The 124301-nt window shown below is 38.1% G+C and overlaps 11 protein-coding genes and 1 pseudogene across 16 annotated transcripts; 9 read left to right on the top strand and 3 right to left on the bottom strand.

The window, feature by feature from the left end:
- Window positions 1-19072: 19072 nt before the first annotated feature.
- LOC149039133 (uncharacterized) lies at window positions 19073-28542 on the top strand. The gene is made up of 5 exons (XM_089185752.1): window positions 19073-19119; window positions 21698-21750; window positions 22174-22383; window positions 26092-26241; window positions 26852-28542. The coding sequence occupies exons 1-5, from the start codon at window positions 19073-19075 to the stop codon at window positions 27388-27390; spliced, it is 999 nt and encodes a 332-aa protein (XP_089041878.1). The 3' UTR covers window positions 27391-28542.
- Window positions 28543-28628: 86 nt separating this feature from the next.
- On the top strand, window positions 28629-35008 carry LOC113679340 (uncharacterized). 2 transcript variants are annotated; one of them, XM_089185947.1, is made up of 5 exons: window positions 28629-28781; window positions 29591-29811; window positions 31230-31344; window positions 31924-32073; window positions 32939-35008. In XM_089185947.1, exons 1-5 carry the CDS (start codon window positions 28685-28687, stop codon window positions 33499-33501), a joined length of 1146 nt encoding a protein of 381 aa, XP_089042073.1. In that variant the 5' UTR covers window positions 28629-28684; the 3' UTR covers window positions 33502-35008. The 2 variants fall into 2 exon arrangements, with proteins under 2 accessions (XP_089042073.1, XP_089042072.1); XM_089185946.1 differs by having other exon boundaries at window positions 29558-29811.
- A 1187-nt stretch (window positions 35009-36195) lies between these two features.
- Window positions 36196-44824, top strand: LOC149039132 (uncharacterized; annotated as a pseudogene). The gene is made up of 2 exons (XR_016180675.1): window positions 36196-36316; window positions 42413-44824. The product of XR_016180675.1 is annotated as an uncharacterized LOC149039132 (transcript).
- A 2305-nt stretch (window positions 44825-47129) lies between these two features.
- On the top strand, window positions 47130-52953 carry LOC149039131 (uncharacterized). Its single transcript, XM_089185941.1, has 2 exons — window positions 47130-47271; window positions 48163-52953. Exons 1-2 carry the CDS (start codon window positions 47244-47246, stop codon window positions 49617-49619), a joined length of 1485 nt encoding a protein of 494 aa, XP_089042067.1. The 5' UTR covers window positions 47130-47243; the 3' UTR covers window positions 49620-52953.
- On the bottom strand, window positions 51043-52850 carry LOC113679335 (BTB/POZ domain-containing protein 6-B). The gene has a single exon (XM_027196290.2). It carries the CDS (start codon window positions 52848-52850, stop codon window positions 51492-51494), a length of 1359 nt encoding a protein of 452 aa, XP_027052091.2. The 3' UTR covers window positions 51043-51491.
- Window positions 52954-53359: 406 nt separating the features above from the next.
- On the bottom strand, window positions 53360-54749 carry LOC113679336 (BTB/POZ domain-containing protein 6). Its single transcript, XM_027196291.2, has one exon. It carries the CDS (start codon window positions 54747-54749, stop codon window positions 53769-53771), a length of 981 nt encoding a protein of 326 aa, XP_027052092.2. The 3' UTR covers window positions 53360-53768.
- A 2420-nt stretch (window positions 54750-57169) lies between these two features.
- On the bottom strand, window positions 57170-68692 carry LOC113679334 (ADP-ribosylation factor-binding protein GGA1-like). Its single transcript, XM_089185940.1, has 17 exons — window positions 68628-68692; window positions 68466-68550; window positions 68279-68354; window positions 67026-67124; window positions 65821-65944; window positions 65508-65557; window positions 64766-64819; window positions 64506-64586; window positions 64052-64186; window positions 63635-63719; window positions 62961-63212; window positions 62068-62123; window positions 60757-61381; window positions 60273-60337; window positions 59943-60050; window positions 59162-59272; window positions 57170-58448 (listed from the first exon to the last, which is right to left on the bottom strand). Exons 1-17 carry the CDS (start codon window positions 68653-68655, stop codon window positions 58347-58349), a joined length of 2136 nt encoding a protein of 711 aa, XP_089042066.1. The 5' UTR covers window positions 68656-68692; the 3' UTR covers window positions 57170-58346.
- LOC113679292 (ribosomal RNA-processing protein 7 homolog A) lies at window positions 68689-73789 on the top strand. Its single transcript, XM_027196247.2, has 7 exons — window positions 68689-68888; window positions 69011-69130; window positions 71342-71465; window positions 71877-71974; window positions 72150-72287; window positions 72426-72477; window positions 72989-73789. The coding sequence occupies exons 1-7, from the start codon at window positions 68721-68723 to the stop codon at window positions 73072-73074; spliced, it is 786 nt and encodes a 261-aa protein (XP_027052048.2). The 5' UTR covers window positions 68689-68720; the 3' UTR covers window positions 73075-73789.
- A 1085-nt stretch (window positions 73790-74874) lies between these two features.
- LOC113679291 (uncharacterized) lies at window positions 74875-90018 on the top strand. Of its 2 annotated transcripts, none has more exons than XM_027196244.2 (7): window positions 74875-75991; window positions 79041-79369; window positions 80342-80483; window positions 80971-81111; window positions 81764-82067; window positions 86503-86589; window positions 87445-90018. In XM_027196244.2, exons 1-7 carry the CDS (start codon window positions 75895-75897, stop codon window positions 87515-87517), a joined length of 1173 nt encoding a protein of 390 aa, XP_027052045.2. In that variant the 5' UTR covers window positions 74875-75894; the 3' UTR covers window positions 87518-90018. The 2 variants fall into 2 exon arrangements, with proteins under 2 accessions (XP_027052045.2, XP_027052047.2); XM_027196246.2 differs by having other exon boundaries at window positions 75790-75991; window positions 81806-82067.
- A 1479-nt stretch (window positions 90019-91497) lies between these two features.
- LOC113679332 (uncharacterized) lies at window positions 91498-98773 on the top strand. Its single transcript, XM_027196287.2, has 5 exons — window positions 91498-92738; window positions 93011-93222; window positions 94086-94182; window positions 97128-97277; window positions 97408-98773. The coding sequence occupies exons 1-5, from the start codon at window positions 92609-92611 to the stop codon at window positions 97953-97955; spliced, it is 1137 nt and encodes a 378-aa protein (XP_027052088.2). The 5' UTR covers window positions 91498-92608; the 3' UTR covers window positions 97956-98773.
- Window positions 98774-106939: 8166 nt separating this feature from the next.
- LOC113679293 (uncharacterized) lies at window positions 106940-111062 on the top strand. The gene is made up of 6 exons (XM_089185951.1): window positions 106940-107055; window positions 107135-107272; window positions 107858-108078; window positions 108632-108713; window positions 109251-109400; window positions 109589-111062. Exons 2-6 carry the CDS (start codon window positions 107161-107163, stop codon window positions 110128-110130), a joined length of 1107 nt encoding a protein of 368 aa, XP_089042077.1. The 5' UTR covers window positions 106940-107055; window positions 107135-107160; the 3' UTR covers window positions 110131-111062.
- Window positions 111063-118553: 7491 nt separating this feature from the next.
- Window positions 118554-124072, top strand: LOC113679295 (uncharacterized). Of its 3 annotated transcripts, none has more exons than XM_089185952.1 (7): window positions 118554-118826; window positions 119629-119686; window positions 120068-120183; window positions 120756-120976; window positions 121480-121561; window positions 122047-122196; window positions 122367-124072. In XM_089185952.1, exons 3-7 carry the CDS (start codon window positions 120075-120077, stop codon window positions 122903-122905), a joined length of 1101 nt encoding a protein of 366 aa, XP_089042078.1. In that variant the 5' UTR covers window positions 118554-118826; window positions 119629-119686; window positions 120068-120074; the 3' UTR covers window positions 122906-124072. The 3 variants fall into 3 exon arrangements, with proteins under 3 accessions (XP_089042078.1, XP_089042079.1, XP_089042080.1); XM_089185953.1 differs by having other exon boundaries at window positions 118554-118783; window positions 122367-123128; XM_089185954.1 differs by having other exon boundaries at window positions 118554-119020; window positions 122367-123128.
- The last annotated feature ends 229 nt before the right edge of the window (window positions 124073-124301 follow it).

Here is a 124301-nt window from a genome sequence, read left to right as displayed (position 1 = left end):
GGAAACCAACTAGAAGCCCTCTCATCTTGTAATTTGAGAAAGAAAGAAAAGCAGATGACGGATTTCGTCCTTTTGCCTTAAGCTTCTTAGAGGCAGCAAATAGTTTTATGAGTTAAGGGTTCTGTCCATTACACTTTGTCTGAGTCGGCGAAAGAATGCGAGGGCTTTTTAAACAACCAAGTCATATAAAGGAATCATCCCGGCGAAGAATGAAAACTTGTCCGCTGGCTTGCACAAGTTACTCACCCGATAGTAAGTAAATACATCGAGTTTCTCAATCAAACTTACCTTCTGTTTCTTACTTTTCCTCGACTTTTCTTCTCGCGTTTGTGCGGTAGTAAAGGTCTTTTGTATATATACTTCTCACTCAAACGTATATATTGAAGCGGCTGACTATTCAAGATTTATGTTGTTGTCAAAGTTAGAGAGCAATCGTCTTGAAACCAGTATATTCTTACCTTCAGTTTCCTTCCACTCCTCTCTTATTTTTCTATTGAGAAACTCTTTTGCCAACTTTTCATACAATTTTAATGAAACTTGAGACAATGATTAAAAGAAAAAATAGAAACAGCTTAAGAACCCATACATAAATTATGCATCAGTCAACTTTGCACGAAGTACTGATCACGACTTGGGGTTAGCGTTTCTTTACATTCGAGTAAAGCGTGGGGGAATTAAACTAGAAACAAACCTAGATTACTCGGATTGTTTTTATTATCCGGATTTCTTTTCTCCTGTACCCAGTTTTTTATGAGTATCAATCAGTAGCATTCAGGATACATAGTAACTTTTTCCCACCAAACAAAGCTAAATTCGCCTAGTGAAAACTGAAAGAACTACAAGATGAAATTTCAAGGTTAAAAGTTTTCTTCAGTGATGAAACTGACAGGATTCCTTCTCACGTTCTAACTCGTACATTTATGACTCACAGTGTGTTAGTATATCTGTTGTACCATACGTGTTTTTGTGTGTTCCTGACTCCGGTGAATGCGTTGTTGTACACTTGGAAAATGTCAATGAATAAAAGGAAAACAAGCTGTTTGCAGTGCGTTAACCGAGCGATTAATGCCGGAAAATGATTTGTTTACCTACATTTACCGCGAAGGAAAACTATCGTATAATGGAACGAATACTGGGATTCACCGATGCGAAAACGCACAGAAAACGTTGCATTTTCCGTACGGCAAAACATGAGTAAACGTTTGAAAAATGCCGCGTTTTCCGTGAATTCAATCTAAGTCTTCCGTACGGTGAAAGCTAGTTTTTTTTGCCGTAATATTTTTACAGCTGTCTTGATAGCTTCATCTACGAGCTCTTCTGCGGGGAAGACTTACTAACCAGGCTTTAAAAAAAATGAAAATTTTAAGTCTGTAATTTGAATTTAGATCTAAGCGAAGAAAAATCTCGAGAATGAGTGCGCATTTTCGTGTAAAGAGAAATTCTGTCTTGGTCACTCATGGGAGTTAAAGGGTTAAAGAACATAAAAGCAGCAATATAAGAGAGTCTAGAATAAAAAAATATCCATTTCATAAAAAAGCCATCTTACTCCTATGATCTTTCCTGATTACAAGTCTTTACTTCCCAAAATCATATCACTTTTTTCTTAAGTTAAAGCAAATTTTAACTCTTACCTCAAAGAGTGATTAGCATCTAGTTTCTCCTTAAAGTCATGAGAAAAAAGGAAATGATCATCAATCAAACAAGCTCTTGATTGTTAAACAAATTCTCCTTGTCAGCACATTAGGAAATGTATGGAGAAAAGTATGGAGAACTTGCAGACTGATGTTTGGGTGTAAAGGGGCTAATGACTAATACTCTTAAGAAGTATAAAATAAAATCTTGGAAAGAATAAGATCTAATTTTCATTTTCTTCATCTGCTATCCTGTAGCTTATTTCTACTCTCTAATATTTTAATCAAGGTCAATAAAAGATATTTTCTTATTGTGCAAACTGATAAAGTTGTTTCTATGGGTGATTTATATGTGTGCCACACCTGGAAGAATTCCAAGCAAAATCTCTGGTTGACCAAACTTAGCTTTGTTCCCAGCATAAATGATATCACAAATCATGAGGGGTGAGCGGGTCTTGCTGGGGGGGGGGGGGGTGGGTCTCCTGGTTTTAAAAGGGAACGGAGATAGGATCAGTCGTCGCTGACAGCGTTTAAAGGTGGGACCAAAGAAAATTAACTGAATCGATTTATTGTGACAACCAAAATGCTCTGACCTTTCCCTCCCCCTATATCGTACAAAGGTGAATATGAAGAAGTCCTAAGAGTCATGAGAGTTGTGCGTGGAAAGTTCCCGTTGTTTAAAATATATCACGGTGTTATAACAGAGGTATGACACATTCACGTGTTACCTTCAACTCTCTCGAAAACCTCGTCCCTGCTTAAGTCAATGTGCAAAGACTAACTGAAAGCCACAAGAAACAAAGCAACACCACTCAACAGAACGGGACAGAACTGGAAACCAACTTGATGTCCTCTCATTCTGTAATTTGAGAGAAAGAAAAACAGATGGCAAATGTCGCGCTTTCCCTTTTTTGATGCAACAAGTAGTTTTGATTGTGAATTTAGGGTTTTGTTAAGTGAGCGCTTTTTAAACTAGCAGCTCTTATAAAGGAACCTTCCCTGCTAAGGATTAAAACTTGTCCGCTGACTTGTACAAGTTACTCAACTCAGTGTCGAAATGACAAACGGTTCAGCTGGTTGTACTTTGGTTCAGTGACTTGACACAAATAAGAGTAGTGTGAAATGGCTGAAGCTATCGGAAAATGGCTACTAGTAGGCCGCAATGGCTTAGTATCGCATCAATCTGCTCACCGTAAAGTGAAATGCTTTAGCATGACGACATAAGGCTTAGTACAAACCAAAATGGTTTAGTGTTACAGTAGTTGGTTTACGCCGTAACCGCCAAAATACAAAAGTGAAATGAACAAGTCAAGCTTGAAATGGAACAATCCATGTGGGGTCTTACGTCACAATCCCATAGTTTTTAGGCGCCCTTTAGTTGTAGTTTCGTCGTCTTAAAACAATGAATCGCTTTATTACGTTTCCTAGCTATGATTCTGACTTTCTAGACTTTAAATGTGCTGTTGAGCGAAATGATGCATTTTATCTGTATTTTTGTCATTCCTTTTGTTTCAGATTCTTATTTTATCTTGAGGGAGTAAAATGGAGAATTCTTACCATGGTCACACGTAACCATGGTAAGAATTCTCCATTTAAAGCACAGCAGTTTTCACTGCAAACTATTCGTAACTATGTAGTTTTTTTGTAATTTTAGTTGTTGTTTCGTCGTCTTAAAGCAATGAATCACTTTATCACGTTTCCTAGCAATAGTTCTGACCGTCTAGACTGTAAGTTTGCTGTCGAGTAAAATAATGCATTTATCTGTATTTTTTATCATTCCTTTTATTTCAGATTCTTATTTTATCTTGAGGTAGTCAAATGGAGAATTCTTACCGTGGTTAGTTTATGGTTGCTAAAAGCATGATATAGTTTTTGACTTGTGTGAAGCTCTGAACGCTGAACACGATAAAAAAAGTTGTAGTTTGTATATATATATATATATATATATATATATATATATATATATATGTAATGCCCGGTTATTATGTTTGATGTAAACCCCTCAATCTTTGGAAATTAAAATCTCTTCGATTGTGATTGTTTACAGTATAAAAACTCGTGTCATATCTAAAAAGTGGAAAAAACCCTTCCCCAATCCCCGAGGAGTTGAAGGTCAAAGTCTGTATGATTACTTTTTTATTGTCCGGGAGACTTCTCAGCTAGCCTCGACCTCTTGTGCTAAGCACGGTTTTTCTCAATGGCTTCCCGCCATATCAAAAAGGTTGTTGAAATTTTCTTGCGCCAGTAGTGAATTTTTTTTCGAACTGCAAAGTGTTCTTTCCTCTTCCTCTGGAATTTTTAGCATTCACGCGCGACACTCGCGATCCGATCAACTAGCCAATCATATTTAGAGTCCTTGAGCTTAACATTGAGGTTGACGTGGTCACTATTTTAACCTTTTATTTAGAAGGAAGTAGTTGTGAAAATTTAATCGTTATGTACCTCTCAACTCAAATAGGTTTTTTGATTGGATTGTTGAATATGCGCTGTAAGGTTGTTCACCGAGAAACCGCGGCAAATGTGTGTGCCAGCCTACGTACAAAAAGTGATTTTTGGCAGTCATATTCGGTTTGGGATGTATGAGAAAATATTTTCAAAAATAAAAATTAAAATTGACTGGCCCCACGGGAAACAATGAGGATTGCTTTCCCTTGCCCCGAAATGGAAACAAAAAAATTCTTATAACCTGATGAGTGTAACGGTGCATTTGTCTTTATTTTGCTTTATTCGTTTGTAACTGTTATTCGCACAGTCAAGGGCTGATTTGTGTACATATAGACGCAACTAACGAACATAGACTCTCCAGAAATCGCCGTTTGTGTCAACATTGTTACCGGAACCATCATCACATTCCATTTTGTCGAGGTCACCAACGTTATTCAAGAAGACCCTAAGGTGATACTTTGACTTTCTTAAGACGGGATACCAGTATAGCCTTTTTTGATTCTCACCATGTCCCCACTTTCCAACCAAGGACTCTCCACTTACTAGTTGACCCCAATCTTTGCAAATGCCCGCTAACTCGGAATTGTCATCCCGCGTCAATCTCAGAAACGAACCACAGGCGTCCGGTTGCTCATCTGTCTCACAGCTGAAGTACTGGACCACAGCTTCACCTGAGCTGTTGGTAGCTGTGACCACGTGGAATGTGCGTCCCTGTTTCTTGCGGCAGTGGAATCTCAGTTGAGTGAAGGACAAGTGTCTTCTGAGCTCTTTCATGGCACTTTTCTGCAGAACCATGTGTAACTTCCCTATTCCACGGTATGATGTCTCAACTGGTCAGCGCTTTTCAGAACTCTCTCAAGTCACGTGTAGATCCATGTATAACCTTTCCCGAGACAAAATGAAGATTAAAATATCTTCCCTTTCCTTATAATGATAAGTTTCTCTAATGATACTCGTGATTAACAAATCGGACTCCCACTTTGGGATCGTACGATTTTGTTAATCACTCGTATGATCTCAGACCGAATTGGACTCCACTCGGTCCTGTTACCATTATCAATATGTCCAAAATTCTATTTACATGGATGTCACCAGATTAGCTCCTGGTGTCAAATGTTGAGTGCGGAAGTCCCCCTCCTAAGGTGTGAGCTCAGAAGTCACTTGTCCTTCACTCAGCTGAGATTCCACTGCCGTAAGAAACAGGGACGCACATTCCACGTGGTCACAGCTTTCAGCAGCTCAGGTGAAGCTGTGGTCCAGTACTTCAGCGGTCGGACAGATGAGCAACCGGACGCCTGTGTTTCGTATGTGAGATTGACGTTGGATGACAATTCCAAGTTAGCTAGCATTTGCAAAGATTGGGGACTAGCAAATGGAAAGTACTATGTTGGAAAGTGGGGACATGGTGGAGATCAGAAGAGGTTATAGAGCTTCCCTGCCTTCTGACAATTTAAGTATCACCTTAGGGTCTACTTGAATAGCGATAACGACATGGAATGTGATGATGTCGCCTCTCAGAGTGTAAACTCAATCAGCGATGTCTGGAAAGTCTTTGTTCGTTAGTTGCGTTTAACTCAGAGCTGTCTGTACACCAAGCAACCCTTGACTGTGAGAATAACTTCTTCAAACGTTACCCTCAGCTGTGGATTGTAAAGCAGTTTTAGTGCACAAATATCTAATTAGGTCACATGTCTGACACTCGCTTCTTCCTTGTGGTAGACTTACCGACAGTGCTCCACTGTTTTTATCATGTACTTCTAGTTTTACATACACCGGATCCTAAAGGAGTCAATGGGATAAACACGGTTTTCTTTGTAGTAGTTTATGTTGCTTTATGTATTTCCAAGAACAATTAAGGTTCGAAGAGATAGACTTTCCCTTTTGTTTGGTCACGGAATATGTAAATATACTGATTTCCGCGTGAATATAAATAAATATTAGGGCAAGGTGTTTTTTAAATCTTACAATTTGTTATTTCATCCATTTCAAAGTCAAATCGTTCAAGTTTTTGAGAGCACGAGGAACTTTGTCTAAAGTATAAAGGGGGTAAGTTTTTAGAGAAACAGTGGTACTGTGTCGGTGGGGAAGTATGACAAAATAATTTGGTTTTATCAACTGAATTGCTAACGTAAATTGTAAATCAGAAAGACGTTATTTACAGATCAGTACAGGTGAGAATTTGAAAATTTAACTGACAGATCGATTTGTCCATCAATCTTATTCCGTAAGGGGATGCATTCAGATTAGTTTTAGAATTCTTTTGTTTCCGAAGGCCTGTAAGGATTGAATCTAAATCTAGAAAAATGATCGGACAATCCTCTCTCGAGAATTAACTCATAGAACAAACATGACCTCTAGTTACGACTTGTTTTACAGTATTTTGTCATGAACAATCGAGTAAATCTGCTCGCGATCGAGGCGTCGGCATTGCATCACTGAGAGAACATAGATGCCACTGGTCTTCAAACAAGCAATGGCCAGTCCCAACCTCCTAGCGAGATTTTCGCTGGTGTGAGTTCAGTGGACTTTCTGATACAGAAACCTTTGATATGATAGGAGAACCCCCTCGTATAGAATGACGACTATTTTAGCCTCCTAATTGTAAACATACATGCGGTATGAAAATAGCCCCTACATAGCCTACTCCGGTCCGCCACAACGGAAACGTTTTCTTCCAAGGGGCATATAACGTTGCTAATATCGGGGTTTCGGTCCACTGAAACTTGAAGGAAAAGTAGCTTATGGGTGCTAAAAGCATAATATAATTCTTGACTTGTAGAGAGTTCTGAACGCGACATTTATGCAATGCCCAACTTAAATACGTCTTTTGATTGAAGGGCTGAACATGTTGCGAGTCGTGAATCAAAATACACTTACTTTCTCGGATAAACAAACTTCACTGAGCCCCCGCGGAAACAACGACTTGACTTTCGACTCTCAGGTGATGCAATGCCCAACTTAAATACGTCTTTTGATTGGAGGGCTGAACATGTCGCGAGTCGTGAATCAAAATACACTTACTTTCTAGGATAAACAAAATTCACTTGGCCCCCGGGGAAACAACGACTTGACTTTCGACTCTCACATGATAAGGTCGTTCACCGTGAAACCGCAGCAAATGTGTGTGCCAGCCTGCCTATAAAAATTATTTTTTGCCGTCATTTCCGAGTTGGGATGTATGAGAAACACTTTAAAAAATGAAAATTAAAGTGACTGGCCCCACGGCAAATAGTGAGGATTGCTTTACCTTGCCCTGCCAGGGCAAGAAACTCACTGTATCCCTTGGAGTCGGTCATTAGTCACTTACTTTACCAACTTTGCCAGGTGTCTACATTATAATTGTCTGGAAGCGAAAGTAAACACTATTAGTAGGGTAGCTAGAGGGCAAAGGATGAGAAAATAATTAGTGCATCAGAAGAAACAAATGTTTCTTAGCATATTGGCTTCCGTTGCCAATTTTAACGTGCACGAGTCGAAAATTGGAACGCAGAAATGCATGTCTGGTACAGCAGATATAACTACAAATTGTGACTCATAAATGTACGAGTTAGAAGGTGAGAGGGAATTCTGTCACTTTTCATCTCTCTCTGTTGAAATTACATCCTGTAGCTCTTTTTTATTAGGCGAATTTCGCTTTGTTTGGTGGGAAAAAGTTGTCATCGATCCCGAATGCGACCAATCGATACTCATAGAAATACTTGTGCAAGAGAAAAGAGGTTCGGAAAAAAAAGAAAAATCCGAATGATCGAGGTTGTTTCTATTAAAGTTAAACGCCCCCACGCTTTACTCGAATGCAAAGAAATGTTAATCAGAAATGTTAGTCGTGATCAGTACTTCGTGCAAAGCTGACTAATGCTTGATTTACGAAAGGGGTTCTCAAGCTGTTTCTTTTTATTTTTTTTTAATTATTGTCTCAAGTTTCATTAAAATTGTATGAAAAGCTGATAAAAGATTTTTTCAATAGAAAAATACGAGATGAGTGGAAAGAAACTGAAGGTCAGAATATACTGGTTTCAAGGAGTAACCAAGTCATTCAATTTGAAAGAAATTGTTTAATTTAAACTTAAGAAGAAGATCGCTTTCTAACTTTGATAAAAACATATTAAAAACAGTCCGAGTAATCTAGGTTTGTTTCTAGTTAAATGCCCCTACGCTTTACTCAAATGTAAAGAAACGCTAACCCCAAGTCGTGATCAGTACTTCGTGCAAAGTTGACTGATGCATAATTTATGTATGGGTTCTTAAGCTGTTTCTATTTTTTTCTTTTAATCATTGTCTCAAGTCTCATTAAAATTGTATGAAAAGTTGAAAAAAGAGTTTTTCGATACAAAAATACGAGAGGAGTGGAAGGAATCTGAAGGTAAGAATATACTGGTTTCAAGGAGATTGCTCTCTAACTTTGATAACAACATAAATCTTGAATAGTCAGCCACTTTGATAAATACGTTTGAGTCAGAAGTATATATACAAAAGACCTTTACTACCGCATAAACGTGAAAGAAAAGTCAAGTCGTGATCAGTACTTCGTGCAAAACTGACCAATGCATAATTTATGTATGGGTTCTCAAGCTGTTCCTATTCATTTCTATAATTTTCATTGTTACCCAAGGTTCATTAAAATTGTATGAAAAGTTTATAAAAGAGTTTTTCAATACAAAAATACGAGAGAAGTGGAAAGAAACTGAAGGTAAGAATATATTGGTTTCAAGGAGTAACCAAGTCATTCAATTTGGAGAAAATTGGTTAATTTAAACTTCAGAAGAAGATTGCTCTCTAACTTTGACAACAACATAAATCTTGAATAGTCAGCCGCTTCGATAAATACGTTTGAGTGAGAAATATATATACAGAAGACCTTTACTACCGCATAAACCTGAGAAGAAAAGTCGAGGAAAACTAAGAAAAGGAAGGTGAGTGTGAGTGAGAAACTCGATGTATTTACTTACTATCGAGTGAGTAACTTGTGCAAGTCAGCGGACAAGAATTAATCCTTAGCAGGGAAGATTCCTTTATATGACTTGGTAGTTTAAAAAGCGCTCGTATTCCTTCGCTGAGTCAGACAAAGTGTAATTAGCAAAATCCTAAATTCACGATCAAAACTATTTGTTGTATGTAAGAAGGGAGAAGGGCAACATTTGTCATCTGTTTTTCTTTCTTTCTCAAATTACAGGATGAGAGGGCATCTAGTTGGTTTCCATTTCTGTCCCATTCGGTTGAGTGGTGTTGCTTTGTTTCTTGTGGCTTTCAGTTCGTCTTTGCACACTGACTTGAGGAGGGACGAGGTTTTCGAGCGAATTGAAGGTAATACACGTGAATGTGTTATACCTCCCAACACAGTGATATTTTGTTCCGATGGGATGTGAGTGTTTCAAGTGCCATGGGCGAAAACTGGGATCGGATGACACAGATTTTGATCCCCCCCCCCCCCCCCAAATAAGGCTCTGTGACATTCTTACAATCCCCCTTATTGGTAGTAAGTCTCCATTCTTCCCCTTTTATACTCTGTTGGCCACAGCAGTTCGGCCCGGAAAAAAATACGAGATCGCCCCAAAATTGGGTCAAAACAACAGGAACTCTCTACCCTCAACTCTCATAACTCTCAGGGCTTCTTCATATTCACCTTTGTATCAAGAATCAAGATGACCTCTTAAGACAGGGTAAACAACCACACGCAAACTGTATTATTAAAGTATCCAAAATAAACTGAGTGATGAGAACATGAAACACGATTGTGTTGCTTTTTAAGGATTTGAGCTAATTGGTAACATCACCAAGACATTATACGCTGACGAAATAAGCTGTGGATTGAGATGCCTTCAAGATGAAAAATGCCAATCTTACAACAGCAAATCCGATGTAAGTGATGCAAAGAGAGAATGTCAACTGAGTAACCGAACCAAAAATTCAAGTCCGCAAAACCTGAGGCGTAACCCACGTTCTACTTATTATGGAAGAGGTACTGTTGAGTAAGGTGCTTAACATTATGGAAAGGTTAGTTGAGGTGGGAGGAGGGGGGTATGAAGGGTCGGAGTATTTTGGTTGTCACAATAAAGTTTTCCTGATCCTTCCATAACGTTCTGAATTATTCTATCGATCTTCCTCATTGGCCGCCAATTTTCTTTAGTTCCACCTTTAAACTCTGTTAGCGACCACTGATCCCCTCTCCATTCCCTTTGAAAACAATGACATCCCCCTCCAAGAACCTGCCACCCCTCCCACCCCCTCTTTACAAGTCAAAAATGGTGACCTATTTCTTACTTCTGATTATCGCTTTTCAGAGCTCTCTCGTGTCACGTGTACATCCATGTATAATCTTTCCCGAGAGAATATGAAGTTTAAAATCTCTTGCTTTTCCTTATATTGATAGGTTTTCCATTTTCCTAGTTTGAATTATGTTATAAAATCAAGAGCTATCAAATAATTACGTGAGAGCAACTACATACGGAATATGACCTATGCAGAGTGTTGTGTTTCTTAGTTTGATCCTCTCCTCGTTCCAAATGATTATTCTTCCCTTTTCCTATGCAGATATACGAGGTTGGGATTCTGCTCATCCGGCCTTCTCCTGTAAAGAAATTCTGGACTCTGGACACTCCAAAGGAGACGGGGAGTATTGGATCGACCCAGAGAAGAGTGGAAACCCTTTGAAGGTCTATTGTGACATGTCAAGATCTGGCGGTAAGAGAATAAATTGTTTTTTTTTGAGACACGAGGACTTCAACAGGAGTATATTTGACTTGGAGCAGTTGTTATTGGAACGTTCTGGTCTTGGCTATTCGTGTGTTCTCTACAAAGATCCTTATAATTATGTTTTGAATCAAAAGTATAGCAGAATTCTCGAAAGTGATTGGTTATCATCAGCCGGCCGATTTGAGCACTAATAGGACAGTGTACGCGTTATACTTGTGATTGGACGGTGTAATAGGACCGTTGAAGGGACAGTTAACGCGTCATGTTTGTGTGAGTGGACAGAACGCATCATGTGCGCCCTGTTGTCTCGCATTTCGCTGAGTACATGTGAGTGAGTGATTAATTAGTAACAGGACTTCTTGTCGTCAAATTCTGTCCATAATGATACGAGTGATTAACAAGTCGGACTCCTGCTTTGCGTTCGCACGATTCTGTAAATCGCTCGTATGATTACAGACCGAATTGGACTCCACTCGGTCCTGTTACCACTTATTATGTCCAAAATTCTAGTTACATGGATGTCACCAGATCATTTAGGCTTGTTTTATTTTAGGAGGTTGGCTTCTGGTGTCAAATGTTGAGTTCGGAAGTCCCTCTCCTAAGGTGTCAGTTGAGACATCATACCGTGGAATAGGTAAGTCACACATGGTCCTGCAGAAAAGTGCCGTGAATGAGCTCAGAAGACACTTGTCCTTCACTCAGCTGAGATTCCATTGCCGCAAGAAACAGGGACGCACATTCCACGTGGTCACAGCTTCCAACAGCTCAGGCGAAGCTGTGGTCCGGTACTTCAGCGGTCAGATAGATGAGCAACCGGACGCCTGTGGTTCGTTTGTGAGAGTGACGTGTGATGACAATTCCGAGTTAGCTGGCATTTGCAAAGATTGGGGTAAACTAGTAAGTGGAGATGTCCGGGTTGGAAAGTGGGGACATGGTGAAATAGAAAGGAGGTTATACTGGTATCCCGTCTTGGGAAAAACAAGGTATCACCTTAGGGTCCAACTGCATAACGTTGACGACCTCAAAAAAATGGAATGTGATGATGGCTCCGGTCACAATGTTGACACAAACGGCGATTTCTGGAGAGTCTTTGTTCGTTAGTTACGTCTATCTGTACACCAAGAAACCCTTGACTGTGCGAATAACAGTAACAAACCAATAAAGCAAAATAAAGGCAAATGCACCGTTACACTCATCAGGTTACAAGTATTTTTTTGTTTCCATTTCGGGGCAAGGGAAAGGAATCCTCATTGTTTCTCGTGGGGCCAGTCATTTTAATTTTTATTTTTGAAAATATTTTCTCATACATCCCAAACCGAATATAACTGCCAAAAATCACTTTTTGTACGTAGGCTGGCACACACATTTGCCGTGGTTTCACGGTGAACAACCTTATCGCGCGAGAGTCGAAAGTTAAAGTTGTTGTCTCCTTAGGGACTTAGTGAATTTTGTTCACACTAGAAAGTTTTTTGTGTATTTTGATTCACGGCGCGTGACATATTCAACCATCCAATCAAGAAACCTATTTGAGTTGAGAGGTACATAAAGATTAAATTTTCACAACTGCTTCCTTCTAAATAAAAGGTTGAACTAGTGACACGTCAAGCGCAATGTTAAGTTGAAGGACTCTAAACATGATTGGCTAGTTGATCGGATCGCGAGCGTCGCGCGTGAATACTAAAAATTCCAGAGCAAGAGGAAAGAACACGTTGCAGTTCGAAAAAAGTTCACTACTGACACAAGAAAATTTCAACGACCTGTTTGATATGGCGGGAAGCCACTGAGAAAAACCATGCTTAACATGAGAGGTCGAGCCTAGCTGGGAAATCTCCCGGACGATAAAAAAATAATCATACAGATTTTGACCTTCAACCCCTCGGGGATTGGGGAAGGGTTTTATTCCACTTTTTAGACATGACACGAGTTTTTATACTGTAACCAATCACAATCGAATAAATTTAAATTTTCAAGATTGAGAGGTTTATATCAAACATAATAACCGGGCATTATATATATATATATATATATATATATATATATATATATATATATATATATATATATTTGGGTCTTTAATAAAGCGTTGAAAACGGAAGCACATTCTCCATTGTGCAAATTATACATATATATATATATATATATATATATATATATATATATATTTTATCAGTCGACTCAAATCTCGATATCAGCAACGTCATGTGTCCCTTGGAAGAAAACGTTGCCGTTGTGGCGGACCAGGGTAGGTTATGTAAGGGCTCTTTTCATACCGCATGCAGTTTACAATTAGGAGGCTAAAATAATCGTCAATCCAAACACAGGGGGTTGTTCTACCATATCGAAGGTCTGGTCAGGAAGTCCACTGAACTCACACTATCAACAATCTCGCGGTTGAGACTGATAAACGCGGTTTTCTATGCAGAAGCTTATGTAGCTTTACTTATTTCCAAGAACAATTGAGGTTAGAAGAGTAATGTGACGATAAGGTTTTCGCGCCCAAACTGGGAAACTGAATCTTCGCGGACGGCACAATAACAACTGGGGGAAAATAGCTCGGTAGAGACCACTTAGCAGCGAGAACGGAAACTCGTCACGATTTCCTGGCACACGGAGATCTACTTCGAGTGAGCTTGTACGGACGTCAAGGATGAGACAGCGTTTTGGTTCCACAGTACTTTATTTCTAGGTCAGGCCAACAAGCGGCATGACCTCTTGCGTACTCAAGTTTGTAATCATCAAAGCTATACAAGGTACTTGCGCAAGAACTAACTGGTGTGAGGTGCTATTGTTACACAAATCGCAATATTTGAATAAGGACACAAAAGAGCGGAAAAGGTCTCTCTGAAGTTAAATGAAAACTACTTAAATATTCCATCAGTTTCTACGACGAAAAGAATCTCAAAATTAAGAAGACGGATGCAATAAACTCTCGGCTATTATAGTAGGAAACTTTGGCGTGCATTCACAATTCGGACGTAAATTAAATTAAGGCCCAAAAACTCGACCAACTTATCGGCCCTCAAGTCACTAACGACTCATCGCCTGAAAACCTCAAAACTGTAGTTACCATTCCAGAAAATTTACTACTTTCCGATCCAGAAAAATCAGTTCTCAGCAAAGGCTTAAATTTTGTTCCCATATCACAAAAAACCGACGAATTTTCAGTTAAGCAAGACGTTGAAAAATTCCTTCGCCGCGTTCAGTTGAAAGCCTTTTTTCATGACAAAGAGGATGATTCTAACACCTCTAACAAAGATACTTTCGAAACACTCCAGATTCGAAAGTCTAAATGGACTCCCCCAGAGGGCCAGTTCTCATCTTTAGATTTTTTCCTCAAAAAATGTCGCCACGATATCAACAAACTTAAATTCCATCGTAACACCAAATTTTCCAATCTTTCTTCGGAAGAGTGGTCGGCACTAAAAAGTCTAAAAAAACGCAAAGACATTGTCATTAAGGCGGCCGACAAAGGCGGTGCAGTTGTTGTTTGGCGGGCCGACCTCTATCAAAAAGAAGCTTTGCGGCAACTTTCTGACACCTCCTTTTATGCTAAAGTCGACAAAGATCTCACTTTAATTAACCAAAACATTGTCAAAAATACGATTAACGATCTCATAGCTAAACAAGAATTGCCGGCCACTGCTAAAAATCTCATCATTACTACTCCTAGAACTTCGTGTATTTACTTTTTACCTAAAATCCACAAATCTAACAACTCAGGTCGACCCATCGTTTCTGCCTGCAGTTGTCCCACTGAACTTATTTCCAGCTATTTAGACAAAATTATGGCACCTATCGTCAAAACTCTACCGTCTTACATTAAGGACAGCCAACACGCACTTGAAATTTTTCGTGACTTTAGTTTCCTCGACCAAAACAAACTTATTTTCACCATGGATATAACATCTCTTTACACTGTCATTCCCAATGACGAAGGTCTCCGGGCCCTCAAACATTTTTTCGATCAACGCACTGTTAAGGAACCTAGCTCTGCTACACTACTCCGTATGGCCGAACTAGTACTAACACTCAATTGCTTTTCATTCGGTGGTAACTACTACAAACAAACTAATGGCGTGGCCATGGGTACTAAAATGGGACCCAGCTACGCCAATCTTTTTGTAGGTTTTATCGAACATCAATTTTTTAGCCAATACCACGGCCCAAAACCTCAACTCTACGGCCGCTACATTGACGATTGCATCGGCGCTACCTCCTCTACCAAAGAGGAGCTCACTCAATTTATAACCGCCGTCAATTCCTTTCATCCGGCTCTTAAATATACCTGGGAAATTTCCGACAATTCTTTGGCTTTTCTAGACATCAAAATTTCAATTGAAGGCAACGGCTTATGTACTAGTGTTTACTACAAACCTACAGATTCACATAGTTACTTGTTGTATTCATCCTCACATCCATCACACGTCAAGAACTCCATACCTTTTTCACAGTTTCTCAGACTTCGTCGTTTATGTAGTGACGACTCTGATTTTTCCGTAAAATCAGAGGCAATGTGCCAGTTTTTCGATAAACGCGGCTATCCTGTTTCTGTCGTTCAAGCGGGCTACCACCGTGCCCAACAAATCGATCGACAGGCAGCACTACAAACGGCCGAGAAGGAGAACACGGATCGCATTCCATTTACTCTTACATTTCACCCTCACAACCACGCAGTTAAATCTATCATTCTTAAAAATTTTAAATTACTCCAAAACGATTCAGAGACTGGCACTATCTTTTCGCAACCCCCACTTATTTCATTCAAACGTGACAAAAACATAGGCAACTTTTTAGTCAGGAGTTCATTTCTAACCAATGACCAATCTGGAACTTTTAAATGCGCTCGCTCACGATGCAAAACTTGTCCTTTCATTCACAACGTACAGAAAATATCGGGACCCAAAAGATCCATTAAGATCATTGATCACTTTACGTGTACCTCCGCCAATGTTATTTACTGCATAACTTGCACTTATTGCAATAAGTTATACATCGGCGAGACAGGAAGACGACTGGGTGACCGATTCCGAGAACACCTTCGCGATGTGGAAATAAATGACAAGGACGCATCCAAGCCAGTCGCTAGACACCTTAATCTTCCTTATCATTCTAAACAGCATATGGCAGTTTGCGGCCTTTCCTTACATCTAGGCAGTTCGGAAAGCCGTAAAACACTAGAACAAAAATTTATATTTCAAATCGGCACCCTTAATCCCCACGGAATCAACGAGCGTTTTTCATTCAACTAATTTATTCCTGTTTTTTCGTCATCATATTCCCACCAATGGCGTAGCTCCACTTTCTACATATAAATCCATACACAACCCACAATTCTTCTAATCGCTCTGACGAAGGGCTAACGCTCGAAACGTCAGCTTTTTCACTCTTTACGGTGGCTAATTTACGTTTTCAACCCAGTTGTTAACACTAAATTACCTTCTATACTCTCCCACCGACGCAGCACCACAGTTTCTTTAGAAACTTACCCCTTCATTCGTAAACAACAATACCTATCTTAATTGCAGCAGCGCAGCTTAGGAAATAAAAACGGAAAAGCAATTAAAAGTTTCTGCTTATCAGTGCAATATTGGTGTGGAAACTACCGTATGAAAAGAAATTAAAGTTTTTTTTGTTTTTTTTGTTTTTTTTTCCACATTTTTATTGCCATTTTGAAAATAAAAAAGTGTTTACAAGACTCTATTTCTCCAGTATACTCTATTTACATTTGTAAGCTATTATTAATTATAAATTACATTTATATTTTTAAACAATTCTTTAATTATATTTTAAACTATTATTTATTATAAATAAGTGCCATCTATATAATAACCACTTAGCCTGAAATTGTTTCTGCGTATTGTTTTTAACAGCAATGTATTTCTCAGTTCTATATTTGACGTCTACTTGTTTTAAGAAAACTTCACATTCTGGAATTTTATCTTGTTTTTGACTTTGCCATATATGCAATTTTGCAAGAGTTATAAGATAATTCAATAACTCACATTTTTCTAATTTACCGATATATACATCTTGCAACGTGAATTTTTCCCTTTTACCTGAAAGTACAAACCAGAAGTTTTCAAAGTTTTCCCAAAAGAGAAGAGTAAAAGGACATTCGTAGAATAAGTGATAGATGGTTTCTGTTTCCACTTTGCAGAACGTACAGGTATCGTGTAGAATATAACCTATCTTAGCTAGTCGCTTATTAGTAAAAACGATATCATCCAACAGTTTTAACTGAAAGATTCTAATAAAGGATTCTGATGAAACTGACAGCAAATTGAGAAAAACCTTTGACACAGTGATATCATCTAAGTCAAAGTCATTTTTCAATTAAGTGAAGCCCCTTGATACTATTCCCTTTTTTGCAATGAGGAATTCGTAAAATTGTTTACTTTTACATAACACGGGATCAAACACTTTTTTCCCGCAGCAAAATTCTAATAAACCAGTTTTTCTGCTATTGTCATCCAAAAATTTCAAGTGGCCAGGAATTGCACTTCGAATCCCTGCCCACGTTAAAAAGTTTGATTGTTTCAATCCTGCATTTGTTGCAATATTACATGACTCTAAACTTCCCTTATCGAATTGCATTTGATTAGTTAATAGGATTCCTGCTTTAACATAATTATGGTAGTAAATGCTCTTTCCGTCTATTTTAATAAGCTTATTGTTCCAAATTATATTTTCCGCAGTAAGAGGCAAAGTAGAGAAAGCATTTCTAAAATCATCCCACCACTGAAGGAGTTCACTATAAAATAATGAATTAATATTATAATCCCTCATATTATAATTACAGCTAACAAAGAAAGTCCCACCATAATCTTCCAACAAGTAATCCAAAAAGAGGCCTTCCATGGAATTCGGCCCGGTGAGTTACGAATAGAAACTCAGCTCCCAACTGACATGAAAACCAATTTTTCCAGAAGACCATTAACACTTATATTTACCTAAAAAACCATGTAATAAATAACAAAAGTGCCGACAAGCAGGTGCATATGATGAAAGCGAGTAACAACAAAAATCTCTTCAAAAGCTACTGTGGTTTTTATACATTTTTTTATTTACTAAAATGAATGGACTGGAAATAGTTAAATGTAAAGGGTTACGAATAGAACATGTTCCGAATAACAACCACAGGGAAAAATCATTAAATTTTCCCGTAACAGTAAGCCTTTCTCTTTTGTTTGGTCACGCCGCTTGTTTTCCTTCTTTAGAAATGAGGATTATAACAAACTAAAGGTTGCACAACTTGATCTGTACTTGCGACTCTTCTTAGTTAGTTTGATCCGTTAAAACTCCAAGCCACGTAATGCGGTCTGTTCGTTATAAGTATCACCTTAGAGCTTGCTACAATCTTCTTTAACCTTTTACACCCTAAGATCAGTATACGTATTCTCCATAATGTTCTCTGAACATTTACTAAGGTTCTGACATAGATAATTTGTCTAACAATCAAGAGATTCTTTAGTTGCTGATCATTTCCTTTATTCTCATGACATTAATGTGTGATTCAGCTGTGATATTGTAAGGAGAAATTAGATGCTAGTCACTCTTAGGGGTTAAAGGGTTAAAGTGCCGCGGCAAGTTTTGTGACTTTTTTCCCGAAAGCTTTACAAAATTTTTTTGCATGTCACAACGAATATTCCCGATCGCACTTTTCCTTTCTTTAAAGCGCTTGGCTCGTTCAAAGTCTCTCAAGGAAGTGGTAAGCCATTCGTTTAAGATTTTTCACTTATGTTTCCTTAAGAGAGAATCAAGAACATCATTCCACCCTTGGTTCTCTCATTTACAGGAGAACATGATCCTCTCATGAATCCCTCTATAACCTATAAAACCTCGAATGAGTAATGATGTTACTGCATTAGATTAGTTTTCCGACACTGTAGATCACACTTTATGTCAGTTTAAGCTTTCATGTGTTAGACAAATCTGACATTTTATGAATCAGTTTAGTGTTGCGTGGTTCTGTAAATGAAAAAGTCTGCGTAAACTAACTATAGTCACAAATATCAAAACTCCGACCACTCTAAAAATCTGTGTTCTTGACAGCAACGAAAAAGTGATCAGTACTGACTATAGTTTTAAAGCCCTTCGTGAAAGCTTGAGTTTGGCTTTAAGAATTTCTCAAAGTTTCCGTATTCTCTTTATACTGTCGTCTCCTTTTTTCGCCGCTTTCGGCTAATTAGATAAAGCTCAATTGTCCGTGTTAAGGGATCGAATGAAACGAGGGATGTTAAAGTCAAAGATTCCGAAGTATAAAACAATTTAGGGTAATCCTCGGGTATTTAGATCATAAATCAGAGATGGGGGATATCATTCAACAAAACTCAGGTTTGTTAGCACAGGACAGGTGATAAGAATGACGAATGTCGACCAAGAAATGTTTCATTTACCATAAAATCTTTAAAGAAACACTCTAAAAAGCAACATTATTAAAACAATTCAAAGGCTTCAAAGGCGTACCATCTTCAATTTTGCTAGATGAATGTCGTACGCTACTGTTTGAATTCTCAGTCGAAGGAAGCGCCTTGGTTGTCGATCGCCTAATCAGCGTATTTTGTACATGTGACAGAATCGTCAGAGGATTGTGAATTTAAGTGTAATTTAGAGGATGATTGTAAGTCGATCAACATCGAACCAATGGGTGATAGAACATACAATTATGAATTGAGTGACTCAGACCATGTTTTATATCCTCGAGATCTCGAAAATCGGAAAGACGTTATTAACAGATCAGTGCAAGTGAGAATCTCTCGATTCAACTAACGGATCAATTTATCTCTCAATCTTATTACGTAAGGGGATGCATTCAGATTAGTTTTAGAACTCTCTTGTTTCCGAAGGCCTGTAAAAATTAAATAAAAAACTAGAAAAATGAATGAACAATCCTCACTCGAGAATTAACTCATAGTACAAATATGAGCTCTAGTCACTATTTGTTTACAGTATTTTGTTACGAAGGATCGAACAATCTGCACGCGCAATCGAGGCATCAGTGAGAGAACATAGATACCAATGGTCTTTAAACAAGCAATGCCCAGTCTCAACCTCTTAGCGAGATTGTCGCTCGTGTGAGTTCAGTGGACTTTCTGATACAGAAACCTTCGATATGATAGGATAACCCCTCGTATGGAATGTCGATTATCCTAGCCTCCTAATTGTAAACACGCATGCGGTATGAAAAGAGCTCCTACATAGCCTACTCCGGTCCGCCACAACGGCAACGTTTTCTTCCAAGGGGCGCATAACTTTGCTAATATCGGGATTTCAGTCAACTGAAACCTGAAGGAAAGGTAGTTAATTGGTGCTAAAAGCATAATATAATTCTTGACTCGTCTAGAGCTCCTGAACGCGATATGTATATCAAATGCTTGACTCAAATAGATTTTTTGATTGGAGCGCTGAACACGTCGCTAGCCGCGAATCAAAATGCACTAACTTTCTATGGTAAACAAAATGCAGTAAGCCCCAAGGGAAACAACGACTTGACTTTCGACTCTCACGTGATAAGGTCGTTCATCGTGAAACCGCAGCAAACGTGTGTGCCAGCCTGCCTATAAAAAATAATTTTTTTGCAGTCATTTTCGAGTTGGGATGTATGAGAAAACAATTCAAAAAATTAAAATTTAAGTCACTGGCCCCACAGGAAACAATGAGGATTGCCTTGTCTTGCCCGGCAAGGGCAACAAAACTCATTGTTTCCCCTGAAATCGGTCATTAGCTACTTATTTTATCAACTTTGCCAGGTGTCTCCATCAGAATTTTCTGGAGGCGAAAGTAAACAAAATTAGTAGGGTAGCTAGAGTACAAAAGATGAGAAAATAATTAGAGCATCAAACGAAATAAATGTTCCTTAGCATATTGCCTTCGGTTATCAGATTTAACGTGCACGAGTCCAAAATAGGAACATAGAAATACATGTATGGTATAGCAGATATACCTATAAATTGTGACTCATTAATGTACGAGTTAAAACGTGAGAGGGAATTCTATCAGTTTTCATCTCTCTCTGTTGAAATTAAATCCTGCAGCTCTTTTTCATTAGGCAAAGTTAGCTTTGTTTGGTGGGAAAAAGTTGTTATGTATCTTGGATGCGACTAATTGATATTCATAGAAAACCGGGTGTAAGGGAAAAGAAATCCGGACAATAAAGAAAAATCCAAATAATCGAGGTTTGCTTTTATTAAAGTTAAATGCCCCCACGCTTTATTCGGATGTAAAGAAACGCTAACTCGATTCGTGATCAATACTTCGTGCAGAACTAACTCAAATGCTTGATTTACGTAAGGAGTTCTCAAGCTGTTTCTATTCATTTCTTTTAAGCACTGTGTCAAGTTTCATTAAAAATGTATGAAAAGTAGATAAGAGATTTTTTTAATAAAAAAATACGAGAGGATTGGAAAGAAACTGAGGGTAAGAATATACTTGTTTCAAGGAGTAACCAAGTCATTAGATTTGGAGAAAACTGGTTAGTTTAAACTTTAAAAGAAGATTCCTGTCTAACTTTGATAACAACATTGATCTTAAATAATCAGCCGCCTCGATAAACACGTTTGAGTGAGAAGTATATATACAAAAGACCTTGACTACCGCATAAACGTGAGAAGAAAAGTCGAAGAAAAGTAGGAAACGGAAGGTAAGTGTGCAAGTCAGCGGACAAGTTTTAATCCTTCGCAGGGAAGATTCCTTTATATGACTTGATAGTTTAAAAGGTGCTCGTATTCTTTCGCTAAAAGTCAGACAAAGTATAATTAACAAAACCCTAAACTTATAAGACTATTTGTTGTATCTAAGAAGGGAGAAGGGCAACTACTTTGGTCATCTGTTTTTCTTTCTTTCTCAAATTACAGGATGAGAGGGCTTCTAGTTGGTTTCCATTTCTGTCCCGTTCTGTTGAGTGGTGTTGCTGTATTTCTTGTGGCTTTCAGTTCGTCTTTGCACACTGACTTGAGCAGGGACGAGGTTTTCGAGAGAGTTGAAGGTAACACGTGAATGTTTTATACCTCCAAACACAATGGTTTTATTTTCCGACGGGATGTGAATGTTTCAAGTGCCATGGGCGAAAAGTCGGATGACACAGATTTTGGCTGTTTGACATGTTCCCTTCCCCCCCTCCCCATAAGGCTCTGTAACATTCTTAAAATCCCCCTCACTGGCATTCAATTTTCATTCTTCCCGCTTTATACTCTGTTGGCCATGGGGTCGGATAAAAACAACTGAAACTTTCTACGCTCAACTCTCGTAACTCTTAGGGCTTCTTCATATTCACCTTTGTACGATATCAAGAATCAAGATAACCTCTTAAAACAGGGTGAACAAATACACACAAACTGTTTTATGGAAGTATCCAAAATAAACTTTTATTCTGATGATAATATGAAACACGATTATGTTGTTTTTCCAGGATTTGAGCTAACTGGTCACATCACCAAGACATTATACGCTGACGAAATAAGCTGTGGATTGAGATGCCTTCAAGATGAAAACTGCCAATCTTACAACAGCAAATCTGATGCTAATAATGCAAAGAAGGAATGTCAACTGAGTAATCGAACCAAAAAATCAAGTCCGGAAAACTTGAGGCGTAACCCACGTTCTACTTATTATGGAAGAGGTATTGTTGTGTAAGGTGCTTAATCTCAAGGACAAGTAACATTTTTATCACCTGGGTGAAAGGGAAGGGGAGGGGGGGGGGGGGGAAAGGGTTGGAGTATTTTGGTTGTCACAATATAATTTACCAAATCCCTCCATAATTCATGTAAAGGCGCCAACATGGCTGCCACGTTTTCTGGAGCTCTTCGCCTATTTACCATTTTTGGTGTTCTTTTCGTTTTGAATGCTGCCCAAGAATGCTACAATTGTCACTATAGGGGGGCTGAAAGTCCTTGGCCTTTCAAACATATTTTATCCAAGTTTACTACTCCTAAATTTAGAGTTCGCCGGCCGGTCGTGTTGTGGGGCGTCCATGGTCTAACCTTGCTTGCAGTACCGGAGAAATATATCACGCTAGATATCACTATAGATATGGACGTAGAGTCACAACCGGGTCCAGAGATAGACAGGAGTTTCGGAGGAGTTAATAAGAACTACCCGATGTTAATGCGAACTAAGCCAGCGTCTTTGAAATGCTCTGAACTCTTGTCTCTCCGAAACAAAGCTTTCAAGCCATCTCCGGCCGTTCTATCTCAGTTCAAGTCACTCGGCATTCTGAAATACCGTGGGCAACATAGTGCTCGAATCTCACGATCCATCTCAACCAAGAAAATCCCGGTGATGCAAGGCCGCCGTTTCATCAAGGCTGAAGGTCGGAAAGTGGATCGGAGTAACTTAATTAACATTCCGCGTGTCAACACAACCGACAAAACATCCACCTCTAAATCAAAGGGTTTCGCTGTCCCAAAATGTTTGTTTACGAACATTTGTGGTTTGTCGAAAACAAAAAGTCGTGTACGAGCACCTGTGGCGCTTGAGGCTGACCTGAGATCTCAGGATATTGATGTGTGTATTGTCAGTGAAACTCATCTTTCCACTAATATGCCGGACGCCGTGGTGAATATCCCAAATTACAATGTGTTCAGGCGGGACAGAGGTTGGGCAGACTTGGACAAAAGAAAAAAAGGGGGTGTTGCGGTCTATGTGAGAGACAGTCTTAAAGTCTTGGATGTCTATCGGTCCAATTTATATGAATTTATTGCTTTAACAGTGCAGTTGCCGTCCGATCACATTATGCTAATTTGCGGCCTGTATAATCCTCCCAAGCATAGCTACCGGGATCTCGACTTAATTAATTATATAATATCTTTTGTGGACCTTGTGTTGAACAAACACCCAGAAGCGGCTATTGTCTGTGGTGGCGATGTAAATCGTTTGGATATGCAAGAATTTAAGGCTTTGTCTGGCTGGGATTTCGTGGTTGATTTTCTCACGCGGGGTAACGCGTGCTTGGATAACTGTATGACCAACCGAGCGGATCTGTTCGGTCAAGCATATTCCATACATATGCTTATTAAGACAGACCATGAAGGCTTTGTTTTACCGGCGGGATTAAAGCTTAAACCTATGCGCCGTAAAGTTCTTGTGCGGGACTGTAGGGAACATCGGAAACAGTCATTTTATACGGCACTCGCTGCGCTGGACTGGAGTGACGTCCTCAATGAGGTGGACATAAACAAGGCGGTCGAGGTGCTTGAGGTAAAGATTCGTGTAGTGATGAATAAGTTTATGCCGCAAAAATCTGTACGCATGTCATCGCGTGACCCAGTTTGGATGTCCCCATTAGTCAAGTGTATGCTGAGGACTAAGTCCCATATATCTTTAAAGAATAAGGAACGCCTGTCTTTATTTAATAAGCGCATTTCTGAGCTGATAACCGAGAACAGAAGAAAACTGGCTGCCATAGGTAGCGGTGAGTGGTGGAAGGGCGTGGACGCCCTATCGCAGCGTCGCAGGTCATCGTTGATAAATTTGGACAAGAACTCTCTAGTTCGTCTGAACGACTACTTCGCCAACCTGTGCTATGATGACACTTACGTTAGACCTAGTGATATGGATATCCCGGACAGTGTAAAGCCCCCGAAAATATCTGAGCGGTGTGTCTGGAATACCTTAGTTCATGTAAAGAAAACCGCAACGGGACCAGACGACCTCCCGTACTGGATCTGGAAAGACTGTGCTGAGCTACTCACACCAATCGTCACTCACGTTTGGAATCTGTCGCTGTCTACTCATACATGGCCAGACTCCTGGAAAAGGGCAAATGTTAATCCTCTCCCCAAAGTGAACATGCCTATAGAGGACTCAGACTACCGTGGTATTAATGTTACTCCCGTTATTGCCCGGTTGTTTGAGAAGGTCGTGTATCGTACACAAGCACAGTCAGTCATTGAGAGCAACCTGAGCCACACCCAATTTGCATATAGACAGGCGGGTAGTTGCACAAATGCCTTGCTCGCTATCCAGCACCAGACATACAAGTATTTAGATAGTAGTGACTATAGCGCAGTGCGAATTTTTACCATGGACTTCAGTAAGGCTTTCGATTTTGTGAACCATGCTATTTTGTCTGCCAAACTGAAACAGCTACCTCTAAATCCGTACATTATCAATTGGTATCATAGTTTCCTCTATGCAAGACAACAACGTGTTGTTAGTTACAATTTTTTAGGACAGTGGAAACTTGTCAATAGAGGAACCACACAAGTTAGTGTAAGCGGACCGTATCTTTTTAATATATTTTTGAACGATTTGGAGATTTTTTTTAATGGTTGCCCTGTGCTTTTTAAATATGCCGATGATTCCACTATTCTTTCGCCTATCACTAGGAATAGTGACCCGTCTGCCGACTTAGTAGGACAGTTCTTAACATGGTGTAAAGACAATAGAATGGTCTGCAACCCTTGCAAATGTAAAGAGCTGGTTGTTAGAAAGAAAAATCATAATGTACTCTACTCTCCAATTAATAATATTCCCCAATGTAATAGCTTCGTTTTACTAGGAGTAACTTTACAGAGTGATGGAAAATTTGATGAGCATGTAAGAACTAAGCTTGTCAAAGCAAACAAGTGTTTACACGTCCTACGAACATTGAGAAAGGAACATTACTATCAGGCAGAGATTGATCATCTTTTTATATCGATTGTTTTGGCTAATTTTAGCTATGCACTTTCAGTCTATGGGGCATCTGAGTCCGATCTTACGGTTGTACAAAATTTTTTAGACCGATGTCATAAATGCGGTTTTATCTCATTTCCAGTTTTTATCAAGAACCTTTTAAACAAACAAGACAGAAACATTTTGAAGAAACTAAAATCAACGGATTGCCACCCCCTGAAAGATATCATTCCTGTCCAAAAGACATATCTACACAATCTCAGGAAAAAAGGCTGCGCGCGCCCGAAAATTAATACACAGCGCTTTATGAACACATTTGTAAATAGGCTGATATTTAAGCTCCATTTATTGTAATGATATACTTTTTAATTCATAATATGTATGTAGATTTCTGTAGTTTTTTCAATTCATTGTAACATAAGATATGTAGTTTTATCTTATGATGGAATAAAGACTTTATATATTATATATAAAGACTTTATATATATAAGATTAATTCCATATTGTTCTATCGATCTTCATCATTGGCTGTCAATCTTCTTTGGTCCCACCTTTAAACTAAGATGCTATGGATCCTACAAAGATTTCCAAAATCAAGAGCTATTTAATGATTGCGCGAAAGGACCAAAAGCTACGTGATTTGTTTTTTTCCAAGTTCCAAGTTTAATCCTCTCTTCGTTCCAAATGATCATTCTTCTCTCTTCCGATCCAGATAAACGAGGTTGGGATCCTGCTTACCCGGCCTTCTCCTGTAAGGAAATTCTACGCTCTGGACACTCTAAAGGAGACGGGGAGTATTGGATCGACCCTGAGAAGAGTGGAAACCCTTTGAAGGTCTATTGTGACATGTCAAGATATGGTGGTGAGTGACTAAGACACGAGGACTTTAACCGGAGTATATTTGACTATGACTTTGCTATGGGAACATTCTGGTCTTGGCTATTCGTGCTTTCTCTACAAAGATCCTTATTATGTTTTTTTAATCGAAACTATAACAAAATTATCGAACTTGATTGGTTATCACCAGCCGGCCGATTTGAGAACTAATAGGGCAGTATAAGCGTCACACTTGTAATTGGACGGTGTAATAGGACAGTTAAAGGGACAGCTAACAGGTCATGCTTGTGTGAGTGGATGGAACGCGTCAGTGCGCGCGCTGTTGTCTCGAATTTTGATGAGTTCACTGTTGTATTTTTTTTTTATGAAAACGTATAACCGATTTCCAGTTTCTTTCTCAAATTTTGTCATAGGTTTGATTAATTGGTAACAGGACTTCGTGTCGTCCAATTCTGTCTGTAATCATACTCGTGATTAACAAATCAGACTCCTGCTTTGCAGTTGTACGATTTTGTTAATCACTCGCATGATTACAGACTGAATTGGACTCCACTCGGTCCTGTTACCATTATTAATATGTCAAAAATTTTAGTAACATGAATGTCACCAAATCATTTAGGTTTATTTTATTTTAGGAGGTTGGCTTCTGGTGTCAAATGTTGAGTTCGGAAGCTCCTCTCCTAAGGTGTCAGTTGAGACATCATACCGTGGAATAGGTAAGTCACACATGGTTTTGCAGAAACGTGCCATGAAAGAGCTCAGGAGACACTTATCCTTCACTCAGTTGAGATTCCACTGCCGCAAGAAACAGGGACGCACATTCCATGTGGTCACAGCTTCCAATAGCTCTGGTGAAGCTGTGGTCCAGTACTTCAGCGGTCAGACAGATGAGCAACCGGAAGCCTGTGGTTCGTTTATAAGATTAACGCGGGATGACAATTCCAAGTTAGCTGGCATTTGCAGAGATTGGGGTCGACTAGCAAGTGGAGAGTACTATGTTGGAAAGTGGGGACATGGTGAAGGTCAAAACAGGGTATACTTGTACCCCGCCTTTGGACAGTATAAGTATCACCTTAAGGTCTACTTAAATAGCGACAACGACATTGATTGCGACGATATAACCTCTCAGAGTGTTAACTCAATCGGCGATTTCTGGAGAGTTTTTGTTCGTTAGTTGCGTAACTTAGAGCTGTCTGTACACCAAGCAACCCTTGACTGTGCAAATAATTTTAACAAACGAATAAATCAAAACAAAGACGAACACAAGAAATGCACCGTTACCCTCACCAGCTGTGGGTTGTAAAGACCTTTTAGCGCACAAACATCCAATTAGGTCTTATGTCCGACACTTGCCTCTTCCTTGTAGTATAGAGTTACCAATAGTGCTCCACTATTATCATGTAGTTATAGTTTTACATGCACCGCACCGCATCCTAAAGGAGTCAATGAGATAACCACGGTTTTCTATGTAGAAGTTTATGTAGCTTTACTTATTTCCAAGAACAATTAAGGTTCGAAGAGTAAGCCTTTCCCTTTTGTTTGGTCGCGGAATATGTATATACACTGATTTCCTCGTGAATAGATGTAAATATTAGGGCAAGGTCATTCATTTCAAAGTCAAATCGCTCAAGTATTTGAGAGCACGAGGAACTTTGTTTGAAAGTCTCCCTCGAAACGACAGCTTTTAAGTTTTTTGTTAGAAGTACGTTAATCTTAAAGTTTTCAAAATCGAATAAACGCGCCATAGCCTCTCCTTCATTGGTTTACTTGGCCTGCATTTGTCCGAAAATGCAAATGATAGTGATTTTGGTCAACTGAATGGAAAAAATGGTCGTCTGTATATTGATAATGTTACTGTAGGGACCTTTAGATTATCAGATTATCAGGGGACGAGTTCAGCAACATGTACGAATTTTGAACATAAGTGAAACTGTGCGAAATCATACAAGCATAGTATTCCGTTAGAGGATCTGTGGTGCTTTTTAAGAGCATCAAAGGTCCTTCTACAGCTACTGCGCATGCCTTTGTGTTTGTTCTTGTGAATGAAATACCCAGCCTAATTAATATGTTAAAAATACTCCAGTAATATTGTAAATCTAATATATAAGAATAACACGAGCAGGGTACAGTAAGGAAAAAGGTACAACTGATAATCGAAATATTTGTGCTATATTTATACTTCTAAATACTTCCATGGCTCTGTTTAAAAATTCCTATTTTCTTCGCTGAGTAACAACGCTGAATTTATAATTCTTAATGTTATACGCCGCTTGTTTTCCTCCTTTAGAAATAAGGATTATAATAAATTAAAGGTTGCACAACTTGATCCGCACTTACGACTGTGTGTTAATTAGTTTGATCCGTTAAAACCTCAAGCTCTGTGATGCGGTCTGTTTATAATAAGCATAGCTTTAGAGCTTGCCATAATCTCATTCTTAGTGCTGCGGCAAGTTTCATGACTTTCCACGATGGCTTTACGAGATTTTTGCATGTCAGAACGAATATTCCCGACCGTCCTTTTCTTTTCCATAGCGCTTAGCTTGTTCGAAGTCTATCAAGGAAGAGGTGAGTTATTCATTTAACATTTTTCACTTAGGTTTCCTTAGGAGAGGATGAAGAATATAATTCCCCCTTGGTTCTCTCATTTAAAGGAGAACATGGTTCTCTCACGAATCCCTCTACAAACTAAAATCTTAAAGGAGGAATGATGTTACTGAGATTAGTTTTCGGACACTGTAGACCAGACTTTAAGTCAGTTGAATTAGCTTTCATGTGGTAGAAAAATCTGACATATTAGGAATCTGTTCATTGTTGCGTGGTTCTATAAATGAAAAAGTTAGCGTAAACAACTATAATCACAGATATCAAAACTCCAACCACTCTAAAAATATATGTTCTTAATAGCAACGAAAAAGTGATCTGTACTGACTATAGTTTGAAAGCCCTTCGTGAAAGCTTGAGTTTGGTTTCTCAAAGTTTCTGTATTCTCTTTATACTGTCGTCTCCTTTTTTCGCAGCTTTCAGTTAATTAGATAGACCTCAGTTGTCCGTGCTAAGGGATTGAATAAGACAAGAGATCTTAAATTCAAAGATTCTAAAGTATAAAATTCAGCGTAATCCTCGGGTATTTAAATCATATATCAGAGATTAAGGATATCATTTAACGAGACTCAGGTTTGTAAGCACAGGACAGGTGATGAGAATGACGAATGTCGACCAAGAAATGTTTCATTTACCATAAAATCTTTAAAGTAACACTCTAAAAAGTAACATCATTAAAATAATTAGGCTTCAAAGGCTTACCATCTTAATTTTGTTACCTATGCATTTATTATCACTAGATGAATGTCGCACGTTACTGTTTGAATTCTCAGTCGAAGGAAGCGCCTTGTCTGTCGATCACGTGATCAGCGTGCATGTAACAGAATCGCCAGAGGATTGTGAATTAAAGTGTTATTTAGAGGATGATTGTATGTCGATCAACACTGGACCAATGGGGGATGGAACATATTACTGTGAATTGAGTGACTCAGACCATGTTTTACATCCTCGAGATCTCGAAAATCGGATAGGCGTTATTTACAGATCAGTAAAGGTGAGAATTTCTCGAATCAACTAACGGATCGAATTTTCTTTCAATCTTATTCCGTATGGGGATACATTCAGATTATTTTTAGAACTCTTTCGTTTTCGAAGGCCTGTAAGGATTAAGTTGAACTAGAAAAATGAAAAAACAATCCTCTCTCGACAGTTTACAGTATTTTGTCATGAACTATCGAGCGAATCTGCTCGCGAGGCATCGGCATTGCATCACTGAGAGACATAGATACTACTGGTCTTTAAACAAGCAATGGCCAGTCTCAACCTATTAGCGAGATTGTAGCTCGTGTGAGTTCAATTGACTTTCTGACACAGACCTCCGATATGACAGGAGAAACTTCCCCTGTACGGAATGACGATTATTTTAGCCCCCTAATTATAAACTGCATGCGGTATGAAAAGAGCCCTTACATAACGGTGGACCGGAGTAGGTTTTCTTCTAAGGGGCACATGACGTTGCTGATATCGGAATTTCAGTCGACTGAAACCTGAAGGAAAAGTAGCTGTGGGTGCTAAAAGAAAAATATAATTCTTGACTCGTCTCAAGCTCTGAACACGATATATATGTGTATATATATATATATATATATATATATATATATATATATATGTGTGTGTGTGTGTGTGTGTGTGTATATATATATATATATAAATATATATATATATATATATATATATAGTGATATATATAATGCTCGGTTATCATGTTTGATATAAACCTCTTAATCAAAAAAATTATAGTTTTCAACTGTGATTAGTTTTAACTTCCTATTTTCTTCTAATTTACTTGCCAAGTTGTTATAGTACAATTTAAAAAGCCAATCACATTTAAAGTTGTAGTTTAAATCAACCAATCACCCAGCAATTCATTACATTTTGATTGTAGTCAATTTCAGAGCGACATTCAACGATTTACGCCTCTTTTGTCAGTCTTTTAATGCAAATTTTCCCTTTCTTCCCTAACTTGGCTATTCTTCCTTCCTCGGAAATTGCAATTGTTTTAATTAATTGGTTATATGACGCGACTAATTCGGTATGTAATCAGTCATACTCGTGAGAATCAAATCGCACTTCCGCTGCGCGGTCGTCCGATTTTGTTAATCACTCGATGATTACAGACCGAACTGGACCCCACTCAGTCCCATCATCATTACTTATTGTCATTTCTTTAGCTTCTAAATGCATCCTCTAAACGTTTTCTCATGAGTAAACAGTTTCGTTTCATTCTCCAGTTATATTTATCTTCTCTATTCTTCCCTTCTTTTAGTGCCTTTCCTTTAATCTTCTTTTGTATTTTATTCAGCTTTGTCAAATCGTCTTACTTTCTATGCGTTTTTGTCCTTCCTCTCCTTCCTTGTATTGTATTCTTTATCTCTCTGTATGTTGTTGTGAAAATATGTTCATCATCTACAGAACTTTTGCGCCAGCAGTCCTTGTTCCTCAAACGAACGCTGTCAAACGGGATTCACAGATAAAGGGTACCGATGTATATGTTCTGCGGAGTTTAAAGGAGAAAACTGTTCAATTGGTAAAGAAAAATATATGATAACAGCTATCTGATTGATGGCCACCTTAAATATTTTGAGGAGTGAATTAGCCCATTTTATCGACCGGTACGAAATGAAATAATCATCTGAAATGCAATTGTGCAGGCCGATTGGTGACAGGAAGTCAAATGAGTCAGTTGATGCTTATTGAAAGGGTTTGTAAGAAGGGTATGGGCAAAATGGTACTAAAACTCAATTGAGAACAAGACCTCAGGTTATCTCCAAGATAACTGAGCAACGCAAGTCAAAATGCATTTGATTTGTGATTAAAACGAAAGACGCCAGATCAAAAGGTCCAACCAGTAGAACTAAGCCTTGGTTTATTTCGTATCTCTGTATTGGCGGAATACTTGGGTTATTGTGCAATGGATTAGCTTGTAAGAATAGTAATGTATGTGATCACTTCGTGTTTCAATGAAAGAGAAGAAGTACACCCTTGGAGCTATACCAGTCAGTCTCAGATGTAACTTTCAGACTTTTCTTCGCTGTAGTCTTGGAATCCGATGACTCTATAGCTACAACACAACATAAACGTTTTTCCTGTTTTCATTTGAATTTAGAGATAATTGGTCAAGATAAATCGAAACCCGGACTTTCTTGTAGAGATATACTGGACAGTGGGTCATCTGAAGGTGACGGAGTGTATTGGATCGACCCTGAGAAAAGCGGTGCCCCTATCAGGGCTTATTGTGATATGACAACTGCTGGAGGTGATTAAATTTTAATATTTCTTTTAGTTATTTACTGCTGGTTTATTTTTTCTTGACGGGTGATAACACCATTAGAGAGCGGGCAATCTTACGAGTCAGTCATACTTGTTAGTTACCCTTAACGAGATGACTTTAATACTAAAAATTAATTTTGAAGCTGGCCATCAAGCGATTTTATTTTCTTTTCAAAAACATTCGCTGCAGAAAAATATCAAATAATGTAATAAAATATGGGACGTTCTGAGGAAGAAAAATAAGAGATATACCAGGTCTCATTTCAGCTACTAGTTCAGTAGTGTTCATAGTTGCGAGGATCGCTTATATCTTATTTCTTCACCGCAGTGCACATATATGATTTTCATCTATTTCCAGTCATCATTCACCACTTGGAAGGTTTATTTGAATCCAACATTATGACCAGCTCCCAGTTGGCTTGTTAGCTCAGTTGGTATAGCGCTGCACCGGTATCGCAGAGGTCAAATCCCGTACGGGCCCGAATTTTTTTTCAGGCCTCATTTCAACTACTAGTTCAGTAGTGTTCATAGCTTCGAGGATCGTTTATATCTCATTTCTTCACCGCAGTACACATATAGGATTTTCATATATTTCCAGTGATCAAAATCATATCAGTTTCAATGATTATCCTCTGAGTATAGTGTACTAAAAAATCATGTAATATGGCTGGACGTTATTCAGGACGCGAAAAATGTCTAAAGAGGATTGTAATGACAAAGTAGTCACGTTTAAGAGTTATTTCCATCATTACTTGATTTGAGGAATCCTGGTCTCTTTAATTATATGCATGGAGCGCAGATATGTTTGCTTAAGTTCGAGAGGGTGACCAATTAGATTTGCTATATTTCAGGAGGCTGGGTTTTGATCTCAAACATTGAGATCCCCACTACGACCTTCAATTTGAGTTTCACCTCCCACAATTCGTACCGAGGAATAGGGAACTACAAAAACAACGTTATGGTTTTAACGAATAGCGCCATGTATGAGCTGTGCAAGGTCCTTCAAGTAACCCAGCTCAGGTTCCACTGCAGAAAACAAATGAAACGTACCTTCCACGTGACAACGACCATTGACAAAACTGGCTGGGCTGTTGTCGAATACTTCTGTGGCCAGACCAACGAACTTCCCCTGTCATGTAACTCATTCGAAGTAATGAGGGACGATAATTCTATTCTAACAAGTCACTGCAATGACTGGGGAGATGACGATACACAGCGACAAGTAGGGACATGGGGACACTACCCCACCACCACTGACGTCGACGATGGAAGGTTGAACAGTTTCGTGGCATTTATTGGGAATACCTCTTACTGGCACATCAGCCTCATCGAAGGGCTGCTGTTATGTGATGATAACGGATTTGAAATACCCTGGCTATCTTCTGGCGATTTCTGGAAAATATATGTACGCTAAGCTATCCTCAAGAACCACCACTGGTATCTTTTTCTCGGCGATGTTCTATTTGACAAATAGATTTTCTGTTGACGTTCTTCTGTTCAATAGATTACAGGGTTAAAATCGCATTTTACCACCGCTACAAACATTACATTTACCTTTATTTTATTCATTTTGAGCGTGATAATCATTTAAGGGAGGTGGGATTTCTCAATTACTTGGATAATATTTGGGGTACAATAAAGTGTGTGTCGGTCGCTACATCACTTAAAGCAGTTGATGATGGCTTGAGCGTTTCGCAGGATCCCTAAGACACCTGGGAACCGACTTAGATAATAACTGTGATGATAGATAGTGCAAGTAACACGTTTAGGCAAGAAATCTCCAGTCTTAAAATAATTAGGGTAGTAACATACTGGAGCAGTTTTTAAAATATTTTCACTCGCATGCCATGGGTGAAAGCAATGAAGATAATACGCAAGGCATGGAAAAACAAAATCTTCTTCCGGGAGGAATGGTGTTGTCTATTTTTGTAATGTTGTGTCATGTCCCAAATGATATCACAGATATTGATGGAGGGTGAATTCGTGAAAACATTTTTAAATGTTTTCAAGAATTGATTTATGTTCTGGAAGCAGGTGATGATTCATGAGGCATGGACATTTGTGATGCTTTTTAAGAGACCAGTCAATCATTTATCGCCGTGACGTTACTTAGTGGAGGACTTTAAGGGGATCTCACGGTCATCATGCTTGCAAGAGATATGATGGTCCAATCTCACCCTATTTATGCCTGTACTGGCACTTATCACGCGCCTCATTTCATTGGTTCACGGTACATTTTGCGGGAGCTGGAAGCTATGGATTTTAAAGAAACACATTAAAAAGGCTTGCTAGTTAGAGAGTATTGAGCGTATGGGACAATATTAAATATAATTTGTGGAAAAATCACGCAATTTTAAACGAAATCGGCTCAAAACGTTCCTCGAATCGTTACTTTCAAGGTCATAGTTTGAATCATCAAATAACAGCTTCGAGCACGCTTTTAGCTATTTCTCTTTTTCCCTTCGATGAATTTTGCTTTTAATTTCCTCTATTCAAAGGGGGAAATTTTTATACCAAAATTATTTAATAACAGATAAAGTTTAATGTGCTCGTTCAAGAGCTAAAGACCACAATACCTCTTTACCTTCCCCATTGATTAAAAAGCAATACAGTGTTTTCAGAATGCGCGCGCTTATTCGCCTGACTACGTTATTTTTTTTATGTGCAGTACAGGATTCGCAATACAATAAAACACTGATGAATCACCTTACTAGAGATGACCTGATTAAAAATGGTTATAGTCCAATTCGGTCTGTTATCATAGGAGTGATTAACAAAATCGGACGACCGCGAAACAAGAGTCCGATTTGTCAATCACGAGACGACGCGAAGTCCTGTTACTAATTAATCATAACCATTACAATTTCCGTCAAAAATACCTCTAGAACAAATATCTCCAGTGGAGACAATTTCTTAATTTAAAAATTCCTCCACTTTGGAAATTCTCGAGTTTCCTCAGGATAAGTTATTATGGTTATTATGATCAATTCTGTGATTGGTGGATTTAGCTGAGTGTACTTAGAACGATTGGCTACTTTAACTGTCCAATGACAGCCAGCTGTCATCTCTCGTTCATTTCCGTCAGATAATTCTACAGATGTTCAATATTATTGTCCAACAGTAAAAAATTTCTGTATCGCTGTTTCATCAATCACCGGTAGTCATAGTGATGTTGACGGTCAAAACGCTTTATGCTCTACTCTGGGAATCGTTTCCGGCTGTATTTCTCAGAAACGGATTAAGTTGACGTTGTATGTAAATCGAACGTCTTATTAAACAGAAAGAAAAAATGAATAATCTAGTGGTCATTGTCTGAGGTGAAGCGTTTCAAATACCCTCGTATATTATTACGGACTATGCGGTTACGTTATTGCGAGTATTCCGTGCTAAGAATCAAGTTATGCAGACTGGAACTTATGGGAGTTATGGTAATTTAATTTCTCGTTAATTTGTAACTACACTACATAAATTGGAAGAGTCATAAGCAGAGACACCTATAGTATATTTCGTACGTTACTCTGAGGATTCCTTTGTTAGAATCAAGCAATGCATTTTGGAAGTACGTCAGTCATCCCGACCACCAAAAATGGGTCCTGGGGTTGAAACAATTTTAGTCTCTGAAAACATTATCTTGCGAGGAATAAAAAAGAAAACGCAGTTTCATTGCCTTCTGGACCAAGATAGATCTGGTTCTGGGCAAATTTTACAGGTAATCAATTGCTCAAACTGGAATGAAGTGGACCTTTTTAAAGACTGCGTTCTCAATCGGTAAACCATCACCTACAGAGTAGTACCTGCAGTGCAACTGGCTTGTTTTCCAGACCTTTCGCCTCTCATTTATCTTATAATTCCTAATCTCCACTGAACTCCGTTTCTTTCTAAAACTGAATTAGAACGCTTTTAACTTAGATGACCCTAAAAAGGAGGGGTGTCATACTATTGTTAAAAACCAATAACGTACATCCTATGAAACAAATTAAGTTTGGTCAAACAAGCTATCACAATAGAAAGTTCACATTTTTTTAATATTTGAGCGTCAGTTACGTAAACTCCACGTGATCTCCCTCATTGACTTCCTGTTTTTTCTGAGAAATAGGTTTGACTTCAAGAATAATCGAAAGAGAAGCTACTCTTCGCTGACACGCAAGCAGCATTTTGTAAGACCTGAATAGCTAGCATTACCTATTTTTATTGTCACCAGCAATATAAAATGGCAACGAGTTATCAAGGTAAGAAATTCATACTTTTGGTATGTAGCTTGCGTTTAATATTGGGGTGTATGTGAGGATTTTCTGTACTCTGAATGCCAAATTATTGTCCTACGTAGAGTTTAATATATATCGAATTGCTAAGGCACTAAATGGAATGAAAGAGGACGTCGACCATAAGAGTTGCGTCTGTCACTTATAACTCCTGCGTATTTGACTGACCTCTCTACTTCAACTAAGTTTCCTCGAGAGATCGCTTTAAACTCGACATAGATAGACAAGTAGCAGGCATGATCGAGTGTTTAGATAATAACGCGCTGAAGATTTTGTGGTTGAAATCGAACGTCACCAGAACTGAAAATGTCATAGGAACTGAAAAGGTTCAAAGCTGACGTTTCGAGCGTTAGCCCTTCGTCTTCGCTAACGCTTCTAGCATTCTCCTTCAAAATCTGAATTCAGGAGAAACAAAGCCAAAAAAATACTTTTGATGAAAGTCCATCTCGATGCTATTGTGACAAGGGCATCCATTTGTAAAATTATCGTTTTTCGTCGAAGAGAGAGCATCGCAAGGTAGTTTGAGAAGTCGCCATTTTACAGGTCGACATTAGGTAACATGGAGTGAAGTAGACCCGAATGATTAGCATTTTCCGATCATCGTAGTGACTCCCGACTGCATTGTAAACTCTTCGGAAATTAACATAGTGGCGTAAGCGTGAAACCAGTAGTTCGTGTTGCGAGCGATTGCAGGCTGTAAGCTCAGATTAGGCCAGGCATCTATTTGGTTTACGGAGTTGCAGACTAATAAGCAGTTCAGCAGTTCGCGGGACAAGCAGAAGGATGTTCCCGGAGGAACTCACGAGCTGGCCTATTCTCGATCTACCTCACCCGATGTTCTTTGGACTTTGCACAGGACATTATATAACATAGGGTGAGGATTATCATTATTATTTCGAGAAATCTAAGCTATGCAGTTCAGTGTCTATCTTATACACTCTGTTTTTTGGCCTTCTTTGTTTAAGTGATGGAACTTTATTCAATATTAGTGTTATTTTTCTGTGTCAAAACTTCAGTCAAATTTATAAACTTACATGGATCTTAATAATAATAATTACTTGAAAAAAAATTACTTGAAGAATTGGTTAAGAACAACAAATTCAGAGCGAGTTATGTACCAATCAAATCGTTGCCTCTTCACCTTCATTGTATGCCCACTGGGCAACCCTGCATCTGACTGATTGTTATGTCTCTGGAGTACATGTATCCCTGGGGTATAGATTTTGTGTTGATAATCATATGACTGTGAGTACAATTAATGATTTACACAACAGGTGATATTTGAAAATTCTCTCAAAATTGCATGAGCCTTTAAGCGAGTGCAATTTGAAAGAATTTTCAAATATTGCAAGAGGTGTAAATCCTTAATTGCTAGAGTTTTCCGATATGATTACTCATTTATTATATGACTGAGAAAATTACAAATGTGCTCGCATCAATTAGCACTGCAGTGAAAATTAAAAATTAATGATAAATTTGCCTGCTATCAGTCAATCATTATGAAGTAATTTTCTCAGTCATATAATAAGAACTGAAACCTTCTGGTGTGAGATACTTTTAAAATCAACTTACCCTATGCATGAGGCCTTATGGACAAAATGATGCGAAGAAGCTAGATGACAAGTACATCATGTATGCCATTTGTTGTTGTGACTGTGGTGGCAAACCAAGGGATCAAGTAAACACTCTTTAATAAATCTTGCACCCTCTTATTAAGAAAAGTGACTGTATTTTTAGGATGGTGCAGTATGCGACAAGCGTGGTCTATTGCAACTGAACTCGGCTTACTGTACAAGCTGTCAAATATTCTAACAATGCCAGCCTGACACCCAAGGGTACTTATGCACACCCAGTGTGCCCCAATGTTGACAATTTGGATGAACTCTGATATGGCAGGAATAACCATGGGGCCTGTAAATCGCCATCCTGAAAAGAAAACAGACAAAACAGTTTGATTTGCATAACCCCCTAGAAGTTTGGATCAAAATATGAAATGTAATAATTTACTGTATTTGGAGGTATCATAACCCCAGGGTTACTGATATATTTACTAACCTCGTCACGTTGCCGCTGATGTTTTCTTTTTAGGGCAGCATTTCTGTCTTTCCCATGTTGGCAGTCAAAATATAAATAATAAATAAATAATATAAAAGGGTACTCCTGTAAACTCTATTTTCTTACCAGTGACCTCTTTGGGCTCCTCCCAGTAAAGTCAGTGGTTCCCTTTCCTGTAATCTATAGAAAGCCAGCAACAATAACATTGAAAGATCTCTAGGTCACTCACAGTCTTACATGCGGCAATATATTGTTGAGAGAGATGATTAGTTTTATTTTGAACGCACGCATACTTATTTACAAAAAGAGAGAAAGAAATACAGCTGGTAACAAAACCAAATGAGAAATGAAAAGAGAAGTAATGATAATTAAAGGGTTGAGTATGTTCAAACAGCTGAAGCTATCCTATTGAGTGGATGACCAAAAGTAGCAGAAAATGTTGGAAATTAAGAAATAAAATTCCTAAATGAAGATGGAATGAAAAAACTATGTTCCTGTTTAAGTATAGTTAGGGTAATTCCCTTGAAATTGTTCTACTATCAAACTTTTTTTGAAACTTGGTACAATTAACATTCATGATACAAACATCAAAAAAATGTAATAAAAAATGGGGTCACCGTGCTTGTTTACGCGTCTGCAGGCTCTTAAAATGGGGTATTTTTACTGGTTGCGCGTTAAAAATTCGAATTACCTTCACACAGAATTTAGCCTTGGTAACTTGAAAGACACAAAATTTTATTTTGAAATTAAAGCTTCTTTTATTAAAATAAACAGTATTGCTTCATGTTACCTGTTTCTGATTGCCTGGTTGTGGGGATTTTGCACTTTTTCGGGCAGTTCCGTGGTTAGCTTAAAGTGCTTGCCTTAGTCAAAATACACCGAGTACGGAACTATTTTCCAAAAAAATCATATTCTACCATCAAACTTTTTTTCTTCTTCAAATATGTTCTTTATTAGACTGTTCTTAGCAAATACCTAAAAAAAAATCGGGTGTCACCATGCTTGTTTCCTCATAAACTGTCGTGAAAGGTGGACATGGTTTTGTTATGTATGTATGTAGAGTAGTGATCCTAGCCCACAGTTGGAGAGCCGTAGAGCTGCCCCACAGGCTTTACAGCCCCCGTCCAAAGCTTCAGCGAGGACATTTAATTCTACAACTCGACGGCCGCGAAGTGGAAATCCACAGCAGACTTCCGGATGACGCACATTTTTTTGTTTTTCTTGTTTTTTGAGACCAGACGAGGAAGCTGTCCGCCGATTTGCGGCATTCTTATTACGAATAAAAAGCTTTCGCTCTGCAAAAGCGGCCCATCTCTGTTCTTTTCACGCTAGCGGAAGAACGGCTGCCATCTTAGATGTCGCAATTAATGTTATACGCAAAAAAGGTTGCGTAGTGCAAAACGAGGGAATCACCTAAATTTAGTCTACAATTAACTTCAGTAGTATATACCATGATTTCCAAAGTCCTTGTCAGCCCTGTAACAGGAGAATTTTACGGCGTTCTTCGTTTCAAATTTTGAAATCATCTTTTCGGCATAATCCAAAGACTGGACGTAGCCGAACGTTACGGAAATTTCCACGGACAAAGAAGATTCTTCTTTCGATGGGATAGTAAGGATGGTAGTTGATTTTAAAATACATAGCCCAAGCACATATTAAATAAATGTGAAGTCGCTCAAAGTTTCTACCTTTTAATATATTATTTTCAAATACTTCATTACTAACATCCTTTCTTAACGTAAAAAAAGTATAGCTTGGTTTTATCGTATTGCTTCAGACATCATTACGAATAATCCTCACCCTATGTTATGTACTTATAAATTGTCCTGTGGTACTGAGAAGTAACATCGAGTGAGGTAGCATAGAGTCGTTCGTTTAAGTAAGTAGGTCCGGAAACATCCTTCTGCTTGTCCAGTGAACTACCCATTGGTCTGCAACTCCGTAAACCAAAAAGATGCGTGGGCTAGTCTGATCTTACAGCCTGCAATCGCCCGAAACACGAACTACTAGTTTCGCGCTACGCCGCCATGTTTATTTCCGAAGAGTTTACAGTGCGGTCGGGAGATGACGTCATTACGATGATCGGAAAATGCTACTTCAACCTATGTAACCTAATGTCGACCTATCTTTCCATGGCTAGGCTGCCCTCTTGAATTTGTCACATGATAGGGAAACATTGACGTCACATTAGACTAAAGATAATCACCCTCAGACGTTGTTGTGATATCTTCCATGGCCTAATGCGCGATTTTTACTGACTGAAACTGTTTAAATCGCCTTACTTAGCTTCCTCGACAGAAATCTCAAAGCTTCTCCTAAGGTCTAATTTACATGAAAAAATTTCGCGCTTCTGATTGGCTGAAAACAAGTGTATTCGTATGCAACACAAGTGCAAAGCTGTAACACGAGCTGTTTATAAAACTGTCATAGGCTAGCCAGCTGCAGTGCAGGCGTCTTATCAGTGCGAGCTAACGTTATAAGCTCGTGTTCGTTTATCCGACCGGCCATGTTTGATTTGGAGTTAGAGCCGGTGAACGGTGGAGGTAGGGGGCGGGAGAAGGACGAGAAGACGCCTCTGCCCGAAGAGGCTGTTGAAAAACAAAACACCCACTGATTAGTTGCACGTCGCTGCATTTCCGGAATGAGCAGGTAACCAATCAAAATAAGTTAAATAAAAAACCGGAAGCACTGTCTTCCTACAAAACAAACGCACGTAGATCCGTTGAGTGAAACAATGAGGCACTTTTATTTCTCAGCCGGGAAAGAAATGGCTTCGACAAACCTCCTCCGCGGGAGCTATGAGCTGATATTTGCTGCACTCTATATTTTCCTAACGAAAATCCATGAGTACAGCTGCTGTTAATCTATGTGACAATTTTTCTTCCATTTGATCTTAAACGATACTGGGAAGCAGTATCGTTTACGATCGACGAAAGAAATGGGTTCACCAAAACGTTCTCTGCTGATGAAAATACGAGTTGATATCTACCGCACTCTATGTCCTCCAAATTATAATCCATGACCTTAGGCTAACGTTAATCCGATCGAAGATGCCTATTCCATTTGATCATTAATAAAAAATGTTTTGAAGCGGACGAACGACAACTACGCTCGAAGGTTTCCCGTCATAATTTCTTTCATGCGAACCAACACCTGAAATATTAGGCTTTTCCAAAAGCCAGTTGGCAACACGGCTAGGAAATCTTTTCCAGAAACTAGTATAGAACTTGTTTCTTTTTGTTCCAGCTTAAAGACGCGGGACATATCAAATTCCGAAATAGCAGAATCGAAACCAATAACTTCACAATCAGGGTTCGTCATCTTTCTCTTTCTCCAGTGAGAGCGAAATGTCAGAATGACGCTCAAATGACACATTTAGCCTATGACTGACAGCTGGAGCTTAACCGCACCAATCAGGAACTCCATTCGTGGGCGAACGGAGTTTTCCAAAATAACAATGACTTCGGGCAGGCATAATCTTCACTTCCCCACCCCTGCCCTTCTCCTTATATTTGATCGTCGACTGCCCTCTTGGTACAAATTTCTTTCTCTCCCCAGCCTCTCGCTGCCATTAAAATCAAAGACGGCGGCCATAATTTTCATCAAGGAAATACCGAGCACTCGCTCGCCAAAATTACGCCTGCTCTGCAGGCTAGTCATAGGCTTGATATGAAGCGAAATGTATGTTGATTAAGTTATAACGAGAGATAAATAAGAAATGGCCTTTAGTGAAAACGAACACAAATGGCCATTACAAATTCAACGCATGAAATAGCCAGCTTGGGAAAAGCGCCCGTTAAGTGTGTTGCCGTTCGATTTCTACATCTTTCACATGTATGTGTATGCCCCTGATTGTTATTGTCATCATATAAAATATTACGTATTCTTCAAAAACCTAACCATGCCTGAGTTTTGAAGAAAAGGTAGTATCGTATCTTCATTGAAAGTAACGTTTGATATCAAAATTGTATGCAAAATTCATTAAAATAATGTCTCTCTCTTCATTAGATTGCCTTAGTATAGGGAGTTGCTGTAAATGCAACAAAGATCTTACAAGATTTCACAAGATTTGGCTGTGTGAAGAAAAGCACATGACCTGTTGCCAATGTTTTGCCGACAAGATGTTCTACGAGAACAAAATGAGATGCTCATCTTGCTCAGAGAGTCTAGAGCCAATTAAACCTCCGTGTGAAGACAATGACCACGTTTTTATTTACGTGGATGATTCCAATATGTGGATCGAAGCGTAGAAGCTGGCCGCCAGCAAGTTGAATTTGAAATGCGTGGAGGATCCGAGGCTTCGTTTGGACATTGGAAAAGTAACGGATGTTGTTGCTAATAACAGAAAAGTTGCCTGGGGAATCCTGTATGGATCAGAGCCTCCACCAATAGACTCCGTGTGGCAGAAAATCAGGGAGCGTGGTTGGAAAGTGATTATCACTCAAAGAAGCACTTTTACCGGGAAGGAAAAGCAGGTTGACCATCAGATGGTCGCCGATATAACAGCGCTGGTTTCCGGTTGCATCGTTAAGGACGTAATCCTTATTTTTTCGAATGCGAAAGCAAGAGACGAGAAAGACTTCGAGAAACATCATTTTGAAAAAATCTTTAGAGATCTAAATCGAAAATACCCCGGAAAGATTTCAAATTATCCCGCATATCGAAGGCATTTTGACCGACAGGAGGAAATTAGCCTCTCGAACAAATTTGAACCATTACAAAGTTTAGAGGAGCAAACGAGTAAGGAAAGCCTTACAGGTGACGACCTCCTCAGCAGCTATGAAGCAATCGAAGACCTAGATGAGGACGACGAAAAAGAGCAATTTCAGGTTGTCAGAAGTAAACAACAGAAGAAAACGCAGAAATATTCCACACTGTATATACGGCGCTCAAAATGTAAAAAGGGCCTCAAGTGTCAATATCACCACACCGACGATGAAAAGAAGTTCTTCGGAAACTTCTGTAAAAATAAGGAATGTACCTATAGGGGTGCGTGCAGATATGGACCTTCCAAATGTTTTTACGCTCATTCGGATAAAGACAGTTTTTGTTGCACTTGTCACAGTTGGGAGCACTTAGAAAAAAACTGCCCAACACCACAAATGGCCTAACACTGACTCTGCGATACATTTGTTCATTGATCAAATTTTCTTTTCGTTGTTTTAATAACCAAGAATTTTCATATAGTAAGCTCAGTTATGCACGCGTTTTGATTGGTTCTCACTTATGATCTATTGGAGGACAGACGTATAGATGACGTCATCATTAAAACTTTTTTAAATTCTTTATTATATAAAACAAATAGATTCCAAGTTGCCACACTCTACATACACATATATATATATATATATATACCACATTTTGACGTCATCTGTGATCTATTACAGAACAGACGCACGGTAACTTGGAATCTATTTGTTAAGTAGAATTCTAGACAATAACAAAACAAGAACGATATCAAAAAAACAAATCAAAAAAAGGAATACACCAGCCTCGCCCATGAATTATACAACAGAAGCATTTATCATCGGTAACAAACTTGAGTCAACTGATTGCATGTCTATTTTTCATGCATAAATTGGAAGAAAATTGAATCATAAAAGTGTGGTAACGACTAAAAACATGCTGAAAGACGTTCAAAACCAACTGGAACTCACCTATAACGAACACAGTGCCATGCATTCAGCGGATAATGCAAAAGTTATGGAAATAGCAATTTTATAAGTACTCAGTAGAAAATCGGAAACTTTTTGTCAATGTGTCTTCTTTTTTTTTTCTCTTTAACAGTTTCCATCAGTTTAAACACACGACAGGATTAAATTGTCTTTCCTTGACATTGAATTAAGAACGTGCAAACCCTACTAAAACCCTTGTGGATAAAAGAGGGTAGGAAGTATTTTTTTTTCTGTGTCAAAGTTTTAACAACATTTTATCGCTAATAGATGGCTTTTCATTATAATTTACAAATTGTGATAAAAATCACGGGTTGCATCCTGTTAGGAGGTCGTTCTCTCCGAATTCTTAATTTTACTCGAAGCCAACCTCCAAACCATCTTAGCGAGTGAGATTTCAAACTTTTATTTCCTCGTAGGGTTAAGATGGGGATAGAACACATTATTATTTTTTTGTTTTAGGGACCGGTAACTTTCATTGCCGGGGGGAAGGGCAGATGATTTTGGTTGTGTTACGATGAAATTTACCTGAGTCACGATCTTAATCATATGCATACAAAATAAAATTTAAAAAAAATTGACAAGGTTCACACAGTGGCACCAGACTCCTCAGTTACATATCAGTGCATTATAAATAAGTAGCTAAAGTGCTAAATGATGGCCTAAAGTTATAACGTCATTGAAATATTTTATAAACATCTCAATGACCCGGTACCTTGTATGTCAAACGAACACCAGAATGCATACACTTAGGCTAAATCTCCAAAAACTCTCAGTTAAGTTTGGTTATCAAAGATGTCACAGGTGTTGACTCTCTCAATCCTTAACATGATCATACTCTTTGTTTTCTAGATTTCCTTAACACAATGACAGATGATGTACACTTAATATGTGTTTTAAAACTTAGCATATCTAAAGGAAAAAACAGAACCCAAATATGGTATTCTACATACATAATATTAATAATATTAATTCATTTTGATACCCCGAATAGCGACAAATTGTAGCGGGAAAGTGATACAAAATCAGCATGGATTTTAAGTATTTATTGAGTGTCATAACAGCATCTAAATACTACTCAAGAAAAAGCTGTTGGTAATGATACAAATAAAATATCCTTAGTACTAATATGTGGTTAACCCTTTTGCTCCCAAGATCTCATGAGTGATTCTCCTTTCTACTTGCCATACAATTCTTATGTCGTTGGCTTGGAGAATTTGGTATGGGATCAGCAGATAATCCCGAATTGATATTTTTATTGTATTCTCATCACTTGTCCGCTTGATTTTGTGCTGATATTCTCGAGAGAAATTCTGTTTTCGTCACTCTTGGGGGTTTAAGTGTTAAAAGGAAATCGTTGCTATGAAAATGGAAGCCATACTCGGAGATATATCGCAGCGCACGATCAATCAATCAATCAATGCATTTAACGTGGTCGATACGCTCTGCTAATAGGCTAGTTTACAGGTACGCCATGAAAAAAAAAAAGAAATAGAAAAAATGGAAAAAAAAAGAAGCCTTTTGAAGGTGTATAAATTTAAGATAAGTTAACATTAAAATTTAATCAGTATTAAAATATAAAAATTCAACAATGTTTTGTCAAACTAAGTTAAAAAAAAAAAAAGAATATGAAAATTTATTTATAAAAACGGTAAAAACTGATTAAGAATAGACCCACATCGCACTCAGAGTCATGTGAGATTTAATGTTTTTAAGTTGTTTTTAAAAGCAGTGTTTGTTTGAATCTTCTGAGACTAGTCTGGTCTAACGTCCTACAATTCCAGTACGGCGTATCTCCATGATCTTAAGCCGAAAGTTGAAAGATCACGTAAGCTTGCAAGTCCTGCATCGCTGGCTGATATCTTGAAAACAGTGGACAACATCTCGCTAATCGTTTTCCACGAAGACTAGAGAGACGAATACGCTTGCAAAGTTCTTCGTAAGGCGAGGACTTATCCCTGAAAACAAAACGAAGCGCTCGTTTGTTCACCACCTCTAGCTTGCCAGCTGTCTTCTTATTACGGAAGTGCCACGTTTCAGAACAGTAATTAATGATGAATATTAATGAGACAATGTAAACAAAAGAAATAAAGATAACACAATTTTAATTCTAAAAGTTTGCTTCAACAGATCGCTTTCGCTTCGTAGACATGTTGTCGTTTTGAGTTATGATCGTTTCGTGTGTTTACATAACCCACGCTCAGCTTAGCAACAAAACAATACTGAACAAATCAAAATTCAGCTGAACGCATTAGAATACCTCTTGTCTCTTTTTGTCTCCGAGCGCTCGATCTTTCGAAAGCGGAGCGTGTAATGCGCTGTTTTAAACGCAATTTTCCTGACTTTTAACATAATTTCTGAATTTTTTTACCTTCTAAAGTTTTTAACATCTAAGGTCATTAATATTCATGAAAAAAACGGGACCAGAGAAAAAGTCCGGATAATCGAAAAGTCCGGTTAATCGATGTCCGGATAATCGAGGTTCGACACTACAGCAATCTATTAACCGAATTTTGTAAATATTTTAGCTATGTGCTTTTCGAAATTTAATTTGTCTTCAACTGTTACGCCAAGAAGTTCCATCGTGTCGGATATGGGAAGTTGTGACTTGTCGAACTTGTCACACCAGTCATCATATGCTGCAGTTAAATTTCACTATGATTTGATTTTTTTGAAAATTTGCCGAGCAAAAACATATCAATTCATACCGAATTTATATTTTTACTTTATTCTCATGACTTATTTGCTTGAATTTGTATTGATATTTTAGAGAGAAATTGGGCGCGTTTATATACTCACACATATACTCGCGTGATTTGGTAATAAATGATTAGCAGCGATTCGCTTCCTTCTGCTAATTATAGAGATGTTATTAATGTCTAAGAGTTAGAATTTCTGCATCGTTGCTTATGCAGTAACCAGTGATTATGATGAACAATGTTGACTTTTAAAACACGTCATGCTCTATTCTGGGATCATTTCCTGTTTTTCTAAGAAATATGTCGACGTCAATTGCAAATCGAAAATGTTATCAAAACTAGTTAAACTTGACAAACAGGTGAAACCTTGATATTGTCTGAGGCGAAAACGTTCCATAAACGTATTTGCGTTAGTATCTTTACGGATAATATTGGTTATTTAGAGGATTCCTTGGTTAGAATCAAGCTATGGAGGATGGAACTTATACGAGTTATGGTAATTTCTAGAATACTCTTTAAATTTGTTACGACATTAGATAAAAGTGGGAGACGCTTCTCCTTCAATGTATCTCTAACTTTGTGATGCCATCATTGCAATGCCATGCCGGTCCAAAAACCAATCCTCTTTAGCTCTCTATCCGGACTACTCAAAAAATGCTACTTCGAAGTGATGCATGTCAGAAAGAAACCTGAGATTGAATTGTAACCGCTAATGTGGAAAAGTATGTAAAATCAGTGCAATATAAACGATATCATTGAAATGGATGCTAATTATGAGAATGAAAAGGGCTGTTTCCTTCACGGTTCAATTCTTAATGTATTGCCCTGTGTCGTCGCTATGACTTAAGTTTCATACTAGAGAAAGTTTATGGACCTTAATATTTGACACACAGAGCTAATTATTGTGATCATGCAAGACGATCATTTACACAAAGGATCTGCCGCCATTTTGTTCGCACTCTTCGGTGCGCATACTTAGTCATATAAATCTCACGAGTCTTTTTTCTCATAACATATAAAACAAAGTAGGTTTACCATAGAAAGAGACGAATTTTTTTAAGACTGTATCTGGGAATAGTTACGATTACTTTTACTTCGATAGAAAAATATTAGTTATAATCTTCTTTGACCTCGTCTCATCCTAGCGAATAAGCTTGGGAGACTGGTACCCCTTTACCTCTGTTTCAAACCGACTCTTTTGACGTTGTCGTCAATTTTGGGCCGGACATGCAGCATATTTCACCCAAACGTTTCCGATCACTTGATTTTCCAAATTTAATCCTAGATGTGAGATCGCGTGTTCGATGTCAGAGTTAATATGACAGGGGAAAACCCCGGTAATGTTCATGTTGAGTGATGCATTTGCATTTCTTTCCCATTCTACTAGATCTCCTTGGAAGGGGAAATTGTTGCAAATGCGATAAATATCTCACGAGATATCATAAGTTCTGGCAGTGTAAATCAAACCACATGACTTGTTTTAACTGTTTTGCCGACCAAATGTACGATTGCGATGGTACAGAATGCAGTTGCTGCTCAGAGAGTTTACAACCAGTCAGGCCTCAAAATGAAGGAGACGAACACGTCTTTATTCATGTCGATGATTCAAACATGTGGATCGAAGCAAAGAAGCGTGCTGCCTTAAAGTTAAAGCTAAAATGTATTGAAGATCCTCGACTCCGTTTAGACATTGGAAAAGTAACAGACGTCGTTGCAAATGGGAGAAATGTTGCTTGGGGAACCTTGTATGGATCGGAACCTCCGCCAATAGACTCTGTCTGGCAGAAAATAAGGGAGCGTGGGTGGAAGGTGATCACCACTGAGAGAAGCACCATCACAAATAGGGAAAAGCAAGTGGATCATCAGATGGTGGCGGATATTACAGCGTTAGTCTCTGATAGGAGTGTCACCAAGGGGAAGATAGTAATTGTGAGTGGAGATGCTGACATGATACCAGCAATTAACGAGAGCATAAAAATGAAATGGTCCACTGAAATTTGGATGTGGGAAGGTTGTATTTCAAGCGCACTCAAAAAACTGGCAGACGAGAAGCCTGGGTTTGTCCAAATAAATACACTGGATTCGAGCCTAGAAGAAGTCACGTTTACTAATTTCAAATTCAGAGAAAAAGACATTCCAAAGTCGCGGTCTGCGATCATTAAAGGTATCGACTTTGCACCTGATGAGAAATGGCAAAATGGTCTCTGTGAGAAGCTAGGCTGGCCATTTCAGTTCTGTATGATTGGACCAGACGACTTGGATCCGACAGATTACGTGGATGTGATTCTGATCTTTGGTAAAGTGAAATCTGTTGATGGAAAGGGCATTGAACACCATTTTGACAAGATCTTCGAGAAACTTCAACAGGAATATCCTTGGAAAATTGTCAATTATCCCTCCTACCGTAATGAGTATGATCGAAGTGCTGAAATTTGCATCGCAAACAAATATGAAGCACTAATGAATGTAGACGACCAGCTAAGTGTGAGAAGTGATGATCCATCTCACAATGACATAGATGACCTTAGTGGAAGTGGCGAAGAAGATGACTTCCAACTTGTTCAAAGAAAGACGCGAAGGCGACGAAACCAACAATACTCTGCGCCATGCGAAGACCGTTCAAACTGCAAGAGAGGGCTTAATTGCAAGTACTATCACAGCGAAGATGAAAAGAAGTTCTTTAGAAATCCTGATAAGGACAAAGAATGTTACTTCAAGAGTAACTGCAAATATGGATCGTCCAAATGTCGCTATGCACACTCTAATAAAATGGGTTATTGCACTAAATGCCACAAATGGGGACACTTGCCGACAAAGTGCCAAACGAAAAACGGCGAAAATTGAAATTACTTGAAGCTAATCGGCACATTAGAATTTTACCCCGAGACTTAAGTAGTCGTGAAAATATTTTACTGGTGACTAAACAACCATTACAAAAGCATCTAATATAGCACCGTAACATCTCCACCTTCAATAACAAGAAGTTTACGTGTCTCTGAACCGCCTACACATATTGCCAAAGTTTATTAATCCGTTTGGCCCGCGAAATTAACTCCAAGCTGTATAGGGCAATTAAGAACTACAATGCCTCACATTTTGTCCAGTTTATTTACGTAGTCGGAAAACAGGACTTTGTTTTAGTAACGCAGCCATGCAATAACATTCTTAATGCACGGTAGTGAATTCACGACTGCTGTGACAATACTACATTTTATATTATCTGAAGTCACATTATCTCAATCGGTTAATGGGCATTATTTTACTGACCATAGCAAATGGAAATGGTGTTGCGCCATCTTAGAAATAATGCATGGCTGGCTTAGCAAGCTCGCCGGGTTTTAATCCAACATGGCGAAAGCGTGACAAAGGTCTGTGGCCAAAAACGGAATTATCTGTTTTGCATCTTGATTTTACGTTTTGTAACACTAACATGTTAGAGTAAACTGAAAGGAAATCAAGGTCTCTAAAGCGAGTATAAAAGCTCTTTGGTTTCAAGGTGTCGTTCTTTTTGTACATTGGTGATTTTCCTTATCTCGATCGGTTTCGCTCTTTTCTATCCTATTAAAGCGAATTTTGCAATCTCGAAGACTGGCCGATTTTAGCTGGTTTCTTTTCGCCTCAATTCCCACTATAGTGACAAAAAATTCGTTGCTATATCAACCGTATAAAACTTACGCGAAAGCAAGGAAACCTATATGCTAGAAAGGATCAGTCACACTGTCACGCAACTGGAAACCTTTGAAGACTCCTGGTCGTGATCAATGAGAATATTTCGCCAGAACAGAACCCTAAAAACATTTCTCAATGACTGAGCATCTTAAGTGATTTTAACCTCGGTTCCGGGGTCGCTCGTCTCCAGAGTACAGGAAGAAGATCAACCCAGGGATCAAGGTTTGATGAGAGATTTGTCTTCCATTCTCATCATGCAATTTCAACTGCCGAATCGCTTCTACTCGCAAAGTTTACAGGGAGGAACGGATAAGGGATCAGTCGTCAATAGAAGAGTATAAAGATGCGGAGGGGGGGGGTTAGAGAATTGAGTGTTTCTTTATCTAAGGCCATCCCCCTCCCTTCCCCCTCTCCCCTTCACTGTTCTGCTCAACGTCAAACTTTTATACTTCAAATTCTGTTGGTATTTGCACATTAAAACCATGCGGGGGGGGGGGGAATACAGAATCTTATGGGGGATTGGAGTAGCTTGATTCAGACACGACCAAAATCCTCCGACCCCCACCCCCTTCCCCGGCGAGTTACAAAGATCGATCCCTTTGTGAGAATTCTGTGGCATTAAGTTTATTGATATGCAATACTAGATACGCTAGCGGTTTCTTGGTTATTAAAATCATTGTCTCATGTTAGATCTAGATGAAAAGGAAAACGAACAAGCTGTCAACTTGAAGTTCTTTTCCCGAAGTTAGCGTCTTTATGACTCATTAATCAAATACAAATTCCAGTAACAGACGATAATGATGAGATCAAGAGTCAAACCGTCACTTAATTCTGAGAATTTTTTCTTTCCTTTCCGTTACAGAAAATCTACTACTCCTAGATCTCAGAGTTTGCGATTTTGCAAAAGAGATTCTTCTTCGGTAACCATTCGGATTTAATATAAAATGTACAAGAGCTACAGACCGAATATACGATTACTTATCGCAAAATTTGATACAGTCTTAAATCGGCTCGTAATCACGCACGCGTAGGAAGTACAGGCCCTGATCAAGCGGAGATGTTTTCCCGGAATAACAGAGCAGGACACGCTAAGTCGTTCAAATAATGCACGGTGCCTCTCAAAGAAGGCACATGTCTAATGAAGGTAAAAACCACACCGTGACATTCGATGAACTCTTTGTATCCTCCACCGTACCATGAGGATGGACCTCGGATGCGCCACACAATTTTATATGGTCTATTCGTCTCCAATAATATTGGATCATCGAAAAACACGTCAAATCCGTAATAATAACCATTTGTAAGAGCAACCTTTCTGGATAAATGCGTGCCTGAATGTTTTTTAAATGTTATCCAATCGCCATGATGTCTCTTCACTTCAATTGTGACATTGTATCGCTCGAAGCTGCCGAAAAGTTGAATGCCTAGCAGTGAGATGGTCTTATCGACAGAGAAAGCAAGCTCTCCCATCTTATCTCCATAGTTCCACTTTTCATCTCCACGCGGAGGATGGAAATTATCAAATCTAAGGCATAGATGGAAATCGACTCTTTGAGCCGGTGAAAACTGTAACGGGGTCTTCAGTTCATCCAGATAAAAACTCAACATGTGAGATATTTCCTCGTGTTTCAGAATGTTTTCCATTTCCCTGGATATCGTCACAGATCTAAACTCTTCGTACGACATCAGAGGAAACCGAATCGCTTTCACGATTTCTTCCCCTAAAATAATTCTCCTTTCCTTTCCACCAGGCGTTATTCCTTGCCTCTCACATTCTTTTACGCCCCAGCGATCAACAGCTTTAAACAGTTCTACTTCTTTAACATTCAACACTTCTTTCTTCACAATAGATTTAACAACAGATCTCTCAACTGTAGCAAATTCGTTTGATGTCACAGCTCTTTCTGTCTGCTTCTCAATCACTTTCCAACATCGATTTTCCAAATCTGTATCTTCAAACATACGAGCACACGACAAAGTGCAAAAAACGTTTGATACCTTTACTTGGAATGCATGTTGCACAAATTGTTTGCAGCTCAAGGCGAGTTCAGGTGTCATGTACTTCTTCGCCAAATACCATAATTGAAGTACGTTACTTCCGCTCAAGTTCGCTTGGTCGCAGTAGAAGTAGCGAAATAATTCTAACAAACTCTCGTACTCGCAGTCACTCAGTTCGATAGAGTCTTTAGTCTCCGGCAGTGGACCATAGAACATAGAATGGAACACACGACTACTGATTGCGAGCACAAATTTGTGAGCTGGGATGACCTTTCTAGTTTCACTTTCTTCGGTGGAGGCTTGAACAACAAAACTCACATCGCTCATTTCGTTATTGTTGAAGAGAAATGCAATTTTTTCCTTCTTTGTTTGCCTGTGTGAGTGCCAAAGATCTTCAAGAGAAGGCATAGTTGCAATCTTTCCTAAGCTGCTGATGTTAGTAGGGGTTTTTACCGAAGATTCCTTATCAATCAAATATTTATACAAACAAGGTTTGGGTACTGCTTCGCCTGTCAGAGATAGGCCTGGGGTTAAATTTGAAGGACACGTGATGTAGTCACGGTCTTAATCATATGCATACAAAATAATAATAATAAAAAAAAGAAATTGACAAGGTTCACACAGTGACACTAGACTCCTCAGTTAAATATCACTGCATTATATTTAAGTAGCTAAAGTGCTAAATGACGGCCTAAAGTTATACTGTCATTGAAATATTTTATAAATATCTCAATGACCCGGTACCTTGTATGTCAAACGAAAACCGGAATGTATACACCCAGGTATATAACTCTCAGTTAAGTTCAGTTATCGAAGACGTCACAGGTGTTGACTTTCTTAATCTTTAACACGATCATACTCGTTGTTTGTTAGATTTCGTAGGGATGTAAACACAGTGACAGGTGATGTACACTTAATGAATACTTCAGTTTGCGTTTTATTTTTCTCACTTTATAATAGACGGCATGATTTTTAAAATAAAATAGGAAATGTCTTCCCACCCTTGCCTTCGTTATCAGTATTCTTGCTTTTAAGCCACTTCCCTCTTTCCTCTTCGTTTTTGTCTTCTTCATCTGATGATTATCATAGAGTTTGACATTCGTAGTCAAATCTTATAACCTGCTCTGGCTCCCCGTCTGTAGGGACGGAGACTAAACGAGCTCGCGAAAAATGACAGCCGTTCCCGTGACAACCGCTTCCACTGTGCGCCCGCTTACAGGCCATTTTCTGCGCGTCCTTTTTTCCTCGAAAGCGTAGCAGCGCCCGTTATTAAAGCCGATTCTTAACGACACTAAAAATGATTACAAATATTGCTACACATTTCCTTTAACTAAGAGGCGAACCACACGCTAATTGGCGATTCTGAAATGAATGTCCCCACCAAGCTGCCGGAGGAATATAAGTTCCCAATCGACGGCGCATTTGTGGCGTGTCCTTCATTGTTCCTTTCCTTGGAGTTTGTATAAACGGCAGAAGCGGTGTCGGTAAACCACTGAAGTATTTCATCAGGTTTATGACTTCACTTATCGTTAGTATGTTACTGTCGGGTACGGCAGACATGAATTCTTTTTGTGACATCAGTGGGAACCGTATCCCCTGCACTATTCCGTCCCCGAGTATCCGTCGCTTTGATTCACAATTACTGAGGCTTTCAAGAAGGCCTTGTCTTTCGCTTTCTTTAGACACCCAGCGGTCAACAGCTTTGAATAATTCGAATTCTGTTATGTTTAACGATTCTCTGTTGACAATAGTCTCCACTCGACACCTCTCAAGATTAAAAAATTCCTCTGACTTCACAACACTGTCCGCATTCTTATCAATCAATTCCCAGCATCGCTCTAAAAGTTCATTTTTGTCGAACGCCTGAGCGTGTGGAAGAATACGCAACACATTGTTTGCGTTCATACTTTTCTGCAAATATTCGGTGCATTTATCGACGAGAGAGGGCACTATGTACTTGTTTGCTAGATATAACACTTGAAGGACGTTAGTTCCACTAAGATACGCCTCATCGCTATAGAGATAACGAAAGAACTCCAACAAGCTCTCATAATCACAGTCCGGTAGTTCTATCAGGTTTGAAACAGACTCAGCCATGTTCCTGCGAAACATGGCTTGAAACACAGGGCTGCTGATGGAAAGAACGAACTTGTGAGCTGGTATCACCTTACACTCGCCGCAAATCGACGATCTCGCTTTAAAATTCACATCGCTCAAGAACTCGTTGTTGAAGACAAACGCACATCTCTCTTTGATAGTTGGTCTGGAAGTTTGCCAATCTTTCTGTGCCTCCGATGTACACAACATTGCCGTTTCTTTTAACTAGCGCTCAGCTTTAAACGCTCTTACTGATCTTCTACGCTTCAACAAACGAATATATTAAGTCCCGGTATATCGCTGACGTCTCCTTGGTAAACAATGACTCCAATACTTCACGGAAGGATGAGTGTGACGTAAATCTTGGACGGCTTAAAAATTTTCCTCGTGGAGCTAAAACGCTGCTTTTCTTTTTTTTTTTTTTTGAGTATCTTTTTTTTATAACTTCCGTTTTATCCAAATCTTACTGATTCGATCTGAAGCATAGCCTCTGTCGAGCAATCAGTTTAATCTTATTGACAACATTCATGACGTATTCCGCATTTCTTTCGAGAATCATGTCATTCAAAATGTTCAGAGAACACACTCGAACAGTACACAATGTTTTACACAGGCATATATCTATTTATATCGATTCAAGGGAAACCGAAAATCAAAATTCACAAGACAGCCGGTGAACACTGAGTATCATGATGTCATATTTATTTCTGCTTCCTGATCAGGAAAGTTAGGGTCATCAGACTTCAAGATGATATTTTTCTCAAAAAGTAAAAAACATGAAACGTACAACCTACAGATGCAAGTGTTGATAATGATTTTTTTTTATTGTAAAGATTATTCTTGCGGCTCTGCTTTTGTGACAGTTGAGAGAGGACAGCTCAAAAAAGTAAACCGTGTCAAGCAAGGTGCTTTCCCTTACAATCTTTCGCAACAATACTTGTCTTCAGTTTAAGATATTCTTAGGTATTATGTTGACAAGGCGTGAGGGGCTTTTCCCAGTTCTCTAAGGTTTTTACCTTACTTGGACTTGACCAAGAGAACTTACATGCTGAAAAAGTTGCGGAGGTGTGCACTGGAGGGCAAGGGATTATTTTTCGTTAGAGAAGGAAGTCCATATGATATTTTATCCGCACTTATCTTTCAGACACCTCCTGACTGACAGCCTCACAGTGGCACTGTGCAAGGATCTAACTTTGTTCGTGCTGAAATTCAATAATTAGCAACAAAATTCAGCAAAATATATTTTTGGATAAAAATGTTGATGTTAGGGGTTGGTGTAAGAGGTTTTTCCCGTTTTGTCTGAGGGTTGTTTACCTTACGTGGACTTAACAAAGACCTTCTAATCGGTCAAAGAACATGCAGGGATTAAAATATTAGAGAAGAAAGCACTGGAGAGAAAGGAAAGTTACAAGGGATTATCTGTCTTTCGTTGGGAAGTATACACAAGATATTTATCTGCACTTCTCTTTTAGTCACCTCCTGACTAACCGCCACACAGTGTAACTGTCTTGTTGTTGGGTTAGAAATTTACTCATGTCATGTCTAAATCAATACGATTTGTTTACCTTGGCAAGTGAAATAATCGAAAATTTGTCACAGTAAGAGAAGAGTTTTGAACTAAGCCTCTTATCTGTCAATCGAGCCCGGAAATCGGCGTCATTCATAGAGGAACAAGTACGGGCGAGTCAGTCATGTCTTTATCTTCGACAGCAAAGTGCAGAATTGTGGGTTTCATCGGAAATAACGTGGGATTGAGGAAAAATATCAACTCAACAACAAATATCCCAAACGTGACTCACGATTACTTCGCCATAATTTGTAGTATTTGATCTTGCCATGTTTCCTCGCAATCCTTAACCCTTTCATCCCAAATCATCTAATTTCTCCATTCAATATCAGCAAGGAATCAAACATTAAGGTCATGAGAATATGGGAAAGGTTAATCAACTGAAGAACCTCTAAATTGTTAAACAAATTCTCCTAGCCAGCTCATTAGGAAATGTATAGAGAACAGTAGGGAGAATATGCATACTGATGTTTAGGTGTAAAAGGGTAAATGTTGTCCGGTACACGTTTCTCATACATTTGGCTCTAAGAATTCGGTACTAAATCAAATACACGCCCCCTAGATTAATATCTTTCGTTTTTCTTTTCAATATGTACTCGTTAACGTAGTGAGATATTGAGAGGAGAAAGTCCTTTTTGGTCAACGCTTTAAATGAAAGTGTCCTTGTGTCCTGCAAATCTTCTTTGAAACTGAATGCTTAGTTAGCAAAGGTTGTTAACCCTTTAGCCTCTGAGAGTGACTAGCATCTAATTTCTCCTTACAGTATCAACCCTAAATCAAACATTAAGGTCATGAGAATAACGGAAATGATCAACAAGCACAGGAGCTCTAGATTGTTAAGCAAAATCTCCTTGTCAGCACCTTAGGAAATGTATAGAAAACAGTATGGAGAATATGCATACTGATCTTAGGGTGTAAAGGGTTGATCGAAAATAAGCAAACAAAAAATCACGAAGAGCTAAGTTTGATAAGAATTGGGCATTAAACGAGACTTACACTGACGAATTTCTGACGTCGAGGCTTGCACGTGCGCTATCAGTCTTTAAGAGAATTGTAGTCTTCATTTAAAGTTTGTTAAAATCAAATACTTTAATATGAATAATTACCATTTTTTGTAACTCTAAGTTCAGTTTTAAGATGGCTTCTTATAATAATCATTTAAAGCTGTGTTCTATTATTTAAAAGATAGCCGGCAACAGTCACTAGTATCAACTCAGTTGTTTTCCAGTATTTTAAGCAAGTTAATTCTCTAGCTTCCCAAAAGCCTTTATAGGAACTGACAAACAACACTCGGTTGCATTCCACCCACAGAATTCAGGCCAACTTGGTATGGAAATCGTTTGCATGCATTGATTGACTTTTCAGAAGAAATAAATACTCTACGACCGTCCGTACTCAAGGATTCTCCCTCATCTGTGGTATGATTGAAGTTGTAGTAAAACTACCTTCGATTTTGATATAAAGTATAACAAAGACTAATTCACTCTTCCGAAAGAGATCTTTTGTAAAGGTAAACAACTATCAAAGAAGTCATAAGAAACTGAAAAAAGGGGGTGGCTAAGAAGGGAGGAGATTGACATGGATTATAAATGACGATCCTTGTTTTCCTTTCCTTCATTTCGAGGTCAACGACCACGACCTCCCCAACCCCCCCCCCCCCAACCATCCCCCCCTTCCCCTTGAGCCTAGTGGAACATTTTCTGACTAATTTCAATTTTGAAAACCTCTAAGTGAGTGTTACATACCGTTTGTGATATAATTTTACTTTAGAAGCTTGGGTTTAAATTTTTAACAGTCACGAACAAGTCTTCCTCATTGAATTTAACTACTGTCTAGATCAAAACTGCAACAAAATTCTCGAACGTGATTGGCTGCCATCCGCCCGATTTGAACACAAATTGGGCAGCGCACGGTGTGCTTGAACAGTGTACGCGTCATGCCTGTTTAATTGGACAGTACCCTTCATGCACGCGAGCGCTGTTGCCGTTCATTTCGTAGAGCTAACTGGTGTTTTTCTGAATAAAACGTGTCACCGATAGCTGGTATGTTTCTCAAATTTTGTCATAGTTTTGATTCATTGGTAACAGGACTACTTTTAGTCCAATTCTGTCTGTAATCATACTCGTTTTGGACAAATCGGACTCCCGCAAGTTACTCTAATAATTACAGACAGAACTGGACGCCATCCCGTCCTATTATCAATACTCATCGCAAGCAGAGGCTTGAAATCATCATTCGATTTATCCTTGAACATCAATAGGGAAGCTGTCCACCTCGCCAGTTTCCGTCATGGGAGTGCCATCAACTTGATAACTTACTTTGTACTTTAATCTGATCTTTTCCTGTCAATAAAAGCATAAATAATAATGAAATATGTTTATTCATTGTGTGGCAAGGTAGTCCTGAGGGAAATCCGAGCCTTCTGATTGGCTCTTAATTGGTCCATATTTTGCTAGATGGACCGTTTCCACTAAAAATGATCATAAACCGTGTCATTCTGTTTGCTAAAGCCCGCAAGTTCCACAATAAACAAGCCAGGAGTAAGTGCCTAATAATAAACTACTTACTGACCCCGCTTGCTTGAGCTGACTGGGGAATACTGGTCCTCAGTCGTTCTTGAACGACCTCGGCCAATATTACCCAGAATGGCCCTCACGCTCAGTTAATATAAACTTATTACCACAAATGAAAAAAGATATTTTCCCCGAAGCTGAAATAATCAACTTTTCAAAACATTTTTCCATCATATTCTGCTTTTTGCATCGGCCACATGGTTAAACGTTTGACCTCTAAGAAGCTGTTAATTGATAAACAAATTCTCCTTGTCAGCATCTCAAGAAACGTATAAGGAGGGGTAAGGAGAATATGTATACTGATGTTAAGGTGTAAGGGCTCATCCGTCATATCAAAAGCATATTGTCTTGCGCATCGGCCACAGAGAATTAACAAATTCCCACGGCCTAGACAAATAGTGAAGCGAAAACATGTGCAATTAAAAAAAAAAATGAAACAAAAGCTTGAATCTATGCAGTGTCTAAAACCTAAGTTGACGTACCTTTGCTGGATTGGCAATCAACATAACTTGTGTAATGGCTGACGGAGGAAGGATAGGATTATATGCTGGCAACTCGCTGCCAGATGGAGGTTGGAGCTTCACCTTCATTGTCTGAAAAACACAACATTTTTTTGCGACTGCTGAATGCTTCAACTGTTCAAGCTGCCGAAACGTAGAAGCGAGAAAAAGAGTTATTTTGAATACTTACTTGCGGATTAAAAAAAAAAGGAATTAGAAAAAGGCCTGCGCATGTGCAAACGTTGTAATGACTTAGTGTTATGCTTTTAGGGTGTCAGAACTAAGTTGTCTCATGCGAGTTACAAACACCACACAAGCCACTAAGTTATTGTGTAAAAAACGTATAACCCTTTGGTAAAGAAGAGTAATTCAATAGGATACCCATACGTTATTGAGCTTTGTTTTTGCAGAGTCTCGAATTTTCCTCTCCCCTACTTTTGTTTACAGATTTCTATGAACGTTCCAAATTTATTTCGCGTTTTTTTATGCCAGACAGCGGTTGTTTCTTGTGTTTTCCTTTGAAATTTGCGCGGGAAAATGGCGCGTGGGCGGCCAAAATTGCTCCCCTCGCGTACGCCCTACGTCTAACCGCTGTGTTACTGAGAAGCAGCTTCACTAACGCGCGTGAGCGAGACCCTAGGAAATAACATGAAGTATCTCACCAGCTCTCGAACCCGAGCGTTTAGCGAGAAAAGGATGGCTACACCAAAAAACATCGTATGCCAAAATGACAAAAAAGACAGAACACTTAGAAGGGATTTACCTTTGGTACTGCTGCCTGGAAAACGAAATTTTTGACTGCAGATGATAGTGAGCTCATAGTGGAAATCACAACAACCAGTAAGTCTTTCCTGGTCAACTCTGCGCTCGTCTGTGAATTAAAGGACAAAAACAGTTGGCCTAAGAACCGCTGATGTTCAAATCTAATGAGTGGAGAGATTTCGCCACTGCCATCACTTTAGTTTAATTCAGATGAGCTCAAACTTTTGCTTAACTAAGTCACAAGTCTTTGCCTCCAAACACAAAACTGAAAGCAACAGCTTTCTTCGTCTTGAAATTAAAAATCGATATAGCATGAATATTCTCTACGTACCTTAGCAAAGTGAAAAATTAATTTGATGCTGTTTTTATCAAGAACTGTTAGTGGCGGATGGCTTCCTAGATTAAGAAAATACGAAAACAAAAAAAAAAAGAAATACGTGAATGTTATTAGTAAATGCTTTTAGTGGCCAAATAAATGAACCGATGAAAATTACAATTCCTTACGCCACGTAGACTTATCAGGTTAAAATTAGAGCAAAAAGATAGAAAACAAAAAACAAATAAGCAACTTGCACTGAACTCTGAGAGTGACCAGCAAGCAAGTTCTTCTTCCAGTAATACTGCTGAATCATTCATTAACATCACCAGAAAAACGGAAACGATCGTCAACATAAGAAGCTTCGATTGTAAAATGAATTCTGGAGAATATGCTTACTGATGATGGATATTGATAGAGGGTTAAAACAATTCACGTGCTCTCGGATTAGAAACAAACGCCAAGTATCCTAAGATCTTGCCTCACTGGTGTTGCTTACCTGGTGTAATGGTATCTAAAGGAACAAAGACATTGTCTAGAGAGGGCGGAGGGGTTGGCTTTGGTGGAGAAGGTACTGAAGGAAAAGCGGCAGATGACGATGAACCAACACTGACAGGGAGGGTTGAAGGGCTTGGCTCTATTCCTAACGACAACAGACTGTCAGCTGTAGGGGCTGCTGCCTGCTGCTGCTCAGGTGCAGGTTTCTCTTGCAGAGGAGCGACAGTTTGTTTCTGCTTCTGCTGCTGCTTCTGGGTCTGTAGTAACTCTTGACCAAGTAAGTCCAACGCACTTGGCGCCCTTGCCTGCTCTTCTGCCTTCCTACCTCCTGCTGCAGGGAGATTCCCACGAGGTAATGAACCAGCAGTTGGCATGGTAAAGCTACTGACACCCATACTCAGTGGTCCTGGCCTTGGCCCCATGGACATTGTGCCAGGAGACATGGCTTGGAATGGCATTCGGTTCATCTGCCCTGCACCCATATAAATGGGGGGCATCATGCCAGCCACCTGAGGCTGACCCATGGGTCTGACTACACCTACTGTAGTGGAAGGTGGTGGCAGAATACCATAGTTCTGGGCTGGTGCACCCCACGGTCCCGCAACACCAGGCTGCTGAGGGGCTTGCTGAGAAACCACATCAAAGAATAAAAATTTCTGCCCATTTTGTGAATTTCCATAACATGTTTGTAGACCCCACCTCTGTTAACCCCTTAACTCCTACATCAAATTTGTAATTCTCCTTACTGCCTTATAATGTTAGTTCAGAGAATTTAGTATTAGATCAACTAATTATCCCCAAATTGATACAATTCTTTATTCTCATCACTTATCTGGTTGATATTGTATTGATATTGTAAGGAGAAATTCTATCTTGGTCACTCATGGGAGTTAAACGGTTAAATGTGCAATATTTAGAACTCTCTTACAAGAACACACTATTCTGTAATTACAGTCAGTAGTTAAGTTTTGAATAGCTTATGGATCAATGCCAAAACAATCAGATTATTTGCTTGCTCTTGATTTCATTGCGTGACAGAAATATCAAGCTCATAAACTGTACATGTAATTAACTCTTTCATTCCCAGATCTCAATGGTAATTCTTCTTACTGTCTCCCATAAAATTCTTATAATACAACAATACAAAAATTCTTTGCTGCTGAAAAATGTAATGAAAGAAAATTAATCAAAAACATTGGGAAGAATAATAGGGGTTTGAAGTTTGTGCATGTACACAGCAGGTTAAAATTAGATGTGCACTATTTACTGTCTTGTAGATAAATATGTTTATTGTAAGGAAAAAAATCAGTACCTGAAGTGGTATCTGAGAATTGCTATTTACTGGAGGCCCATCTAGATCATGAAGACCTACATGACAAAAGTAAACAAATAAATGGACAAATAAAATTAATAATGGTTATAATTTTCATGGGAGTCAGTGATCAAAACTACTTGCAAAACTATGAATAACAACTAACTACCTAAGAACTAAATTTGTAAGCAATGCTCACTATTCAGTACCACACTAACATACATTGAACATGTAACACCAAAACATTTTCTTACATGAATGAGTTATGAAACCTTTAACCCTTGAGAGTGATAATAATCAAATTTCTCCCAAACTACCACCCTTAAATTAAACATTATGTTCATGAGAATATAGGAAATGATCAAAAACTCAACAAGCTCTTGATTGTTAAACAAAATTCCCCCTCTAAGTACCATAGGGAATGTATAGAGAACAGTACAGAGAACTTTCATAATACTGATGTTGAGGTGAATATAGGAAATGATCACAAACTCAACAAGCTCTTGATTGTTAAAAAAAAAATTCTCCTTCTAAGTACCATAGGGAATGTATAGAGAACAGTACAGAGAACTTTCATAGTACTGATGTTGAGGTGAATATAGGAAATGATCACAAACTCAACAAGCTCTTGATTGTTAAACAAAATTCTCCTGCTAAGTACCATAGGGAATGTATAGAGAACAGTACAGAGAACTTTCATAATACTGATGTTGAGGTGAATATAGGAAATGATCATAAACTCAACAAGCTCTTGATTGTCAAAAAAAAAATTCTTCTTCTAAGTACCATAGGGAATGTATAGAGAACAGTACAGAGAACTTTCATAATACAGATGTTAAGGTGTAGAGGGTTAATGAATTAATAGATATCAAAATCAACCAAATAGGACTGACCTAAGGCTTTAAGTTCATTTTCCAAAACACTGGATGCTGGAGTTTCCATTGATGTTCCCTGTTGGCCTCCAGAGCCCAGATCAATAAGAGTGGAAGCACCAGTAGGAGAACTGACTTCAGAATTTGCCGTCTGGGTTGTAGAAAGTGGCCCAGGACTACTTGGTGTAGTGGGTGCTGCTGGAGCTAATCCAAATATTCTTTTATAATACTCTAATACTCTTGATAAGTCATCATTCACTCTGAGGATTTCAGCTGCAATAGTTTGCACATTGTTAATGCATATTAGTCAGGTTTGCATGAAAAAATTTAGTTGCTGAAGAAAATACTAGAGAAGCAAGAGGATAATCTCCATGTGTGAACAAAAAATAACTCAAGTCACTGAACTTAAGTAGTGAGTTCTGCATCATAGCTGGAGAATTCTTCTATCTCTGAAACACCCTGATTAGTCAACTCTAAACAACCCCAGTCTTCAAAGGAATTAAAACCAGTTTAAGTCAATATCCAGCAGCTTCACCAGCAAATGAGAAATTATCTGTTCCTTGATCAGCAGCGGCTCGCACTTTTAGTAATGGGTGGCATACATGTAAGTCCTTCTGTATCAAAATTTAGCCCCTTGTTTCCTTGAACTACTCACCACTAAAAATGGTACATGCTTTAATTAAAATCTAACTCACCTAATCCTTCATCGCCATCTTCTGTGGCTGAACTGGCCAGTCTAAACAATTGTGGTCTCATTTTATCACAGGAGTCATACAGTTCCTTTAAACATTTTGTACAAAAATCTATCAGTAAATCTCTCACAACTGTCAAACAAAAACTTTGCGAGGTTAGTTTTTCAGTTAGAGAGTATCCTTAGTTTTCCATTACATTTTTACTCCTTCAATTCCAGGCCCCCACCTAAAAACCACCTCTACTGAGTGGGCTTCCTGTTTTTTCCCACCGTCCTTTTTTTTTCCTTTATTAAATACAGTTATTCTTAGGTTCTTGTTTTACCACAATTTTCAAGTCACATTGTGCATCTTTTGAAAACATTTGTCACTACCAAACAAGGTACATAAATTGAAAAAAGAAAAAAAAAGACTGCAATGTACCTTCATGAGTTCTTTATCCTGGGCTGGAGAAGAAGGACCATAATGATTCAACATCTCTGTCAGAAGTTTGATATTATTACAGCAAGTTTCCATTTCTGTATTTCTTTTCACCAGTCTCTCCATCTTCATTTCATCCTAGAATGGAAAAAAAATCATCAAACATGTTGATCCAACATCCAAACTTCTTTCCTTCATTTGGTGCTCTTAAAAATGTGTTCAAAAGCTTTCTTTGATTCCAATATGCTATCAAAATCTACAGAATAAACAAATAATTACATGTCCACTTGCAAATCCATATTTAATTTCTTTTGTTGGTAATATTTCTGACGTATTTGATTTTTTCACTATTGAGAAATATAATTATCAACATTTGAAAATAAATTTAGGCTATATGCTGTCATGTTAATGTCTACATGTACACCATGTGTGCAGCTTACACCGTGTAGGTACCAACCTGTCTAACCATGGTCTTGATCAGTCTGTTGGCAGCTTGTAAATCTTCGGGATGAGTACTCTTCAAAAGACGAGCCAGCAGCTAGCAAAAGAAAGAGATCAATTCAAAATTGATAAACACTAATAAAAGCTGACATATGACTAAATATGTAGGTCAAATAATGATAAGATAAAAGGAGTAGCCCCTAACACTTCAAATAACATAATTCATCTTCTACTTCAATGTTCACACATTTCACTCAACAGGTAGTAAAGTCAAACCTTTGATTTTTCTTCATCCTGGAATATTGTATCGTTTGGTTTGTCAGGAGGATTCTGTCAAAGAAAACCACATTTAAATTCAATTTCATTAGAAGTTACTACTTCTTTAATGTCTATCACACCATTTTTTACATTATTATTAATCACATTGATTCATAAATATTATAGAACAAAAGGACAAAGGGACAAAAGGGCATGATACAAGCTAAAACCATTTTTATTCTATACATACATTCCTCTACGGCAAGAAGTTTTTTTTTTTTTCTGCTGAGTATAGTATAAAGTTTCAAAGAATCCCTGTCACCTATTCATAATTTAAAAACCCTAATAACAACGATATCACTATAAATTAAACTATAACAAAATTCTCAAATGGATTGGTTATCACCAGCCCTATACAAGCACTAACAGGATAGAGTGCACATCATGCCTGTGTAATTGGACAGTATGCTTCACATGCACATGTTGTTGCCCCACATTTCCTGAGTTGACTATTCTTTTTTTAATGAAAACATTTACCCAGTGGCTAGTTTTTTTCTCAAAATTTTTCATAGTTTTGATTAATTGGTAGTAAGATTTCATGTTGTCCAAGTCTGTAGGTAGTCACAGTAGTTCGCTTTTGAGAATCACCTGTAGGACTCCACTTGGACTATGCTCAGTCCTATTACCATTATTGTAGGTGTTACAATAATTATGTTAATATCATATGACCATTTTCATCTCTATCAGCTTTTTTGCTTACTTCAGCAGCAGTTTGAGCATAAGGATCTTGTGGGTCTGTGGTAACAATTCCTAATTGAAAAATAATTTTAGATTAAACTATAACATTGATTTTCAATTCATGGTTGAGATTATATTAGAGCATATACAAGCTTGGCTGGAAAAAACACGAGACCCATCACATAACATGACTAACAGATAAAAGATGAAAGAAAGGCTAACTGAAGTGAATTCTCATGCCATGACGTCATTTCCCACCCAATACAGCTACTGAAGGGGGAAATAACCTCTTAGAGTTAACGTTCATTAAAATAAAGTGTACTCTGTCACTGTACCTTGTGTTTTTAGCATCTTGTAAGCCTCTGCAATTTTGGTCTCCTTTGGTAAACCTACACTCCAGCTATACATACACTGAATAATGCGTTTCTTCACTGGTTCAGCCGTCCAGTCACCATCGTACTGAATAAAAGAATAATTATTAACAACAACAATCCATTATTACTGATGAATGAAAAAAAAAAACAACTGATTCCCAAAATAGTGCATTTGTAAGTAATGTTGCCACTGGGTTCTCTGTGACCCAGGGTACCCAAGCTGTGGATTTAGGTCACAAAATTTCCCTATGAAGTGGTTCCAAGCCAATCTAATGAAATGTATTATACACAGACTATTACATGTATTTAACCACATGAAAGGAACTTTTCACAAATAAGCTACTAAGTGGCATGCTCACCTTAAACAGCCATTCTGAGAAAGATTGTTGAAAAAAAGGACAAAATTGCATGCAACAATCTCAAAAGGTAATCTGGGTATCCAGTAATGAACGAATTTTAATAAGTCAAACAATTAGATCAATAAATTCATCAAAACTTGTGACGCCAGGTCCTTACAGTGAAGTTTTCTCAGATTTCCCTGAAATCCTGAAGTTGAGGACCCCTGCCCTGAAAACTGCCCATAATACCTATTGGAAGTCTGTTGCCTGCACTTTTACACTTTTTTCTAAAAACCTTTCTTGAGACACCTGTATACAGCAAGACTGGGTCAGTCCAGTGGTCTCCAGTCACCAGAAGACAGGGTGTGCAAACCCTCTTAACAATTTGAGAGTAGCTCTCACATTTTCATTTTGAGAGAAAATTGCTCTTAAATTTTTTGAGGGAAGTAGCCATGATTAGAAAAAAAATTGACATTCATAACCAAGTATCATTCATTTTCTCACGGTTTGGTCACTTTCAAAGTGGGTTGCTATGTTTTACTTTGAAGCTTCCAGTCTTCTTCAGAGGATAATGTTGATTGGTTATACATCACAATGTAACCCATTATGTTTTGCTCTGATTGGTTGAATACCCTTAGATATTGTAATTGGTTGGTTTTCAAAAGTTGTGATTGCTTATTTTTAAGACACTTTTTGCTGACCTGCTGAGGGAATGCATCTTACAACTGTACCTTCAAATGCACCTGACACAACTATCAAAAACTAACCAAATTAAAAAAGGAAACCAAGCATTTAATAATATATATATGTATTAAATTTCATAGATACCTTTGAAGATATCAATTTAATGAGTTCATTCAAGAATCTATATTTTCCAACTTCACTGTGGAATCTCTGACCACAGTTTTTGACACAGGTTTCAATTAGCTGAATGAAAAAGAAAGAAAAAGAAAAAACATTATTTCGTATTCTCCTACCAGTATTTTGAATTTAGAGTGATAATTAAAAGTCATATGATATTGTCTTAAGTGTTTATTTAGCTATTTATTTGGATCAATGTCAGTGTCTGAAAAACTATGTACCTTACCCCTCCCCTAACCCAACAAAAGTTAACTGGTAGCAATTTAGGCTGTTGAGTTACACTGTAGGGGAGGGGGTAGGGGCAGGGGTAGGGGTAGGGGTGCAGCGGCTTAGATACTTACTTTTGATGATTGATTAACCCTCTATAACCTGACATCAACATGAATATTCTCCATACTATTCTATATAAATGTCACAATTAAGGGGCTGATAAGGAGAATTTGTTTAACAATCAAGAGCTTCCCTACTTGGTGATCATTTCCTTTATTCCGTTGACCTTAATGTGTGATTCAGGGGTGTTAATGTAACAAGAAATTAAATGCTCATTAGTTTCAGGAGTAAAATGGTTAATTACTTGCTCAGTTGCTTATCAACTTAACAATAATAATAATAATAATTTATAGACTTATATTGCGCAATTATCAATATAAGAATTTTCAATTGCACATTACAATTAAATGTTAAAAATTCAACCTTACATACATGTGATATATATATTCTTTTCTTGATTGATTGACTGATTGATTGGTGATAAATATTTAAAAAAGATTAGTTCTGATACACACAGGAGATTTAGTAATTATCTTAACTTCCCCTTTACTTTCCACCTAAACACCACCTATCACCCCTTACCAGTCCTCTCCACATACTCGGTTTTGCTGTTCATACTTGCCTGGAAAAGCACTAGATATATTTTGCAAAATCAACCCAACAGGAAGAATTGTGGCGCTAAATCTCTTAAATACAAATCACCCGATATGATGGCCTGAAGAAAGCGTAAGATTGTGAAGGAATCTTCCACAGGAAGGTTTTTTAAACACAGTAGAAGAAAGAGGAACTACAAATGCAATATACTTCAATTCGGTGAAATACGAATAATTTTGGGCAAAAACATCTACCACCTGGTTTATATGAAACGTTTTATTTGAACCCAAACTTTCTACTTTCATGAGCTGGTCAGGGTGGTTCATAAAGCAGAAAAAATAAAGCAATAAACTCACGTCCAGTCCTAAAAGAGCCTCGTCTTCCCTCGCGCTTTTGACCTTTGTCGCCATGTAACGGATCCCAATTGTTGGTCTAGCGAAGAAACAGTGACAATTTTAAGCTCAGACTGTGAATCAAAATAAGTTTTAAGTTCTAACCAAGTAACAACACAAATTAAAATTGAATTATAACTCATAAACTTACCCATCTAGGTCCACATTTATTCTGTCGCATACTGGTGTCGAGTAGTCCACGCCGTCCTTAGTTTTAGAAGGATCCGTGGCTTTATCTGTGAAATAGTTAATTTTGGATTTCAATTCTACAAATACACAAAAGCAAATGCATTTAAAAGCGTTTATGTAGTACCAATCAAATCCTCCAGAGTTTCCGCCATGACGGCCTCTTAATTAAGCACCACGCATGCTCGGTGGTGTGCGCGGTTACTTAGTCTACGACAAAATGGCGTCTGAAGTTGCTGGGTTTCAAACGATTTGCGTGAAGTTTAGCGAAAAATATTGTTCCTATCACTACCTGTATTTCAAGAATCACACAACAAGAGATGAAGATACAACAAAACCACCGAATAAGACACTTTTTGTCGTGAATATTCCCCCATATTGCACAAAGGTGCCGTGAGATCTGTTGCTTTTCTACCACGTTTTCTTTCTGTGTTGTGTGGCTGTTAAACATTTGCAATGTTATTGATAATTTTCGAAAGCTTACTTTTGTTTGGTTGAAAATAATTTTAGGGCTCCTTAAAGCGACTGTTCAGTAGTTGTGGCGCTATAAAAGAGGTATTTCTTGTCAAGCAACCGGGGTCAACGGAGAGGGATGCGGCAAGCTTAGTCATCCCACCAGATAGTGTCAAGGTATTGTTTCACGTAATAGCAGTCACTCATGGCTTCTATTGATATGGCCTCTCTGGGTACAGAATTCCATATAACCCTTTACTCTTGTGAAGTAAATCCATAGTCTTAAGGTACACTGTAAATCTCTTGTTTTCTCCTTCAATTTTATTTTGTTTATCCAAGAACTGTAATATGCATAGTGAAGTAGTATGGGGTTATGTGAAAATATCTTCTATTCCATGGATACCATGGATTCCATGGATACCATGGATACCATGGAGGAAAAGTTTGGTAGGTGCATGCATGGGTGTTCGTCAATCTTTGTTTTCTTAAGAGCTTACAGTACTGCTCATGTTACATTAACCCAAACACATATAAAACATGCCAAAAATCGCATGCAAGTGTGAATAAAAAAAATTTTCTCGAAAACTGATTCATTCATCTCGCCTTTTAAACAAAAGCCAAGAAGTTCTACCCACATATATTAATGGTGTTGCATTACAGTTTGGTTACTTGTCGTGACTGAGCCATGCTCTGACTCTTATGCAAATTTTTATGCAAAACTAGATTTGCCTCTTGTTTTACTATTTGTCAAATCATCAATTGATGTTCATCAAGTTGCTTGAAAAAGGCAAGGGAAAAATTAAATGCAGGATACATTTAGTTCAAGTTTGTTTAAGACATGTGCAATGCAAAAAAACTGTTTACATTCTGAGGCGTTTACACTGAAGTGAGCACTGATTGCAATGAATAAAATAAAGCATCAATCACAATCTTAAATAGTATATTTCCATTCTGTTCTCGATGGAAGGAGAATGTACTGACTCAAATTTCAGAGGACTTTTTGTGTGAAACTCAGGGAGCAGGCTTGCATGTCTGCAAATGGAAGATTTTGATCATAAAGAAAATGATCAATTGAACAATTGTTATAAAGGAGACGAAAATTTGATCATTATCTAAGGAGTTTTAACACCGAAAACTCTGTTTAAAGCTAGTTTATTCTGAATGGAAGTAATTGGATAACAATGGGAATATTCTCTGGTAGGTGCCTTACTGAGGTAGCCACCTCCCTCAAATCTTATTGAAAGCTCTGTATTCCCTTTGTTACTCACTTAGTAGTACACATGTTTTGATGCCTTGTGTAAGTGACATTTTCTTTCTCTCCTGATTCATTAACAACTCAATTCAAGCAAATGTATTGCTACTATGAAGTGATGCAACATGCAGGAGTGTAACATGATGGATTTTTTCATTATATAAATTTTCCCTTGTTGACTTGTGGCTTTTTCAAACCTAATAGTTTTTTTTTTTTTTTTTACACAACAATGTAATTCAAAGGAAATTTATAGCACCAAATAACAAAGACACATGAGTTGCGCATTTTTTCTCAACTTTGCACGCAAAAAAATTGTATATGTGCATCTGACTACCCTGCATCTGAGCATATGAAATTTGTCTGTGCAGTTAACATATACACGAGCGGTGCGGTATGTGCATTCCAGAGTCAGAGTGAGTGATTGACACTGACAGCAACTTTGAACCCACACTTGGAAGTTGTAAAACTAAGAAGCAATTATGAAGCCATGTGAGTTTGAGTTCTGATTGCATTGCTCTGGCGTCATTTGGCTACAAATGGCTGACAGCATACATAGGTTCTGGCAAGTTCTTCCATTCACTGTAGACTGGTTTAGATTTAAGAGTTGTACTTAAGTGTAATGAATCAAGGGTCAGTCAGGCAATCTTAGAGTTGTCATCTTGGAAGAAATTCAGCATACTTTCACTTTAGTGTTCTGTGGAAGATACATTAGCCTAATTGTTACCACATAGGAGTCCAGGTCAAGAGGTCTGGTTTCTAAACCTGGTCAGATTGCTGTGTCATGTTCTTGGGTAAAACACTCAACTTTCACAGTGCCTCCCTTCACCTACAATGTAGAAGAATAAATGGCTACTGGACCGAATTGTTTGGTAAACCTTATGAAATTCTGCAAGGGGTAGGCTTAAAATAGACTGACAACTCACCGGGGGGAGGGGGGGGAGAAGTAATACTCCTAGCCGTTTCATGCGATGGAAAAACAAGGATAAGCTTGGGCTAGATGGGCCACTTTGATTACAGGCTTTACCTACCTACCAACATACTCTAGTTTTCTACATGTCTAGTATATTTTTCATTGAACTGTCAAATATCTATCTTATTTAGCAAATATCTCCTTATGTTTTACTTCCTTTGTATAGGGTTTTAAGGTTGGTTATATTGTCTTCAAAAAGTCTTCTTCTTTGAGTGCAGCATTAAACCTAGACAAGTCTACAGTAAGAGTGCTTTCAACAAAGAAAAATCCAGTAGCAACTGGAATGAAAAGTAAGTACAGTGAATGAGACTGCATGGATATGTGGGAAGAAGTTTTAGCTCTCAATATCAGCTTGTAAACAGAAGTCATCTTGTTCTTGCATATAACGCTATCTGTCTCTTAGTTCAGACCTAGAAGAGCTTTTATTGCAACAACCTGGCGTAGGTCTTCACTTGCTTGACACATGCAGTATGTGCTGCTGATTATTAGTAATTGTAGCTTTTTAAGTTGAACTCACAAGAATTCTGCAAAATCAGTAGGAATAGCCTTTCTGTCTCAGTGAGACTAGTGCAGGCTTTGACAAATTTGTAATATGAATCACTTGTTTTGGAGAATCATACTAAAGATTTTTAATATATTGGTTTAATATATTGGGTTATGTTTAAAAATGAGAGTTTTTTAATTTTTTGTATTCATTTCAGAATGGATTGAGGAATATCACTTACAATACCCAGATACAAAAAAGTTACAGCTTGAAGTGGATGAATTTATGGCAAAGTTTGATGAAGATAGAGAGAAGGTGAAACTTCTTTGTCTTATATTTTTCATGTTTAATTGATGTTTTATTTGGTTTGTGTGGAGGATACATGTACATGCAATTTCCAGCCAGTGAGCAATTAGATAGTCACATCTTCCTTGTTAGTATAATGCTGCTGTTTAATTTATTTTTTATTTTTTTTTAATTTATTACTCAGACCGAAAGAGAAGAGGCTGAATCACGTAACCAAGCCGATGATGAGGGCTGGGTGACCGTTGGGAGAGGTGGAAGGAACCCAGCAGCACCCAGACTGGATGTCAATGAACTACGAGAAAGAAAAAAGAGGAAAAAGAAGGTAATACTGATTTTTGGTGTACACTAATCAACTGCAAAGTTATTGTCAATTGCAAGGAACACCTGCAAATTAAGGCATATTGACTCTTTGACTCCTAAGAGTGACTAGCATCCATTTTTTTTTTCTTTTGGTTTACAGCAAGCACTGTTAAATTTTTACCAGTTTCAACAACGCGAGACAAGAAGAGAACGTAAGTACCTGGAATTATCTTTTACTTCATGGACAATTATTTTGTCAGCTGTGTGTGCTTCCACGATATACATGTACTAGGATCGAAATTGTGAAGAACTTAGACTCAAGAAGGTGACTTCAACTATATGACTTTGTGTGTGATATTTAGTGGGGCAGGAGGAATTGTTATTTAAAAAAATGGTAAAATGTTTGGACAATTCAACATCCTAACCCATTTTTTCATCTAACAACGTCTGAAAAGGCTTTGTGGGGAAGATTTTTTCTCCTCCTATCAAATACAATCTCTGACCCTCCCTTCCCTTCCGTCTTAAGTATCATTTTCTCCCTCCCCCTTCCCCTCCCCCAGAATCGTTCTCTTCCTCTTCCTTCCCCTCTCCCCCCAGTATCGTTCTCTTCCTCTTCCTTCCCCTCTCCCCCCAGTATCGTTCTCTTTCTCTCCCTTCCTCTCCCCCTCAGTACTGTTACTTACGTCCACTTCTTGGTGGAAATCTTTTCTTATTTTTGGACAGACATTGCGCATTTACGAAAGAAATTCGACGACGACAAGAAAAGAATCGCTGAAATGAAGTCAGCCAGAAAATTTCGACCCTATTGATTGTTCTTAATCATTCAACTTTTCACGAAGCAGCGTTGCTATATATATTGACAGAATTCAAATTAAAGCGGGATTTCAACAAAGAAAGTGTACTCTTATGTTGTGGTTAACATCTGAGACGTGCAGGTATTAGTACGGTTTGTGAGAGGCGGTTATTTCTTATCAACGTCTACGCCTCTCATACAACCGCGAATATTTTATATTTGATGACGTTAAACTCATTAAGCCCCGGAGCAAAAAGGGGCAATCAATCGTGACAGTGTAAAACCGGAAAAACTAAGAAACAAAACAAAACAAAGTTTAAAATAATTTTGCCGGTGAAAAGATTGGAAGCAATTATGGTTTTAGGCATTTCCCGTTCAAATTTACTTACGTCAGTTGAAACCTTCTGTTGATACAAGGAACTTCAGACTTGCGTCATTAAGGATTCTAATATATTTGAATACGTCCTTGATTAATCTATTTTGTAAACAAACTGTGGTGTGTGTTCCGCAAGCATTGAAACACGAAAACGCTAAGTTGATATCTGAATCAGTGGTGAACCTTTAAACAGCGGCAGAGAGAGTGAAAAAAGTCTTGTAGGTCATCATTATAATTAAAGATTTGGTTTAGAAACTTTAGAAACTTTTCCTGCTAGGCTCACTACTCCATGCTAATGATAACAAATCCGAGACCTGTAAGAATACTTGATAGAATAAATTAATTTAAAGAAAACGCATTTTTTGAGTTTTCCTTGAAATGGGTTTAGAAACTCCATACGGTGGCCAACTTACGTTATCAACTCAGTTTTTAAAACAAAATAATCATGCAATACCCCTTACTGACGCAGCACTTTAGTCTCTTTAGAAACTTACCCCCTTTATTTATATTGTGTGTATTTACTATTATTTGTACGGCAATTAACGAGGGCCTTCCGTGTCCCATCCCGCGTCCTGTACGACAGAAGAGAATCATGAGCACCATTTATTTTACGCCATTATCACCTACAAGTAACAAACAAACCAATCAGCTGTTACCACGCGCGTTTTGGTCGGTATTTAACCGTAAGGTTGACGCATGAAATTTCAACGAATCCAATATCTTTTAATCCCTTCGCTGTATTGTTCTTTATTTATGGTTCTTTAAGGTAGTTTAAAACACGAATTTTATAATTTATCACTTTTGTTTCCGTAGAACGCTATATATCGCCGGGTTTCGTTGACGTCGGTATTAGGATTTGATAATTTTAAAGAAATAGACAGCTACAAATATAGGCGATGTCTCATGGCAGTTCACTGCTCTGTAGGAATCACTTACGCGATCTGAAACCCTCTGGAAAGCCTTAGTTAAAAAGCTTATTTGTGTTGCCCTTGAAATGCTTTGCTTAGGTTTGTTTTTTTGTGTTAGTCGTTTTTAGCTTTAAAAGCGAGTTCTTGAAATTTTCTGATGGCTTTTGATGGTTGTGGGTTGTCCAAGTTGTAAGAAATTTTTCTTTGGCTCATGCCAGGCCCTGATCCGATTGGATTTATCTTCCAGAAAATTGAAAAAAGTCGACATCCAAATGAGCGATTAGCGATTCATATTTCGGCTCTTAAGTCTTTCCCTTGAGAAAGAACAGCTTTAGCTGGCATGCAGGAAAAGAGATTCTGTCACTTTCGTTTTAATTTGTGCTTTCTTTGTTTGCTTTTTGGGTTTACTTTATAATTTATTTGTTCTCTTGTTTTCATTCTTCTTTGGACTATAGAATCCCAAAAATCTTGCACCAAATTTGATTAATATTTATTACTCGCGTATAATCGGCCTTAGTTTATGGCTTAGTCTATGGCTTAGTCTATGCAACTTTTGATGGTTTAGTTTGACTACAATGCATGTATGCTGTTCTCTCCCAATATGGCATTCTTTTTTTATGTCTATTAATACAGGTTTGATCAGTCTTGAAAGAAGACAGCTGGAATGTTGACTGTTGTCTCAGCAATTTTTAGCAGCAGTAGAACTCACCCAAGGGAGGTGTTACCCTGATAAAACGCAGATAGAGGCGGATTTTCTCAAATAACTGGTCATAGGGGTTCCTCGGAGTATTATCTGATTACTCTGTAGTAATTAGTAACCAAAAACTCTTGTTTACCCAGAAACTAGACCATGTGAGACTTCTCAGTTACTCTTGATACGAGCAGCTCGGTTTTGTAAGTAAGACAAGTGCAAGTTCCCACGTGCCGTTTTCCCTTTTTTATTCCTCGTGATCTTAAAAAGTAATGTGACCATTTTAGTTTGACTATTAAAGTTCGATGATATCACCGAAGTTTCAGGTTTTACACAGCGAACTGCTCAGAAGATGTTAGGGTGAATAGCACCTATCCCCGCGGATCGTAGTTGCTTCTCAAGAGTACATTGTATCTTTCCAGTTTAAAACGCGTATTTTTAGAGAAATTATAGCAAAACTAGCCGAAAGTAGCCTTGGGCACCTGAATCGGTTTCTTTGAATCCCAGCGTGATGGAAAAGTACATTAAAAAACACTTCAGTCTCCCTCGTGATGATCATACGATTTTTTCCGGCAGTTCTTATGAAGGAGTTATAAATAATTGGTCTAAATCTATGTATACTAAGTTGAGGAATTATTTTGACGCTGTTAGCACTGATCCAAATTTATGCAGTACTATTAAACTGCGTGTTTGTTCCTAGCCAACCCAGTTCTGCATACTCTCCTTGCCGACATTCACGCGTAAGTGCTTTGTAACCGCGCCTACGCACATGTGAGAAGTAACAAGCGGCTTCCCTCCGCTTATGACCAAGAGCACTGCTCATCACAAGAGTACGTTTTTTTCTTGCAGGACGGGGACACCATGGTTTTAAGGTGTTGTCCTTCTTGTGCTTCGCTCTCTCTTCTTCTTCTATGCTTATCTTCACATACTTGGGTGGGATCTAGTTCTAATTTGAACGGTAAGTTGCACGGTAAATTGAGTCTTGAATGAAAATATCCTTCTTACACAGCCCAGTGACATGGCGTTACATGAAGAAGCAGGATTGTTCTTCTCCTTAAATAAACACAGAACAATGAGAAGAAAACCTAGCGACAGGGTTCTACTCATTGGTTAGAAAATTATGTAAGGAAAAGCGCGCTAATCTATAAAAGTTGAACAGTGGAGAAAACGTGAGACGCCGTCAATAGTCGCTCTAACCTCGCTCACTTCATAGCTTCTGCTTCATAGCCCTCGCTTCATAGATAAGTAAAGAAATTTCTCTGAATGAGAGAATCTAGCACATTGTCTAAAGCTGCCAACAAGTTTTTAAAGTGACAAAGTATGTCGTAAATTTTGCAACTGGCTTCTTTGCGTGGTTTTCTGTTAAAGCCTTTTGTTTTAGTATTATGGTTTTTTTTTTCAGTTCCATTTTATCGTGGCCTTATGGCATTGGACAATCCTTTCTACATCCTAGTAATTAAATCAATCGAAAAATTCAATTCGTTTTTTTTTTTCTGTAAGCAGAAGTAACCTCTACATTTTTATTACGAAAGACTGAAGATTTCGAATTTGAAATCAATGTATTGGCGGCTTGTATGAGGGGTGTTATTGCATTGGTTATTTGATATTGATCGACTTTGATCATCCATAGAAGCTCAAAAATTTCTTAATATTAGCGCATAGTGTTACAAGGTTTTTCAACGTTCTTATAATTTTTTTCTTTAACTCAATTGAGTTGCAGTAACCCTTTCACATTTCTTTCTGTTCTCTCAATGGCGTACGCGTACTAGCTTTCTTAATTATTGCCGTCGTCAGTGTTTATTGTTCAAAACACGTACAAAACACAAAGATAGTTTATTTCGCAGAACGTTCTTTTGCAATGTTGAGCAGGTTTTGTATCAGTAGTGGACACTTATATTATGAGTCACCTTTCTAAAGCGTATTAAGTTAATTTTGCGAATTCTCGTTCCCGCCCTTTGTTACCGCGGATGGAGTAATTTACTAGTCTTGGTTCAGTTCTGAGGTTACATTTTGTTGTTTTAATCTAGAAGTTGTTTGAGGACTGCCAGCTGAACACATTGAAATGAAATGTAACAAAACCCCTTCATAACTCTAATGACAGAATTAACATTCAATATGTGGATTGTGAATTGTAGCAGGGTTCCAATTGGTGTGAATCTTCTCTAAATTAAACAGAAATATTTCAGGAGAAGCCTTTCTCTGGTCATAGGCTTCTATGCTGTTCTGAAGAAACAGTTCCTTTCATTGAAGTGTACAGTGTATTTTAGGTGTAATACAGAGCAGGGAGGATGTTTTTTTTTTAATGGACTTTGAGATCCCATGATCAAGTGTTGCCCCAGACTGTGGTAGGGATTAATCTGTAAGCATTTAGATGTCTAGATGCTTACTTAAGATAGCTTGAGGTTATTTGTGTATCATGAATATGCAGAATACAAGTGAGGCGAAGTACACTGTACACAGGCTGTTAAGGGAAACACAGTGTAATCAAGTCACTTTACCTGGAATTTGTGTTATCAAGGGTACATTTTCATACTATGTTAAAAAAAAAGATATGAATTAACCATCAAAGAATGGCTAGCACCTTGAGGGGTATGCTGTACATGTTCAAGAAAATTCTCTTTTCTTTTTCTTTCAACAAAGGTCGATACATACACTAAGTTTAAGTTATTATTTGTATCAGATGTAAAAAAAATGAAATCTGAAGACTTTTTTTTCAATGTTTGTTTCCATTTCTTTCCTTTTATTATTTGAATTTAGACTGTCTATTTGTTGGATAAAAATAAACACTCAATTTGCATGATAGTGATGCTTAATTAAAAATTGCGTTTATTTGTTTTGAGCTTTGTTTCTTGGGAGATATCAGTGAATTTAAAATTATAATTCAAATCACGGAAAGGATTGTACAGGCAGTGTCTGTTGAGGAAATGTAGATGAATTGGCTAGATGTGAATTTAATAACAGACTGGCAGTTAAAACAGTCTGTTGTTGGCGCATTTCATTCAGTCAATGGAAAATCGTATCTTTACCATCAAGCAGAGGAGGAGAAGAACCTATGCAGTGGCTAAAAATATAACATCTGAACCTCAGCATGATTGTTCTTCTTGTATTGTGATGATTTCAAGTTCTCAGCATCATGGTTGTGTCTTAATTGACAGGCTCATTACATCATACCAGATGAGAAAACAGTTCCTTGTGAATGATGGAGCCATATTTATGATTCTTTTTTAATTTATTCATTTATTTTGTTGTTGATTTGTTGCTTATCAAGTTGGTCTCCCTTTGTACTGGTACACGTACGTGATGTCTTATACTTGCGCTATACTCAACAAGGATCGAGACACTGTTTTTTCCTTTTGTCCATTCTGTGTGAATCATAGACACTTTAACTTGCATAAGTACATAAAATTATACTACATTATTCAGTTATTTAATTGTTCAAATGCAAGAGCTAAAATATTTTTGGCTAATGCAGTGGTCTCAAAAACCACACAAGCTATTCAGCCTTTGTGTATTTAGTAATGTAAAAAACAATGATAACAGGAAGTCTTAACTCTTCATGACTTAAGTACATAATGGATGTTATATAATGCATATAAGTACATTTGTCAAAAGGTAAAGAATTTGGGTTGATCTTAGAATTCAATTTCTATCATCTATATTTAGAAATAAAAAAAAAGGGTAGAAATTGTATTGATCAATCTCTCTTTATTGGCAGTTTTTTTTAACTTGCTTTATTTACTAAAACTTATTGTGCATACATGTAGATTTCTTCATCCGTAGATATTACGTGACTGGATATGTACCTTGGTGTATGTCCTTTTCATTTAAAATGGCTCATTTGACTGACCTTTCACTTGAGAGACATATCATGGAGACTTGATTGTTCTCTGTTTAGACAAAGGACTCTTTTTTTCCTTTCATGGCCCAGACTTTAGGCATGGGCCTGTTGAAATAAATAAGCCATTGATTGGATGCTTTACTTTAACTTTGTCCTTTATTTTAAACAGATTGCAAAAGACCTTTGGGTTTACAGGATGGAAGAATTTCAAACTCTCAGCTATCTTCCCCAAATCATTATAAACGTTTGTATATTGGAGGTGGTGAAAGTGCTGATATGAATCCTGGGTGTGCTCGTCTGAACAATATGCTAGCATGGTGTTCTCCTGCCAACAAGTACTCCGATATGCCAGTATACATTGAAATAGACTTAAAGGAGTCCATGGAAATCAGTGAAATTGCTACTCAAGGATTTAGAGCAGCTGCAAATGCATACTATGTGATGCAGTATAATGTTTCCTATAGCAATGACAGAGTTACTTGGAAGCTTTACAAAGAGGTAAACCATAAAATAAATCTCTATTTTTAAATTTCAGGAAGCACTTGTTTGCATAACCATTTCTCTAGGGTATTCTTGCTACCAAAGGCCTAGGAAAGTAACTGCACCAAATTGAATTTCGAAGAAGTTCATATACAGCTTTTTGCACAGAGGTTGTCAGAAAAAAGACAAAGTGCATACAAAAATCTGTAAAGGTAATCTGGGTTCCCAGTTATCATTAGATAAGAGAAACAAATAAATGTGGACAAAAGGACTAATGAACAGGGGATAAGTACCGACATGTTTGTGAATACAAGAGGAACAAAAGAATAAACCATTACATTGTGAACATTTTTTCTTTAGGTCACTTTAAATTTACTCTTGTTGAGTTTACATTTTTTTCCTTCATGAGGGTCACTAAGTGTATTCTTTTCATTTTTCATCAAGTTTGGAATTAAAAGTCAGTTTTGCATACAACAAAAAATCCATCATATCTGCCATGCATCTTAAAATGCTGTTTTCCCTGAAAGTGCCCACAATGCTTTTCAGAGCTGTTGCATGTACTATTAATTGTTTTTTTTTCTGACAACCTTTCCGCTAACAGCTGTATAAGGAATATTATATTTCATTATCATTGTTCCTTCCTTCTCTTGTGAAGAATAGAGCAAGGGAACAACACACAGTATTTTACAAGGAGAAAAGGGTTCGTAATGACTAACTGCATGCATTTCTCTCAAAAAGAAAAATTGAAATACATGTAGACATTGACCCAGTTTTGCTCCAATCAGTCTAAAACATTTGCAAGTTGTTGCTTCAGTACATTTTACTGATTGGGGCAGAAGTGTTGCATAAAAGTTGTTGTCAGTCTGGGGAGTGCCTCTAACTTTTGTGGCAGGATTCAAGATTTTACTAGCATGATTGTGTTATCTATTTGGGGAATGTTTAATACTGGGAGTTTGGTAATGGTGATACACTATGTGTAAATCATTGCAGGTTTTGGCAGGCAATACAGATGCAGAGGCTGCTGTTACAAACACATTCAATCCAAAGATATCTGCAAGATATATTAGAGTATATCCTGTAAAGTACAGACATAAAGTGTGTATGCGCTTGGAGCTATATGGTCTGAAAAATTGTAAGTGAATATTGATGTCATTTTTTATTTGGTACCTGTGAGGTGTTGCATTTGTTAGAAGGGGGAGGCTCATAAGGATGCATGTATGGGTTAAAAAGGGAAATTGATATTTTTCTTCAAAAATGTACCCACATTCAATGAGCAGTGTATTACTGGACTGTGTGCATGAAAACCTTTGATGTTTAATAAAGAAGAGGGTAGGAGAGGCTTTCAAATACATGTGAATTTTGTGCCAAAACAAGCAAAGTCCACAGGAAAAAAAACAGCAACAACAGACATGGTGAAACCACTTTTTGGAGTGAATGATGAGGGTAGTAGGGAGGATGGAGTCTATATAAGCTTAGCGCCTGGATCTTAAGGGCAGAACTTGCTGAATACTGAGTGGGATGTTGGAGTATTTACAGCAAATTCAGACACATTAATTACAAGGGTAAACTGAACAAAAATTAGTGTATCATAATTAATAGTTGTTTTGTTTCTTTCACAGGCTCTGCAGAGAGTATTCCTCAGCCACAAGAAGATCTTACGCAGACAGTAACAACTCCCACAACAGCTGCACCAGAACATCAAACCACTATAGCCAAAAATACTACTCTTAGAAAAGAAACAACACACCCAAAAGAAATAGGTATTCTACAGCTGCTCTTATGTTCATTGTGAAGTGTGTGTAAATGTGATTAAAAAAAAATTAAATGAACTGGTACTTTGGGAGAATGAGGTGGTGAAGACTACACCCAATGGAAGACAAATGAGCCACATCTTTCTTTGTTCATGGCGATTCCCTTGGGGTGGATGGAGGCATTGTAAAATTGGATCAATATCAGTATCTGGGCAACTGCCCACCTACCCCTCCCCTAACCTAATATTAACCCTAACTTGTTATTGATTGACTGTTGTTGGGTTAGGGGAGGGGTAGGTGGGCAGTTGCCCAGATACTGATATTGATCCGTAAAATTCATTCCCAAGAACACAGAAATATGACCATGCAAGGGATCTTATTTTGACCTTAATCCTGTGCACCCTAAAATCAGTATCCATTTTCTCCTTACTCATCTCCATATTTTTACTTTGGTGGTGACATGGAGAATTTGCTTAACAATCAAAGTTTCTTTGGTTTGGGATCATTTTCTTCATTGTCATTATTGTTATGAAGATATACTATTTAGAGAAATTGCACAATGATCACCCTTTGGATTTAAAGGGTTAAGCAGGAGCTAAATTTAATGCAATGGTAGGTATGTGAAACAACACATTAAGCAAATATATCTTTCTTTTCATAGATCCTGTTGATGCAGTGACCCCTACTCCAATTGTTCTTTCAGCCAAAACACTCAATGTGGCCCCCAGTAGAGAGGAGGGGAAGAATACACCTTTTACCCCAACAGCTGGAGTCCCTAGATCTGTATCACCATCTCAAGTGCCAGCAGTGGCTCGTCAAGATGTGGGCTCCCCTTCGGATTCCAAGTCTCTGAAACCGTCAGGCCATTTGGTTGTTGCAGTGTCAGTTACAGCTGCAGTTATATTTATTTTTATGGTTCCTGTGACAATTTTTGCTATATTTCTTTACCAACGCAAGCAGAGCAGGTGAGAAATTTTAAGGGGTTGTGACTATTGTAAAATGCTTCTTTGTGCAGTGTAGTCTGAATTAGTTACAGTGTACAATGTTAGTAGAGATGTGATAGGGTTGTGATGAACTACTGCACAAATAATAACATTTCACTTGATGATGTAAATGAAAATGGAAAATATTAAGCTTAGTGATTTAACAGAAAGATGATGTTTTCCATTGAATGACATGTATGGGCGGCCGTCACCACCAAAAATACAAGGATGTCATTTAGATCAGCAAATACAAAGATGGTGTAAGGATCAGCTGCAGGATAGCATAGCTAATAAAGGAATGGCATGGCCAAATTATAGACAGTCTAGTTTTCCTTCGTGAAACAGAACACCCTAAACATGAATAGTTTAGCCAAATGAGAAACGGTCTAGTAGCCCATGTTGAGTTGGAACATGAGATTGTGAAATGGACAAGCTCAATTACGAATAGCTTAGCACTCATTTGCGATACAGTACTCAAACGGTGTAGCGTTGAGTTAAACGGCTCAGGGTATCGTCGAGTAGCACAGCGTACGCACAAACGGTGTAGCGTTGCGTCAAATGGCTCAGCTTAATGTAGAATGGTACAGCGTACACACATATGGTGTAGCGCTGCGGGAAATGGCTCAGCGTAATGTCGAATGGTACAGCGTACATAAAAACAGTGTAGCGTTGTGTGAAATGGCTCAGCGTAATGTCGAATGGTACAGCGTACATGCAAACAGTGTAGCGTTGCGTGAAATGGTTTAGCGTAATGTCGAATGGTACAGCGTACATACAAACAGAGTAGCGTTGCGTGAAGTGGCTTAGCATAATGTCGAATGGTACAGCGTACACACAAATGGTGTAGCGTTGCGTGAAATGGCTCAGCGTAATGTAGAATGGTACAGCGTAGACACAAATAGTGTAGCGTTCGGTCGAAACACATCAGACGCTCTATCTGAACATTAAATTACTTAGTATTACTTGAAATATTTCGATGTTGTGGCGAATCGTCGTGGCGTGACGTGAAGGCTATGCCATTCCTTTATTAGCTATGCTATCCTGCAGCTGATCCTTAAGCCATCTTTGTATTTGCTGATCTATACGACATCCTTGTATTTTTGGTGGTGACGGCCGCCAAGGCATCTCGCCGAAACCACCAAAAATACAAACCGCAAATGGAACAGCGATCTGCTGGGGGTATGACGTCATCGAATGTGAAGACTGACACGAAATCATTACATGGCGTAGTATAGTCTTCACTTCGCTTTGCCGTAAAGCAGAGCCAATTTGGTACGTTTCTCCTCTTTTTTCACTACTGATATTGCACTTATTCGTTGTCGTTCATGAAAGCGTCAATTAAAATAGCAACGAGACTGAATTCTACCACGATTTGCCGGCCTCCCGGTTTACCACAGTTTGCACGCGTTGGTGGGCCTGAACATGTTTATAGTATTAAGTAGTGTTATGACGTGCATTAAATGTCAATTGTCGAGCTCTCTTTTCTTTCTCCGACTCACGCTTACTTTTCAATGAGAGTCCAACTTCAACGGCTCTTTGAACATTGGAGGAGTACGTGAGAAGTTAAATATTGTTTGTGCCCTGGACGCCATGGTAAGAAAACTGCTGTCCTTGATCTGTTTTGACATTTTTCGATCAAAGTGATATCGGAATGCTTTAATTGATGTGCCGGACGATAAGAGTAAGCTAAGAGAAGACATATTTATTATTTTAAAAAGGTGTACATTATATTGCTTTGTTTATTAATTTTTTCCTGGGTGCAGTGATAGTAAAAGTAAGTTCCATTTTTATTTTGTCGATCAAACGTAGATTACATGTCTGGACCGGAAACAGTTAAAGGGTTTTTTCGCGTTCCAAAATAGTTTTTGCCAGAGTAATATTTTTCTGAGTTGGTTTTGCGCGCATACATACTTATCTTCCCTGTGCTCTTTCCCATTCCGTAGTCATCACGTATTAAGGAAGGCTAGTGCGGACACCGTAATGCACGTAGTTGTACGTAATTGTCCAACTCTAGGTCGAGTTTTTACCGTTCGATCTGTTACAGTCGCAACTTGCTGAATAAAAACTATTGCATAATTCAGACAATTGACAGGACGTCTTGCTGTTTCGTCGTTTGTTTCGGTAGACGTATTTATTTACATTTTTATTTATTTTTACATTTCTGTACCTCAACTATTAATTTTTGTGATTATTATTACTATTATTATTATTATTATTTTTATTATTATTATTGCTACAGACTGAGTTCAGTACACACCAAATATATTGACTAGAGTTGCGTGACCATGGCGTCCAGGGCACACACAAAATCCAACTTCTCACGTACTCCTGCAATGTTCAAAGAACCGTTGAAGTTAAACTCCCTTTGAAAAGAAAGCGCAAGTCAGAAAAGAAAAGAAATGAGAGCTCGGCAATAGACATTTAATGCACATTTTAATAATAGTTGAGTTTAATAGTTAAATTAATAGTTGAGGTACAGAAATGTAAAGTTGGACAATTACGTACAACTACGTGCATTACGGTGCATTACTTTTACTATCACTGCACCCAGGAAAAAATTAATAAACAAAGCAATATAATGTACACCTTTTTAAAATAATAAATATGTCTTCTCTTAGCTTACTCTTATCGTCCGGCACATCAATTAAAGCATTCCGATATCACTTTGATCGAAAAATGTCAAAACAGATCAAGGACAGCAGTTTTCTTACCATGGCGTCCAGGGCACAAACAATATTTAACTTCTCACGTACTCCTCCAATGTTCAAAGAGCCGTTGAAGTTGGACTCTCATTGAAAAGTAAGCGTGAGTCGGAGAAAGAAAAGAGAGCTCGACAATTGACATTTAATGCACGTCATAACACTACTTAATACTATAAACATGTTCAGGCCCACCAACGCGTGCAAACTGTGGTAAACCGGGAGGCCGGCAAATCGTGGTAGAATTCAGTCTCGTTGCTATTTTAATTGACGCTTTCATGAACGACAACGAATAAGTGCAATATCAGTAGTGAAAAAAGAGGAGAAACGTACCAAATTGGCTCTGCTTTACGGCAAAGCGAAGTGAAGACTATACTACGCCATGTAATGATTTCGTGTCAGTCTTCACATTCGATGACGTCATACCCCCAGCAGATCGCTGTTCCATTTGCGGTTTGTATTTTTGGTGGTTTCGGCGAGATGCCTTGGCGGCCGTCACCACCAAAAATACAAGGATGTCGTATAGATCAGCAAATACAAAGATGGCTTAAGGATCAGCTGCAGGATAGCATAGCTAATAAAGGAATGGCATAGCCTTCACGTCACGCCACGACGATTCGCCACAACATCGAAATATTTCAAGTAATACTAAGTAATTTAATGTTCAGATAGAGCGTCTGATGTTTTGCAAAGCTATTCGACCGAACGCTACACTATTTGTGTCTACGCTGTACCATTCTACATTACGCTGAGCCATTTCACGCAACGCTACACCATTTGGTTGTACGCTGTGCCATTCGACATTATGCTAAGCCACTTCACGCAACGCTACACTGTTTGTATGTACGCTGTACCATTCGACATTACTCTAAGCCATTTCACGCAACGCTACACTGTTTGTATGTACGCTGTACCATTCGACATTACGCTGAGCCATTTCACACAACGCTACACTGTTTTTATGTACGCTGTACCATTCGACATTACGCTGAGCCATTTCCCGCAGCGCTACACCATATGTGTGTACGCTGTACCATTCTTACGCTGAGTCATTTGACGCAACGCTACACCGTTTGTGCGTACGCTGTGCTACTCGACGTTACCCTGAGCCGTTTAACTCAACGCTACACCGTTTGAGTACTGTATCGCAAATGAGTGCTAAGCTATTCGTAATTAAGCTAGTCCATTTCACAATCTCATGATCCAACTCAACATGGGCTACTAGACCGTTTCTCATTTGGCTAAACTATTCATGTTTAGGGTGTTCTGTTTCACGAAGGAAAACTAGACTGTCTATAATTTGGCCATGCCATTCCTTTATTAGCTATGCTATCCTGCAGCTGATCCTTACACCATCTTTGTATTTGCTGATCTATTTGACATCCTTGTATTTTTGGTGGTGACGGCCGCCCATAGACATGGGCACACTTGGAGAAAAAGAACTCTGAGTGCTTCCAACAGGAGCGAAACCTTTCACCTTCCAGTTAGTACTTTGGATGCTCTACCACTAAGCTCTAGGAGACTTGTGGTAGGCTAGGCCTTTCCACTGGGTCCATCACTTGCACACAGATTTATCAACCATTTGTTGATTTACCACTCTAAGAAGTTTAGTTGAATTTCAATTTTCCAAGAATGAAAAGGTTCATTATTAACTCTATTCTACAGTTTCAACACAGCTTGAAACAAACAGTAACTTTTAGATATTTTTTGACCTTCAGTTGTGACGAATTTCCAAGTGCTAATGACACTTCCATCCCATTAACTACTGCTGTGGTGGATGAGGATTTGTACAATCAAGAATTCAAGTAAGTTTATCCTAAGAATCGGTGTTCACTACACAACTTTATATTGAATCAACCTGGAGAACTGCAAATCCTTGAGTAAGCACCCTAGGTACCTATATCAAATTTTGGTTAAAGTTGTAGGGAGATGGGGTGCTCATCTGATGGAGGCAACTCATTTTTCCCAAATTGTGGCTAGAGATTGATATTTTGTTTAGTAAGCATTTGTGCAAGAAGAAAATACAAGCAACCTCAATTGTTTATGATTACACAAAGCTCATTCTAATGTATTGTTGGGGGTGCAGCTGGTATTTGTTATTGACGAAGAAAGTATGTTAGAAATGAGCCAATCTTGTAACTGCCATTATTACACTTTGGATTTACTCTGGCACACCTTTATCACACAGTGCCATCTTGGATTGCACGAAGTTGAGATAATAACTTAATATCTACAGTAGATATTGCATTTACCATGTCAAGTTCAAACTCTGCCTAGTTTCCAAGCCCCATCATTCTCAGAGTGTCTTCTTTTGGAGATTGTTTAAAAAAATGTAACTATGCTAAAACGATTATTGTATTTGGTTTTCACATGGTGTCATAAATTATAAAACCTTGTGTCTGTGTGATAATTCAGGCCTGGGTTTTGATCATTTAAGGTATCATGCTCAAACTCATCCAATTAATGCTGATAATACACTTAGTTTGGCAAGAAATGACTTGTCTTTTAGAGCAGGAGGAGATTAATGGGGGCATTTGGCCAAACAGAAGGGATGCCCAGTTTTGTCTTGGGGGCATTTGTCTGAGGGGTGGTGCTACTCAAGAGAGTAATGTTGTTTCATACCTCTTACACTTTTTTCTGCTCGTTTTTCTCTATGACAGGCTCATGTATGGTGTACCTCCCAGAAAACACAGTTTAGAAGAAATGAAATTCCACAATAAGTGTGCTGTGTAAACAAGGCTGAACTGCAAGCTCAGGTGGAAATGACAGAATATTGCTGTAAGTTGACAGCTTATTTTCCTGTCAGGGAATGATCCAAACTCAAACGAGAGGGTGTTGAAAACTTTGCTTTGGCCAGAGTGGAATTTCAGGTTCTAGAAGTGAAATGACAAGAATCAGAACGTACAGATCACATATCCAATTATCACGTACCAAAGGGTGGATACCATTTCTTTGAAATAATTACTGTGGTCATGTTTAGTTGGCAGGTAGGCCTGCAAAATCATGTACACCAAGTTCATTGTACGCAAGATTATGACAGACAAGTGTCATAAACAGAAGGATGAATTTTCTTTCTACCCTTAATACTTTTTCCCAAAAATTAGTGTGGATAGTGGAATCTCACATCCAATCAAGCTACCACCCCCAAAATGTTAAAATTAGTAAATAGTTCCAAATAGCACATTTACAGAATTGTGGGGGTGATATTAACAAACCATGGTGAAAATATTATTGTAAGCTGTCCCTGTGAAGATGTACAATTTATGATGGGACTCTTATGTCAGCTATTATTTTGAAAGAAATTGGAATAAGTTTGTGCACTGTCGCAGTGAAGACATGCATTAAATTAAATGTAAATAGGATTGTAGACTTAAATTAATTTTATGGAAAAGTCACCCTCAAGATGTTTCCCTCAATAGTTAATGTTCAATTTCAAGAGAAGTGAACTTAGTTCAAGAATTGTTCATATTCTTTAATTAAAAATTAACTAGTAAAAACCCTAAACTTTCTATCAAAATTCTCAAACACTGTTCCAAGGTGAACATGTTAGTTACCTGCATGGAATCCATGTTTTAAGTTAATTTTTTAAATCAATCATTTTTGTACACTGTTCCAGAGTGGATATGTACAAAGTACATGACGGATAGGAACATGAAATATTTTTTTATGATTATTTGAAGCTTACATTTTGAATAACATTTGTACAGTATTTCTAGAAGAATATGTACAGATGTTCATTTTAAGACTATCATTTCACCATGGAAAGAATATTTTTGTACACCCTAAAGAAATAACTAGAAAATTGTTATTTGGAAAGGACACAAGCGTCATCTTGCGGTCCTCTTGAAAAATTTTAAATGTGATGATAAATCGTTGAAATTAATATCAGCATTTAGTTATCGCATTATAAAAAATTGTTCCGCGACTACAACTGTTGAGGAACAAAAAAATAAGAAGTTGAAAGTTAATGAAAGAAAGTTGTCAGTAAATCAAGGCTTCGGAGAGAGGGATAAGTTGGTGATACGGCAAGTAGTGTCTTTTATAAAACGAATTGTGAAGGCCTGGTGTGGGTTGTAGTGATTGTCAGATCGGTTGGTAGCATATCTTACTGTCTGAAAAGCAGCTTTGTGGAGATTATCTGACAGATCCATATCATATACATTTGCAGTAGGACAACTTTCAGACTGAGTATGAGTTTTTTTAATTGTTTGAATCAATTTTGTGCAGAGTGTCTATGCATGTTATTTATTGAATTAAAGGTTTTATATTTCGTACACTATTCCAGAGCGTTTATGTACAAATAAGGCGACTGTCATTATTATGTCATTTGTGTTAACAATGTTCCATAGAGAGCTTTTTTTTTTTGCATACGGTATCGCTTAAATGTAAAGTGCAATATCTCCTACAACTCTAAACAATGTTAGTTATGTTTATTTAGGTATGACTTATTATAGATTATAATTATTTATATTACTACTGACATTACATTTATATCAGTTTACATTTTTAGTTTCGGTAATGTTTAGTGAGCTTTGTTATTGTGATTTTTGTTTAGGTTTTGTTTTATTTTAAGTTAAGGGTACGTTTAGGGTTGCAAAGGCCTCTCAACTCGTTCGGAAGTTGCGACTTCCGTTTAAATTAACTCAAGAGTGTAGTGATTTCTTTGAACGCTAATAATATATTCCATACCCCTCACTAAAGAGCCACGCGCGAGTCGAGACGAGAACTTGTACGATATATTTGAGCATTACCGTACAACTGTATTCTTGTTCAATGTGTTCAGTACACTTTCTTAGTGCGTTAATGTTCAGTTCAAGTTGGTTATTGTGTCGATTTAATTGTAAAGTATCTCAAAGAGCGTATGAATTATTTTAAAAAAGGTTCAGATTATATAGAAAAGAAGCTACGTTGATTTCGTAGTCTTTGCATTTTTGCACTGCTTTTTATAGAGCATGTAAACTTGCTTCGTAAAAGGTTAAATTGGAGCTCAGGAAATTAGTTATTTATTACATGTGGGAATTTACTCTTAGTGAACTGTTTTAAGACTCTGCGATCACAGAAAATGTCAGCCTCAAAGTGCTTTGATTCTTGCACTGTTCTGAATGAGTATGTAAGGATGACTCGCTTCGGTTTACAGAAATTGTGCGCTATGAGATATTTGTCAAGCAGTAAAATTCTTCGAACTGTTGTTGAGGTTTTATTACAAGATCAATAAATGGCTCGATCCTGTGAAACGACTTGGGTTAGTGTTATTAATGGGGAAACTACTGTTCGTACAGCAAACTTGCTGCATTGCTCGAGCTTTGTTTTTGTAACTAGCTAGTCCCTGCTCGTGCTTTCTTGTTCACACAAGTACAGAGCACTCCTCCATACTGCAGATACCATTTAGAAAAAAAAAAAAGATGGTTTAAGTACCCAGCAGTTTTTATAGGTAATCGTGGCAGTTATGCTCTATAACCAGGGATTGAACTCACGCTTCTTCTGACCTTTTCGGGAGGGTCGGCGACAACACAGTGGTCAAACGTCTGCGCATGTGCGGACGTTGTATTGTCTCCGCGACTTGCTTGCGGGTAGTTAGAACTAAGTTTCCACAACCACACAAGACAATGTATTTAAAGCATTAACCTAATTTTTGGCTCAATCAATAGGTTACTTTACTAAGTCTCGAGTTTTCTTTTTCTTTACTTTTGTTTACTTAATAGATTTCCGTGAACTTTCCAATTTTCTTTCGCTTATTTTGCAAGATAGCAGTTTTTTCTTATGATTTCCTTTGGAATTTTGCAAGAGAATCTTGATCGCGGGCGGCCAGAACCTTTTCCCCTGGCGCCTGAGTAACATTCGACTGCTGTGTTATCGACGACTGGACTCTAAAGAGCGTTAGAAATCGAGCCTGAATCGCACTTTGGGTAGTTTTTATCGTCCCAGAGGATTGCTTTATATCCAAATATCGAGGAGGCTCGAAGTAGTTTTCACATTAGAACAGCCTTTACATAAAGAAACGTAATTTGCATTTGTTAATTCTATGGTGGCAGGGCAACATTCTCAGTCATCATCACTGGAGTTAGGGTATTTTCCGCGACGCAGGTCTCTCCCAAGCAAAATTACATTGCCGAAACACTCGGCCTGCAAAAAAAAACCAAAAAACAAAACAAAACAAATTAGGCAACATCGTTTTTCCCTTAATCATAACTATTATTTCCTCAATTGTGACTGTTGCATAGGCTGCGTTATTTTTCACTAATTAGACAGTTGGCTGTAATCGGACAGTTCGAGCAGCCAATCATACTAAGTTCACTCCACTCTAAATCAACCAGTCACAGAATTGATCACAATAACCATAGCAACAACCACTTATTCTGAAAAAAAAACTGGGGAATTTCCAAAATATCGGTATTTTACTCTTCAGACATTGTCTGTACCGGAGATGTTTGCTCTAATAATATATTTTTTCGGAAATTACAACGGTTATGATTAATTGGTAACAGGACTTCGTTTCGTTCAATTCGGTCTGTAATCATACGAGTGATTCACAAATCAGACTGCTGCTGCGCGGTCGTCCGATTTTGTTAATCACTCGTATGAGTACAGACCGAATTGGACTCCACTCGCCCCTGTTATCATTACTAATTGCAATGCAATTAGTGAATCAAAAGAAACCACTCTTTTGGGAAGTTCCAAAGTGACCTGTGCTGTGCGCAAAGAAGCAAAAACAATTATTTCAACTTGATCACAGTAGGTTTCTGTTCAACTAATCAGCTGCCCTTAAATTGCATCTTTTGTAACCAGTGCATGATGCAAAAGTCCTCTACTGGTCGAAATAAGACATTTAAAAAACAGGATTCCCATACAATAGCAAGTTTACCAGGAGACATTTATGAAAAATCATACTGTGTACATTTTCATTAAGTTTTGATGAAGGTTTTAAGTTCCTGTGGTTCTCATTTGTCAAATTAATGGCCTGCCTGCAAATGATGTTAATTTGAACGTCGCTGGCGTCAGAGGGAGGAGCTTTCGGAGCTGGCGAATTCTTCTTGTTATATGTGATTCGTTTTGATGTATAGTTAATTCTTACTCAGTAAGACGTCGACTTCATCAAAGTAATTATGACGCATTAGTTCCTTTTAATAGCACTTTGATTAAACTTGACTCCCCGGCTATCGATAGTTGTCCAAGTTAAAAGAGTTTCTCTGCTGAATCACGCTGTTATTAATGAATGATACATATATTTACAAATTTCACCTTTCGGTACAGGGACAACTCACGTAGCTTAGGCGGAATAAAGCGAGTACTCAGAAAGTTCCTCAACATTAAATCATTTGAAGAAGTCACTTGACGCTGAACAAGAAGTCTTTTTATAGAGCGGCATCCATTTCGAGGTTCTCATGGTTGAAACAGCATCAGGCAACTTGTCTGATTCAGTGCCTATTCGCAAAAATAGGAAAACTGTTGCAAATCTAAAATTCAGGGGCGGCACCTATATTTTATGAACAAGTAATTTTTTTTTTGACGCTATGCTTTTCATCTTTTGTTTCATAGCTTGCTATTCACTCACAAAAAGCAAACATGTTTTCCCATTATGGTTACTTATTTTCACCATTAATATTTTATATCGTTCTACTATTTAACAAGAATAGATTTAGTTCTCTTACCGCAATCGATTGAAGGTTAATGTCGTATCGTTATAAAGTCAGCAGAGGGTAAATACTTAAAGGAAACCTGCAAGTTAGAAATATCGTAGTATTTTTCATTAGAAAGAAGAGAATCCACTACTGTTTTTCTATCGCTGTCGAAAGCACGAGCTCTCTGCAGTCTTTTCAAAGCACTATGACGAGACGAATCAAAAATATCGTAACAGCTTTGCAGTGTTTGCTTCAGATCAGTTTCTTTTGCAGTTTTAAAGTACCTTTCGTATTTTGCACAGAATCAGCTTCAGGCGTCTTTGAAAGATACGAAGGTAGGAGAAAGAACATTTTATACTTTATGAAAAAAGCACTGTAAGGTGACTGGCCTGTCTCTAAACTGATCGAGTCTAAAAACTTTGGACTTCTCCGAGAAAAAGAAATTGGAAAATTCAAAGTGGGAGTCGAACCACTTTATTTTCGATCATCTTATAACAGTTAACCGTGATTTTCTCCATCATTTGCATTTCCATATCAGCGTCATGATCACAAATATCCACCTGTTCATTCAAGATGAAAATATTTAGATCTGTTCTTTAATCTGCAGGTTACTCCTTACATGGGCACGTGATCAGTATGTGTAACAGCAAAGATGTGGAGTGTGGATTGCGGTGTTTGAGAAACGAGAGATGTCGATCATATAACTGTTTTCGTGCTCAGAGCTTCGGTTCCATGTGCTATTTAAACAGCGAAACAAGAAGGTCCAAACCAAAAGACTTTGTGGCAAATCAGGGTGTAACCTACTTTGAAGTACCGCAGGTTTGTTGTTTCCCACCGTCAGATACCAGACTCACAGAGACCGCGATGATCGTAATAGTTCTCTATGCTTCTAAACAAAAACATACGGCTAAAATTTATCAACGGAGAGAGAATTCAATCGTGAAGCTTCAATGATATTTGTTTTGTTTTGTTTTGATAATATTTAGAAAGTCCTGCGATCTGTAGAAGAGATAGGGGGTTAATGACAAATATGAAAAACTGAAAAGATTTGAAAACGTATCCCGATCAAAAGACATGTTTAAGTACGGACTGAAAAGTTGTAAATTTGTCAGTACGACTAATGAATAGTCAGAAGGTTTTGACTATAGAAGAGAGCAAAAACCTTTATCAATAAACCAATTCAAAATGATAAAAATAGTGGTTTACCTTTCAATGTGAGAGCAGCGCTATAATTGGCAGAACCACAGAATCACTGCCGAACTCGCATTCACATTTACGGTTTTGGCAAAATAGAATGTCCTCGTCCTTTAAGATGCACAGAAAGGTCCTAACAGTCCCTCTATAAATTCAGTTCAAGAAACTATTGAGGAGATTTCGATTACTTTTATACTTTCGGCAAGCATCACAAGTTAAAAATTGTGCAATACCAGCTGATTTTCAACCCAAAGGGTCTAGGTGCAAAAATTTGGACGAAAACTTGGAGCAAATTAGCGCATATCGAGCCACTCCTCTACTGAATACTGTAAGAAAAACACGGGTTTTTTTATGTTTGTGTTCCTCAGTCTTTCTTTTCATTATCCATCTAAGAAGAGGGGCAAAATATAACTTGTCTGACAATAGGGATGAAAGTGTCCGCGAATGTACTCTTTAATTTATGCAGTTTCAATGTCTCTCCTCATCAGCTGCAGGTCATAAACTCGAATTTTGTTCGTGAAGACCTTGGGAGGTGGAGTCATCAACAGAGTAACTCTGGAACTAGTGGAACCATCAACCAATCAGGTAGTGAAACTTGAGTCGAGTACCGTCACTGATCTAACAGTTCACCCCAAAATGTGCAGAAACTGAAAGAACTCGGTGCAGTATTTCTGATGACAGTTTACAGGTTTGCTTGATGCTCCTTACAAATGCTTGCACAGTTTTAATAAGTTGATTTGTTTCGATGGGATCCGCGTTAACTGCCGATGCACTCAGTGGTACGCCGAATTACGAAACGCAGCACAGAGATGTACAAGAAGTCTTATACACAGAAGTAAATCATAATTGCTTTCTACGAATTGCAAAATTACCCTTGACACGGCAGCAAAAGTATAAGTTCAGTAAGAAAGAAAGAATAAAATGAAGAATAAAACATGAAGACACAATGATTGTCGAGGATAGAAAAGATTAACGCGGATTTGTTTGCGGAATAGTTTGGCTTCATTTCTCGAGATGAACAACAAATGAATTTCTCAACAATAGGACATGGTAGAAATCAAAGTGCTCTGTGAGCAAACTCGTGAATTGACACATGATTTTTTTAGATTATGTTTAATGTTATCTGGTTTAGGGAATTTTGTGGTTGATTGTCATATCTAGAGTACGAGCAGTAGTTCAGTGTTCGCTAATGTAGCAAAGAAACAAAGTAACGTTGGGATAAGAAGGCATTACAATTGAAATGATCATGCTATTACATTTGACAAGGTGGATGATGTCATGTGTTTTAAACGTCTATCATTTTTGTTTCTGGTTCAAAAGAAAAGGTTGGAAGTAAATGTGGGTGAAAAGTGAAATTTACTGTCTTTCGTTGTAAATATTAGAAAATCAAGGCAATACTGTCTTAATGAAAACATTAACGATTCCCTCTTTATCAAATGAGACAAACGGGAACGAGTTTTGAGTGATATAACTAAGCCAAGCCTGCCACCGTCATTTTGGATCTCCGCCTGGGTAGATTTAGGTCACGTGCTAGGCAACGTATGATCAATAACAAGATAGAATTTCATTTCAGGCCTATTTATCAATTTTGTGGTGTGTAACTTTCGCATTTTAGTACGTTGTTTGTATGTTGAATCTTCAAATTGTCTTGAAACTTAAAAGAAAATTGTTCTTTAAAAATTCACTGAAAATCGGTAGCTAAAATTGTTTGTTTAGGTGTTATCTGATTTTCGTGTTAACTTGTTATTTCGTCAGTCGCCGGCATCTTTTGTTGCTTCTCACAGGAAAAACACACGCGACGAAACGTAATGATCAATTTTGTCCTCAATCTCACGCTATAACAGAAAAAGCTTTTGAACATCTGTAAACTCCGAGCGCTTCGCAGTAAGTGATATTTTCAATGAATCTCCGGATTGTTTTCAAGTTCAAGGACTGTAAATTACAATTTTATGAAAAACGAAGGTTGTTCTGTTATTTCAGTGTGAATCCTTGCATGCCTGCCAGTCGCTGGCGCCGCTTGTTGAAACTAAAACGAAAAAAAAACTCTTTTAAGATTATCATTGGCTTCTTTTTCACCCCACCACTATTCTTAGCAACAAAGGTCGCCATTTCGTCTGTTTATTGCTCGCCAAAAACTATAAAATGCACTCAAAAGCCTAAAATCTAAAAAAAGTTTACAGGAATCGACCAATCGAGCGAGCGAGCGAATGCCATTCCCCACATCGTATCTATAACTCGCTCTTGCGCATGCGCGCAATTCACGAGTTAAAAAGAAGAAATTCATTCAGACATAGTTTGACGCTACTCTGGTTTGCAGATTTAATGAATGTAACCGAAGAAGTTACGATTCATAGACCCAACGTTTCGACACTCCTGTCTAGTGCCTTCATCAGGGGTGATCTAAACGCTGCAACAAGAGGTCCTTTTATATGATCACTAATTATCGGCCTTTTTTTCTGACGAGGTGTAAATAGGCGTTAGGAAGCAAACCGCCATCATCAAGATTTAAAGGAGCGTGGGCGGAGTTAATATGCCAAGCCTCCAAACCTACCCACACCGACAAATACCTCGCTTTCGATTCTCACCACCCTACTTGCCATAAAAAGTCTGTAGCCAAAACTTTACTTAGGAGGGCTGACTGTCAACCATCTTCACTCGATTCGAAGGCTGAGGAGAGGAAATATGTTGCCAATGTCCTAAAGGCAAATGGCTATACAAAAACTTTTCTCCGTAACTGCCAAAAACCAGTTACAAATAGTAACGCTCTTGATGAAAGAGAACCAGTGACTGGTTTTGCTGTTATTCCTTACATACAGGGTGTTACGGAACCCATCAAGAGAATTTTGAATAGCCACAACGTTAAAGTTGCTCAAAAACCTTTTCGGACTTTGGGGCATATTTTCGCCAAACCTAAGGATCCTGTCACGAAAGAATAACGAACCGACGCCGTTTATTCTATTCCTTGCAATGACTGTGACAACGAATACATCGGACAGACCAAACGTCAGTTTGGTATACGGTTAAAAGAGCACCAAAAAGCGGTTTTTCTTTGCAAAAAGGAAAATTCAGCTTTATCGGAGCATACATGCCTAACCAACCATACAATTGGGTGGGATAATTCTAAAATTACCACCACTAATCGGCGTTACTATCAGCGCCTTTGTTTGGAGGCTTCCCATATTAACTCCGCCCACGCTCCTTTAAATCGTGACGATGGCGGTTTGCTTCCTGACGCCTATTTACACCTCGTCAAAAAAAAAACGCCGCTAATTAGTGATCATATAAAAGGACCTCTTGTTGCAGCGTTTAGATCACCCCTGATGAAGGCACTAGACAGGAGTGTTGGGTCGATGAATCGTAACTTCTTCGGTTACATTCATTAAATCTGCAAACCAGAGTAGCGTCAAACTATGTCTGATTGTCCACCTGGTTGCCGTGTGACCTTCAATATAAGAAATTCATTATTTTGTTCGAAAAAAAAGATGAGAAATTTAACCTAGTGAATGTTTGTTTATTATTACGATCTTTAGAAAATATTGGATCGAGCTCCTCCTCACCTGGCGACTCCTGTAAACACATTCGTGAGTCGAGAGTTTCCCTGGAAGACGGGGAGTACTGGATCGACCCTGAGAAATATGGAAACCCTTTGAAAGTTTTCTGTGACATGACAACCGACGGAGGTAAAAGCTTATAACTTATCTAGTAATCTTTCAAGCCTTTCCTTGTCTTTTCCACGCTCAGTATTTGGTATCGAATTGTTTAAACCATTTACATTGCAACGAGTCGATTTAAAAGTGTTGTTTGTAACAGGTGGCTGGCTTCTTGTCGCTAACTTGGAGATGCTCAGCTCTAAACCGCCCAAGAAATGGACCGCTGAGACATCATACCGCGGGATCAGCAACTTTGCCAACAACGAAATGGGTATCAGACTGAGCGCCATGAAAGAACTCAGAAGCCACTTGTCTTTCACTCAACTAAGATTCTACTGCAGCAAACAACAAGGACGCACTTTCCACGTGACAACAGCTGCTAACAGCTCTGGTGAAGCTGTGGCCCAGTACTTCAGCGGCCAGACGGACGTTCTCCCCTCTTCTTGCAACTCGTTTGAAAGAATGCAGGGAGATAACTCCCGATTAGCTTCAAAGTGTGATAGATGGGGAAATGACGGCTCAAAATACGCTGGAAAGTGGGGACATCATAAACACCGTGGAGAGCGTAGGATGTACAATCACGCAGCTTTCATTCCAGAAGAATATCATTGGGTGGCCGTTTTGGGTAAATGGTGGTGTGATGATGATAATGGAAGTAATTTAATAGCGATATCACCCGGTGATGTTTGGAAAGTTTATGTGCGTTGAAATTCCGAGTGTATATGCCTGTTTCCATGAGGGCACCTCGTAAACAGGATCAAATATCCGTCAGGAAACCCATACAAAACACCTCTTGATTCCTGAGCCGTTCCTTGCACAGTTGTAGATCACAGCCAAACAGTACATGTCCATCGATCTGGCAATGGTCCAAACTTCTTCATCGGGAAAAAAGTCAAAAACCCAACAAATCGTTCATTACATGTAGTAACCCCCTGTTGACCAACGAGATCTTGGAATTTTGTACACTGTAAGAAATTTGTAAATAGTTTTTTAGCTTTAAGTCTGTTAAATTCCATTTAGCCCTCAATCTACATAATTTTGTGCACCAATTAATGGTAGGTGTATTTTCAGGCTATTTCAGAACGTGAAGTCATCCGCAATGATGGCGTTCAAGATGGCTGCCATCCTTGATTGTACGAAAATTTCTATTTAACCGAAATATGACGTAACACAACCGAACTCATTTCATGGAGTCAGATCTTGTAGCCATGGCAATATCATTCCAAGAAAATCCTCTTTCGCTAAGAGTCAAAATAAAATCTTCAGAAGATTAGTCTGGATAAAAGGGACGCGAAGCTAAAATTTTTGTCAAGAATCAGTTTGCCTTACCAATTAAACTGACAAGAAGACCTCCAGTAACCCAATGGTTCAAGGTCTAAGCCCTTTGTTTTGTATGCTATTCACAAGGGAATATTCAATTCAAAGTGTTTGCAAAGTTGTGTTGGTCCGGGTAGAAACTTGAGGTAAATTTGGAAAGTACTACTGTGACAAACTATTACAAAAATTCTCGAATGTGATTGGTTATCACCAGCACTGGTGAAACTCTCATCCAGCACTTCAGCTGACAACCGGATGATCCTCTCTCCTCATATAACTCGTTCGAAAGAATGAACGACCAAACTTCTCAACTGGGAAAATGACGGTTCATAACTCGATGGAAAATGGGGATTGAACTTCATAAATTTCGATCTAATCTGCGTGATACTTTATTTTCCTTATGTCCTACGCTCTTGAAATTGTTTATAATTCCACCTGCCTGTTAAACCATTTACTCCCAAATGTGATTAACACGAAACTTTCCCTATAATATCCATGCACTATACAGCAAACAGTTAAAGAGAGTATTCGAAATTATCAGATGGAAGCTGCTATCTTGAGCTAGCACCAAGTCTCATATATAATTTACAGGGAAATGTGTAGCAGCCAGAGGAGAGAATCAGCAATCGGATCTTGGGAGTTTAAGGGTTATAATATATTATTGTTATTGTATAAGCACATCTATGTGGATATTTTGTTAGTTTTAATTCTAAAGAAATGCAATTTAATCATCAAACCGCAAAATTGGAGGGTTATTTAATGTTGAATATGAATTTAAGCAATTACAACCTTATAAAATATCAAAGGCTATTGACTTTTATTTCATCAACACAACAAAAAGAGAAGGCATTTCAAACAAAGCAAACCAAGGCAAATTGAATCGTGCCCTCTACGTTCCGTTTATCCATATAAAGTAGATATTTTCCTATCACGGTAATTTCAGGTGTATGAAAGAGGGAAATTAGTGAATTTGTTTTGATCAAGGATTTACCGAAATCAACTGTCTAAGTGTGTAAAATTCGCTTTTCTTTTTTGCCTCGGAATTTCGCGTTTAAGTTTTAAGTAGTGATACTAGGAGTGGTGATAATAGGAGATAAATTAATAGTGGATGGAACATGTTATTTGCCTTTCATTCTATTAGCATATTTTTACTCCAGGACAACCAAAAAATTAACGATTACTTATTTTGAGAACGGTATTGAAGTTGACATATGGCATGTCTTGCAAGTTTTTAATAAGATGGAAAGTTTTTGAAAACATCCTTTGCACAGCTTTTTAAATAATTGGCAACGACAGTGATGAAATAATCAAATATTTGATTTTCGTAAGATCAAAACATAAATTAGCTGGAACTTTTATTGAACTACGTGAAGTTATAGATTAGTTTGCCATCAACATTGATACATTATTGAGTAGATTGGTCGCAGACGACACTCAGAGCTGTGTTGGAAAGGTACAAGATCCATTTTTTCTTTCCATTATAATTTGCCATAAGATTTTCATGCGTGGCAAAAAAAAATTGTTCTTTCAGACCGGAAGAATAACTTTCAAGGAGCAAATTTCTCTGTGTAAAAAGGTTAGCAGTTCGTTTTCAAAAGGTTAATTGATATCCGAACCGGAACAGCTACACAAACGTTTGCGATTTCTGAAAGAGAAATCGCTTTTTAGTTCAACAAACCGACCAACGTATTGTTAGAATTTTTTTTATCAGCCTCGCGAAACTACACTGGCTTCAAACTATTGGAAGAGGATTAATTGTTTGAGTCTATATCATTAACTAAAAAAGGATCGATGCAAAGTAATGGGGCTTATCAAGAAAAAAAGCTTACGCACTAGGTGAGACTTGTACATGTTATGTACATGTTCCAATTCTTACCTATAAATTTCCCATTTTCATAGATCTGACACAACTGAGATTGGGTTTTTTTACTTTAGAATTTCACCAATGCCTTTTCTAAAGCACTGGAGACGAAATGGTAAAGAAAACTTCTTTCTGCATTAACATGCATTGGGAGGATATTTATTTCTACAGTTGCAAATATATTTGAAATGGCGGCAAAGAAAGCATAGACGGAGTTACATATCTTGGCACCCAAACAACTCCCTGTTAACGAGAGAATCTGTTCAAATGTGCCCATGGCTCCTAGATTTAATTTATCACAAACTTGAATTTTCCTCCTAATATCCATTTGTTATAACTTCGCCAATTCTACTTCTACATTATTAAAGAACTGCCTCCGGCTGCTTTCCATTCATAAACTCAACGAATGTTATGGAAATTAGTGAAAAAATTTTCCTAGTGAGTTTATATTCGAGGTAATTAGGAATCAAGTTTAGCAGCAGGAACTAATTCAGAGTGTGGGTTTATTGCCAAATATATCATCCCGTTAATCAGAATTGAGCCACTCAGCGTTAGGTTTTAAGGCTGTACTGCGGTTATGGTCCCATTGAATCACTGGCTTATCTTTCCCTCGGGACTCACATGGCCAGAAGTAACTGACATCCAATCTCACGATTGAGCCATAAATTATTCGGTTTATTTGTGTTTGAACGTATATCTGCCCCTGACAATATCAACACATCACTACGCAGATAAGAGAGTTGACGAAAACTTACTGAAAGCTCCGATGTCTGGATAAGAACCCTAGTTCTCTTGACTAACAGTTAGAAGCAAAAGAAAGGGGTACTCATAGTATCTATGATTAGAATTTGAATAAGTGAGGCCACCACTTGTCCTTGTTCACCACTTCACTCTTAACACTTCAACCTAATGTTTGGTTTTATCGCCAAGGAGATGAGAGTACAGTCGTGCTGGCCTGTGATTATCACAGTACTACTTATAACCTACGCGGGGAGTTTTGCCATTAGAACAGCATATTGCATGGTCTCGGAGCAAAATCAGGTTTTTAAAAGTCGCAACGGTGAGTTATGTAAGCCTTTAAATTTTACAACTAGGAGGTCTTGAAACTAGTGTTTATGACATAAGTCATGTTTTTAAAGACGTGCGGGTTATAACTAGTCGAAAATTGATCTGCATAGGTCAATTGCAATAGCAGTCTTAGCAGAAAGAAAAGTAAGAGAATACCAAGGTTCCAACGGCCCACGCCCTCCATATACTAGTTTGGCACCTTTGTGAGCTGAGTTATAAGGCCACAAACCTTTCCTTTTTCACAGATGATAAGAAGACAAATGATAGCACACCTTGCAACACAATAACATGACACAACACTATTGCTCAATGCAACGCGACCTGTTAGGGATACCCACTTTATCTGATAATGTACAAGAATCTAAATACAACAGTATAGCTAGTTTAAGTTAACCTCAGCGAACCATTTAAAAAAGGAAATACATAGTAAACTTATTATGAAAGAGAGTGCAAAAAAGGGCTCTCTAAAAATGAGGTCGATGTTGCCTAGCTCACGAAAAGAGTGTTCTAAACCTTAGTTGTCAAAATATCCGGCAGCGTGAGCAGGGGTTCTTTGTCCAATTACCGAGATACAGGTCAACGTCTTCCTTTACAGAAAGAGTTCTATGTGACGGTGTGCAATTTCAACCGTGCTTTGTTGCTTCATACATTGATCGATCTTTTCTGTGTTGCTTATAATTCCAGACTTTAGGCTTGTGGGACACGTCATTGAAACTTGTAACGCTGACGCGTTCGAATGTGGATTACGATATGTAAGGAACAGGAAATGCTGGTCATACAATTACTATGGTAATAAATTTTGTGAGCTGAACGACCAAACGTGGCACCTTAGCCCAGTGACCCTAATACCAGCCAATGGATTCACCTTATGGAAAGGGTAGGAACGAAGCTATACTCGATGGCAATCATTTCGTTATCCAGTTTGTAAATTCTTCGTATTCCGTTTTTAAGCATGTTACTCAATAGCTGTTTTATCATTTCTGGTTTAGTCTTTCACATTCCCCGTTTCTCGTAGCTGGTATCTCGCGACTCGCTTATTAATATTTTTGCTACTTCAATTTCTCGTTTGCAATTCTCGTCCACGGTTTTTGGTTTCTTTAGACTTGCACTGAGAAGAGAGTATAGCAAAGCCTCTCGTTGTGACTCGTTTCTTTTCAATAAGTCTCTTACTGCAACTTGGTGGTCAAAATTACTTTCTCATTTATTAAAGTTTCGCTCTTTTCGCTCCTCGTTTCTCCACATTCTTCCCTCGTTTCACAGTTTCCCGAAAAAGCTGACAATGACTAGAAACAGTCTTTGAAGATCAACACAATTTTTCCACATCTAATTTACTTCCATTTCTTTCTAGAGAGACGAGGATTTCACTCATTAAAACCCGGGCGATCTTGTATGAACATAAGGAGGACTGAGCATCCCTTGTTAAACGGAGAGTACTGGATAGACCCAGAGGGCAACGGAAACCTTATGAAAGTCTACTGTGATATGACAACTCACGGAGGTAATAAGAGAATTAAATCTGATTTCATACCCTGCTTTGTTTTGTTTTGTGTTTTTTTATATATATAATGGCGACCTATTATCTTAGGTCTTTTGGTAAAAAAACGGTATAACCCTTTGTAATATTAGATGCTGCAGGTGTATGAAAATTCTTCTCGAGCGCGTGTAGTTCAGAAATGAACGTCGTTATCTGTTTTATGATTAATAATATACATGAAAAAATTACTCAGTTCTGATTGGTTAAGATAAATGCAGTTTTCAGGTAACTCAATGCAGAAGAGGGTTAATTCAATGCAAAGAAAGTAACAAAACAGACATTCTGATTGGTCAATAATCAAAGAAACTCACAGATAGCCAATCAAATGCAAACCTTGGATGCGAAACAACGGCCAGCGTTTTAAGTAGGTTTTCTTTCGCCACCGCAACAACAATACAGCAGCTGAAAAACAGCTCTAAAAACGAAAACGCTTTAAAAAGCACTGCTTTTTGGTTGTCGGTTTGGAAAAAGGGGTTGTTTAGAGAAGGGAATTGCCAAGGAAATCAAAATTACGAGCCTTCAGCTAACACTTTGCTCGAGCGATTCTACGCCGAAATTAAAAAACAAACTTGGTTAAACCTCGCAAACGACGATTCCATTCCATCGAAAGTGATTCAGACACAGACTGATCAATTGTTTAAACTGTTTAACCGGACTTTGAACTTAATTGCGCCTTCTAGATGTAAAAATGTCATTGTATATTACTGTTTTGATCGTACGCGGTTGTTTTGACCGAATACACAGGTTTGAATAAATCATTTTTGCACCCGATGCGCGCGCTTTGCTTCTGCGTAATTATGATAAGCTATCTCGCATTTTTCATGTATATAAGTAATCACATAATTTTTCTCCAGCAGTTTGGAATAAATGAGCACTTGTTAATTTTTTCAAGGACCACAAACTGCACCCACCCTACGGGCTCATGCAATTTACTCGTGCTTATCTATTCCAAACTATTCGAAATCGTGTGATTACCTATACTTATATGCTTTTCAGGGCTAAATAAACATCATATTGATAGGAGGGATTATATTTGCTCAGGTCAAAAACAGCGAAAAAAGATCTGAGAAGGGTTGAAAATTTTAGATATTTTATCAATTTTCACTGTGCCAATTATTTCAGGGGGATGGCTTCTTATCTTCAACATCGTGTTCAACCACCAAGCCAACTTGCCAGTTAAGGAGGATTACCGAGTGATAGACAACTATCAAAATAACCAGACTTTATTGACTAACAGTGCGCTTTATAAGCTCAGAACCCACATTCATTTCACTCAGTTGAGATTTCACTGCCATAGGAAAAATGGAAGCACCTTCCATATAGTTACAAAGACCGATGAAAAAGGCGAAGCTGTAATCCAGTACTTCACAGGTCAAACTAAAAAAATTTAGTTTAATGTAAAACTGAAATTATGGCATGTCGCTTCTAAAAATAAATGAAATGTGATTGTGTAGTCTGATAGTCCGGGTGAGTGTGGTCTTGAGAAGCCTGCAGTCGATCGGTAGTTGAGACAACCTGAGTGGAGGTCATTATCGGTGTCAAGTAAATAGTTGTTGTCAGTGGAAGGTACTAAGTTGAGTTGGGTGACCTTCGTTTTTCACTACTGTCTTGCAATAAACATATCCGGATTCATGCATTTTTCTACTGTCTTTTTCCTTTTGACAGTTCCAAGCAATTTAAGTTTCATCTCAATTTATGGTAGCTCTGAACCTGCGACTTCCTTTTTCTTAAAAAGTGTGAAAAACGTTGCAAAAGGATTTATTCGTATTACTTACTGTAACTCTAAAACAAAAAGAAATGGGTGTCACCTAAAATGTTGCTGCACCCCCCCCCCTCTCTCCCTTATTCTCAGTTAATTGATATTCATTGTTCTAAATTTCTCATTTCATACTCTTTTGGCGACGACTGATCCCTTCGGTTCCCCCGAAAACCATGTGTCTTCCAAAAATCTCTCTTCCACCCCCCCTCCCCCCCGATAAATAATAACTGATCTGTTGACAGATTTTGAATGATCAAGGTATGGCTTATATCCCTCGTAAAACATATGGCTCTGTAATATTTTTACGAATATTCCCCAGCCCCCCCCCCCCCATCCCCTTCATTGGTAGTTAATTGACATTCAATTTTTTATACTTCCCCTTTTATACTCTGTTGGCGAGGACAGATTCCCCCCCTCCGTTCCCCCTAAAAACCATGAAACCCCCAAAATCCCCCCCCCCAAGCTGATAAATTATTACTAGTTCCATTATTTTCCCTTTTACCTGTAGTTAAAATTTAGTGGGTCCCAGCTATAGCCACTGATTCAGAGAAGGATTTTGATCACCTATGTCCAAACGATATCACCTGCTCAGAGTCGCTAATGGAAAGTTGATTAAAGTCTCAAATGACAATTTCATGTTAAATTATTAATTAAGGCAATTACGTAGTTTCAAAGTTCAAAGTTGAATTGTTGTCTACTAGCTATTCTCAATCGCATCAACTTAAACGAAAAAGAAGATGTCATTTCTCAACAAAGCAAAACGTAAGAAAATAATTTTGTTCCTCGTACGTCCCGGGTATTCATACGCAATGGATATTTTTCTTACACTGTAATTTCTGTCATACCGCAGTGGGCAATGGGTGAATTTGCCCGGATTGCGGATTTACCGAACAGCTGCCTGAGTGGTTAAAGTTCGCAATTTTTCTTTTCTTTTTCTTTTGGCCTCAGAATTTCGTGTTGTCAGTTTTTAGCTTGCAAAATAGTCAACAATATTACTACGAGAAACGCCATAGTCTGAAACAACTTCTACTACTGGAAATCTGTTTTTTCCAAAAGTCTTTATAGCTCTGAGATATTGATTCTTAATCCAGAACTACAGTTTGTGCTCAATAATTATAAAGCATTTATTAGCCAGTTTTAATCACACATTGCCTTAAAATCATCTCACTGGCTTCTTTTGTAGTCATTGACTCTAAGATTTTTATTGGAATTATGGAAGAATTTTCCTCAGAAAGTTAAGACATGTAAAGTGATTGGAAAACAAATTTCGAAGTAAATGATTAAATGTGAATGACTGGTGCGTATCACCCAATATCTTTCATTCTGTGTGAGGTTGCCAACTTTTTGAATCGCTGCCCTCTCTTATCCTCCAGTTTCGTGTGGGCAGACGGAAGTAATTGACATAAACTCCAGCGATCTCGATCTACGATCGATCGATCGATCGATCAAACAATCATCATAACTCATTTAAAGTATTTGACGGCGGACAACATCATTTTATTGCAACACAGGTGGGTAAGCGAAAGCTTCTATCTAGATAAGACCCTAAGTTCCCTTTAGTAAATAACATACGTATCAGCCAAAAGAGGGAGTTACTCTTCAGATCTTAGGACCGTATTAGGTAAGATGTTAAATGAGCTCGAGGACATCAGTTGTCCTTAACATCAACACTGCATATTTTTGTTTGGTTTCATCGCCTAGGAGATAAGAATATTGTTCGTAAGAGAATAAATAGCGTGCACCTGCTTTGCTAAAAAAAGTTCTCACACACAAACAATTTTGTTCACTAATCAGCGAGAAGAGCCATTATTGAGTTTCTCAGCTCTACGTGTTATTTTGCTCAGCGTTTCCATCTTTGGGTGATTTATCAGTCTTAAGATTCATTTGCTTGTTCAAATTAATCTCGTCAACGGATTTACTCCTTCATTCAAAGGGTTACCAGGGCAAATTAGCGCGGGTAGAAGGTACGTGTCAGTGGGTGTTATTTATATACTTTCATAGTTCGCCGACTTTACAAAATTTGAAAATAAGAATACTTTGTTGTGAAACTATTTAATTATTTATAACTGAACTGCTTTGTTGTTATGAAAAATAGGCCACAAACAGGCGTAAGTCCAGAAACAAAAAAGATCAAAACAGTAACTGTTTTGATCTTTTTAGAAAAAAACGCTATTTGATGATGTTTTCGACTGGGCTTGGAATGTTATTTATCCAGACGCATGTAAAGGAAAAAAAAATTGGGACTGCTGCCATTTTTAGTTGTGTATAGGTTTGTTTGACATATCTTGTCATTCTAAAATTTGCATCAAATGCCATTTCACGAGTTGCATTATCTTGTTTGTTCTCAGTATCCTCGGGGTATTCCTCACTAAAGATGTTACTTGGGATCTATATTCCATTTTTCTTGGTTTTTTTGAGACCATACCTTATCTTCCCTGCTGCACGACATTCGGAAAGTTGTTCAGTTGTGTTCGAGAGCCATGACGGTAAGTTAGGATGAGATGAAAATTTGAATGAAGTTAATTTGGGTTGAGTTAAGTTATGTTGACCTGGGAGACTTCAAAGTTCATCTACAAAATTTGAAGTTTTAGGGTTCCACGATTCAGATTTCACTTTGTGGAGCACCAAAGTGATTGTAGGCGTCAGGATTTCGTAATTCTTTTTGTTCGTGCTTTCCGTTTTTTGGCTTAGCCTAGCTTTTTGTGTTCTTGCAGCTTTTGTTAATTAGTTTTATACTGTGTGCTTCTTTTGTTTTGTATGTGTGGGTAAGTTCTATGTCTGTTATAGTCCAGTGTAGATGCAGCTTGTCTCGGTCATAATCGTCTGTTACCGCTTTGCTTTGCTTCGCATCGGTTCGTTTGTTTTTGTACAGGCGATGAACTATATTAGGTACGTTAAGACATGCAACTACAGGGATAATAAGCCCAGGAATAACTAAATAACGAAGATACGAGAAAATAATTAAAAACTCACTATGACGAAATTGACTTGTGTTGCTAATAAACCAAGTGGTATGAAAGTTCGTTTCGAGTTTCTCTATGTCAAAACTAATTTTGCCTTCATTCTCATAGGGTATGCCTTATTTGGTCACCAATTCATCAAATTCAACGTTTCCGACTACTCTGAGTGTGCTTTGAAGTGCATGGCAAATGACACCTGTCATTCATACAATCTTCAAGCCAAAAACAGTAGGCACAAGTATCAAGTGTGTGAGTTAAATAACCAATCACGAATATCCAAACCTGGCGACTTTAAGCACAGGCACGGATATGTTTACAATGGTGCTGTTCCGGTAGGTTTACATGAAACGCTTGTGAAGTTATTTTCTGCAGGAAATAATTTTGAATTATTAAATCTGCTATCACTTCTCAAAATTCTAAATGAAGTTCTTGTTTACCTTGCGTACAACCTTAGAACCGGTACATTTTTCTTTTCCCAATATATATATATATATATATGTGAATATACTACATAGATCTCTATTCATGTGATAAGGTGAACTATATATATATGCACTTTGATTGGTTCTTTGCTATCGGAGGACAGACACAGTAATGACATCATCAAAGATAGGATTTTACATCGTTACTGATACAAAACATATGCATTCTATGTTTCCGTGAGTCTGTACCGAAATAAATCAGGGAAGTTGTAATCAGTGACACTCTGCTGCACCCCGTGCGTCACTTTCGTTTTTTGTTTTTATCTTAATTTGACGTCCTCTGTGACCGATTGATGAAAACAAACCCACGGCAACATGGTTTTCAGTGACAATGTATCTCAGTCAATCGACATGGTCACTGGTTCTTTGTGTCCAACAGCTTCGTTGAATTTGCTTATCGTAGGTGTCCTGTGTTCCAAAAATTTGCCTTGGGAAAGATAACTGTCAGTGTCATCCGGGGTACAAGGGACCGGAATGCCTGATGGGTAAGATGGAATGCGATTGACTCATATGTTTTTGCGGCATGAAATTTCTTTTCATTGATGACAACAAAGCAATCAGGGCTTCTTTAGTTTTGGTCTATCGTTATCATATGCTATAGAAATGCTAAGAAAAGAATCAAAGCAACAAGACTATAACCTAAGATTGACTATTTGATTGGTTCTTACCTATGATCCATTGGAGGACAGACTTATAAATGGCGTCATTATTCACAAGTTTTGCTTCTTTATTATATTAAACAAATTGATTCCATGTTGCCGTGCTTTCAGTTGGTAGTTACATTCTCCACTCAGAATCAGTCATTAGGGTCAAGGAAATAAAGGAAATGATCGCCTACGAGACAAGCCGTTGATCGTTAAACAAAGACTCACTGTTATTACCGCAGGCAATGTGTAACGAAAAGCGTAGAGAATATGAATATAGATGCAAAGGGTTAAAGCGCACTTATAGATTGTGTTGATGATAATAAGAGCTGCGATTTAGAAGCTTAATTTTTATCTCTTTCTTTGAAAATTATCAAGTGAGACTTGGCCATTTTGCTGCAAATCCTGGAAAATCTTGCAAGCATATTCTTGAAGCAAAGGACTCTAAAGGAGATGGGGAATACTGGATCGACCCTGAGGGCAAAGGAAACCCTTTGAAGGTCTACTGTGATATGAAAACTGACGGAGGTAGGTAAATGGTACCAACAGATGATACCACATAAAAATATGCATCGCAATCTGTCATGTCCAAATCATTAAAAGGAATCGAGATATCAACACTATTTTACATTTAAAAACTCCACAAGATTTCGCATTTCTACCTAGAATACTTTAGAATTGATGTGTGATGTACGGTCTTTATCTAACATTTCTAGGAGGCTGGCTTCTTACTTCCATCTTTATGGTAGATAGCTCGACCACTCCTCCCGCTTGGACCGTTGAGCCATCGTACCGCGGGATCAGCAAATTCACCAATCACAAAATGGGTATCACAATTAGCGCCATGAAAGAACTCAGAAGACACTTGTCTTTCACTCAGATGAGATTCCACTGCAGCAAACAACAGGGACGTACATTCCACGTGACCACTGCTGCTAACAGCTCTGGTGATGCTGTAGTCCAGTATTTCAGCGGTCAGACGAACACCCGGCCAGACTCGTGTCTCTCTTTTGTTAGAATGAAAGATGACAACTCTTATCTCGCCAGGTATTGTGCCCAATGGGGAAACAACGGATTCGCAGGGAAGTGGGGGCATGGAAACAAAGACAGTGAAACGCGTTTGTACGATCACACTGCATATGTTGCTCACCAGTATCACTGGCTGACAACCTCTGGAGAGCGCTTGTGCGACGACAGGAACGACAATACCTTTATAACTTTGTCAAAGGGAGACTTTTGGAAGATTTTTGTTCGTTAAACAGTTGGCGACTCGCAGAATTGACAGGAGAAACACACACTTAACAAACGACTTACACCCAGCATAGCCTTAAAAAAGAGAAATGTCTACACGAGAGTTTTTGCCTACACGAAACGCTTGAATATTATACGATATCACGAGTGAATAATAAAAAAATTGCGTTTTAGGTGAATGTGTTCCATATTCATTTGCCTTTGATGGTGGTGATATCGAGCACCTTCAAAGTGCTCTCAATTGCAGTGTTTAATGGATAATCACAGCGTCCAGAGAACTGTAACTTGCAGTGATTTGGGTGCAAGTCTTAACAAGTAGAACATTAGTGTACATCTGTGCGTAAAATCCTTATTAATCCCTTGTAGCTGCATGTATGAGACAGAAAAACTAATCCGTTTCTTGTCACTGAATTGCTTATGCGTACAGCTTACCTCCATCACTTGTCATGTCACAGTGGACTTTTAAAGGGTTTTCGTTTTTCTCAAGGTCGATCCAATACTCCCTATTCCCTATGGAGTACATGAATTGCCAAGGTCCTGGAAACTCGAGCCTTTCTTAGCTACTAAGGTAATAAATCAAGATTCAGCCTCAGTCGATAAAACCATACAGAGACCGCTTCGTGATGAGTTCTTGCTTCGATCAAAAAATAATACAAAAATGATGCAACATAACACTTTTCTAAAATAGACTCAATGTTGTATAGCGCCGTCTGTTCTGTACGATCGTCGTAATGTGGTAAGAACAAAAAAGAGGCCATGAGACGCAGGAAATCAATATATCATACGAAATAACCAAGCAAAATGGATGTATAACTTACCTTACTGCGTAGTGTAGTTTGGGAGGAGTGTTCAACCTAAACAATCATCCTCAAAATTACGTGGAAATGGTTTGAAGCATAGAGGACTGACATTCACAGATTTCACAGACCAATTAGGAGTTTCAACAGATTATCATTTCTTACGAGGTCGATAAATAAACAGTTCAAAACTTTAAAAAATGCTAGTATAAGGAGATCGTGCTTCATCAGTCAAAATAAACTTTCACCCTTAAAACTATACCGGGATGTGATGAAAGCCAGGAGATATGATTAACTAACTCAAAAAATAATTAGGTACTCCAGGGCGGCATAAGGATGGAATTTTGACGACATGCTGATTTAAATGTGGCAGAATCAATGGATAGTAAATGATCAGTACCTTTAGAACCACCAATAAATGGTTCTAGAGGTATTTCTAAAGAGAACTTCTGTTCAATCAGGCGAGTAAGGAAAGCGCTTCGTTACGAAATCAGTAAGAAAATTTTTTGGAGTGGTGTAAATTTTTCAGAATTATATTGACTTTTCTAATTAAAATTGAATATAAACATAATGTGCCTTTCCGGATTTCAATTGCGAAAATTTTGCTTGAAGTTTAGCGTCAAATTAAATGCGCACAATTATAAAATTTTTTTGCTCACTAGCAAGGCATTTAACGAGCTTCAGGTCGTTTGCTTTAAGCAGCTGCTGCCAAAAGGCTAATTAACGCAAAATCAATCCAGTCACAAAAAAGAACCACATTTTCTAGCGCGGTACAAAAATGTGTTTTGCTAGGATGACATGCCGTGTCAAAGTTTTAACATTGCTTACGTGTTTGACACCATCTTCCTTTGTATCTGGGATGACATTGATCTGTCGTTATTCGAGTGGCTCGTTCATAAGAAATATCGACACAGTTACCCTAAACGAATTGATTCGAAGATGTTAGAACGTTTAGCCTCTTATGGATGAGAGATGAATATGTGCACTTAAAAACTATACTTTTAACTTACCACTTACCTGAACTGAGCTAAAGTACGTATATCCTGGCCTTTCTTCTGTTTAAAATCACCTGGCTTCATCTGCCGGGTTTTGTTGTTCTGTTCAATAATGAGCTTACAATCATTGCCACCAGCATGAACATTAGGTGACATTCGAAATCGTCAAAAACATCAGTTTTGCTGATGACGTGACCGAGTAAGGCAAAATCTGTCAGAAAAATGTAATGAAGCTGGTTCGAAGCCTATTACTTACCGACTTGAGTTTCTAAAACGTTTGCACTAAAGTCTCTGTTTGCCACCAGGAATATATACAAGGTCACAAAGACAAACTGAGTTAGCCACGAAGCCTGCATGTCTTCCGTAGATACTTGAGAAACACACGTCGAACAAATTTTTTCGCTGTCCCCTGTTGCCTGCGATTGGAAGCTTAGCTTATTCGCGACTGATAACTGATTTGATAAACCCCACAGAAAGGGTCTTAATAGACCTCGGCTGATAATTAAAAGCTACACGACCTTGCTCAGCCATCTCGCTTTTCCATGTCACATCATCGATCTTGTGGTGATTTAATGTTCCAAATAACTCAGTGCTATTATGAAATAGTCGCCACAAAGTTATTGTAACTCAGTTCTGACATTTTCCAAGTATACTGTGTTAATCCGTTTGGTGTGGCTTCTATGCGTGCGAATCTTTGGCGAATTGGGTTGTCACTGCCCAGAACCTGAAAATGGACTGAAAAAGGTTGCCAGAGAGGGTAAGTTTAGTTCATTCATAATTGACATCTGACTTATTTACCCTGGTGTAGATTTCTTTAAAACAGTTTGAAATTGGGTCTCAGGCTACGATGCAAAGAGCTTTTATTTGACCATATTACACTAACGATGTAAACTGTTCATTTATACCAATATTTGTGAGAATATTGAAGTTGAAGGTCATATTTTACACCTTAGATGACAAACCCTCGTTGTTGACACATATAGCTTACAATTTGCGCCACTACAAAGTTCAGATACTGTTAAAATATGATATTCACTAATCTCACTAGAAAATCCTTAATTGTTCTTGACGTCATGCAAATTGCCAAGGCATAAAAAAGATATGGCGAACTACTTTATAACACTATTTTACTGAAAGGAAAATTTATAGCGATATAACACCGATCATTATGAGGGCAGGCTAGTGTTGAGAAAAAACTTACAAACGTGAAAATCTTACAACTGAACTTTTCATCTGATGAAGTGCTATATGTATAAAGTCAGTTGTACAAAAATGTCATCTCCGTGTGAATGTGTAAAATTAAGTTCAAATGCACTCTAGATTGCTCCAAGCTAATTTCAATCTGGTTCGCATTCAGTTCAGTGCCTTCGGCCGCTAAAAGTCAAAAGTAGACGAGCTGTAATGTTTATGTACACTAGATGTTAATACAAACGCATTTCAAAAATTTAGTATCAACTGCATAGACTTATTTCAATTTAAACTATCTCTAATAAATTACTCAGCTCACTTGTAATAAAACGATATCGATAGCGAAACGAAGGAACGGACAAACATTAATCTGAATGGAAATATTCAGAGATGTGGGAGCCTGATCATCCGGGAAACTTTTGTTTTATAAATGCACAAATGTTTTCTCCTTTTCATCCCTACTCCCCTCCCCCGCCCCCGCGGGGGAGGGGGAGGGGGAGAGGAGTTTAGTTTAGTTTTAAAAATGTTCAAAATCAGGCTAGAGTTTTATTCTATGTAACACAAGTTAGGAAATGGTCATATTTCATCGCAAGGGGGGGGGGGAGGGGGGAAGTCAGAGGTTGTGTTACGAGAAAATTTACCCGATTCCCCCATAAGGCTTTGTAATATCCCATGAATTCCTATGATATCATTTGGAGTTAATTGGCAGTCTATGTTTCTATATTCCCCCCCTTATACTCTATTGACGACAACTGATTCCCCCTCCGTTCATCCTGAAAGCCATGTGATCCCCCTAAACTTCTTTCCACCCGCCACCCGGGGATAAATAACGACTGGTGTCTTACCCTCAGTAGTCGAGGTTATTCACAGAAACTACTAACTGCGTCAACAAACGAAGGACTGAACGCAATTTGTTTGTATTTTACATAGTAAGAAATTTTAATTCCACACTGGGTCAAAGGTCAACCAAAAATTGTTATGACATTTGGTTGAACTAATTATTTAGCGCACAGAGATTTTCCAAGAATCTCCTGGTGAAACGTAGTCATAGTACAAGTCATCGCAGTACCAATATCCGTGTAATACTCTACAGTGATAGTTGCCTGGGACATATGCAGCACGTATGCACAGTTTCACTTCCACACACATTCTCTGAAAAGACCCACAGGAATCAGGACGCACATCCGTCAGGCCGCTGAAGTACTCGACCACAGCTTCACCGGTGCTGTTACTGACTGTGGTCACGTGGAACGTACGACCTTGTTTCTTACTGCAGTGGAGTCTCGACTGAGTGAAGGACAAGTGTCACCTGAGTTCTTTCAATGCGCTCACTGTGATACCCATTTTTTTGTTGGTAAAGTTTCTGATTCTGCGGTATGATGACTCAACAGTCCAGTGTGAGGGTGAAATAGACTTTTTCGTTTCGTTTTGCCGCTTCGCCGACGAGAAACATCGACACAGGTGCCCTGCGTTGGTTTTATCAAAATGTATTTCAGATGTAAGAAAAACAAGAAACGAAAAAGGGAGGCCTATGAATAGTTAATCAATCTCCATTAACCTTGGAATACTTCTTTAGATTTCTATTGCCAGGTTTAAAGAATAGAATAAGTGGTTAGTTTATACATTTTTTTGAGAATACAGCGAGTAAAGCCAAGAGTAACAAGTGCACGCACAATTATACGCACGCTCTAAAATTGATTGTAAGAGCTTTTGCAGTTGAATTTTCTCGTTCAGTTATTCTTCTTTGCACTATAAAAAGATAGTTATGAAAATGAAGATGAGATTATGATGATAATGATGGTAAAAAAAGGTAACGGTGCCCCAAATCTCTAGCATAAAAACGGATTACCAACGAGATTTTTTATTTCTTTATCTTCGCCTTGTGCCTCTCTCGAATATAGAAAGGAATATGGGTAAGTACTAAAACAAGGAACGACCTAAAACCACCTAAAACCGCCTAAACTACCTAAAACCACCTAAAACCACCCACAACCATCTACAACCACCTCAAAAATTTCAACAACCACCTACAACCACCTCAAAAACATCTGCAACCACTCGCAAACTATCTAAAACCATCTAAAACAAGGCATAAATGTCTGAAATAGGGCGAAACGACAACATGTCACGTACACGAAATACGAGAATCGAACGAAACCTCTACCTCCCCCTGAAATCTCACTCTCCCTGGTCCCATGTATAATCAACCATCTCATGAAATGAAATGCGATAGCATGCTAATTATTTTATATTCCCTCAGCAAAAGACTTAAAGAACTTTACAAAATGAACTAACATGTTACAAAAAATAATACATTGGGAATCATACATAGGCGCGCGTATATATGGAAGTTTTTGTAAATAGCGAATAATTATTCCTTATTTAAATAAATAGGGAATAATACATGGGCGCGCGTAGATATGGAATTAATCTTCGAGTGTTTAACTCGATAGCTCACGAGTGAGCGCAGTGAACGAGTGGGATGTCGAGTTGAACACGAGAAGAGAAATTCCATATCTACAAGCAACCATGTATTATTTTGTTTATCATATAAACACAATAGTCCTTTTCTGGGAAGAAAATCCGACCTCATTAATGAATGCAAATAAATGAATCGACAATCCTCGAATAACCATCGTAGAATGCGTTAGTGCTGACTCTTAAGATGGAAAATGGAAGATGAGTCTCAAAATAATAAGGGAATAACATGACTTTTTGAGGGAATATTGTTTATTTGCGCCCGCGTAGTGTCATATGCATAATATTCATACTCCTGCTTATCGGAGCTGAAGTCAATTGTCGGTGGATCGCAGCTCGAATTCCAGTTAGAGTACTTGGTGTTAGCGGTTGGCATTTTTCCGATTTAACTTCAGCGTAGAATTTCCGCAGTAATTCATTTAGCTCAACCGGTGTTACACAATTGAAGTCAAGTTTCAGCTTTCGTTTGTCGCACCATTTCTCGAATTTTTTGATCCCCCACGAAGTGGCTCTCTTTGTATTTTCCGCTTGACCTTTTGCTTCTAATTTGTCCAAATCTTCTAGCCCCAAATCTGAGTTTTGACCGCTAATTTCTTCCATTACTTCAGTTTTCGCTCGAAGACGATTCGACGACTGAAAAAACTGCAGTTCAAAACCGGAGTTTCGCAAATGAATGGTTTTCCCGCGTCAACACTAGGCTTACTCTAATTGCTAAAATCCATCGGATGATGAAGCAAGAACCAATCAGCTGTAGGGCTGATAATGCATTAGCAGCCCGCTGTCAGTCTTTTGCGGCCCGCTGAGCGTGTGTTTTGAAGAGGCCGATTTTCTATTTGGCCGCGTATATTGATAATAATTAATAGTTAATTTCTTTTATTTCTGTGGAGTAAAATTGGTTTGCTCGATGAAGGGAAGTAATATATTTTATCCACCATTATTCCACTGTAATAAGTAGAGATACCCAAAAATGATTTTTCTCGCTGCTCAGTAAAAAAACCGTTTTTATGCTATGCGAGAATTTTTTCTAGCTAAGCAGGTGCACAAAAGTTATTGGTCGCCACAACGAGTGATACAACCACAAAAATATGAAAAGTTACAAATACCAATTGCTTCGACCTCAGAGGAAGCAAAATATTTTTTCGCTCACTTGCAAAGCGTTCAATTTGTTGATAATAGCTGGGCAAAACACTCGGCGGTAAATAAACCACCTGGGGTATTTCGTGCATTTTCCAGCATGTAGTAATTTCAAAAACAGGAAGACAATTTTTGGATCATAAATGATTAAGTAGTCACCGCTTCTTCGCCGTTAGCAGAATGAGACAGAATCTTTCAGGACTAGTTTAAACCGCTTTTTTCATCATACTTCACAAGGATTTAAAAAACAAAAATCTGTCAGACAAAATAAGAAGAACCACAAAAGCAAACTTAGAATAACATTGAACACCAAGTCGAGACTATTTGTTGATAATGGTTGGTCAAAACACTCAGCGGCAAATAAATCACCCGGGGTATTTTGTGCACTTCCAGCATGTAGTAATTTTACTAAACAGGAAGACAATTTTTGGATCATAAATGATTCAGTAGTCACCACTTCTCCGCCGTCAGAAGAATAAGACAGAGTCTTTCAGGACAAGTTTGAACTGCTATTTTCATCATACTTCACAAGTATTTAAAAAACAAAAATCTGTCAGACAAAATAAGAACTACAAAAGCCAAAGAAGGCAACTCATTAGTTTCTTCTTATTTATACAATCATTTTTTAATTTTAATTTTTTGGTATTTTTTGTACGTTGGTGTGTAAAGGCTTAGCCAAAACGAAGTAAAATTATGTAAAAATTGTTGAATCTAACTTTTTCGAGTCGATGTTTGGTAGTGTTAAATTATATAACAGTTGCCAAGAAAATATTGTAACGAATTTGTTAGAGTTTTCAAGTTCATCTAATTAGAATTATAATCTATTTGGTGATGCGTCGTTGCGAATCGTTGGCGAGTGGTTTGTTTTTTGCCCAGATCCTCACAATAGATATAACAAGGTTGCTGCAGAGGAAAAGTTTAGTTTGTTCGTTATTGACAGCTGATTTATCATGACTAATTCCATTACTTTCTCTTTTACCTGTAGTTAAAATTTAGTGGGCCGCACTTACAGCCTTTGGTTTAGAGAAGGATTTTGATCACCTATCCCCAAACGATATCACAAATTCACCTGCTCAGAGTCGCTAATGGAAAGTTGATAAAAGTCTCATCTACTTTGGGGTAATTTGATGCCACGAATAGTGTTCATAGAAATAATCCTGTGCGACGACAGAAATACAATGTAGTCCTGGAGCTACTTAATCAAATGACAGTTTCATGTTGAATTATTAATTTAAGCAATCATAACTAACTAAAGTTCTATTGAATTGTTGCTAGCTCGCTGTTTTCAATTGCATCAACTTGAAAAGAAAACAAAGGAGACGTTATTTCTCAAGAAAGCGATACGTAAGAAAAATTGTTTTTGTGCCTCGCACGTCTCGGGCATTCATACGCAGTGGATATTTTTCTCACACTGTAATTTATGTCATACTGCAGTGGGCAATGGGTGAATTTGCCTGGATTATGGATTTACCGATCAGCTGTCTGAGTGGTTTAAGTTCGCAATTTTTGTTTTCGGCCTCAGAATCTCGTGTTATCAGTTTTAGCTCGCAAAATAGTGAACAATATCTGAAGTTCTTCGACTAACTGTTAATCAGTGACCTCAGGGACAGTGGAAATAATGGTGGATAGAGTATGTTGCTTCCCTTCATCGAGCAGACCAATTTTTACTCCACAGAAATAAAAGAAATTAACTTTTAATTATTTTGAGACTCATCTTCAATCTAACATATGGCAAGCCATGTTTTTTTAAGAAAAGTGCAGAGTTTCCGAAAACATCCACTGCATAGCTAAATTAGCGTGGCGATAAGAGAATGAAGTCTTTGATGATTTTAAACAAAAAAAAAAGATTCACAAAGGCTGATGCGAAAAAAAAAAAAAAAGCTTCAAATGAATAACTTAAAGTTATAAATCAAGTTTCTATTGTCACCGATGCATTACTACTTAGATTGGTTGGCAGACGACACTCAGAGCTGCGCTGGGAAAGTAAAACATCCATTTTTTCCTAGCAGTATAATTTGCCATAAGTTTTTCGTGGAAAGTCGAAAGATTTCTCCTCTCTGACCGGATAGTGAGTACCTCTGAAATTTCATGTGTGTTTCTAAGTGGAAAAGGTTAGCATTTTCAAACTGTTGTCTGACCAACTCCGAATGTTGGCGAATTCCGAAAAAAATTCGATTTTTAATTCAACAAACTGATCGGATGTAATATTTTGGTAATTTTTCTGATTAACCACGAGGAAAACCACAGTCTGAAACAACTTTTACTTCTGGAGATCTGTGTTTCCAGTAATCCTTATAGCTCTGAGGTAAATCTTGATCCGGCAGAACTACAGTTTTTGTTCAATAATTATTAAGCATTTATTAGCCAGTGCTAGTCTAACATTGCCCTAAAATAACCTCACTGGCTTGTTTCGTAGTCAATTATAAATTCTTTTGAAATTATCGAAGAATCTTCCTTACAGAGTTAAGACTTGTAAAGCGATTGGAAAACAAATTTCGAAGTGAACGATTAATTATGAGTGACTGTGCGTGTATCACCCAATATCTTTCATTCTATGTGAGGATGTCAACTTTTTGAATCGCTGCCTTCTCTTATCTTCCGGATTTGTGAGCCAGCCGGAAGTAATTGACATCAACTCCAGCGATCACAATTTTCGATTGATCGATTGATCAAACAATCAGTCATAACTCATTTTTACTTAGTTTAAACGCCCAAGAGATGAGAATATTGTTCGTAAGAGAATGAAATGGTATGCATCTACTTAGCTAGTAAAAATTCTCGCCTAGAAACGGTTTTTTTTTCCTGAGCAGCGATAAAAATCATTCTTGGGTTTCTCTACTTATTACTTTCTTCAGCGTTTCCATCCTTGGGTGATTTATCAGTTTCAATATTCATTTTCTTGTTCCAATTTAGGTCGTCAACGGATTTCTTCATTCTAAGGGTTACCATGGCTAATTAGCACAAATAGAAGGTACGTGCTACTGGGTATTATTTATATACTTTCATATTTCGCTGACTTAACGAAGTTTAAAAATAAAAATACTTTGCAATGAAACTAATAAATGATTTATAACTTAACTTTTGTGTTGTTATGAAAAGTAGGCCACAGACAGGCGTAAGCCCAAAACAAAAAAGAACAAAACAGTTGCAGTTTTCTTTAGAAAAAACGCTATTTGCCCAATACTGTTTTCTAATGCGCCAGGAATGTTATTTAGCCAGACGCATGTTAAGGAAAGAAAAAAAATTGGGACTGTTGCCATTTTAAGCTGTGTGGGTTTGTTTGACGTATCCTGTCATTCTAAAACTTGTGTCAAATGCCATTTAGTGAGTTGCATTATCTTGTTTGTTCCAGTTTTACCATGTTACTCGGCATCTACATTCCATTTTTGTTTTTTTTGAGACCGTATCTTGTCTTCCCTGCTGCACGACATTCGGAAAGCTGTTCAGTTGTGTTCGAGAGCCATGACGGTAAGTTAGGATGCGATGAAAATTTCAACAAAGTTAATTTGAGTTTATTTGAGTTGTGATGACCTTCAAAGTTCATCTACAAAATTTGAAGTTTTAGGGTTCCACGATTCAGATTTCACTTTGTGGAGCACCAAAGTGATTTTGGGCGCCACGATTACGTAATTCTTTTTGTTGGCACTATCTGTTTTTTTGGCTTAGCTTAGCTTTTTGTGTTCTTGCAGCTTTTGTCAATTAGTTTAGTACCGTGTGCTTCTTTTGTTTCATATGTGCGGGTAAGTTCTATGTCTGTTATAGTCTAGTGCAGATGCAGCTTGTTTCGGTCATAATATACTTTTATCGCTTTGCGTTGCTTCGCATCGTTCGTTTGGTTTTGTACAGGCGATAAACTATATTGGGCACGTTAAGACATGCAACTACAGGGATAATAAGCACAGGAATAATTAAATAATGAAGAAAAAATAGTTAAAAACTCACTATGACGAAATTGACTTTTGTTGCTAATAAACCAAGTGGTATGAAAGTTCGTTTCGAGTTTCTCTATGTCAAAACTAATTTTGCCTTCATTCTCACAGACTATGCCTTATTTGGTCACCAATTCATCAAATTCAACGTTTCCGACTACTCTGAGTGTGCTTTGAAGTGCATGGCAAATGACACCTGTCATTCATATAATCTTCAAGCCAAAAGCAGTAGGCATAAGCATCAAATGTGTGAATTAAATAACCAATCGCGAATATCCAAACCTGGCGACTTTAAACACAGGCAGGGATATGTTTACAACGGTGCTGTTCCGGTAGGTTTGCATGAAACACTTGTCGAGTTATTTTATGTAGGAATTAATTATGAATTATTTAATCTGCTATCACTTCTTAAACATTCCAAATAAAGTTCTGGTTTCTTTGCAAACAACCTTACAACCGCTGTATTTTTCTCTTCCCGTTATATGTGTATGTGCTATATACATTTCTGTTTATAGATGTAAATAGGTGAACTATATACACACTTTGATTGGTTCTTAGCCACGGGAGGACAGACACGTTAATGACGTCACCAATGATGAGATTTTACATCGTTACTGATATAAAACAGATGTATTCTATGTTTCCGTGAGTCTGTAACGAAATAGATCAGGGAAGATGTCATCAATGACTTTCAGCTGTACATCGTGCGTCACTTTAATTCTTTTTGTTTTTATATTAATTTGACGTCCTCTATGACCGATTGATGAACAGACCCAAGACAACATGGTCAGTGGTTCTTTGTGTCCAACAGCTTTGTTAAATTTGCTTATCATAGGTGTCCTGTGTTCCAAAAATTTGCATTGGGGAAGAAGACTGTCAGTGTCATCCGTGGTACAAGGGGCCGGGATGCCTGACGGGTAAGAAAACCAAAACCATCAGGGCTTCTTTAGTTTTGTTCTATCGTTTTCATATGCTATAGAAATGCTAAGAAAAGAATCAGTGAGACTTTGACCTTAGAGTGACTATATGATTGGTTGGTACCCATGATCTCGTGTCTCATGTCTGGAGGACAGACACATAAATGGCGTCATCATTCACAAGTTTTCCTTCTTTATTATAAAAATTGATTCCATGTTGCCGTGTGTTCAGTTGTTTGTTACATTCTCCCCTACGAATCAGTCAGGAGGTTTAAGGAAATTAAGGAAATGATCACCTACGAGACAAGTCGTTGATCATTAAACGAAGACTCCCTGTCGTTACCGTGGGCAAAGTGTCACGAAAAGTATAGAGAGAATGAGAATTGATGTAAAGGGTTAAAGCACATTTATAGATTGTGTTGATGATGATAAAAACTGCGATTTCGAAACTAAACTTTTTATCTCTTTCTTTGAAATTTATCAAGTGAGGCTTGGCCATTTTGCTGCAAATCCTGGGAAATCTTGCAAGCATATTCTTGAGTCAAATGACTCTAAAGGAGATGGGGAATACTGGATCGACCCTGAGGGCAAAGGAAACTCTTTGAAGGTCTACTGTGATATGAAAACTGACGGAGGTAGGTGAAAGGCACCAAGAGATGATACCGCATAAAAATATGCATCGCAATCTGTCATGTTCAAATCATTAAAACTAATCGAGATATACACACTATTTAAGATTTCGCATTTCTACCTAGAACACTTTGGAATTGATGTGAGATGTATCGTCTTTATTTAATATTGCTAGGAGGCTGGCTTCTTACATCCATCTTTATGGTAGATAACCCGACCACTCGTCCTGCTTGGACCGCTAAGCCATCGTACCGCAGGATCACCAAATTCACCAATCACAAAATGGGTATCACAATTGGCGCCATGAAAGAACTTAGAGGACACTTGCGATTCACTCAGATGAGATTCCACTGCAGTAAACAACAGGGACGTACGTTCCACGTGACCACGGCCGCTAACAGCTCTGGTGAAGCTGTAGTCGAGTATTTTAGCAATGAGACGAACACCCGGCCAGACTCGTGTCTCTCTTTTGTTAGAATGAAAGATGACAACTCTTATCTCTCCAGGAATTGTTCCAGATGGGGATCGAAATCCGAACAGAAGTGGGGGCATGAAGGTACACAAGGCGAAACACGTTTGTACGATCTCACTGCAATTGTTGGTGGGCACTATCGCTGGAGGACAACCAAGGAATTTCGCCTGTGCGACGACAGCAATGACGATACCTTTATAAATTTGTCAAAGGGAGACTTTTGGAAGATTTTTGTTCGTTAAATAGTTACCGAGTCGCAGAACTGACAGGATAAACATATACTTAACTACCGACTTATAATTAGTGGCCTTAAAAAAGTGAAATGTTTTCACGACGGTTTTGCCCAAACGAAACGTTTGAATATTATAGGATAACGCGAGTGAATTCATAGACCAATTAAGAGTTGTTAACATATTATCATTTCTTACGAGGTCGATAAATAAACAGTTCAAAACTTGAAAAATATCAAAGTGCTCTGTGAGCAAACTCGTAAATTGACAGATGACTTACATGATTTTTTTGATTATGTTTAATGTTATCTGGTTTAGGGGATTTTGTGGTTGATTGTCATATTTAGAGTACGAGCAGTAGTTCAGTGTGCGCTAATGTAGCAAAGAAACGAAGTAACGTTGGGATAAGAAGGCATTACAATTGAAATGATCATGCTATTACATCTGACAAGGGTGGATGATGTCATGTGTTTTAAACACATATCATTTTTGTTTCCGGTTCAAAAGAAAAGGTTGGAAGTGAACGTGGGTGAAAAGAGAAATTTACTGTCTGTCATTGTAAATATTGGAAAATCAGGGCAATACTGTCTCAATGAAAACATTAATGATTCCCTCTTTATCAAATGAGACAAACGGGAACGAGTTTTGAGTGATATAACTAAGCCCAGACTTCCACTGTCATTTTGGATTTCGGCCGGGGTAGATTTTGGTTATGTGCTAGGCAGCGTATAATCAAGAACAAGATAGAATTTCATTTCAGACCTATTTATCAATTAAGTTAAAAGAAAATTGTTCTTTAAAAATTCACTGAAAATCGGTAGCCAAAATTATTTGTTTACATGCTATTTGATTTTCGTGTTAACCTGTAATTTCGTCAGTCTCCGGCACTTTTCGTTGCTTCACACCGAAAAAACACACGATACGAAATGTAATGATCAATTTTGTCCCTAATCTCACGCCATAACAGAAAAAGCTTTTGAACACCTGTAAACTCAGAGCGCTTCGGAGTAAGAGAATTAATGAAGCTTCTGATTGTTTTCAAGTTTAAGGATTGTAAATTTCAATTTTAAGAAAGACGAAGGTTGTTCTCTTATTTCAGTGTGAATCCTCGCACGCCTGCCAGTCGCTGGCGCCACTTGTTGAAACTAAAACGGATAAAAATAAACTCTTTTAAGATTATCATTGGCTTCTTTTTCACCGCACCACTATTCTTAGCAACAAAGGTCGCCATTTTGTTTGTGTATTGCTTGCCAAAAACTATCAAATGCACTCAAAAGCCTAAAATCGAAAAAAAGTTTACAGGAATCGAACAGTCGAGCGAGCGAGCGAGTGCCATTCTGCACACCATATCTACAACTCACTCTTACGCATGTGCGCAATTCACGAGTTTAAAAATGGCGCTGCTTGT

Source organism: Pocillopora damicornis, chromosome 10 (assembly GCF_964200805.1).
Source record: "Pocillopora damicornis chromosome 10, jaPocDami1.2, whole genome shotgun sequence".
NCBI classification, from domain to species: Eukaryota; Metazoa; Cnidaria; class Anthozoa; order Scleractinia; family Pocilloporidae; genus Pocillopora; species Pocillopora damicornis.
Note: the sequence above shows the minus strand (reverse complement) of the source record. Positions and strands in the feature narration are given on the sequence as shown.

What these genes read in the sequence shown, in the direction of transcription:
- LOC149039133 (XM_089185752.1), top strand. Translation starts at nt 19,073, where the DNA reads ATGGGGGATATCATTCAACAAAACTCAGGTTTGTTAGCACAGGACAG. An exon ending in GGTTTGTTAGCACAGGACAG is followed by an intron (nt 19,120 to 21,697) that starts GTGATAAGAATG and finishes TGTGGCTTTCAG; the next exon opens with TTCGTCTTTGCACACTGACT. An exon ending in TGACATGTCAAGATATGGTG is followed by an intron (nt 26,242 to 26,851) that starts GTGAGTGACTAA and finishes ATTTTATTTTAG; the next exon opens with GAGGTTGGCTTCTGGTGTCA.
- LOC113679340 (XM_089185946.1), top strand. Translation starts at nt 28,685, where the DNA reads ATGGCTTTACGAGATTTTTGCATGTCAGAACGAATATTCCCGACCGTC. An exon ending in CGAAGTCTATCAAGGAAGAG is followed by an intron (nt 28,782 to 29,557) that starts GTGAGTTATTCA and finishes TATTATCACTAG; the next exon opens with ATGAATGTCGCACGTTACTG. An exon ending in TGATATGACAACTGCTGGAG is followed by an intron (nt 32,074 to 32,938) that starts GTGATTAAATTT and finishes GCTATATTTCAG; the next exon opens with GAGGCTGGGTTTTGATCTCA.
- LOC149039131 (XM_089185941.1), top strand. Translation starts at nt 47,244, where the DNA reads ATGGAGGATGGAACTTATACGAGTTATG. An exon ending in TGGAACTTATACGAGTTATG is followed by an intron (nt 47,272 to 48,162) that starts GTAATTTCTAGA and finishes CCATTCTACTAG; the next exon opens with ATCTCCTTGGAAGGGGAAAT.
- LOC113679335 (XM_027196290.2), bottom strand. Translation starts at nt 52,850, where the DNA reads ATGCCTTCTCTTGAAGATCTTTGGCACTCACACAGGCAAACAAAGAAG.
- LOC113679336 (XM_027196291.2), bottom strand. Translation starts at nt 54,749, where the DNA reads ATGTTGTGTACATCGGAGGCACAGAAAGATTGGCAAACTTCCAGACCA.
- LOC113679334 (XM_089185940.1), bottom strand. Translation starts at nt 68,655, where the DNA reads ATGGCGGAAACTCTGGAGGATTTGATTG. An exon ending in AACTCTGGAGGATTTGATTG is followed by an intron (nt 68,551 to 68,627) that starts GTACTACATAAA and finishes ACTATTTCACAG; the next exon opens with ATAAAGCCACGGATCCTTCT. An exon ending in TAATTTTTCACTTTGCTAAG is followed by an intron (nt 60,051 to 60,272) that starts GTACGTAGAGAA and finishes TTTAATTCACAG; the next exon opens with ACGAGCGCAGAGTTGACCAG.
- LOC113679292 (XM_027196247.2), top strand. Translation starts at nt 68,721, where the DNA reads ATGGCGTCTGAAGTTGCTGGGTTTCAAACGATTTGCGTGAAGTTTAGC. An exon ending in TTCCCCCATATTGCACAAAG is followed by an intron (nt 68,889 to 69,010) that starts GTGCCGTGAGAT and finishes AAATAATTTTAG; the next exon opens with GGCTCCTTAAAGCGACTGTT. An exon ending in GAAAAAAGAGGAAAAAGAAG is followed by an intron (nt 72,288 to 72,425) that starts GTAATACTGATT and finishes TTTGGTTTACAG; the next exon opens with CAAGCACTGTTAAATTTTTA.
- LOC113679291 (XM_027196244.2), top strand. Translation starts at nt 75,895, where the DNA reads ATGGTTTTAAGGTGTTGTCCTTCTTGTGCTTCGCTCTCTCTTCTTCTT. An exon ending in AACACACCCAAAAGAAATAG is followed by an intron (nt 81,112 to 81,763) that starts GTATTCTACAGC and finishes TTCTTTTCATAG; the next exon opens with ATCCTGTTGATGCAGTGACC. An exon ending in TACCAACGCAAGCAGAGCAG is followed by an intron (nt 82,068 to 86,502) that starts GTGAGAAATTTT and finishes TTTGACCTTCAG; the next exon opens with TTGTGACGAATTTCCAAGTG.
- LOC113679332 (XM_027196287.2), top strand. Translation starts at nt 92,609, where the DNA reads ATGACGAGACGAATCAAAAATATCGTAACAGCTTTGCAGTGTTTGCTT. An exon ending in CGTCTTTGAAAGATACGAAG is followed by an intron (nt 92,739 to 93,010) that starts GTAGGAGAAAGA and finishes TTTAATCTGCAG; the next exon opens with GTTACTCCTTACATGGGCAC. An exon ending in CCTACTTTGAAGTACCGCAG is followed by an intron (nt 93,223 to 94,085) that starts GTTTGTTGTTTC and finishes TCTCCTCATCAG; the next exon opens with CTGCAGGTCATAAACTCGAA.
- LOC113679293 (XM_089185951.1), top strand. Translation starts at nt 107,161, where the DNA reads ATGTTACTTGGGATCTATATTCCATTTTTCTTGGTTTTTTTGAGACCA. An exon ending in TTTACAATGGTGCTGTTCCG is followed by an intron (nt 108,079 to 108,631) that starts GTAGGTTTACAT and finishes TGCTTATCGTAG; the next exon opens with GTGTCCTGTGTTCCAAAAAT. An exon ending in TGATATGAAAACTGACGGAG is followed by an intron (nt 109,401 to 109,588) that starts GTAGGTAAATGG and finishes TAACATTTCTAG; the next exon opens with GAGGCTGGCTTCTTACTTCC.
- LOC113679295 (XM_089185952.1), top strand. Translation starts at nt 120,075, where the DNA reads ATGTTACTCGGCATCTACATTCCATTTTTGTTTTTTTTGAGACCGTAT. An exon ending in TTTACAACGGTGCTGTTCCG is followed by an intron (nt 120,977 to 121,479) that starts GTAGGTTTGCAT and finishes TGCTTATCATAG; the next exon opens with GTGTCCTGTGTTCCAAAAAT. An exon ending in GGGGCCGGGATGCCTGACGG is followed by an intron (nt 121,562 to 122,046) that starts GTAAGAAAACCA and finishes AAATTTATCAAG; the next exon opens with TGAGGCTTGGCCATTTTGCT.